Source organism: Salminus brasiliensis, chromosome 9 (genome assembly GCF_030463535.1).
Source record: "Salminus brasiliensis chromosome 9, fSalBra1.hap2, whole genome shotgun sequence".
Taxonomy (NCBI): Eukaryota; Metazoa; Chordata; class Actinopteri; order Characiformes; family Bryconidae; genus Salminus; species Salminus brasiliensis.
The window spans coordinates 39,980,849-40,098,553 of record NC_132886.1 but is presented as its reverse complement, the minus strand read 5'-3'; the positions used below and the strand labels follow the sequence as shown (position 1 = coordinate 40,098,553).

Sequence of the window (117,705 nt, the reverse complement as noted above, 5' to 3'; positions counted from 1 at the left end):
TACTCTGTTGTGCAAGCTCCCCCCTCCTACACACTGTGACACACACACACACACACACACATACACTTCCTCATTCTCTGGAAGCAGAAATTGTTCATTTCTCAGTTGTGTTTTGTCAGGGCTGCTGCACTCGAACGCCTCTCGAACGCAAGAAGCCTGTTAGCTAATGAATGCATGCATGTGTAGTTCTCAAACTCACACACACACACACACACACACACACACACACACACACACGGCAGGACCGTCTTTTGAAGTTTGGGCACTGGGTCTGAGCTTATAGTGAACGTTTATAAAGTCTCAGCCCTTATTTAGCTTGTTAGTGCCATGGCCAGTTCACAGCCATTAGGAAAGGCCAGGTGATGCAAATTAGCTGCCATGGGCTCCTCTAAGCAGCTGCAGAGCATTCTGAACATTAACATTACCGATGCTCACCAAGCCGGAGAAGACTATAAGAAGGTAGCTGAGTGTGTTCAGGTAGCAGTGTCTTCAGCTCCTAGTGTAATTAAGATAGGATATTGATATTGATACTGAGCTGCACAATCAGCATGTTTAGAATGCCTTGTTTTTATGATGTCCCAAATCAACTCATTTGCATAGATACACCTATTCGGCCTACAGCTGTTTAGCCCTGCCCAGGACTACAGGGCAGCCAATCAGAACAGAGGTCATTTACATATACCATCCTATGTCGTAAATAGCAATTAAATATTTTATATTTATTAAATTATGTATCAGACTAATTTAAACTTTTGCAAAAAAAAAAACTTATTTTGATTTTGAAAAATGATTTAAAATGACTACTATATATATATATATAAAATTTGTTAATGAATATATATATATATATAACCTCATGTTTCCTCTTAGTTTATTTACAAAATAAATAAATAAATGAATATATATATATATATATATATATATATATATATATATATATATATATATAATCAGATTTGTGATAGCCTTAAAGTTTGCATAGTAGAGCAATAGGGCTGGGGAAATGACCGATGACAGATGTTAGCGGTATGGTATCGGTATCAGCGTCTATAGGAAACCTGTACGGATCATAAAAAGACCTTATATATAGATCATATATATATATATATATATATATATATATGGCCAGTCTTTTTATGATCTGTACAGGTTTTCTATAGACGCTGATAAAAAAAGGCTATCACAAATCTGATTGTATCAGATTGATCCTAATCAATCAGATACACAAGAATCCCACAATCCAAAAGCCAAGAAACTCACCACACATCAAGTACGGAGGGTCTCTCTCTCATCCTCTCTCTCTCTCTCTCTCTCTCTCTCTCTCTGGGCCTGCTTTTTGCTTTGCTGATCTAGTGGCTGCTCATTATTACCCTCAGTTCAGGGTTAGTCGGGGGGGGGTGCGCGGGGTCAGTTCGGGCTGTAATCCTTGAACCGAGTCCAAAAATGCACGAACATGTGAAGCACTGCAGATCCGCAGGTTTGTTCACCTCCTCTGCCTGAAATGACATTAGCAAAGGGCCTCATCCTATTACATCTATATACGCCTTACAGGACCACTGACATGGCCTATAGCCTATATATACACCTTCATAAAGGCTCATTTCCACAGGCGCTGGTTATCGTAGCATTTCCTGGGGTAAAATGACTTGGTGAAATGGACAGACGCAGCCTTCTTAATGACTGACCCTTGTCTGAATATGTCTTTTATGCCTGTTTATGTACGTTTATGTCTGTTAAAAGGCTTTTGTAGCTTAATGAATGCTGTCCTTCATTAAAGTAAAAAGCTTAGCTTTTCTTTAAATTAATTACGTTTTCATTAATTATATTTATAAATTATTATGATTATATTTTAATAAAAAAAACAGCAGGTTTTCTTCTCTGTTTTGCGTGACGGGGTGGTTGGGTTGAGCTTGGTGTACTTTGTCAAATATGAAAAAGCAAAAATCTTATCATGGCATAATGCAACTGTACATTAGTTATAGACAAAACAAGTTAGTGTGACGGGGGGGTAAGTCAAACAGAGGGACACACATAAATCATACAATTTTTTACAAAAAAATAAGGTTTATATTGACACAAATATAATCCTGATAATAATGAAGGTTTAATATAAAAGAGATAAGAAATGTTGATATTTTGTCCTGTTGGTCAGTACATATATGTGGAAGTGGCCGTGCACCAATGAAAAATGATTAACAATAGAATGGTATTCTATAAGAAACAGTATTTTCTAATATCAGGTTTATCTAGAACACTTGAATTATTAGCTTTTAGCTTTGGAAACACATTTTGTGGAATTACTCATGGAAATCTCCAATTTTTATACACATAAAAATTGTACAGAGCAACTGAATCTATCCAAGCTGCTGCTAAAACAACAGCTCAACATGCTTAGAGCTAACACTCAGCTGTTGCTAATTCTATTGCTAATCAGCTAACAGACATTGACCCATGCTGGCTAGCACTGTGCTGAGTGTTGGGGGTGTTGGAGGGTTATTCTACCCATCCAGAAAGAGAGCTAGGCTAGTTATGCTCTCTGGGACTCCCGGTCACCAATGGCTGTGGCAGCACCAGGAAATTGAACTCGGATTTCCATTATAACCAAGCCAACACTTAGACAGTTGCGCCACCCGGGAGCTCCCTTTATAAGAAATGTCACTGATTTGGAGAAGATCCGGAACACAGTCCGGTGCAGCTCTGCTTTCAGTCTACTAGTGCTAGTGCACTTTCTGTGTATGATGGGTGTGGTCAGACCCCTGAACCATGAACACCTGCATGAATTCAAAAAAAGGACCCTGTAAACAACAATAACAATAACAATTTATTAATTGGCTGATTCTTTAATAGTTCACCTATCACCTTTTGGTTTCTCAACACCCCCCCCCCCCCCCCCCCCAAAAAAATGATACCGTGATAAAAAGTATCAAATATTGCGATACTAGACATTCTGCCATATCGCCCACCTTTACTCGTCTAGCCCCTTTCTTTCACCTGTAATAAACTTTGAAACATTTAAAGCTTACCGGAGTAACTTCAGTGACCGCAGGGCTCAGCACCCAGCAACAGCCACAAGACAAAGCCTGCATTCCAGTGCCATGGTGTCTCCACAGCTCCTGCCATTGGGTCTCAGGGAATTCATAAGCCCCTTCCCAAACGGAGAGTGAGGTCCATACACTCGGAAACCAGCTGAAATCAGTCAAAGCCGTGACCTGCTGCTCAGGTGCATCCAGCCATAACCCTCCTCCCTTTGCCTCTCTTGTTTTTCACAACTGTTCGTTCCTAGAGGAGGAACTGCCCTCTAGTGTGCCACTCGCCCTTCCAAAAAACAGCAGCGAAAAACCTGAGGGCTATTACAAGCGAGGAGTTAAAGGGGTACTCCAGTAGTTTTTCATATTTGCTGAATAATTTAGTATTGGGATATAAACAAAGTCACTCAGAGTGGATTTGGAGTGAAATGGTTCTTGGTAGAGAAACTCTACAGTGAAGCTTACCGATTTACAGTGGTGGTGAGGGGTACCAGGCGTCGGTCGCCATAACTACAAAACACAAATCTAGCCTTTTTATTTACGAAATCTTGCCTTTTACTTAAAACTTAAAACATTTTGTGCAGATGCATCACATACACTTCAGATGTTAAAAATATTTAAATACAAGATAGCAACCAATAGGCTGATTCCACAGCAACTGGTGAGCAACGCATTGGAACCACCTAGCATTGCAATATCAACCATATGCTAGGGGATACCCTAGCAACCTCCTAGCAACAGCCTAGCAACCACTGGTAATCCCATAGCAAATGGTTAGAAACACAATGCAACCACCTAGCATTGCAATATTATCCATGTGGGATACCCTAGCAACCACTTAGCAACAGCCTAGCAACCACTAGAGATCCCATAGCAAATGGTTAGAAACACATTGCAACCACCAAGCAATGCAATATCAACCACGTTGTATACCCTAGCAACCACCTAGCAACCACTAAAAAGCCCATGGAAATGGGTTAGAAACACATTGCCACCTTTAGTATGTATGGGAAGAAGGCTAGCTATGAAGCTAGGAGGTAAATAGCCATTTAGACAAAAGTAAATAGACAAAAAGTTTGCAATAATTATTCACTGAGAAAGTCGAGGACATGGTGCTGCTGTGTGAATCAACCTGATGAAGCTCCACAGCCCACAGAAACCAAAGGGAAATACTTTTGGCGCCACATTTTCAGAATAACACGTTTCCCAGAAAACACCATCATTTCTAAATCACTGGGAAAACCACTGGAATTCCCCTTCAAGGAAAGGAAAGGGGCCAGTTAATCCAGTTCATCAGGATCTACAGCCATGGCTGTTGGTCAGCGGAGTAGAGGGTATTAATGGTCAGCACACACACACGCACACACATGGCAAATCACATAATGGCTGAAAGCGAAATCCAGGAAGCACTGAAAATATCAGCATACATGTCCTCACATGTTCCCTGGATTGTACATATGGCGTGAACCCTGGGCCTGACTTGACCCTAAAGGATCTCAGAGGTCGTAAAGCTCCAGAAGCCCCAACTCTATCTCTGATCAGTTAAGCCTCTTTTGAGAATGAGCTCTTTTAGCTCTGTGCGGTTTCTCAGTTTAACATCACGGCTCGTTAACGGCGCCGCTAACCGGCCTCGGACGAACCTGCCAGAGTGCTGGCCTCCTTTTATACGTGTGTGTAGAGAAGTTCAGTTAGGGCAGAATCAATTCTGCACACAAGCCCAACCATGTTGTAGAGGAGGGCTTAACACACACACACACACACACACACACTTACTTTGGACCTGTGTGTCCATGGCTTTTGCATTGGTTCTCACTTGTTTGTCTGTACATTAGAGGGTACTTTGACCTTATCCTCAGGAAACCCGGTGAGTGGGTCCGCACACACACCTCTACCTCCAGTGTTACCCAGTGTAACACCCTAGCAACCAGTTAGCCACACACTGCAACCACCAAAAAATGCCCTATAAACCACCTGGGTTAAATAGCAATACTCCACTTAGCAATACTCCTCTTAACAATGTCCTATCTACCACCTGGAAGACCATGGCAGCCACTTTGCAATGCCATAGCAACTCCCTAGCAACCACTAGAGACACCATAGCAACTGGTTAGAAACCACCTAGCATTGCCCTGTCAACATCCTGGGATACCATAGCAAGTTGCTCTATTAACTATGTAGCAACCACAAGAGACCCCATAACAACTGGTTAGAATTCACCTATAATCGCCCTATCAACCACTTGGGATATCATAGCAACTACTTAGCAACACCCTAGAAACCAACAGAGATCCCACAGCAACTGGTTAGAAACCACGTAGCATTGCCCTATAAACCACCTGGGATACCATAGCAACTACTTAGCAACCCCCTAGCAACCACTGGGATCTCTTCCCACAGCAACTGGTTAGCAAACACTTAGCAATGCCCTATAAACAACCTAGGATACCATAGCAACACCAGTCCCCAATTGCGTATAATACAGAACCGAAACGTTCAGAAGTGAGATGAAATGGGTTCACTGGGATCTGCAGACATGATTAATTATTAGTATGGAGCTTCTGTTCACACAGAAATCTGTGCTCTTCTACAGTTCTGTGGTCAGTGTGGTCTGCCTGTGCTTTGTCCTCAGGCCTGGTCAGAAAGAAGGCCGGCCTTATGCGCTTCGAGGTAGGAAAAGTGGGCCATGCAGAGTTCTGCCTGCAGGGACGTCATGAGGACACATAATGGTGTTCTTACATGAAGCTGTTTGGTAATGGAGCTTTTTATGTTGCATAACAGGCCATCTGTTATATATACACACACTCACCGTCCACTTTATTAGAAACACCTAAAACCTAGCCCCTCTATATACATCACATGGACTAAAGTATTGGGACACCTGCTCATTTGTTGTTTCTTCTGAAATCAAGAGGATAAAAAAAAGAATTTCTCCTGCATTTGTTGAAGTAACTGTCTCCAAAGCTTTCTTCTAGACTTTGGTGGAGCACTGCTGTGAGGATTTGATTGCATTCAGCGACAATCACCACCCCACCTAATCATCCCCAACTCCCTAACTACTCTATTGGCAGTAGTTCTCTACAGGGGCTAGCTACGCTGTATGTCCAAACCATGTGTTGCTGCACAGTTCAAAAGCCCCCGCCCATGTTCAAAATGGGTCAGTTTGTGAACACAGGACCAGTGTTGTCCACAAATGTACAGCCTGACCTGTAGATCCAATTACTGAGACCAGTGTCCTGACTGACCACCAAAGCTCTGTCGGTTAGCTCACCACCACTAGCTTACCAATGACACCTTACATGACCATTGTGAGCCATGCACAGGGGTCACCACTGGTCTCCAATGTTTGGATTAGTTGATATGATTCTACATTCTCCCAAATGTAGTCAGCCATACTGGTGTCTGGACTTTTTGCTTCAGTAGTCATCTCATGTTGTTCAGTAGTCTCTAACAAACCTGCTGGTGTAGGGTCATCTGTAAAAGCCTGTAGACATCCATTTACTTGGTGTTCAAGAATGCTTCTGGAAAAAGTTTCATGGGCAGAAAGTAAAACCTTTATTTAAGAAATGGTTAAAGTTAGTGTTAGAGGTTTGGAGAAAAAAAGAAACACTGCCTATCAAAACCTCGTCTCAACCGTGAAGCATGGTGGAGGGAGCATCATGATTTGATCTTTGGATGCCTTGTGATCACTGAAGGAATGTAAGTAAAGGCAGCAGTTCATGGTCTAAAAACACATTGGTCCAAAAGTTTTTTAGTATTTGCAGCTAAAGGAAGCGTATGGTGGAGGTTATTGACGCTAAAGGGGATCTACAGGTTATTAAAGGCTTCACTTACTTTTTCTAGCCTGCACTGTGAGTGAGTCCCGGTTGCGTACTGCACACTAATACTATAAGGTACTATAAGGTATATCCTTGGTTGGTACACATACTAATTAACATACTAATTCATTTTGTACTAACAGGATCTGAGTGAGTATGCATTGTGGATATTTGCGAATACTCAACTTTGACACCTTTAACTATACTATGTACTCAAAAACTAGCTAGTATTAGTAATCATCACACTTCCCAAAATTTGGGATCGAGTCTGAAATCCAGGTCATTCCAAAAGGTTTGCTTACTGTTGCAACTCAGCGCTCCAGCAATCAAGGTTCAATTCCACAAGAGCTAAAAGAAGCTCAATACTTGAACTGATAAACAATGAACAGTCTGGAAAACCCAGTTGGGTCATCATGTTCTGGCATGTCCAACACATCAGATAAAGTCAAGCTCTCAAACATGGAAAAACAGCCTCAGAAGGATGTGTGTAAAAATGAATCAGGAGCAAGAAGATTCAAGAACAATGAAGGTTATGGACCTTCTGATCTGCTAATCTAGGAGCAGTCATCATAAAGATACTCCAGGGTTAAATGGAGTTTGCTGGTTCATGGAAGTTCAAAGCCTGTCATTGCGAATGGTGGCGCAACACCATACACATCGCAATCAAGCCAGACAAAACACACTATCAGCACATTGTCAGCAGTCATTCAGGACTTCCCAGTTACTCTTGCTATTGCGCTCGAATGCCTTTGAATGAAGCCAATGACGCACGTTTTTCATTGGATGCGCTCAGCGGCTACCACAAAGCGGTAAATAAAAGAGGTCATGAAGTAACGTTGAACAACTCTGTGCTGTTTAATACTCAACATTTAAGAAAATGGACTATCCAAGGAAGAACTACTTTAGTCCCTGTAGAGACGTACTGCCAATAGAATAGATAATCATGAACCTATTGGCCCTAAGAAGCTCTATAAAGCCCCCCCCCAGCATTGAGCTGTGGGGCAGTGGAAGAACTGTGTTCTCTCTAGCGGTGCTTCATCCAATACTTTTGGATGAGTTGGGGAGTTGGGGATGAGGTGGGGTCATTCATCCAACATCCCAACCTCATTACCGCTGTTGTGGCTGAATGCAATCAAATCCTCTCCGCAGTGCTCCTCCAAAATCTAGTAGAAAGCCTTCTTCCCTGGACAGTAGAGACAGCTACTCCAACAAAAGCAGAAACAACTCTTTTTTAATAGCCTTGATTTCAGAAGAAACAGTGAACGAGCAGGTGTCCCAATACTTTTGTCAATTTAGTACAGTATATTGATTTAATGATTTGGATTTTACGCTGCCCAGAAGTCAGATGTCATGAGCAGGGAATATGCTAATAAATGCAGATAAATTGTATAACGCTACTGCTTTTACTGGTGTTGCCGTACGAAGTGGCCATCTTGGATTTTTTTTTTTGCGACTTTCTGATTAGAGAATCCCGCTTTTGGGGGCGTTCCAGTTGAAAGTTCCTACTTGGAAATTGGAAAATCTGTAACTCGGCATAATTTCATAATAATTTGGAGCATTTCTATTGGTCTGTTCATCATGAGATTTTTACACAACGTAAAGAACAACTTCAAGATTATCAGATAATGTCTAGAAGAATTGGGGATACATGGTTTTCACGTTACAGCAGCGATATAATGATGCAGTTTGCCGCAACAACTATGATAAAATATTATAATAATAAGATAACACAGTATGTAAGCCTAGGTGCTTCATGTTCTGCTGCCTTAGGCTGTGACCTTCATACAGCATTCATTCCACCCACAAGAATGTAATTACCTTCTGTTGTCTGTTCCAAAGGTGAACTCCTGCCCTCGGGCAGCTTTTCTTTCTTCATGAAGTAAAACTGGAACGGTCACCTTAGACCTCAGTTAAGGCTGAGTGTGCATGTCCCTGCCTTTCTGTGCCGTTTCCATTGCCGTCTTCATGACTGTAGCTTAATACGTGCCTAGTGCTAATGCTAATCCAACCCTGTCCATAAGCTCAGACAGCAAAACCATCCAGTTTAGTTTCCTGTAGCTGAGAAAAAAAAGAGAGATTTTGGAGGAAAGGTGTTTTCCCTCACAAATAGCAAGCTAAACGTTCCACCACCTCACACTCATGTTTTAATCATTGCTAAAAACGCTATCAAGAGCTAAAAAAAAACAAAACACACCCCATCAGAATTGCTGGTATTTCCCAGTTCCTTGAATGCATTTCCTAGAACGGCCTTCATTTCCCAAAAAAAGTCTAAAAGCAGAACTGCTGACTGGGTCGCCATAACCAGCCCTGGTTTTAGCAGCCCCATTCCAAATTCCAATTAGCTGTGGAAGATATTGTGTACTTTTATTTGAGCAAAAGTATTGGGACACCCGCTCATTCATCATAATATATTTTTTTCTGAGTTCAGGGTATTTGTTGGAGTAACTGCCTCTACTGTCCAAGGAAGAAAGTACCCAATAATTTCCCTATGTTCTGTACATCACCTCTGGACGTTTCGTACAATTTCTACATATTTTTGTTTCATTTGTTTGTTTATTGGACACTGTTGAGGAACCTTTAGGGGTTCCTCAATTTGAAACTGTGGAGGAACATCTCCAAGTGCTTTGAGGAACCTCTAAGAAACCCTTTTCTTCTAAAAACCTTTTCTTGAAGGCACTTTAAGAGGTTCCTCCCCAGCCTCAAATTAAAGGACCTCCAAAAGTTTCTCATGGAACATATACTGTATGCTATTTGTTCCACATGAGCAGGTCAAGATCACACCTTCTACCCCAGTAGTCGTATTTTCTGCTACTTTACTGCCCCCCCACTCCCAAAGTATCTCAGCCATTGTGAGGATTTGGTTAGTTTTATTTAGAGGCCAGAGTGCAGCTGTGTTTATGATCTGAACGACCCATCCGGCTCTTTTTCCCACAAACTCAGTGCAAGATTTGACTCATCATGCTGAGAACCATGTCGTTCAGACTATAAACACAGCTCTGTGTCCACATAGAGGAGGCCCTGCATGCTGTGAGTTACGACCTCTCTAAAGCTGTACGAGAAACCAGATAAGAAACCTAATCTACCCCAAATCAGCGAAGACTTGTTTGGTGTCCAAAGTTTTAGACTGGAGCTCCAAGGCTAATGTAGCTAACAAGAAACTGAAGCTTACACCCCCCAATTAGCATGGTGCTAACAGCATACCTGTATCATCATAAGGTCTTGCCTGGAGTGATTGAAGATCATAAAAACTGCTGCTTTTACATATCTACGCCGATTCAGCCTACCAATTTTCCTCCCCAATTTTAGATTAGCCAATTACCCAACCCACTCGTTAGTACTCTCCCCCGTCACATGTACACCTCCCTATACTGGGAGCGTTAGGACTGACCCAAGCCTTCTTTTCATCACTACCAATCATGTACCTTCGCCAATGCAGCATCACTGGGCAACCAATGTGCCCGGAGGAACCCAGGTACCCAGATGCATCGGCTAGCAGACGCCCGAGTGTTGGCCAACCTCACACTAAAGTGAGGGAGAGAGAGAGACATCACACCATCCGGAGAGAGCAAGGCCTATTGTGCTCTCTCAGGCTCTGGCTGCTGATGGTCAGTGAACCTTTGGTCCGTAGAGTCAGTGCCTTCGTTTGCTGGACCACTCGGAGCTCGGAGAAAAAAAACAAACACTTAATACAGGTTGGGATAGTGGATAGTGATGAATTATGGGAAAATGTATATAATATATGTAAATAAACCCACACAGTAATGATAGACACTTTAATAAAAGCAGTATAATTAAAGGCTCTAAGTGCTTAATTCAGTTCCCACTGTGTGCGTAATCAGTAATCAGTATAATCCACACGTCTAGAACCTTTGGGCCGCAGTAGTGCAGAACACATGGAAGAGGAAGCAGGCATAAGGTGTTATCTCAAAACTCATCGCAACGATGATGCAAACAAAATGCCTCCTTCTGCAACTGCAGCCCTAATGAGTCCCTCTGGAGGAATTCCTCGCTGAATGAACTTCTCTGAAGCAACCGTGGGAGGACTGATAGGACAATTAGGAATGTGTGCAAAACAGTGTTCCACCGTGGAGAAAGGCCTGGGCCTTCAGCCTGGGAATCTGCATCTCTGCATCTCTGAAGCGCCTCCTTGTGGACAGTGAGGGGCCTCCAGTCTAAAGTGACACATAAGGGCCAAGAAATGTCCAAGCCGTTTACGCCAGGGAGGCGTGGGGCACACCCCAAACTCACCTGATTCAACTCACCTGTTAATTAGTAGGACAATCACCTCAACTCTGCTGGACCATGGCCCTCGGCTCCCCTTGGATGCACCCCTGCATGACAGAATACAATGTTCATAAATCAATATGACAACAGGCACAGTCTTAAAGTAGAGGGTTCTCCACAAACCTGAGGGCCACCAGTTTCCTCGTACCCTCCAACAGTTTGTGGGATGAAACCCAGATTTTGTGAAAGTACCCAATAATTTCCCCTCTGGACGTTTCGTACGATTTCTTCATATTTTTGTTTCATTTGTTCGTTTGTTGGACACTGTTGAAAGAGAACGTTCCTGGAGATTGTCCGAATCATCATTTTGGTTGAGGTTGAGATTCAGAAATCAGTACTATGTTGGACTGTACATTTGAATATAGCTACAGAACCCTCAATTATTGGCAACAAAACAAAACGCCTTGAATAAATGCAGTTTTAAGAAGCATAACTTCTCACTGAAATTTGTTTAATAAAATAAACCCTAAGAAATAATTATTTTTCATATTTGTTTTATAACTTTTAGCAAGATGACCCTAAACATTGTGCCACACATGATTTCATGTAAAGTAATTATTTCTTAATGTGGATTTCCCCCCACTGAATAAAATCACTTTTATTAAAGGTTGTTTTTTCTCTGATTTATTATTAAAAATTAATTTATTAGAAGCCTAATAACATCCTAACGAGGGCTTTGTATGTACATTGACTTACCGCCGACAGGATCACCCGAGCCGCGAGCTCACTCTGGCAATTCCAACGGACGTTTACAGCTAGCGCTAGCTAACTGCTGCCTCTGAGGTAAAAAATCAATTTATGAGGTAAAAATGTTTAATTTCTGAGTAAATATTCATAATATATAATAGTTCTAACTGAATATTGATTATTTGAAAGCATTTGCTAAACGACATTTACATTATACTGTGGTAAAATGCCTGTTGTGACTGAAGATTTTATTGCTAGCTAGCTAGCTAGCTAACTAACCAGCGCTAACTAGCTAGCTATGCTTCAGCTTTAGCTGCACATTAACTCCTTTAGCTAATTGCTCAATTAATCTCACTTAATCTCTCTGTTTTAATCAGAGTTCTTTGAGCTTTTTGAAGAAATCTGTGAGGTAAAAACCGTTGCCTCTGAGGTAGCTAGCTAGCTAATGCTACATTATACTGTGGTGAAATGCCTGGTTGTGGCTGAAGCTTTTATTGCTAGCTAGCTAGCTAGCTAGCTAACTAACCAGCGCTAACTAGCTAGCTATGCTTCAGCTTTAGCTGCACATTAACTCCTTTAGCTAATTGCTCAATTAATCTCACTTAGCTAATCTCTCTGTTTTAATCAGAGTTCTTTGAGCTTTTTGAAGAAATCTGTGAGGTAAAAACCGTTGCCTCTGAGGTAGCTAGCTAGCTAGTGCTACATTATACTGTGGTGAAATGCCTGGTTGTGGCTGAAGCTTTTTTTGTGCTAGCTTTAGCTTCAGCTCTTAATGTAGCTAGCTAGCTAAATGCATTAGCTCTGCTTTTATTGCTCAGCTAATCTCAGGCTAGCACAGCATAAACACTAGCTAGCTAGTATATCTGTTTAGCCATTAGCTTACAATGATGAGCTAGCCAACATAATATATATAGCATAGCTAATACCATGAGGTAAATTTAGCTAGCTAGCTAACATGATGTGGTACTGATAGAGCTATCTGACTTCTGCTGTTTTAAAAACTTTCACAGGTGTAAAATCTTTGGACCTTTGCACATCACCGGGTTTTTTGGAGAAGCTTTTTAATACAGTAATGATTTTGTTGTCTTGAATAATGTGCTGTAGGTTCTGCTACGTACCGGATAGCTTAGGTGGAACAGTTCTGCTGCACCTCATGGAGGGTAAAATATAACATGGATATTTGATGTAATTTAACATGTGATTGTGATTTTTTTCCCCCTCAGTTCTGATGTTAGTGTTAAATCACAAGATTCACATTTTCACCATAAAAGTAATGTTTTGTAAATAGTGCAAAAAAGTTGAGAGATTTTAAGCTTCACAGTTAAAATGTAATTATTTTTTGGGACGGATTTGTATGCAAAAATGTATGTATTTATTAATATAAATGTGTTTGTGCAGATATTTAATATCCATATTCTGCTTTTAACAAAACCACCCTTGCTGTACATAAAGCAGGGCTGATTTACGATATTTTACTGCAGTTAAAATATTTTTTAAAGGTGTAAAGATGACTGAAGTAGTGCTGATTTTCTGTTGATGTTCTGTTAAAATTTCAGTGTCTCAATATTAATTCAGGCCGCAAAAGTGATGATGAATCAACGTCAGATTGGAACCACGATTCTGCGAAGTTAATGTTGACAGTTTAGCGTTGATTTAACATCTATTTAATGACTGATTGCTATATATATATATATATATATATATATATATATATATATATATATATATATACAAATATCAGCACAGCTTTTTAACACTAAATTTGATCACTGTCTGAATCCCTTATAGGCAAGTCAGTTCACCTGACGGCCATCCTGGGAACGCTGCTGTGCTGCTGTAATTCCAGCAACACAAGGCTAAGCTCCTATCTCTATGAGAAATGGGCAGCGTGAAGACCTGAGCCACTCTGACAAGGGTCAGATAGTTATGTCTAGACAACTGGACCTGCAGATTATCTCCCAAATGGCACCCAAGACCCAAGAGGCTCCTGGCAAGCAATAGTGAGTACCTGCCCACCGTGGTCCAAAGAAGGACAGACCACCAACTAGTCCAGCAGTATACTGTATGTCTGTCTGTACTGCAGTAACATCAGGAGGGGTTGACTCAAGCGTTCTGGTTTGCACCAGTTGCAACAGTTTTACCAAACAGCAACAGTTGTTTATTCATAGGCCCCTGTAGAACCAAGGAGCCACAAAAAAATGTATTGCATGCTATTGAGCTATGCAGTCGTGCATGGAGTGCCACAAATAGACCTTGTGTCTGTTTAAAGTGATGTTAGGTCATGAAACTATAGGCAACAGAGTGTGTTCTTGCCAAACCTAAAGCCATTTTGTGAGGCGATCATCATTTTAGGGGATGTTGACAGGTTTCAGGGAAGGTAAGTGCCGCCATTATGCTAGCGTGACATGTGAGCTTTCAAATGGGCTCTCATCACAAACACCATGCATGTTTTTATTGCCCCGGGCTGAAGGCCGTCTTTAAAGCCTCATTACGGCTCACTTTGACAGCGTGTGGTAATAAAAATGCCCATCGTTAGAAAAATGTCGCCCATCGAATTAGTGAAGACGGATCTTTCCAAAGGGACTTTCGCAGGAAATCCCACCTACCAGAAGTTGAGCTGACACTCAGGTGGGTGTTATCTGTCCGGAGCGAAAACAGCCTCATTTAGAGAGTCATGGAAAACCAGCCTGCACGTCAACAACGCGTGAATCATGCTGGATCCAGTATAAAAAGAATGTATGGACGCCATGGGTTCTGAGGACTACTGTCAGCCACTGTCCAAGTCAGACTCCGAGAACCGCTGGAAGACGCCCTGAAGAAGTCTCCAGGCATGAAGGCCCTGCTGTTGGCACTGCTGTTGGTGTGCACGCTATGTCCAGACACCGCCCGCTCCCAGAATGGTGTCCGGCTGTGTGGCCGCGAGTTCCTGCGGGCTGTCGTCTACACCTGCGGAGGGTCCAGGTGGAGGAGGGTCCTGCCCGAGTTTTCTACAGAGGGTCAGTAAACGACATCTCAGAACAGCTAGACATACATGGATGCACATGCACAGTTTGGTCATTTCGCTGCTAAATCTTGATGCTAACCAGTGAGCTAAATCAGACGCTAACTGACAGACTGTGCTGACCCTGAAGTAACTACTAGAAACGGTTACTGGGAATAGTTGTATATGCTTAAGGACTTAAAGGAGAATCCAGATTTGTGGTTACGATCTAAACAAAATAGAAACTACATAGAAATTGGCTATATTTGTGTTGCAGTCATAGCGCCCCCTGGTTTCATTCACCAACACTGTAAAGATCTCTCTCTATAACCAAACCCACCATCTGAATGATTTTTTTTTATGTTGCAAAACTGAAATTTAGAAAATCTGTATAATTTCCAGCTAGAAATATTTGGTTAGTAGAGCATTACGTGAATGATCTGAACGTTATGATTTTGGTTTTTAGAATATTCAACCTGTCAAGTTTTCTGGAAGTAGTGTTTTCATTTTATTTATTTATATATTTACGAACAAACACATTTATTTCATTTGTTCATTCTCGCAATTGAAATTTGGCCTTTTCACATTCGGAAGCATATTAAGACAAGTAATGCAAGTTCATTTAAACTATTAACTAATTAAAATATTTAATCAATGCTTTTATTGTATTTTATTGTAGTTATTGTATGTTGTATTATCAGTTGTGGGAAAGTTCCTTAATTAAGTTTCTATCATTTTAGTGCAGCACTCTAACTGGTAATGTTGTGTTCAATTAATGTAGTGATGCGAACCACTTCCTGGATCCTTCCAGGCTAACCTTCCTGGAAACTTTTCAAAACATTGCCGAAGGTTCCTGCAGCGTTCTCAGCTGGCTGCTAGTCTGCTAGACTCCCTTCATAGAATATTGTGATAGCAAACACTGTAGCTTGCACATGCTACAACACAAAACTGAAAAACAATGCTAACAAACCCTAAAAGCTAATATTTAAAGCTAACAGTGAGGCCTACAGTGTCAGAACCACCTAAATAAAAAGTCTTTTAGAGACTACTAAACACCTCCACATGATTTGAGGAGAGTGTGCAATGATTTAGGCACTGTGCATTCGCATGTATCATAAAGTCTTAAAGGCACAGTTACAAAAACAGCTGAACTCTAGGGCCTCTTTTGGCCACTAGTCACTAACTAGGACTAGAAGTCAAACTAGGAGTCAAAATCAGCGTTTTACTAATTGCAGGCAACAGAAAGCTGCCCTTAAAGTGCTTCGACAAAAATCCAACTCAAGGCATTCATTCAGGTGTGTCCATTTTGTATACAGACTCGGATCTGGATGGCGGACAGGCACTGGGGGTCTCAGCAGACACGGAGAGGCTAAGACGGAGTCTTGAAGGGCTGCAGACGAGATGCTGCGAAGTGGGCTGCCTGAAAAACGACCTGGCCCGCATGTGCTGAGGAGGCGAACGAAGCCCGCCAGAGGTCGTGATGAGAGCTGGAAAAAAGTCCTGTCACTGTGCGACCGTAACTGATGCAGTACAAACACAAAGGAGGCTTGTGGTGTAATTTTGTTGCCGTTTAATTGAGAAGAAGAAAAGCAGGGCGTTTATCGGAATGTTGGCTTTTAAATCATATTAAGGCCCAAAAAACCTGGAAATCCATGACATGTGATTAAAGACATACAGAGAGAAATAATGTTGTAGCATTTTTGGTAACGTGAACAATGTGTAACAATACCTGAACTGAACTTAATCCTAATAAAATAACAAAAATGTGAAATTAAAAATTTGGATATAGTCCCATCTGTGCGGCCTTCATAAACCCCTTTTCCCAGCAGCTCATTACACCCATTTCATCCAGTCATTTATTGCTCAGGCTAGTGATGGGAGTTCACATTGGGTAACTGGTCTTCCATATTGGGGTAAAATTAGAAATAAATTATAAAACAAAAGTAGAAGTTGGGTCGTTTAAAGCCCTGACGTCCACACTGCTGGGTGTTGTGTTCATAGTGACGTTCCGTAATACCCGTCCCCTCATTCGAAATAGACGGCATAGACGTTAGCAATGGCGAACAGTGAGCTGTTTTTGAAGGTGTGGGAGGAAAAGGTGTCGTGGGTTGCGTCCCACAGGCAGCGGCTCCCCATGCGCATGTTCTGACCTGTCAGCTGACCGATGCTGATCACCACTATGATCTTGTAGCGAGGGATCATCATGTCTTTCACTCGAGCCTTCACCACCTTGAACACAGAGAAAACAACAGTAGAAGCCTGTTAGCTAATGCAAGCAAATTCAGATTGGCTGCCTATTGGCACCCAGGGGCTAAATTAATTAAATTAATGTCCAAATGTTTGTGGACACCTCTTCTAATGAATGCATTCAGCTACTTTAGGTCACACCCATTGCTGACACAGATGTGCACATGCACACACATAAACACAGCTTGTCTAGTGCCTGTAGAGAAGTAATGTCACTAGAATAGGCATGGGCTAGTACGTAGAGGGGTATAAAGCCCCCCAGCATTAAGCTGTGGAGGAGTGTAAGAACTGTGTTCTCTGATATGATGGTGGAGCTCCATCCAGTACTTTATGGATGAGTTGGGGAGTTGGGAAGAATGAGGTAGGATGGTGATCACCCAACATCCTGACCTCACTACTGCTCTTGCCGCTTGCAAACAAATCCTCACAGTAATGATCCCTCAAAATCTAGTAGAAAGTCTTCTTCTCTGGACAGTAGTGACAGTTACTCCAACAAGCAGGATCAACTCTTTTAAATACCCTTGATTTCAGATGAAACAGTGAATGAGCAGGTGTCCCAATACTTTGGTGTATACAGTGTATGTACTGATTCACACAGTATCACAGAAAACATTAACAAAGACAAACTCCGCTCTCAAACATCTGCACCTCTGATATGGTTTTGGTCATCTGTCTGCAGAGCTCGGCCTCGTACTTCTCCTCCTGCAGGTAGCTGGCCAGCACGTCCTTTAGTATTTCCTTCACCATCAGCACGGGAAAACGCTTTGTGGGGCCTTCTCAAGCGTCCAGAGCATAAAATAAACAAGTGGAGAAGTCAGAGACGGGTTCAACTCAAAGCTAAGGCTGCATCACATGGACAGTGTACATATTACTACGTATTATAATTTCACAATATAAAAACACTTCGGTAAACACTGAAGTGTTATGGTTTAAGATCAGAACACCTACAGGAACTCATCTGGAGTGTATATTATTTGAATCTTCCTCGTAACAGCGCTGTTCTGAAGCAGATCAAAAGCTCACAGTGAGAGCTAGCCAGGCTAAAGCACAGCCTCCAAACTTGGTGGAGGTAGTTTCATCAACAGCTCACAGTGGGAGCTAGCCAGGCTAAAGTACAGCCTCCAAACATGGTGGAGGTACTACTATCAAAAACACAGTAAGGGCTAGCCAGGCTAAAGCACACCCTTCAAACATGGTGGAGGTAATTTCACACAGTGTTACAACAGAGATTTCCATAATTAACAATGACAGACCCCCCCATATACAGTACATTTCCACCAAAAGGGACTGGGCCTCACCAAGCTGATAGGTGTTCTCCATCTGCACTGTGGGTCGCGGGTTATCGTCATGGTGACCAGGCTCGTCAATATAGGACACAGTACTGATTGAGCTATGGAGAATAAAACAGACGTTCATCATAACGCACCCCTCAGCAATCCTTCAGACAGAAAGGTCTGTTTTTTTGAGGCAAATATATTAATACTGGTTTGAGGGAATGTGTGATTACATCCACCCAACCTTCCCTCACTACAATACCCAGCATGCACTGCGGGAACACACCATATAATCATCAGGGATTCCCCAAAGCAAAAAGGTTATTAATACTGACAAGAAATTCAGCTTCCTAAAAAAACCCGAAAACAAACAACCCCCCCAAATAAAGACGCGTAGGTGTTGAAAGGTTCCTCACACCTTCACATTACATCATCAAAAGGTGACTTTCTGTGTCTTTAAACTGGAATATCTGGCTCTGGAGGCTACAGCGGACTTTCGGAAGAGGTGAGGAGGCATGTCTACAACGGATGAAGTGACGGTAACCTTTTTTCAGCTTAGCTGGGGTGCCCCTTTAACGTCAGTTACGTCAACATTCACGCATTTCTAGGGTAGAAATATTCAGTGACGCAGCTGATGCAGGTTTGCCCATAAATATGCTAATATACAGCAAAAATGAGAGAGATAAAGACCACATGAGTGCATAGATGGATGAAATTAGAGGGACGTAATGACTTACTCCTTGGTTTTCCCCACCAACTCCTTGGCCCTGACCTCATGACTGCCCAGAGAGGACAGACTCCCTCTCTTCTTGAGCAGCCGGGCAGCCTTCTCTTTAGCCAAGTCTGTCATGTTCCTCACCAAACACACAGACTGCGGTCAACACAGAGGGTTATAATTACTGATGATGACTGATCAGGCCTGGATGAGCCTCTGCAAAAACACTGTAATCTGCTCTGCAGCTCAAACTACACAACACTGCTCTGCAGCTGCAGTCCACTCAGCTGCCATTCACTCTGTTGCAGAAATCCCACCTGTTTTAGACACAGGCGTTAATTATTCATAAATTATTCATCTAAACACGCGGTTTAAGGACTGTTAAAGAGCCGTGGCTCCAAATCCACCGCAGATCTGGAGGAAAACAGCGAGGAAACACGAAAACAACACAAACAGGAACGCCAGGCAGGACCGGCCTGTGTTGTTGCACCACGTTGCCTTAGCAACGGTACACAAAAAGGGTGGGGCTAGCGCCGGATGCAAATGTGAATGTTGAAATGTGGCCCGGGATTGGCTAGTAGCGTCCAGCCTCCTGCACTAGGATTGGTCCACACGGCTGTGGAGTTTGGCTAGCAGTAGAAAAGTGTAGAGAACTGGGGCCGTGTCTCAATACAAGGTACGCCAAGTGCGGGCTGGTGGACTTGGTAGTGCTGACTTGGCGAGTGCGACTCGGGAGTGCACACTCCCGAGGCCGGGAGGACGCAGTACGGTCATTTTGCGATTGGAACAGCAGCGGGGTGCGTAATGCATTCTGGGATATTTGGCTGTGCCAAGTCCACACGAGTCACATCCGGGCATTCGGGCGAGTGTACTTGGCTAGACACAAGTACAGACAAGCACGCAGATTGAGACGCGGCCATGGCTACTGAGCTCAAGTTGTTATAAAGCTCGTGACAGGATTTTATTTATTTTAATTGAATTAAGTTAATGTTAAGAACACTTAGCTAGAACACTGCAGAAAACTTTAACTGCATTTAGCTGCGATTCCTGTTTGAGATAACAGGCCAATCCGGGTCTGCCGGAAACGGGTGGGATTTAGCTTCCGGCGCCTTTTAAGCCTTACGTTAGGTTGTTAAGGCCCACTTAAAAATGAACATAGCTGTATCCTCAATTTCTGAAAATAATAATCCATTATCTGCATATTTTTCTATTTAATTTAATAATAATAATAATAATAATAATAATAATAATAATATATATATATATATATATATATATATATATATATATATAATACACCATGTACACCATCACTGATGATACTTGGTGAGGCCTTCCCTGGAGAGAGTAACAGACACTTTCTGTAATGCAGATGGTTGTAAAACACTTGCCCATCTTGATGGTCTTGATGACGCCCTCCTCCATACACACCACAGGTTGTCCACTGGGTTCATATCTGGAGACTGGGAGCGCCCTCGCAGATCTTTCGAGTTCCTCTAGGCATTGCTGTGTGGAGGATTCGTCAGATGTGTCTTGAGATGATTCAGGTTCAGCCTCGGGTTCTAGAAGAGGCAGATTTTGGGCCAACATCTCCTGCTGTTTACTGGAACAAATTACATCACTAGATGGACCTGGACCACTAGCAGCAGAATAAGCCACCACCATGTTTCACTGTGGGTGTAACTCTGTATTCAGTTCCCCCGAGACAATTTGGTGCCCCAGTGCCATCGGTATGCATCTCCAATGACATTTTGCTCATTTCTGGCGCCGCATTTTGGCTGGCTTTTTTTTTGTCTGTGGAAATTCACAGATCAGCCATAACATTAAACCTACTATTGTGTAGGTCCTTCTCTGACCAGCTCTGACCCTTCGAGGCGTTGGCTGCACTAGACCTCTGAAGGTGTCCTGTGGTATCTGGCACCGTGAGGTGGGGCCTCCATGACAATCAATGTACTCTGGTCATCCAGGTCACCTGTTGCTGGTTCACCGGTTATCCATCCTTGGAGCACTTTTGGTGGCTACTGACCCCTGATAATTTTGCTCACATACAGCGAACATACTGACAAAGCTGTAAACAGTGATGAGAAACTTCTAGGAACGTGGTTGATTTTGGGGATTTTTTTATTTGTATTTTGTGTTGATACATTACAATATTTTCCACTTTTGATATACCTATCATTTTCAATCTTTATATTGTCTTAAAACCTGGGAAGGACATATCCTACACATGAAATGTTTGCATATTCCGTTTTCTTGATGATGAACACGATGGAGGTTAACCAGCTGACCAATACAAATATTAACTTTCCACACATGAAGGAAATCTCTGGGATGAAAACTTAAGTGACAGGACGTTTCTGTGAAATGGTACATACATGACTTCAGCAGCACAAATCCTCCACAAGTTCCCTTTGTCAGGTCGGATAAGTATGGAGAATCATTCCCGACATTTAGAAAAGGACAACAAATTGCCAGATTTTATACCTAATAATATAAGTATTGAAGAATGTATATTTTTGCTATCATTAATATTTCCTCAAAATGCTGTTTTGACTTATAATGACTTATTTTTGCAATATTTGATTTACTTTATAATGCAATTTGTTCTGTCAATGGTTCATTTTCTCAAAAAAACTGATAAAGTATCTCATCACAACGACTTGTTATCTCAACATAATGACTTCAATTTCATGAAATCTGGTCATTATGTCAAGATACTTCATCAAAACTGTAAAGTAACACTGCAGAAAAAAAAACAAAAAAACAACCAGGGAAGGTGGAAACCAAGGCAGATTCTTCCTTTTCTACCTGGTGGGAATATTCTTCCATAAATAAGGCCTACGAAACACAAGGTAAAAAATCATCAAGACCCCTTCATTCATTGCTGCCATAGTCCAGCGTACAGTTCCTCAGCGATGCAAAGCCCTGATTCATCATCGAGAACGTGAAGAACGTCCCGCTCGTACCCAAATAAACGGCATTCAGAGTTCCAGTGATTATTTGAGGCTTTTTCTTCGAACCCGGCTCATGCTGGAAAACGTGAGGGACGAATGTGATCTAGGTGACGGGACGACAGCTAGCATTCAAAACGCAGTGAATCCACGTAGTAACGTAGTAGTCCTGTGTTTAAGGTCTAAACAGCACTGCAACCACAAAGCAACATGATAAATGGAGACGAGCGATTACTTAATTTCCAGACTACTCGAGAATCAACAGTGTCTAAACTCTGCCGTAGCGATGTACAGAAGTTTGCAAAGTGTTCTGGGCTTTTGATATGGAAAGGTGTTCAGTTAAATGTGTAATAAATAAATGTTAGAATTCGAGGTGAAAAAGGTACGAATCAAATATAAATAAAGTGCAGTAATGAATGTAAAGACAAAAACATAAAAAGAACAATACATAAAAGCTCTATACCCATTTGGATATACATATAACAATTCTTATGTTACATTTATACACATTATTCTTTGATATTGCTACAGGAAAAATGTAAAAAACAAAACAAACCAAAAAATCCACACTGTGGAAAACCCCCCCAGAAAGGAACAGTTTTGTACAGTGTAAGAACATTAAGGAAAGCTGCGTCTTTTGTGTAAAGTACTTGTTTTAAGAAGCGTGAGAAGAAAACGTATAGGCATTGCTTTTGGAACGTGAATTCCAGAGTTGTACCAGCATCTCGGCAGCAACCTATGTAGCATCACATCAGCGAACAGCTCACTCCAACCACAAAAACACTCGAAACCCCCAGAGGACAAACCGACCGAACTCGAACATGTCGTCAGAGCAACCAACATCATCATCAAAACTAATACAAACTGAGTTTCATACTGCAGAGCTAGAAATACAAATACACAAGACGAACGAAGCGATGGCTACAAACCGTCAGAACACAGAGCCTGTCTTCTAACTCTCTGGAGCCACTGGATTGTTTTTATTGTTATTTGTAGTGGATTTATCCCTTTAAAGCCATTTGTATTAAATGAGACCTAATAATGAATTATTTAAAATAATTCTTAAATAATATTTGGAAATGTAACAATATAATAGAATAAATTAAACAACATTATTTACATAAATACATTTCTAAATTTTCTAAGTTTGCAATGACTTCTAAAATTTTAAACATAATTCAAAGTATAAACAATTTTTGTTTAGGTCTTAGATTAAAGTGCTGTTTAATGTTTTTTCTTTTTTAATAATTGGTCAGAAGGTGAAATAAACTTAATTTCAGGTCATTGTTTGATGTTTCAGGCTTTAAAGGGTTAAGCTGTGTCCATTTCAATGCAGAGTTTAAGAGTTCCTTTTAAATCCAGCTGACCAGGGTAGTGGAGAACACCTCAGCGTACAATGTAATAAGGTCCTTGAGCAAAACTTCTCTAACGCTACGTTTTCTGACCTCTGTAGCGTGTTTAAATAAATGAAAGATAATCAAATAAATCATCTCTATATAAAAGCGTCCGCCAGATGCTGTAAATGCGATGAAATCTGGACACTGGATTGCCAATGGCTTGGCACTAAGGCACCCACGTCTTTGGGCACTCCCGTACGCAGGAAATGAAGGTCATGTCTACAAAGATACCCTCTATCAGTCTCGCTACTGAACCCTATCGAACCCTCTCGCGTACCGCCTGTCAATGATCAAAACGAGGCCTCCGGGTGCGTCCTATCAGAGTGAAGTGGGCAAGAGGGGGTGGGGCTTGTGACACACCCATACTGAAATGACTGGGCTTATACATGAGCTCATAAACTGATCGTGATATTTTTTTGGGGGGGGGGGTTTGTTTTAAATGAACTTGACGGAGACCTCCCGGCTTCAGCTGCTCTCATCTCACAGAGTCTGTACACGTCCGATTCGGAGAGAGGGGGGTGGGTGGGGGGGTGGGTGTAGAGACGAGGCGCACTGAACTCGAATGAGAGGAAACTCTGCCTTCTTGCATATTGCGTTTGTCCTGAAATTTACTGGATACACATACGATATCTGCTACTACACACATACACACAAACACACTGATGATACTCTACACCAGAGAGAGGAACTAGTCTGGGTGTTTTCCGTCCTTCAGGATTAAAAACGGGTTAAAAGTCTCTGTAGTGGTAAAGCGTCCTCACTCCCCCACCTCAGACCAGTCCGTTTCGCAAACAGCGGTTATGGCTGTCGCTACAACAGCAGCAGCAGCAGCAGCAGAAGCGTCAGTTGTCTGCTAAATATTTACCTGTGGAGGAAGAGAGAGGAAGAGGTAGGAGGACAGCAGATACAACAAAACTGAAGGACGGATGCAGCCGTGGCAGCCGAGCAGACACCATCCTGCTGCTTTTAATGTAAACGAGCAAACGTGAGAAACCAACCTGCAGAGAACCTCTTCTTCACCAGGGAGAGTCTGTAGCCCGCTCCCATCAGCTGGAAGTCACAGCCGGACAGAGTGCTCCCCTCGCTGGTGAACTGCACAGCCAGCTGAGACGGCCTGCTGGGGCCTTCTGAAAGTTGGAAGCGCCCCAGCAGCGCCCCCACGCCTGAAACACCGGCACAGTGATGAGAGACGCATAAACTACAGCAAACACACTTTACATATTATATACTAGATTATATTTGTATACATTTTTATATATATTATAGGGCTACAGCCAAAACTGCCAGGTTACTGCTACTGTCTGATATTGTTAGACATTAAATGTTTTTTATAAATTTTTCATAATAAAGCATAGGTTGTGTTCTGAAATAAGAGTCTCACGCTTAATTAGCTAATTAACTAATGATCATTAAATTACCATTTAAATAAGTTATCACTAGTGGGAGTCAAAATACAACATTATAACAGATCTGTGACATGTTTTTTTTTTTTGGTGGTGGTGGGGTTTAAAAGAAAAAAAAAATATATTATATATAAATTATATATATATAAAAATTATATACATATAAATTTAATTATGTATTAAATTGCAGATAATTTATATAACATTTTTGTTTTATTTCATTTTTTTCTTATACATTTCTCCCCCCTGAAAATGAATGTCACATTACATATATTTTTAAAAACATAATTTTAATGTAATACATATATATATAATATAAAAAATATATATATTAACAAAGATATATATTATTTTGTATGCTTTTGATGGCAAAGTATGGCTTACTAAGGAAGTTACTTTGTTTTATCCAAATATATCTACAAATTTAGACTTTATACCCATCACATAATAAAAATGCCATAATTATATATTATATATATAATTATATATTATATATGGCTGGCTTGCAGTAGAAGGAAAACAGCGACATCTTGTGGAATAGGATGAGAGTCTCCCAAATGGTTTTCTACGTTTAAACGATTTATATTTATGTCATAAATGATCTTGATCTTTCAGTGTTTTGAGTAGTTTAAACCACAAATACCCAAATATCTTACAATGTTCTGTACTGTATTCAGTATGCGTACCAAATATTTGTACCTTTTGTAAAGCTTTTTACATGCGTTTTGCATTTTGCACTTAATTTTGCAATTAAGTTACAGAAAAATGTCAAATTTCTCAATTAACTGAGTTCGACTTACTGCTGTTCAGTACTACAGTAAGAGTGGGTTGATTGAAAAAATGAAAACACGTCTTAGTTACCTCCATTTTCTGACTTCTGTGACAGTTCTGAGATCTTCCACAGTATCTTCTGGGTTTCTGGGTTCCTTTGGGAATAAAGCAACAAGTAACAAAACATGGCGCCTACACTGACTTGGCTTACACTGCAAAACAAGATGACCAGGGGTCTCAAGCTCCAGAACCCAGCACAGCTTGCCGATTTCCCTGCTCATGCACACCTGACTAACAGAAAAACCCCAAAACACAGTCAATTACTGTCCACTGTGCTGGACAACGTCTCAAAATGACCGGAGTCTGAGACTATGTTGAAGTTGTAGGACCTCATGTCCATCTACTGCATGCATTTATGTTCTCACCAAGTGCGGTTGTAGCACCCCAGCGTTACACATTCCAAACTCTTTCAAACGGCAGAATATTTAACGAACCCTGGCTTTGGTTTTCCACCAGTGACTCATTAATAACGAATGAAGGCTTAATTATTCATGGCAGACTCTCACCAGGTGGCTGGTGGCAGCATGGCCTGCACTTTCATCACGCCACCATCCACGGGCACCAAGAAGTGGATGTTGGTGAGGGGCACGGGGGTGGGCATGGCCTCTGTGTTGTATTTGTAGTCTATCCTGAGGTCTGTACTGTTGGCGTCTCCTCGCCAGCTCACCGCCAGGTTCAGTGGAGTTGACTGGATGCCCTGCGTCGACACCTGGACAGAGCGGGACATTTTGCACCACATGGAAACCGTATTCAAACATCTGGACATTTGATCTTCATATTCTACCACGAAAAAGAGGAGGTGGGCAGGGAGACACACTCATTTGAAGGAGTGATAAATGTGTGTGTGTGTGTATCGATTAATTAAATTTTATAAATGATGATTAAAGACAGGTGTCTTCAGGTGTGTGAGTTTAGTTCGATTACCTCCACCTCGATCACATGAAGATCAGACCTCCAGATGTTTGAGTATGTTCAGAAAGACACAGGTTAGGTTAAGAGCTCACCTGGTATTTCAGCATGTCCACATTGTAATAGGTGGCCTGAGGCCGCTGGTCAGCCACCTTCTTCAGATGAGTCATGAGGTTGGGCATGTTCACCCAAAACTCCTTGCAGTCAGAGACAGTTGGCATGGTATCACTGCACAGAAGACATGAAGCACATTTCACTGTAAATGACCTCTTCCAATACCCTGCTAGATAACAACACTGTGGTCCATCTGGTCCATCAGTCATATCTGCGCTATAAACTCCAGCGTCATGCCTTGACATGTTCTCCCTGGTGGACAGCTGTACACATGCATTTCTGGACAAGCTGAGAGCTCCAGAAGCAGCATGTGGACTGTGGAGGCGGTAGAGTAATACTACAGGATTTTACACTAATCTGACTCTATGGGTTACGCAGCGTTACACAGCAGTTCCGGAGAGAGGTTCTCCTCCTGCAGCTCCAGCACCAAATGATGGGGGAGTGATGGAGACGCCGCTGTTCTCCCTGTTACAGTCAGTGTCCCATCAACAGAATCCTAAATTGCTGCAGGATGTTGCTGTAAGATGTGTTCATTGCTTGCAATGAAGGCGTGTCCAAATACTTTTATACAGTTGAACAGCCAAGGCCTCTTTGGTGTCTTCTATAGTTAAGTGAGGTTAAAGCTAATTTGGCTGTAATGGTAAACTGCACGACCCAAAATATTTAGACCCAAAGAAGCCTCGGCTGGCCCACCCACAACGCCCCTGGCGAGAAGGGTTTAAGTGCAAGAACGGCAGTGCTGAGGCTGACTTTACCAGCAGAGCAGCTGAGGGTTGGGGAGCACCTGCTCCAGCCGGCTGTAGTGGCTGATGGTGAAGGTCAGGACTGGTGGGGTGGGGTGGTTGGAGAAGTGTCTCGTTATGCCTGCTGGAAAGGACAGCACCATCTCTCCAGTTATCTTCACCACACACCTACAGCACACAGAGGACCACAGGGAACACAGGGTCACTGATGTGAAGCACCGTTCGGATTCTTCTAATAGCACCCCCTTGTGGAGAATCTTCAGAATGCTACGTGTGGGTGAGCTATTAAGCGAGTTACATGCCAGGGCCAGGAGGCTTAGCAATATGCTGTACATACCTGCTGGGGTCAGCTCCTTTAAAGTAGGCGCTAATGGTCTCGGTAAAGGCGGCTGCAACAGGAAGAGTGTCCTGTGGACCCATGGTGAGTGGACTCGGGCCTCGGGAACAGGCTAAAACACACAAAGCAGGACAAGCATACAATATAAGTTTAAAAGGCAAGGATTACTCCAGTCTCTGAGAGAGGTCCTGTCCGTTTCTCAACGGGGTCCCAGTGTTGCCATGTCTGCAGAACCAGCCACACCAGGAACCCTCCAGTGCTTTTTTTCTGGCTTGGTGAACATTAAACTGGGCAGTGGTCCTGGAGCATATCCTGGAGCAGATCTTGCCCAGCTCACCTGAGACAGACAGGTTGAGTTCTCGGCCCAGTGTGGGAGTGGATGCGGCGCTGAGGGAGGTCACAGAGGAGATGGAGGAAGTGCTCTCTGCTCGTGCCAGAGGAGCGAAGGGCGGGGGACTCCATGAGTGGACGGGAGGACTGAAGGACCGAGCCTGTGAGAACATGCCGCACGAGAGTTATGGTTAGTACATGTTTAGTAATGCAGATGAAGCTTCCTCACAGTCTACCAATCGAATGCTGAGAATCCTGCCTGTTTCCTGAAGAAGGTCAACATACCAATTCTCTGCCGGGTGGGAGTTTAGGTCGTGAGGACGGTCGCGGAGGCAGCGGCGGTATTGGACTGCCCGCTGACAGAGGTGTGCCAGGCCGAGCAGGAGATGAAGGACCTGAGGAGAACACAGTTCAGGTGACACCGATACAGCCACTCTTATCTTCTGGGGAAAAAATATAAACATAAAGCCCCTTTAATTTAGTCGTTTGGAAACACTCACCACTGCCAGGTCCTGGTGAGGCCACTACGCTCCTGTAGGTGGGCGGAGGCAGTGGGGGTGGGGTGCCCCGCAGGCCTCCTGGACCAAAGTCTTTGGGTGAACAAGAATATGTGAGGAGTTCCTCTCGAAGTCCAACAGAGTCTGGCGTCCTCCGGGCCTCGTCCCGCAGAACCAGAGAGGGCGGGACGGTCCCGTACGCGGAGCGCTCAGCAGGTAGAGGAGGGAGGCCGGGGCTGGCTGGAGTTAGCGGGGTGCTGGGGGACAGGCCAGGTTCATGGAGCTGGAAGGTGGAAGGCAGGGGAGGTGATGACTCCTCAGAGGATGAGTCTGGGAGTGGAGAGGTGGAAGGAGGAGGAGGTGGCGGAGAGTCAGGAGGTGGGATAGGGTGCAGCGGAGGAGGGGGCGAGTCTGGAGGCGGGAGGTTGAGGGGTGACGTAGGGGGCGAGTCCGCAGGGGAAGAGGAGAGAGGTGGGGAAGGTGCAGGTTCGTCGGGGGGCGGAGGCCTGGAGGGGGAGCCGTCGCTGAAGCTGACCCAGCTGCACTGCACCGTCTCTGGTGCAGATTTGGGGGTCTCAGCCGGGCCGAAGACGTTATCCAGGTCAGGCATGGCCGGCCCCCCTGTAGTGTCCGACAACAGGACATCCCGATACGCAGAAACTGAGCCCTCTCCTCTCACGCTGGGGACAACACTGTAATAACCTGCCCAGAGAAATGTAAACACAGCACAGGGATTAGTGACTGACTGGATCAAGAGAGCGTCCAGCTACTCCAGGTCCTGGTCCTGGAGTCCGTAGGTCGTAAGGCAGGAACTCGGCTCCACCTAACTGCTGAGCTACTGACATAAGTGTTGACCATGAAAACTGAGAGAGTGTCTGGGAGCGAAGTTGAGCGACTCATAGCCGGGTGTCTAGGCTTAGCTAAGTTAGCTAGCAGGCTAAACACCACAGCACAGGCACACAGGGTGTTCCAGCAGGATAAAGCCTCGTATCTGAGTCGAGGGGGCGGTCTTAGGAGTTTTCAGGACCATTTAGTAGACTGGCTCATCCAGGTTTGCTTGCTCTGGCTTTTATTGGAACTCCCACAGCGCCCCCACCCTGTGGCTCCTCTAAATGCACATGGGGGGATGAGCTGATTTGGACGTGTACTAGTTAGAGATACACAGAACAAAAAAATTGCCACATTAGACACGTTGTCATTTTAAAATACCGGCCTAATTTTGAAATACTGTGGTATGAGACATTACCGTTATAACAGCCTAACTGTATACATTTTTTTTTAGAATTAATAAAAAAAAAAAAACTCCAAGCAGATTTTCATTCTTTAAATTAGGTGACAAAAAGCTAATTTAGAGATGATATTAATGAATGAATAACATCATATAATTATCCGTTTACAAAATGTATGAGTTGTGATTCTCTGCATTATATCTATATATAACTCAATATAATATTAATGATTTAATTAAGTTTAACATGTAGAATCAAATCATGTGCGAAAGTCTTGTTTCTAGACCCTCGATTTATTATAAATCAGGCCAGTCCAAAAAATGAATAATAAACCCAACAAAAACTAGCTCCATAATGGCGAATGGTGCTTGGTCCCCGATGATTGCCATTTGAACTGTCCATCAGTTTCAGACCAAACCTACATGTTATCTGACTGGTCTCGCTAACGGTGATCAGTGACACACATTAATACTTAGTCATTTTCTGCCACCGTTAGAAAACTACATGATTCACTGAATGAACGTCGCTGTATTGAAGAACCCAGGAGCTCAGCATTAGCAGGGGAGGTATCACTACCCCTCGCCCAGCTCCCACATCCAACAGCCAGACCAAACACCCTCCCCACGAGATCTGCAGACACCGACCTCTCTGCTGGAACACACAGCGTTACAGTGACGTTCTGAAACTATGGATCTTACCAGAGGATTCCAGGGAGCTGGAGCTGAAGCCGGGTGGAGTGGCAGGAATGTTCTTCGGAGGAAGAGGAGGGGGAGCTGCAGGAACAGACCAGCGATCAGACAACGACTCCTTCACAAACGGCTCAGCGAAAAAGCTCAATCAGTGCTACTTTACCTCCTGTGGGGAAAGGTCTGCTCAGAGGGGAGGTGGCCCGCGGAGTTGATTGACACCAGAGCTCCGGTTCCACTATGAAAACTAAACATGGGGAGAGGAGTTTTGAATATAACCCAGAAAAGGTCAACATCGTGAGGGGCAATCAGAGCTGAAGTGCTCTAAAAGAACACAGCGTGTTTTAGGTATTCTACCAATAGCTCGTACATATTAAAGAGGAATTCAAGGACGTAAACAAAGGCGTTCAGCGTGGGGTTTGATGGGAAACGCTACAGTTCCAGAGAAAAGTACAGTCAGAATCGTTCACAGTGGTGGTGAATGGAACCATTCGTCTCAAGAGTCTAATGCCTCTCAAAAAGCTCTCAAAAACGTTATTACGCCAAATAAATGGCTGAGACACTGTTTTACCAGAGTTTTGAGAAGATTTGGGATCGAAAACATTCTATTTATTAAAGAAACCAAAAAAACTCCAAACATTCCTGGTGGAGGGATACATGCAGAGCGACATGTGGCAAAAAATAGTCCCCAAAGAATATATATATATATATATATATATATATATATATATATATATATATATATATATTGCTGCTATATTACCATCATCATCATTCCATATAAAACTCAGAAGGCACGTGCAACTTCACTGGTGGGTTTGGATGGTATATAAAATGTTGGCTACACTTGTATCGTAGTCATGGCGACCGAACCCTGGTTCCATTCATGGAGTGCAGTTTCTCTACAGTGAATTTCACGCCAAACCTCCAACTCTGAACGACTGTGTTTATAACACCACCGTTACGCTGCAGTTGTGTAAAAATCAGTGGAATTCCACTTTAGGTAACTCTTGTGGAGGTTAACAGCAAAAAAACAAAAACAAACAAACAAACAAAAACAAAATATGATTTATTCTTGAACAAGATGTTAGCATGAGATTGAGACCCATTTTCTCCCCAAATTGGACCGGCAACTACCCAACCCGTACGTATCCGTTGCAACCCGATGCAACATCGCCGGGCAATCAACACGCCTGGCCAACGTCGCAAAGAAACGATGTGGGGAAAGAGCGCCATCTACAATCCCGGAGAGAGCAAGGCCAGTTGCGCTCTCTCTGTGGAGAGCATGACCGGGATTCCACATTTTTGGCATTTTGCAATTTATATCATAAGTGTCTGTATTTTACCTTCTGCGTTCTGTGCTTCAAAGTTTGTCTCAAACGGAGGGCCGAAGAAAGCTGAGGCATGGTCCGATAACCTCTTACTGAAAGACAAAAACAACAACAATAACAACAACAATAATAATAATAATAATAATAATAACAACAAAATAAAAAATAATAATTAGATTAGCATGATTAACAATATGCATGACTAGCAAATTCTAGAACAATCAAAAACAGCAAGTTTCTGGAGCTCCTTTTTAACTCAAGAATACATGAACATTGCATAAGCTAGCCAATGGTAGACTAACCTAGGCGTGTCTGGGCCAGGCCCTGGGGTTGGGGTGGGTGTTGGAGTTGAACGTCTAGGCCTGGCTATCTCCTCACCTGGAATAGCAGAGGACCAAAACCAAATACTCTGTGAATATGGCTAAAATATAATAACAATAACAACTATGTGTTTAGTAATAAACCAGTTAAATGACAGCTCTTAACCCCCACTAATGCAACACACACACACACACACACTTACTTGACGTGTTCCGTTTCAGCGGGCACTGTGAAGAAGAACAGAGGGGAAGGTAACAGGTGGATAAAGACCACAGAGTGTGTTTATGGGATGGATAAAGCTCTCTAAGCATTCATGAGCATCATGCAGTGGAACATAATATCGCGATACTTCGATATATTGATGTTTTCTTACACCCTTAGCAGCAAGTACTTGACTGAGAGATTCAGAATCTTCCATCCAGCATCGTACTACTGCAAATACTCACGCACTATATGCCTAAAAAGTATGTGGACATCTGCTTGTCCAATGCTTCCTCTGAAATCAAGGGTCCTAAACGCTCAGCCAGGAGGATTCGATTGCACTCGACCATAAGAGCATCCCAAAGGTTTTAGATGGAGCTCCATCACTCCAGAGAAACTGCACAGACCAATGCCGGGACCCTTCATAGCTACCCCTCTAGCTGATGTGATGACCTTAGACTCATGTGTGGCTTCCCCAGAACATCCCATTCTACTGGTCAGTGCTTTTCTATGGAGGCTATGCGAGCAATGTATACACTAAAGAGACTGATACTGGTCACAAACAGCCGATTGCTGATGCCACCCGCATGGCTTCTGGGAAGGTCCTGCATCATTCCTCAGGATGAACTGTGCTTTACTTTTGGGGTCGACCATTTTTAAAAAGACTGGTTCAATCAGATCTGACCAGCACCTGCAATAAGTGCTCCTTACTGCAGTGTCTGGATACTTTTGGACATGTAGTGGAACTGAGAAACGCAAACTTACCGGACTGCGCCTCTGCGGTCGGCAAAAGGGAAGAAAGAAGAGACCTGGTCAGAGAGTGAGTGATAGATCAGTTGTTTAAAAAATAAATAAATAAATAAATAAACAAATTTTGAGGTTTGGATCAGGCTTAAACCAAAGTCTAGCTCTAAAACACGACGTATTCCTAAACAAAACAAAGTCAAACAACTGCACAAACCATGCCATTACATCCCCCAGCCTCAACGGTTCAACAGAATTCACAAACACTACAATCCCCAGAATGCACCACGCAAATATGCCATGCAATCACTGGAAATCCCTGCAATGCTATTAAGCGTCCTAGCAGGAACATTACCTATCTGGCAACTGTCTGTTCACTTTAGCCGGCCAGCAGAAACGGCCTCTCAGCCCTGCCCACAAGCTCGCATCTATCCCAAAGCTCCTAATCGGGTTCTGCCAATTAACCCACCCATTCATAGCCCCCTAGCCCCCAGCCACCGCCTCTTTTATAACATCGCCAGGCAGTCGACACACTCAAGAGGAAAGGGCCGGGTCCCCAGCTCCACCGCACCAGCTAACGGAGGCCTCAAGAGTGATAAGAGGGGGAGAGAGCGCCATCTACCCACCCGGAGAGAGCACGGCCAGTTGTGCTCTTTCTGACTCCGGCTGCTGATGGCAAAGCGACCCCATTGGGCCGCAGTGGTAGCTGAGCCACTCTGAGCCCTCAAAGCTCCTGTAGTTTATTTCCTCAAGACATGCTGCATGGTGCCAACTGAAGGTCCTGAGACTAGTCAAGGGGACAAGGTTTTGTCCCCTTGAGGGTACGGTTTAATACCTGTTGTTTTTCTTAGCCGAAGAGCTTCCAATTCCATGGGCTGCTATCACATGCTATTTGTTCTAAGGTCTAAGAGGCACATGGACCACGAGAACCACGAGACACTACACACTGTGCTTCAACATGCTAAAGGCTCATTTATGCTCAGCTCTAAATACGGATACGGAGGGAGCCTTTGGTCCGTACTCCGCATTCGCCGTGTCCGTATTTGTGCACACGGAAGGTGGGGTGTGCGATGTATGTATTTAGCCAATAGCCACGGACATCCGAACCTTGCGACTCTGAGCTGCCCTCTAGTGGACACGGTGCTTAACATCCATACCAACATGAAGGACGTATATTAGCATGTGGGCGGTGGCAGCGATGACAGAGTATAAATGAGCCTTAACCTGACCACATTATCAGTGTGGCGATTCAGTGTGGAAGCCCCCGAAAGACCGCCGCACTTACCGGACTTCTCCTCTGTTGCGAGTGGAAATCAGGGAGAAAGCAAAAGTGAGGACACTGTGAGGACACGGAGACATTAGCACATGGGTGTCTTTCTGACCACTGTCCCCAATATCGGGTAAAGGCACGTATACAGTGTATACTGTGAGTGTACAGGCAGCAAGCTGACTGTTTGGTCAAGACTGACTCGTACCAGTGGTGAAGGAGAGATGGCCAGGGTGCCCACAGAGGCCTTCAGTTCATCCATGGTGGGCACGGTACCGTTGTCCGGCGCCAGAGGCTTGATCTTAATCTTAAACTTCTTCCCCTGCTCATCCTCACCCTCCGATTCGCTGGACGAGTAGAAGGTCTTGGTTTTGGGGGTTGGTGGAGCTGTGTTAAGGAAGACTGCGTTCGGTCCTGAAGCCTACGCTGGTAAAGGGGTCTGGCTAAGGACTACGTATCCTAGATGAGCAAGAAAAGCACTTACGAGCCTCGTTGCTTTGCTCAGATCTGATTTTCTCATTAGGGATACACGATCAGCCATAACATTATCACCAGGTGAAATGAAAAACACTGCCAATCTTCATCTACAGTGGCCACATCGATCAAGAGCTGGATCTATATATTAGACATATATTAGAACAGTCTTGAAGTTCTTGAAGGTGATGAAGGTTGCAGGAAAAATGGGCAAGAGTGAGAATCTGAGGCACATGGCCAAGAACCAAACTGTGATGTTCTGAGCGACTGGGTCAGAACATCTCCAAAACGCCAGGCAGGTCTTGTGGGGTGGGGTGTTCACGGTACGCAGTGATCCGTACCTACCAAGAGTGCTTCAATCGTGGAAGGAGAACCAGTGAACCCGGGTTCGAGGCTCACCGATGCTCATGGAGGCTCCACCTCACAACTTGCAGGACGCCTGATGCCTGGTCTTGTGGGGGCCCATGACTCGAATGGTCAGAGTGTGTTGTGGCAACACAAAGGGGACATGCTCACTACTGGTGGTACTAATGTTATGGCTGATTGGTGTACATGGCCACAAATCGGCTTAAGACTTACGACTTTATGAATGTGGCTCAGATCTGTTTCAAACAGGTTCAAGGGCTGACTACATTTGACTTTTATTGGAGAATCACTATTCAGAATGATCCATAGTCCAAAAAGCCCAGTCTGGGGAATCGACCCTTAATGCTGTCTTAGTTAAATCCACTAGACCAGATCTGTACAGCACTGCAGGGTCCACCGAGCAGTGGTTCTGCCCAGCTGAAAGGATATTGGCCCCCTGTTCTCCAGGCCGAATGCTGTATCCCTCATCATCCACATCTGGGGAGTTCTGGGATGGGAAAGGAGGGAGAAGGCACTGGGTTAGGCACTGACTGATCAATCACTGAGCCCAAAATCAGTCGATCAGATGTGTGGTGTGGTACGTTCCTTAGCTCACGACGGGAGATGCTAGGCTAAAGTTGCTATCAAACACTGTGCTCAGACTATCACCAATCTCTTCTCTTGGTGTACATCACCGAACATCCTCCTCCTCCTCCTAACCTGCGATGGGAGCTGTGTCTCGAAGATCGACGCTAAAACTGAAGTTTGAATCTGTGAAGGAACTCTTCTTTAACTTCTAGTATGAGGCCCTGTCTCAAATCACTCCCCCACCCCTACGTAGTGCACTTTGTAAGTTGTTTCTAGGTATTAGCAGCACCTCCACCCAAACAGCGATACATGATGTGTCTGATCTGACGTCAGTTAAACCCAGTAACTGGTCGGACAGCCCTCTATTCATCATGCCCTCACTGCTCAATAATTTATGTGTGCACTACGTAGGGAGCATGATGTGATTTGAGATGATGCCGCTAGCCGAGAACATAGAGTTTCAGCTAATTTTGAGAGAAATGCATATATAATAAATAACATCATGCAACTATTGCTTCTAAACCACACCGATCGGTCACATATATGAAGATGTGGATGCATATGAGCGCTGAGACTGGTGACAGTCTGAGTCCAGTGTTGGTTAGCAGTGTTAGCCTAGCTTCTTCCATTTGAGAATTAAGAAGTGCACCTCAGCTACCAGACATGTCTACTAACGTTTGGAGGAGCAGATACTTACATATCGATCCCAGTCTATCTCGCCGTAGAAACCGTTCGGAGCTCCATTGGCCTTTTTCTGGGAACGACAGGAAGCAGAGCGGGATTACAAAGCAAATACGAAAACCTGGGATCAAAACAGGTCTACGCTGAAAGCTGAGCAGATGCCTTTCCTGTACTGCACTTACTGATCTGTCCTTGTCCGGTGATCCCCTGTAATAACAGAGAGGAAAAAAAAAAGAACCTCGTTAGAACGTCCCTTAGACGTTGACAGATGAATCAGACATTAATCAGATGCGTGTAGTTATGGAAATTACTTGTAGCTTTAAAACAGCAGTGTGCAAGAATAGCTATTTTATGCTCCCAGGCTCCCTCTACAGGTTGGGAGTGGAGTTTACTTTTACTTCACTGCAGTAAATGCAAATCACGCTTAGAGCGCAGCGCCCCCCCCCCCCCCATTGGACAGCTGTACACATGCATTTCGGTTGCTTTAACGGACATGTTTTCGGACCATGGCTGGATACACTATATGGACACTACATGTCCAAATGTTTGTGGACACCCCTTCTAATGAATGCACTATTACGCTACTTTACGTCACACCCATTGCTGACACAGATGTGGGAATGCTCACATGCTCACAGCTTGTCTAGTCCCTGTAGAGAAGAAGTACTGCCAATAGAATAGGACTCTCTGGGGCAGATCAACATCATGACCCTATTGGCTCCATGCTGACTAATGCCAGGAGTGGGCTAGTAGAGGGGTATTAAGCTCCCCAGCATTGAGCTGTGGAGCAGTGGGAGGGCTGGGTTCTCTGGAATGATGGATGCTGGTGCTTCATCCAGTACTTGTCGCTGAATACAATCAAATCCTCTCAGCAATGCTCCTCCAAAATCTATAAGATCCCTGGACAGCAGTATTAAGATTCGTAGCACACCTAGTGAACATAGCGGACGATCTGACCTGGCCATGTTGGTCAGATGTTCCAGTTGATGAACGGCTGATTTGATCAAGACCAGACATGACAAGCCAACCATGTTCAGCATTAGTGTTGGACACAGCTGGAATTTAGCCTCCAACAGTGGCAGCTTACCCGAGCCCAAGTCTCCAGGAACCCACAACCCTGTTATCAATAGCCTGGGGCGCTAACCAACACTGGTCAAGATCTTTCTCGTACCGCTTTCGGAATGTGAGAATAGGTCCGTGTATCCCGTGCTGGTTGTTTACATCGGACTTGTCATACGATCTGATTGCAGAAACTGAATGCTAATGCTAATGCTGCAACAGTCCAACCTAAATTCATATACAGAATCTCAACTGTCGTCTCTTTAACCGACATGGTGTAGCGTGCACGGAAACTATACGACCTAAGCTGTAAAATTAAAGCAATATTCAAATATCAAATTTTAAGTTTAATTAAAGATCTGTTGGATCAGTGGAGGTGAAGGGAAGCAGACGTCTGAAGCTCTAATAAAAGCTCCTCACAGAAGGTTCTTCACCTAATGGTGATGAAGATGCTGCTTGATGCCTGAGACACTGTTCTACCAGAGTTCTGAGAAGAGCTCGGCTCTAGAACTTGCTTTTAAAACCAGATCATTAAAACGGTGGAGGGATACATGCTGCCTTTAGGGTGTAGTGCAGCTACAGAAAGTAGTCCCTAAAGAAACCTGGATTAGTTGAGATTCTCCACTATTTTACCACCATCATCATCATCATCATCATTCAATAATAACGCCCAGAAGATACATGTAGCTTAACCGGTGGGTTCTGGATAGGAGATAAAATTGTCCAGGTTTCTCTACAGTGAAGCACACTTTCACACCAAACCACCCCCCACCCCCCCACCCCCTGAACGCGCTATTCTCAAACACTGAGCAGTGTGGAAATCTGAAATCTGTGAAGCTGAGAATCACCGACTGGGCTTACTCACGTGGAGTCAGTGTCCTTCTCTTTCTTGCGTAACCCGAAAGCCTTTCGGGTACGCTTTTTCAGTCCTGTGGAAGACAGACGGAGACAGAAGTGGACATGCGAAGGGGTCAGAAGAGCACAATCACCTTCCTCAGATCATCTTCAAGCCACCTAGAGTGGCCTTTGTTTTTTCGTCCGTACACTAAGCCAAGCTCGAAGGTCTACAGCACTGTTCCTTCCTCACTCTAAGCTAGTCTGTGTTGGTCCTCTGACAAGACACATACCCTAAGGTCCTGGCAGCGTACCTAAACGTCCCTCAGAACGAGACGTGGGAATCCACAGCCTGCAGGGTCTGGCTGGAGCTTTGGAAGGGTGAACTTTTCTACAAGGAGAAACAAGCCAGGCCAACTTCAAAAGCTACAACCAGTTCCTAGCTGGCTGAGGAAGTCCTGACTGGGAGATTCTAGCACCTAGCCAATACATGTGAGAAAGTAGGACACCACATAACACCATTTAGTGGAACAGCGGCTGATTTCTAACAGTTCTGAGATCTTCTCAAACCCCCCTTCCCAGACTCATCTTCATCTCCAACTGGCCATCATGGCCAGATCCAAAGAGCTCTCTGAGGCCTTCAGAAAGAGGGTTGGAGATGAAGATGAGGCTGGCCATGATGGTCTGCTGAGTAGTGAAGAAGATCACCATCATGGCCAGACTCCTCTTCATCTCCAACCCTCTTTCTGAAGGCCTTAGAGAGCTCTTTGAATCTGGTCATGATGGTGATCTTCTTCACCACTCAGCAGACCAGACTAAACCTCCAGAAAATCCTCTCCAACCATGTTCTGGTCAAGTGGGGGGCATCTTCCATCTCTCAGTATTTGAGCACATGGAGACACATCAGATCTGCAGATGTTTGACTATGTTCAAAAAGATAAAGGCTTTCATGGGGGTGTCCTCATTTTTTTGACTCTCTCTCTCTCAGGCCCTCCATCAGAAAGCAATGATCCGAGGCCTGAAGATCAGGAGGCAGGCCACTCACTCTTCAGCAGGTGGTACACAGTATTAAGGATGGGGTCATGATGAATTAATAATAGCTGTCTGACCAGGTGTCCATGGACCACACAACCTCAGAGAGAGGGAGGCAAGGGACGGAGAGACCTACACACACACTCACACACACACACACAGAGACAGATACACACACACAGGCATGCTAGCACAACACCCCAGTCCTGAACATCCAGGCAACGTCTCCTCACAGACTGACAGTTAGGATGGACGGCATGGAAACGATGGTCTGCAGGTTCAAGTCTGAGCGTTTCTGCGTGTTTTACCTTCCATCATGGTCGCAGCTTCTCATTCCGCTGTGTTTCGGTGGCGAGGAGGAGACGGGCGAAGGGTACGGTGACAGAGGTCGGCGAAAGGACGGTTCATAATCCTGAGATTGCTGCCTGCTTCTCCTTCTCCTTTCTCCTCGGTGCAGAGGGAGGATGCTGAGGACAGTCAGGGAGGGTTAGGGCAGGTTTATCCCGCTGGAGGAAACAGCACGAGCACGCACGGACACACACACACACACACACACATACATACACACACACCCGGCTCCTAAAACGGAGGCATATTTGACAGCGCAGTCTAGCGGTCGGTTCAAACGAATCGGACGAAGCGAAGCTTTCTTGTTTTTAAATAAGTTATATTCAATAATAATTCGCGTATGAGTCGTTTCATATCATTATCAAATTAAAATGAATAAAATGAAACAGATAACCAGTGGGTACAACTGCGCCGCTGCCTAAAACCTGGCTCTCATGAACGAATCGGTTCTTTCGGTTAGGATCTTTTCAGGAAACCGATTCGCCTGGAGTTTCAATTGTTGACTCAAACGTTCGGTTCATTGTACTGGGTGGCTCTTGAAAGCTGAACTGGTAAAAGGAATTAGTAGTGAATGAAAAACATAAATTAAACGAATAAATACTGGATAAAAACAGGCCCGCTGCCTAAAACTAGGCTCTCGTGAACGAATCGGTTCTTTCGATCAGGATCTTTTCAGTAAAGCGAGTCGTTGAATCAAGTGTTCGGGGGTATTGAAATGGACAGCTCTAGAGAATCAGTTGCATAAACTAATAAAACCATTTTACCATGAATTGTTAAAGGGAAGTATGTGTGCGGAAAAAAAACACAACAAAAGGAAAAAAATGAATAAAATAATTGCATTAAATTTAATAAGTAAGCAAATAAACAGTGGATACAACTACAAGCGAAGCTGGCTAAAATTGGCTATATGTACGGTAGCTAGCGATTCGTGAACAAATCGGTTCTTTTGATATGGTTCTTTTCAGTAAAACCGACTCGCCTGTTTTGTTTTTTAATAGTTGAATCGGACGCTCGGTTAATTGAAACAGACAGCTTTAGAAAATCATTTTTATAAATTGTTAAAATACATTATTTAGCTGCCTAAGCTAGAGTATTGAAGATCAAGGTATTCTGTCTATCTATTTTACAATTATAAAGTTTTGTATTTGTATTTGAAAAGTTAAATCGGATATTCAAGAGAATCGGTTCCAGAAACGAAACAATCTTCTCGCCATTATCGGCTAGTTCGGCGTTAAAATAAATTAAGCTTCTGAAAACAAACAAACAAACACAAAAATAATAATAATAAAACAACAAAAATAAACACTATAAATAAACAATGAAAGCAACCAGCTACCCAGCCGCCCAAAGCTGAATGAATCGGTTCTTTGGATCTGTCTCTTTTCGTTAAACCGACTCGCCTGATTTGTATTTGAATCATTGAATCGGACGTCTGGTTCATTGAAACGGATTCCAGAGGGATTCAATTTCTCCCATTTTTTTGGCGAGTTCAGTATTAAAATAAATTAGTTATGTGAAAAATAATAATGACAAACAAAATGAAAACAAAAATGATCATTAAAACATTAACCCGATTGTTTAATCAAGTTAACGTAGCTGGCTTTCTGTTGACGTCACACAAGCTCTAAACCAATCGACGAAGCGCTCTCAGGCTTCTCCTTCGTCACGTGATCGCTCAGACACTCCACAGACCCCCTTTGCCCAGTTCGCTTTTGTGTGTAGGAACATTAATAGTACGCATTGGGGGCATTTTAGATTTTAAAAAACAATAATTTAGCGCCACACGCAAAGACTGAAAGAGTGTGGCTCCGGGGAAACACGCCAGTGATTTAATTAAAATTGAATAACCTTGCTAAAAGCGCGTTAGCAGGATAGAGTTAACCAGATATGTGAAGCACGTCTTTTTCTGCGGGATAACTCGAGTTTGGATGAGAAAGCATCTGAGGTAACTGACTTTTCTGCTCCTTTGACCTCGAAAACTCGTCATTTTAGCGATTTTTGTACGAATATTTTGTTTTAAAATAAAATAAAAAAACACGAAACATGGCGGTCATGTTCAGCAAAAGTAGACTATTGAGAACATTAGTAAGAAAATCACGTTTTTACTCTGAAAAAGAAAAGAAGAAGCGACAAACAGAAACGGAACCGAACCAGATTTAGCCAGATTTTTTAATCCCGTTAACGCGGTGGATTTGCTTCAGCGGCGCTAAACCAATCAGCGCAGCGAGTTTCAGTCACGTGACCTCTCCGGCTTCTCCTTGTACCGTTTACCCGAATTCGCTCTGAGGTAAATTCATAACACACAGCCCGCGCGCTCCTCTAAACGGGCTTTTAGATACGTGTCTATTTTAATAGGCCGTTTTATGACATAAAAATATATTCACTTACGAGAACGTCGCTAATAACGCGTAACTTATCCCTAAAATGCCGACATGTGTCCGGTTAACCAGATAGGTGAACCCCGTCGTTGTTGTTTAGAGCCATGGCTCCCAACCCTGGTCCTGGAGGACCCCTCGCCCTACATATGGCAGTGTTTACCCTGCTTCTCCTTCAGCTCAGGAAGGGCTTAGTGTTGGGAGCAGTGTGGAAGGTCCAACCAGGACCAAGGTTGGGAACCACTGGCTTAGAGCAGAGTGGAGAAGACCCACAGGTGTTCATTCACAGGTGACATTCAGGTCACCGGCCTTCCTCAAGGGTCCAGCAGCTACCAGCAGCTTAGTAGACCTAGGTATCGAACCCATTATCTTGTTAATAGACCTAGGTATGAAACCCATTATCTTGTTAGTAGACCTAGGTAACGAACCCACCACCCAGTTAGTAGACCTAGGCATTGAACCCACCACCCTGTTAGTAGACCTAGGTATCGAACCCATTATCTTGTTAATAGACCTAGGTATGAAACCCATTATCTTGTTAATAGACCTAGGTATGAAACCCATTATCTTGTTAGTAGACCTAGGCATTGAACCCACCACCCAGTTAGTAGACCTAGGTATCGAACCCATTATCTTGTTAGTAGACCTAGGCATTGAACCCACAACCTTGTTAGTAGACCTAGGTAACGAACCCACCACCCAGTTAGTAGACCTAGGTATCAAACCCATTATCTTGTTAGTAGACCTAGGCATTGAACCCACAACCTTGTTAGTAGACCTAGGTAACGAACCCACCACCCAGTTAGTAGACCTAGGTAACGAACCCACCACCCAGTTAGTAGACCTAGGTATCAAACCCATTATCTTGTTAGTAGACCTAGGCATTGAACCTACAACCTTGTTAGTAGACCTAGGTAACAAACCCACCACCCAGTTAGTAGACCTAGGCATTGAACCCACAACCTTGTTAGTAGACCTAGGTTTTGAACCTACAACCTTGTTAGTAGATCTAGGCATTGAACCCACAACCTTGTTAGTATGCCTAGGTATCGAACCCACCACCCTGTTAGTAGACCTAGGTATTGAACCGACAACCTTGTTAGCAGATGTAGGTATTGAACCCACAACCTTGTTAGTAGATGTAGGTATTGAACCGACAACCTTGTTAGCAGATGTAGGTATTGAACCCACAACCTTGTTAGTAGATGTAGGTATTGAACCGACAACCTTGTTAGCAGATGTAGGTATTGAACCCACAACCTTGTTAGTAGATGTAGGTATTGAACCCACAACCCTGTTAGTGGACCTAGGTATCGAACCCAAAACCTTGTTAGTAGACCTAGGTATTGAACAAACAACATTGTTGATAGACATAGGTATCGAACCCACCACCCTGTTATCAGTAACCCAGCACTCTACCTTCTGAGGCACCACTGCCCCAATTAATACCTGTCTGAAATAAACTGGTTCAATTCTTTCTTTCTGTTTTTTTTTTTTTCCTCCTAAAAGTGCAGACGGAGGTGGAAGTGAAGCGATGAGAAACCTCAGAGATGGCGAGAGAAAGAGCAGCTTTCTTTAGCCAGTTTGAGCAGGAGATCATCCTGAAGACCTTCGAGGAGTACAAGGCCATTATAACGGCTAAATGCAACACAGCAGCAGCTGCCAAGTCCAGAGTGGAAGCATGGCAGAAGATAGCAGAGAGGTTAAACGCGTAAGTTCAGCATGGGCTCCAGTGTGGGGCTGTGGATGAAATAACAGTTGTGCATACGCTACATGTTGCCTAGCGTCATAAAATCGTATCAAATCTTTAAAAAACAATGAATACAGAGATTTCCTGCCCTTCTGATGAATAAAGCAGAACAGTAAACCCAGTTCAACAGGACAAAGTGTTGCTCTTTATGACGCCTGTTGCTGTGGTCTGTATTCATAACTCTCAGAGACACACATTGCAGAAGAATTGTATTTTGATGTACCCGTTGCCCGTACTTGATGGCAATGGTCAAAAGCCGTTACGCACCAAAAGCCCTTCTAAGTTCAAGTACGGGTGTCCGAACAGCAGAGTCCAACGCTCACTGTCTTCAAACCCAGACTGGAGACCCTCCTCTTCTGAGAGTATTAGGGCGAATAGCAGAGTGGTCACCTTATTGACTTGTGTTTAGTAGAGTCTATGATTAGAGGAGCTTTGAATTATTTGAATTATTAGTCTATGCAAACTAGGTTTTTCTTGGGTAAATAGCAAAGCACTTTTGTAAGTCGCTCTGGATAAGAGCGTCTGCTAAATGCCGTAAATGTAAATGTATTTTGTACAGGATTGATATGATGCGTCAGGAATCTGTTGCTTACAGCTTTTTTGTTGCCTTTAAAATTTCAAAGTCATTAAAACATTTTTTTGGTGCATGCAGTGAATGGATAATCCACCAGGGGGCAGAAAACATTTCTATTATTTATGTTATTTAATATTTTAAAATGATAATAATAATGTAATAATGAGATCTCAAAAACTAGGATAAATGGGTTACAGCTGGCTTTAAAGTGTTGAATCCTGAGCTCTCGACTCTGTCAGAGGGTATCGGAGAAAGCTTGGGCCTGATTGATTGGTTCCCCTGCTGCAGTGATGGTACTTGTCATTGTGTAGAGCAGCATCGTCTCGATTTCAGCTGTGCTTCAACTGCTTTCATGTGTTTTTACTGCTCTGTTTTTTTTTTTTTTAGCTCCAACCCCAATAACGTGAAAAGGACCTGGCAGCAGGTCAAAGTCAAGTACAAGAACATCGTGCAATGTGGTAAGTGTTTCCATTCTCTTCCTCGGCTTGCTGCGTGCGACAGTCGATGTGAAACGTGTGCTCTGATTTTTCTTTTTTTTAGCAAACAGAAAGAGAGCGCAGAAGCAGATGCTCGGAGGGGGGCTGTCCGCGTCCGGCTTCACCCCCGCCGAGGAGCTGGCACTTTGGCAGATCAGGGGGAGGCCCATGATGGACGGCATCGCTTGGGCTGGATCGTCGGAGCAGGCGGGCTCTTGTGTTAGGAGCCCCAGCTCCACAGGTAGTTCACAGGATATCACTTGTTAATACTCATAGCAGAAACAGGTTTTAGAGCCGATATTGAGAACGGCTGCAGATGCATTTCGGTTACATGGTCAGCGTCCAGATCAAGCTCAATCTTTCTGGGTGTTTTTTTAAGGATCATTTTTACAATTATTTAAAAATCAAAATGATGCATCATTGTTGATTATATTAATAATTGAGTAATTTGCCCAACTTTTGATGATAAATGGAGAAATCAAGCATTTCCTGTTATCACTTCTTCCTATGTCCACTCGGAGACCTGCAGCAGAACTGAAAATATACATTATTGGCATCTACAAGTATAAGCAAGTTCAGTGCTTCTCATGTGAGCTTTAATACTATCATTAGGAGAATCTACAGAAATCTTAAATGCTATTTTTAGCTGAAATTGTTATGGCTGTATATTATTATATTGCAATGTTTACAGCACAAGTTCCTGAGTACTACCGCTGTAGTAATAAAAAAAAGTTATAACTATAAAAGTTACATATTTTTTCCTATTCATATCCAGCAGTGTTTCTCAAAATCACTCTGTCCTCAAGGGAACTTCAGGATATGTCACTCATGTAAGCATGCCAGCCCTGCATCAAAACTTAGCTTGTATGTTAGATTTCTCGAGAAGCAAGCATAACAGCCAAAATAGACCTAAATGCAGCACAGAGATGATCCTAAAAATATTCTGATTAATGTTGTGCATCATGAAAATTTCATGATATTTAAATACATTTTAAATATAGTGATACAATATTTTTGCTGTATCGCCGGCCATTAGTACAGCTGCTATTGGAAGTTTTGTCTACATTTCACCTCCTGTTGTTCTGTAATTCTGACTTAATCTTGGAACTTGTTGTGTTGTTTTGCAGAGGCAGAAAGTTCGGGACCTCTTTTACAACCAGTACCGACCGTTATCGACAGCGCAGAAGAAGCTATTGATGTGAGGCAGCGTCGCTCATTCTCTTTTAATGTTAAAGCTCAGTGTTCATGTAAAGACTGCTCCTCTTACCCAGTGGTGTTCTCTTTCCTCCCAGCACTCCGATTCAGACCACGACGAGAAGAACATAGTAGTGTGTTCTCATTCTGACCAGGTAAAACAGTTTCTAACATCCATGTAGTGTGGACGGTATACCGGTTCATTTGGTTTACCCCTGAAAATACCATGATACACATTTTTCTTCATGCCGTCAAGCACTGCTTTGACCTCAGCTTAAACTGTACCAAATCCATGTGCGCCCTCAGGGGAATGACGCGTACGCTGGCCCTGAGGAACCTGGTCCTTCTGGCCCATTCCGACGCACCAATGAGGAGGTATCGCCTTCATACCTGCATTTACTTACTGTTGTGCCAAACTGACCTCCACACTATGCTAACGTGAGTGATCTTGCTGTTGCCTTTCCAGAGCGATGAGGATGTGACCTCCCTGTACAAACGCTACCTCAGACAGGAGATCGCATACCGACAGCTGAAGATGAAGAAGTTGGAGAAGGAGATCCAGTTGCTCGATAAACAGCTGGATGTGAGTTAGACCCTGTCAGGTAGTCAGTGTTGTCTCTGAGCTCGTTGCTAGAGAGGCCAGTTTCAGAATTTCACCTAAAGAAGAAGCTATGCAGGTGCCATATCGTGTCCCGAAGTGAAGTAGATTTAAACGAGGCCTCTTGGGGTCTCTGGAGGTATTTTTGCTCTGACCACCAACACTGTATTCTCCAGGTTCGTAAGCCTGTGTCCTCTAATGCGAGTGGATGTCATTGCCGTTAATGGATGCTGTAAGTCCATCTCTCCAGCCGGGGTGAACAAAAAAGTCCCAAATGAAATGATTGTTTAATTAACTTTTGTTTTAATTTGGACTAAAATTTGGACTAGAAAAAAAAAGTTCTGAAGACCGTTTTAGAGATTCTGGACTATTATGTATGTGATTCATCAGTTCTAGCCTGGTGACTGTTGTGTGTGTACTGTATTCTCTATTATATAGACTTTGTTCACAATGTGTAAATAATGTTAAATATTTTTTTTAAGAATTACAACAACAATCCAATAACTGTGTGCGAGAAACTCCAAGAGCATAACACACTAAAATAATTATGGATGGTCATGACCTGTGAATTCTTTGTTCATGAACAATAAATGACTGATGATTCATATAAAGTGATTTACGAAATCGTTGACCTGTGGTCTATTTCAGACCATCCTTACAGGCTTGAAAGGTACATTTTTCAAGGGTCTGGTTCTTGCAGCCGGTTATTTACAGATATGTGCAAAAGTTTTGGCACCTTTGTTTGAGTTAAATGTTATCAGGAGATCACAGGTTTGGGCCCTGGGGATGCCACGGCCATATGTCAGTGACCGGGAGTGCCAAAGACCATAACTGACCTCTATCTTTCTTTCTGGGTGGGTGCTGCTAGTTAGCGTGGGCTAGATAGTTAGTCTGTCAGCTGGTGGAACCGAATTAGCAGTCAGCGTTTTCCTCCAACTGCGTTAAGCTGCAGCCACCCTCTCTTGTGGCGTAGTGTGAGAAGTCCTACAGCTTACACAGCTGTAAACGACATAAGCGAATAAACAGTAATGCGCAGATGTTTTTGGTGGAGGATGAACTTCTTACACTTCAAACATCAGCACATAATTTGAGCCGGGGTGCTAAAACTTTTGCATGTGACTGTATATGGGTAAGTAAAGTAAGGTCTGTAAGCAGAAGATTTATACAGGTAAATATGATTTTTTTTAAATTAAGAGATAATTGATGATTTCTAAAAGCGAGATTTCTCAGTTAGCCAGATAACTTAAGCCTGGAGTGGGACGATCCGATGGAACAATCCTCAGCTTTAGGGTTTAGGTTATCTGGCTTAAAGGCGATGGTCAAAAGCCGATCTGCACCAAGAGCCCTTCGAGCTTCAAGTACAGCTCTGCTCGACCCGCCATCCCTTAATGTAGAGTCACAGTTCTACACTGGGCCTACAGTCTAACTGCCTAAGAAAGATTTTTAGCCATAATAATTGTGTTAATAAATAAATATATAAAAATACTATATATATATGTATATATATATATTATAATGTAGTACTGAAGTACACTTACTTTGCCCTGATATTCTTGAAAAAAATGCTAATCTTGCTAATCATGTATATCCATGTTGCTTTTAGGCAGCAAACAAATATTTGATCAGCATTTTGTAACACAAAAATATTTTAATGCTGAATATGATATTAATATGATGAACGTCACCCACTACCAGACTTTTAATTGGATGATGAGAGGCGAGAGATATGGTGACCTAGTAAACACGCTGTACTGGCTTAAAGCAGACTTCCAGAAGCAGCCAGTTGTTGTAGAGCATGTCCGCGTCATTGCTGCATTACTGATTAAACAGCTGATCACCGATTATAAACTTTTTTTGTTTGTTTGTTTGTTTTTTCCGTGAGCGCAAACTCCCAGGGTCTGTGTTCTGTTCCCGTCCTGAGGGAAACTGGGAGAGTTTCCACATTGAATCAGTCTTTCTTGACTAATGTCGTTACTGCGCCGCAGTTGGAGGCCTTTTATTAACCACACCGTTATGCAAGACCTGGGGGTCAGAGCAGAAGGCAAGATTTAGTAGATTAGCTTGAACAGCCTGAACTCAAACACCGATTAGATGAACAAGTAGATTGTAGAGGTACGCTGCCTAGCATACCTCTAATTCACCCTTATTACCACCATACTACAGGTGTATTAGTGACTACGTCTTAGTAACACCATGGGAATAAAGCCAAAGACCACTTTGTGCTGAATCCCCTTGCTCTGAGGTCAGCTCTCCAACATTTTAGGTTTTTAAAGTGGCCCAGAGGCCCAAAGTGTTATCACCACCAAAAGGGGCCACAAGGGGGCGCCCATTGTCTACGTTCCGTGTCACTGTGCTAGAGTTGTGACTCCAAAAAGCAGAAGCAATTTTCCATTTACTGTAAGGCCCAGTTACAGGTGCTACTGTGAGCCCATCATAACTGTCTTAGTGTGAATAACTATTAAAATACTGTAATTATGGCCGAACAAACTCTGGTTACAAGATTATTCTTCTCCTGTTGAATCCACATGCAAATTGTATGTGATATGATACTAATAAATATTTATAATCAATCTATTTTCACATTTCTGTTTATTTTATGTTCATGTTTGTGGTTATTTAATAATAATTATTATTATTATTTAGTTTTTTATTATAATGCATTATTTGTGTATTATTATTATTATTCACCTGCATTTTCTTATTATTTTTTGTATTATTTATCTGCCTTTTAGTATCATTATGAAGTGTATTTTTAAAAACTTATTATTATTATTATACAGAGGCATGCATACATTTTCTCACTCCTGCTTAAAATATCTTTTACTGTGAAGAGCCCAATAAACCAGCAGATGACTCGATTAAACATCTCTTTAATAGTCAAAACAATATTTTAAGCAATTTAATTAATTAATTAATTTTCATTTATTTACAGTTGGCTGAAGCAAGTTAGTAACACCCCCTTTTGTTGCAAATATCAGTCTTTCAGTTCCTGTTTGGGGGATTTTCTCTCATTCGTCCTGCAAAAGGCTCGTAGTTCTGTGAGGTTCTTCAACAAAATTTGATATTTAGGTCGGGGGGCTGTGAGCGGCCATGGCAGAACCTTCAGCTTGGGGCTGTCCACTGAGGATTTTGAGGTGTTTAGGATCCTGCTGTAGAAGCTCATCCTCTTCTCATTTATTCATTCATTTATTTATTTATATAAATATATAGGGCTGCACAATATATAATTTTTAGCATTTAGCAAGGAAAATATAGGCATTTCCCATTTTCCATGATGTATTATTATTACAAAATAAGTGTTATTTATTTTACTCCAGTATTGGATACACTGAGGGCGTTATTAACATCTTAGATTTTAGACTTTGGTGAAACATTCTGTAGTTTTTAATATCGCAATTTATATTGCAATAATATATATATATACAGAGCCACTGGCTGCAACGCAAACCTGAAACATTCTTCTTTTCATTGAATTCTGGACCTTTTTTTCCAAACATTGCTTTTCTCATCGCAGCCAAAAACATCCATCAGTTCACAGGACTTATTTCCATTCCAAAACCCATCAGGCTTGTTTAGATGTTTCTTTAAAAACATTTACTGCTGAATTTTGAATGCAGTGGTGACTCTACAGCGAAGTTCATGTTTGTAAATATTAGTGCAGTAGAAGTAGAAGATCCTTGAGAAGCTTTTGGAGGTTCTTCAGTTTGAAACTGTGGAAGAACCTCCATAAAGGTTCCTCGAAGGTTCCTTAAAGCACCTTCAGAGGTTGCTCCACAGTTTCTAGCTGAAGAACCTCCTGTTATTAACAGTTTGGCACCACTCCAGAGTCTGCAAAATCTTCCGGAAGGGTTTTTGCAGTAAAACGGGGGGATTTGATTTGCAATACCATGAGCAGTTTTCTCTGAGAGACCTCAGCTTGACCTCCACCGTTCTGTCAGCTGCCCTTTCTTAACTACGTTACGAACTGATAAAGAAGCTCTCTGAAAACTCTTGCTAACTCCTCATAGCTTTGAGGTCATCAGCTATGCTAATGTTCCGAGAGCTCAGCAGCTGCTTAGAGGAGCTCATGGCTGCTGATTGTTGGGACGAGGTTTGAGGATTCGTTTTTTTTACAAAGCTTTAAAATTTGCAGCTTCTGGACTTTCCTGATGATGGTTGTGACAAGCTAATTAAGTTCTGGGAGCTCAGATCTCTTGGGGTGCCCAGACGCTTGCATGGATCCCCTTTTTCTCCCCAATTAAATAAAAAAGAAAATTACTCATTTAGTTTAAAGTGTGGAAAAAACTCACTTTGCGATTCACAGGTATTTTGAGCAGGGGTGCCCAAACTTTTGCATGCCACTGTATATTTTGGAAAGTAGCCCAGTGCTAATGTGCGGCTGTGGCCATTGTTTACAGTACCTGTGCGGGTCACAGAGAGATAAGGGAACAGATGAACTGATTAAGACGATGGGAAAAGGTGAATGCGAAACCTGACGTCGTTTAACAGGTAAGCTACTGTCTGCAATACACGTAGGCCACCAGCTGCCCCCCCTTCTCCCCAGCTACCACCAACACACACAAATAGACCCACAGATCTTTCCTTTGTCACCTTATCACTCACTCTCAACCACCTGCAGCTATGAATCAAGAGCCACACAAGTAGCCAGACTAGCGCTAACATGGAGATCTGCACGGGGACTAAGCCCAGACCTGTAAACGTGACGTGGTTCTGCTAACTGGTACTGCTGGAACCTGGGAAACATCTGACCACACACATCAACCGTGCCATGTGTTAATGCACTAATCCAGCAGGCACTTAGATCAACCCAGGGCGTCAACCCAAATAAACATAGTCAGTGGTCAGTGAGAGTGTCTACCTGTAAAACTATATAACTTCAGAACAAACCCAAATAATCATAAAGTCAGTGGTCAGTGAGAGTGTCTACCTGTAATTAACTCTATATAACATTAGAATAAACCCAAATAAACATAAAGTCAGCGGTCAGTGAGAGTGTCTACCTGTAATTAACTCTATATAACATTAGAATAAACCCAAATAAACATAAAGTCAGTGGTCAGTGAGAGTGTCTACCTGTAATTAACTCTATATAACATTAGAATAAACCCAAATAAACATAAAGTCAGTGGTCAGTGAGAGTGTCCACCTGTAACTAACTATATTAATAAGAGAAAATATTGAAGGGTGTTTGAAGTCTACTGCTCAGAGAAATGGCTTCGCATGTCATTATCTTTGGTGTCTGTGATTTTTGCTCTGTAAATCATATACATACCAAACGTGTATGATTGTCACATCTAGACAAAGTATACAGACAAACATAGCATTGTGTGTGTGTTTGTGTGTGCTCGTTTCCTGACTGCTTTCCTGTTAACACCTTTGGTAACGTCATGCATACCAATATCCTTGCACAGGATTCCAGTGACTGCGCCGTCCGGACTTGCAGAAACACTAAGCATGAATTTGGAAAATGAAACGAAGGCTGGGTTTCCTGTTCCTCGGAAACAACGTCGCTTCAATTACGTTGATTCTTCAGAAAATGATTCCCCTCAATTAAGTTTCATTCAGTGGGATTAGAAAGATTCATGCAACCCCCAAAATGCTATGCTAGGGAACATGCCAGCAGGGTAACATTAGGTAGGTACTGGCAGCTGGCTTGGTGCTTATGGTGGGGTAGCGATGTTGTACGACGCTGGGGATGGGGTCAGTTTTGACAATGGCAAGTTCATCATGGAATTTAAAAGCTGTGGTCCTCATTCAGTCTACCCTGTGAGATGTTTGAATACGACTGGTTTTGATGTCTAGGAAGTGTGTTGGATCTGAACTCTCCAGGGTGGTAGATCTCCAAAACCTTCATGTGGCTAGTATCTGGACCGTATGCGTCTCCAGTCAGTCAGACTGAACTCCAGCTGGCTTATGGTGCTTATGCTGTGGGAGCGATGCTGGACGAGCTCAGGGGCCGGCATGCGCACACCTGTGGGTAGCGATGTTGCATAAGGCCTTGGACTGCCATGCAAATGCTGCGAGTAGCGATGTTGGACGAGGTCGGGGACTGGCATGCTGACTCTCGCTAGTTTTTACGCCGTTGTGTTTTTGTTTACTGTTGAATGAGATTTTAACTTTCAGTGAGTTTTTTTTTTCCAGATAAAATAAATAAATACCTTCATAGTGAAGATTGTTCTTACAGGAACTTCAAGAAAACCACAAATCATGCCTCAGTAATAATTAGGATTTTCTTAAAGAATATTTGAGAGAATTGCTTTTTAAGAACGTCCTCATGAGCTTTTGTGAATCTGGCCCCAGGTTCGTCAGGGCTACTCCACAGGCTGTGCTGAAGCTGAGGAGATGAGTGTGTGGAAAACGGTAGTCTGCAGAGTCGTTGCTTGTGTGATTTTTATCTGCAGACGCTGCAAAATGTCCTCCAAAACAACAGACCAAGGATGTTAGCAATATGATTCCATAATACCATTTCTGAGTAACTTCTCTTTGAAGGGAAAAGACGTCATCACAGCGCGGAGAAGTTGTTATTGGTTGTTTACTGTAAGCTGAGAAGGGAGCGGGCCCTTGTTTCTGCATCAACCTTTCCAGCTGCGGCATCTGAGAACTGAGCCAGATCTGAGCTAGAAGTGTGGAAGTCATAAACTACAAAGCTAAGCGAAGACAGGCCACTCATGATTTACATTAGTACGTTTAGAAACGCTGTGTCCTTCTGCAGCCTGAAGTTGCTCTGTGGAGTCTTTGTGGAGGCTGATATGCTACAGGACAAAGGCATGGAAGCAAACAGTGAGGTGTCCTCAGTCCCCAGTCCTGATCCTGCTGATCTACCACCCTGCAGGGTTTAGCTGTAGCCCAAGTCTAATGTACCTGTTCCAGGCAATGGATATTAGACCCCAGATAGCAGGGCATATATAGGTTTTGGCAATGGCAAGTGCATGAAAATTGAAAGCTCTATGGACCACACGTGGCCCTCGTTCAGTCTACCCTGTGACATGTGTGAATAGCATTACTACTTTGGACCAAAACGGACCCAACTGCAGTCAGCCGTAGCTATGTTTCGGCACCGAGATCGGGCCGGAATCATCACCGTCACTCCTCAGAGTTATCTCGGACACGACTGCTTTGCTTTCTAGTGTGTTGGATCTGAACTCTCCAGGCTGGTAGATCTCAAAGACCCTGTGTACACTTATCTGGATGGTATCATAAAATTTGAGCCACATGCACTTACACTGGTTAGTCAGACTACAGTCCGAGTTCAGACTGCAGTGTGGGACGGAATATGCAAATTTGCAGAGCCATTACTGGTGTTTCTGTTGCAGTGGGAGGGGTTTTGGATGCACTTACACTGCTATAATGTGTCTCAGATGTGTCTCAGGCCTCTTTCTGACGTTTTCAGGTTTGAGTGATCGGATTTGGATCTGGTTTAAGTGGAGTCTTGGCTGCGTTTACACTTGCAGCCTTGTCCAGATATAATCTTGATACCTAAGTGGACACATGAAGTGACCAGGTAAACAGGGTCCAATACTAGCTAGGATTGAGCGCTTACTGGAACACACCTGATGGAGTTGATGAAGCTTCAGGTGCTTCTGAATCTGAGAATCGGGTGAATCTAATCAGAGCAGCAATGAGCAGCACTTGTGGCACGTGGGTTGAACGTGGGTTGATTTGTGATCAGATTGGATCAGATTTCAAGGTTTACGTTATAGATGATGATGATGATGATGATGACATGACTGTGTTCTTCAAGAAATCCTGCAGTGAAGGTCTACATTTGTGGCTTGGCCAAGGCCTTGTTACCTTTGACACATGGGAGACTGAAAAACACATTAATAATATGACTCAGTGTACTGTCACGTCCAGACTGGACTGGATTGGCCAGGCTGAATTATATTCCGAGAGTGAAGTGAAATCAACATCAGGTCAACTGACGTATCTTCACAGCATGCTTGGCCTGTTCCTGAGACAAATCACCCTGGTTTTATGTTTCTTCTTTTTTTCTTGAAGCCGCAGTGCGTAACTCAGGACTGTTGGCAGAAGTAAACCATGAGTCGGGGAATCCAAAAATCACCAGGGGGGCAGTCTATCCGCATGAAAAGCAGCAAGAAAGCCAAGGAAACCTACGAATACTATCAGAGCAAAGCCTTGCATACAGGCAAGAACAGGCAACAGTGCAAAGCTATGCCAAGAGGTTAAAAGGCAAGACTGACAACAATCTTCTGGCACCAGTTTTGGTGATAGTGCTAGTGGTTTCTCAGCAGTGGTCACACCGGTTTGCGGGTGGATTTCACCTAGAGAATCCCAAAGAACAGTTGTCCGGAAAAAAGCTAACTAATTCATCAACTGGAACTGAATTAAATGAGCGATGTTGATTTGGGGCGGGATGGCAGGGTTGGTGGGGCATTGCCCTTTGAGTGAAGGACTTGCTGACGCTGGGCCTGAACTGACTTCTGCTAAACCCAAGTGTCCCTCCTTGCCCTTTCAGGAATTAGGCTGTTCTTCTTGTCAGCAACCTCATTGTCTTTTTCCTCTTGAATAAATTCTGTGAACCGTCCATCTGATATGAGTCCTGGCCAGTGTCCCGCGCCAGTGAGGAAGCGATAAAGAAGCCCGGAGCGCAGGAAGCCTTTCTCTGAAAATGCAGCAAGCTGACTTGTTTTGGTAGGATCCTGTTCTGTTTCTTCCCCAAGGGCTCCAGGCCCAGGCTCCTCGCTCCTCGTATTTAGGCTTTCCAGCAAGCCGTTTTTTGTTTTTTTTTTACCCGGACCGCCGGCACTTTGACGTCAGCCGGCCCCAGCACACCTCGACCCTCGCTGCATTTTTCAAAAATAAACTCCCCAGATTTCTTGGCTCCCGCCGGAGCCCTGGTGGAAAAACTTGGCCCTGGTGTCGCTGGATGTTTGGGTAAACAGTCAACTTTGCTTCTTGGGACTCGAATGACCAGGGCAAAGAGAAAAAAAATCAATTCAGCATTTGTATCTACCTTTACTTTTAGGTCTGTCTTACTTGCCCCGCCAATCTGGACCACCAGCTTCGTCCAGTTTGTCCAGAGAGAAGGGGAGTCCAGCTTTTTCACGTTAGGAGTCCTAAAAAAAACAATGAAGCCGAGACCCTGTCACTCAACTGAGCGAATCCATCTGGGTTACAGATCACGCAGAATTCGTAGAACAGGCCATAGATGTACAAGATAGACTCGCCAGTGACCTGAAAACTAGACGCTTTGAAGCTCTTTGTTTTATCTTTCGCTCTAAATACTGACAACAAAACGGTATTTGTTTGGTATTTGCTCACGTTGAGATTCTGTGAAGTCTTGCGACGTCTAAGAAGAAATGGTGCTGAGTACCAAACGCAAATCCCCAGCCAAGTTTACATTTACATAAAAGGGCCCTTTTTTAAGGACCTCGTTAATTAGACATTTAATCTAGTATCAACAACGAAACCTCTCAGAGTTGTCCAAAGGGTTGCCCTATCAAGTGTCTGTAGATGTTTGGCTTTGAAAGCAAACAAACGAAGAGCTTTCTGGAGTTTTTCAAGTGGAATGACCTCATTGTTTGGTTTCAGGCCGGCTTCTACGTCGTCGCCAGCCCAGAAGAAACGTCCCGTCCACTGTCCGGCCGCGGCCATCGACCTGCTCGTGTACTTTACGTACAGTACTGTTTTTTCGGTGTGTTAATGTCACAGTACTGAAAACACCCATTATTATCTGATGCTGAGCTGTGATAGTATTCCGCCATTACCAGCAACCGCTGCCTCAAATCCGGTTAAAGCCAGTCTTGTTGTACACAACACGCTTCACTGGTTCCCTGCCTCTGGGTGGTGGTGGGTGTCACGTCTACCTGATCTGTATCTTTTTGTGATGGCTGGCTATGGGAGAGAGAGAGAGTATATGGGTGGAGCCTGGCTGGGAGATCTGTATAAGTGTGCGTTAAGATCTTAGAGAAAGTGCCATCTCTGCTCAATAAAATGTACACTGTGGGCCGGTGCTTACCTAGAACCCAGATTAGGCCTAAGCCTAGGCCGAAATGTATTGACAAGGGTGCTTCAACTTTGATACCTAGGACTAGGCTTTTTTTTTTTCGTGTGCAGGAGTTTTGCCCAATGGTTGAAAAGGTTGACTTGAATTGTGTTTTTCCAATACATTCATTTGTTGGATGCCCTATGTTTTTTTTGTTCATAGATACACATAGAAATCAAATAATCATGCAGGTATTTCCAAAATGTACATATTTAATTGGTTCTTTGGGAAGTGACACATGTACATTTGATGTTTGAGTTTGATGTTTAGTCAGTTTCTTTGTGTTGTACAAATTCAAATAATTTTAAAACAATAACAACAACAACAATAACAATAACAGTAATGAATAATGATGTTAATTCCACCAGGGAAATCACAGATACACTACAGTGTGCATAGCCATTGCCTTTGCAATGACACAAAACAATAAAAAAAACACCAAAAAAGGAGTTTGTAGTTTCATGAGTAGCTTTTTGTCGTCATTGGAAACATGTTCTGACTAGTCACAGAACAGCCCCGTCACTTTCAGTGAACTTTGTTCATGGCTTCCTGCTTTTTGTCTTTTAAAATAATAAGACAGCAGGAAACAAATTCACAAACATAGCAGTTTTAAACATATTATAAAAATAATAATTAAAAAAAGTTTTCTTATTATTCTTGTAGAATTTCTCACACATTCACACACACACACACACACACACACACACTCTCTCAGGACAAAAACAGCAAACAGTATTTCTCTCGAGTTGCCGCCGTAGGTGAGCTATAGGTGAGCTATAGTTGAGCTGTAGGTGGCCGTACCGATGAGGTGCGAGAGCTCATAGGAACCTGGTACTGAGGGAGAGAAAACCGTCCGCCTTGACGACTTTAAACTCAGTGATTTAAGACTGAGTGTTGTGTAGGTTAGTCACCACATCCTGTGTTAGCGAGTCTGCGTTGACATACGGAGAAACAAAAGCCATTGACGTCAGTGATTGTTACAAAGAGGCTCACTGGTGGCATGACTGGGAAATATTCTGTTATTTTAAAGCATCTGCTCCGGCCCAAGTGAACGAGTTCACTTCTACACATTTAACTGGTTGCCTTGATAAAATCACAAGCCTCTCTGGGTTGTACCCTTTTTTTTTTTTTTTACCATAAAAAAGGCTTTTGTTTCAAGACAGAGAACTGGCTCCTATATTTATAAAAGAAAAAAGAAAATCCAAATCATTCGGGTGCTCAGCCCTGGGACAGCTTTTATCTGCCCCTGTTAAAGTGGTTTCAGTGTCACCATTAAAGTGCTTTCATCGTTGTTGATTCTATTTACAACACATACATTGTACCAGATCTTACAAAATACTAAATACTGTCTCGTGTGAATTAGAAATCTCTGAATCGGGTCAACGTACAGGCTTGTGGATAAACAATGCTATTGCCACAGTTCGTGGAAGACAGATCTCTGAGAAACCTTGGTTGTCCACGGTTGAACAGTTCCTTCATGTTAAATATCTCTGCTTTGTTCTCACAAAAAAAACAAACAAAACAAGCTGGTAGAAAAGTGTCTTTGACGCCGCGGTACAAAAAAAAAGGAAAGTAAATCTATCTGATTTCTGAGTCAGTAGTTCTTAGTCCTTCATAGCATCCCTTGCCAGCACCAAACTCAGAATGGTGTCAGAATGAGGATTTAATTTTGCTTGGCTGTGTTTCCAGAATAACACAGCGGAACGATCCAACCACCCTAAGCGACCGTAGCGGTGGGGAACTGGTCCGACTTTGTAGGCAAGTTCTGCAAACTCCAGCTCCCTTTCCAAAGAAACCCACTACCTTCCGCTTGAGCTCTGAGAAAAGAGCAGAACGCCTCACGTCAGTTTCCTGGACCAGTCAGGCTCCAGAGTAGAAGGAGTTTAGTAGAACTCCTGGTTCCATGGGCTAAACGAATATGGCCGACCACACACCGCCCGCGTGGGCTGCTACGTCTCAGCGGGTGAAGACGAAGGATCTTGACCGACTAGCTCCACGCAAGCTGTCTCTGATGGTCTTTTATGGCAAACACTGCCATGCGGAGATGCGTCCTCCCCCTCGTCACCATCTAGAGTCAATTCAAACTGGAACTTGTCTCCACCGTCGCCCCCAGTCTCGAAGAAGGGAGGAGACGGGCTCTGAGGGATCATGCTGTGGTACCAGTTCCTGTTCTCTTCCAGAGTGTCCAGAATGTCTTGGGCGTCTGGGTGCACCAGGTCAGCCCATGTCTCCCACAGCGGGTGCACGATGTAGTCGATGAATCCCACCTGGACGGACAATGAGAACACGGTCAGTACGTGTGCATGATGACCTCCAGAAAAATAAAAAAAGATGACCACATGATAGATGTGTCTGGTTCTCACCTGGGACTTCTCCACTGAGGCAGTGTGCTTGTCGCACATGGGGCTGATCTCCATCCCACGTTCCCTTTCCCGGTCGCCCTGGTGGAAGAACTCATCCATGATGCGATCTGTCCACTGCCGGTACAGATCTAAGGGCTTGGTGGGGTTGCTAAGGTCAGCACAGTGGACCATGTTGCGCAGAACCTGTGGACATCACAAGGTGAGGGCATATTGGTAAGTGAACTCTAAGTGAAGGGTTGTTGAGGGCTTCAGTTGGTTGTTCAAGGAGGTCACAGAAGCAAAGACTGACCTGTATCCTGTCTGTGTAGTTGTCCAGCAACAACACCCCGGAACTGGTCACTTTCTTGGTCTCAACCATGGTCTTGAGATCTGCCAGCAGGCTCATGTGCTTGGACATGTCTGTCGCTAGCACCTAACAAGGAAGGTAGTGGAACTTTAGCTTCTAAGAACTCAGGAAACCAAATAACCAAGTCACCGAACAGAGAGGTTGGGGTCTCACCATGTCGATGACCATGCTCCTGAGGGTCCGTCGCTGCTTCTTGGAAAGGTTCTGAAAGATGTCGCAGTTCTCCCCTTGCAAAAGCTTGAAGCCTACAGCCAGATGGTGGTTTTCAAGAACGGATTCATCGTTGTACATCAGGGCCAGTTCGGAGTCTGCAAACAGAGACGGGGCAGATACGTTAATGCAGAGCTCTCAGTGGACACGGACACACAGGAGACAGAAGGACATCTCTTCGAGAGATCCCCATCTGGTTCTGGTTCCTTAAAGTGCATGTGAAAGGAGGGGTGGAAGGGCCAAGAGCACTCACTGGTATTAATTAGGAACTGGTTGGAGACCCCTGGGTGGTCCACGTCGTGGATAGCTGCCGCAAAGATGGCTGCCAGGATCTCTAGGTCTGTGAAGACCGCCTGTGGATTTGAAGAGAGGGGAGAAATGGGAGTGTGAGAACTGGTGAATTTTACTCAAAGTGACAAATCCCCAAAAGCTAAGCGCTAAGCAGATGATTCAAACCAGCTTTAGCCTTTGACGTTTTTATTTCCCGCTGAGTGAAAACATGGACAGTGAGAAAGAGCGCCAGGCGAACCATGGTGCATTGTTTGGGGATTAGGGGAGTTATGCTGTCAGTTTACAAACTATTAGATTATGCCCTGCAGGTATGGAAGATTGAAATGCCAGGCTTTTCCAGATCTAAACAAATGAGCTAAAAATAGAAATTCTGGCCTTTCAAGCACTCAATGCACTTCAGGGCTAAAACAGAAAGAGGCAACAGGCACTGCCAGACTTGCATGGTGACTTACGTCCAGAGCAGGGGTGGACAGCAGGCTGTGTGTGGACTGTGCAACATCAGCAGCATGCAGGCTGTTGTGATAGGCCACATCTGAGTGATAGTGATCCTCAAGGGTCATCATGTATGTCACGAAGGTGTCCATCGGGATCCTGAACGTCTTCATCAAGTCCCTTTCCTGCAGATAAGACATTCAGGTCAGCAGCGTGTCAAACGCCACGTCTCTCCACTTGACGACTCGACTTCTTCGAACTTCTTTAAAAAAGTGACCTAAAAAATCCTAAGCACTGACCTGGAAGATGGCATACATGACGCAGGTAAGCGGACGCTGATGAGAATGGTCTGCGATCCTGAAGATGTTCAAACCCCACTTGTTAATGTCCTCCAAGTCCTGGAGAGCAGAAGACAGAGAGACAAGCCTCATTAGGAAGCTCAAGGCCGACTCCTCCAAGCCACAGATACGAGCAAAACACAGCATCGTTTCACACGATTCTCAGACGCCCACCTTTGCAAGCAGGTCCTCCAGGTCCGTCTTGACGCCGAACCGGGCCACGCTGCAGCTGCTGGAGATGCCGGGGCCATGCGTGACCTTCCGTACCCCGCTGATCTGAGTCATGAGCTGCTGCTGCTGCTGCTGCCCTGGCTGCCTCCTCTTCCTTTCTCGAGACTTCGGAGTAGGCGACGGGATCTCCAGCTCATTGTGTTTGTCTGCATGGTGAGGAGAGGGGGAGGTTTCAGTCAATCGCTTATGCTAATGTCCTGAAGCCATCCTTCACATACTCAACCCGCAACTGATACCGTGACCTTTAAAGCCTTTGTGTCAGTTCATGTGGTTGATGGAATGGAATGGCTCGAAAAACATCTCTTCACCGAAATAGCATTAAGGACTGAGTCACATGCCATAAAGCAGGTAAACAACAGGGTTACAAGTAAAGCGGCGAAGCGCATCTCTCAGAAAAAAAAGTCACTGACGACGCAGTTCAGGAAAAAGAACCCGCACTGCTCTGTTCACAAAACAAACGGCGGCCAGCAGAGCCAAAGCAGAACGCAGAAGCGCACCTAATGAATTGTTTAGAGGGAATTCGGGGAACTGCTTCACGGACGTCACTCAAATGCAGGCCTACAGGTGGACTGCGTATGCATGCCGCTCGCCATTGGCTCTGTTTGTGTGTTTTGCCACCACATGGTCGTCTCTGATTACCTATCATATTTCTTCTGCAGCGATGCGCGTAAATCCTCCTTGAGTCTTTCCCCGTAATCTTGATATTGCGCAATTCCCACAACCTGGCATAGATTCTAGCGAAGCTCCTCCCTCCCTTCTTTGGTTCTCTCTCTCTCTCTCTCTGTCTTTTTCCCAGAAAACCGAGGGACATTTTTTTTTCCATCTGCTTGCAGGTTCAGTCCGTTAGCCCCTCAGTGACTCAAGCAGTAGGCCACAGGGCTTTGAACTTAAAGGTGAGGGGAGTACGGTGACCCCTCTGCATCGTCAAACATGTACGACACTGTCCCCCACTCCTTTACCTTCTTTCTCTCTCGTCTGCCCACCCCCTTCTTCTTCTTCTTCTTCTTCTTCTTCTTCTTCTCCTCGTCCTGCTCTCCCCTCTGTCCCACGCTTGTGCACTCACTCACTCACTCTTGCTCGCTCACTCTCACTCGCTCACTCTGCAGGCTGCAGACCAGATCAGACTGGTTTGAAAACAGCGGTGCAGGCAAACCACGAGGCACGAGGCATGCATCCTACTGTACCCCTCCTTTCTCCTCTGCCTTGCTCTCTCACAGCAGGGTCACTTCTTCGGCCTCTCGACTTGACTGGCCTCTGTCCATTACTCTTGCCCACCGTCGCACAATTCATACCACCTTCCCTTACGGACGCAGCGCAGATGCATCACAAGCAAGTAACGACCATGTGAGAGTGGGGGGGCCCTCAGCTTCTTCGTCGGCCACCAGTGCTCGGCTAAACCCGCGTTACGAAGTACCCGCAAAGTGGGCTAGGAAAGATCCGACTCACCTAAGAACGTGTTGGAGATGAACTCGGACACCTGGTTGCCAGAGCGGCTCATTTCCGACAGGTGGGTCAGCTCACGGTTCAACATCCTCTTGAACTGAAACACACAAAAGAAAAAGAAACAGTCGAGTTAAACGCCCGCCATTACTCTCCTGCCAGTCGTTGCACAGGCCTGTACCAAGTGTCCCAGTTGTGCACTGGTTCCAGTCCATGATGATTCAATCAACTGCAAAAGCACCACCAAACCACAAACCTTCACGTAACCCCAGGACACTGAGAGAAGGTAGTTCTCAGCCTCAGGCATACTGGACACCCCGACAGCAGCGGGCACCAAATACCCGGTCAGCTCTGCGCTTCTCTCCTGCGGCTACCGGGCCACGCCGCTGGCCGCAGACTAAGCGCTCCAGACGTGCCGAGAACAACACCCAGCATGCTCGCCGTATCCCCTCTGCATCCCGTCACAAATCCCAACCCAGCGTGAAGCGATGAGGCCAGCGTATCCAGGCAGAATTCCAAGCCTCGGAGGCTAACGGGTCTTTTCTCCACATCCCTTTTTCAGCGAACTGGAAAAAGGTTCTGCCTCAGACTGCTTCCTTCGATCCCTCTCTTCTGCTCCTGCAGTCGCTCTCTCTCTCTCTCTCTCTTTGTGTCTCTCTGTGTCTCTCTCTCCCGGCTCTGTGCCCTACATCCATCTGCTGCAATTCGCATGACAGGGGGAAAACCCTGCCGTCCACTGCACGTGCATACGGACCCTCACGTCTTTCCCACGTTTCACTTCAGGGCAGGCATGCACTCGTTCCTCCACACGTCAGTAAGCCTTACTCACACCAAACCATCCCTTCTTTGTCTGACACCGAAGGAAGGAGATAAGTGATTCATGGGTCCAGCTCAGACAGTGCGTCTGTCGCTCGCTCTCTTACTGAAAGCTTGCAGAACTCCACCTTTCCTCTCCCTATCGGTCTCCTTTTCCAGGAAAACTGAGGGACAGTCCAAACAACCTGGGTTTCTGATAAAGTACCACGCAGAAGATCGGAAGATCTTTGGGATCTGTGCAAGTTCTGCACTCCTACTACACACTAGTTGGACATCACTTCAGAAATCTGCCCCTTCCAGACACCGTTCATCCCTCGAAAAGAAGAACACCAGCCTTTCTCACCAAGAAACACAATGCAATGCTCGTTTCCAGCCCCAGGTCCAGAAGAAGGTCCAGAAGCTGACCAGCCACTCAAAGCCCAATCAATCTCTAACGCCATGCCGCCAGACCAACCGGTCAACGGCCCCAAGAAAGCCCCCAATTCACCCTCCGACAAAGACCTGCAACCCTGACCAACAGGTACCTCGACCTCGGCCGTAACTCACCTCTGCCCAGCCTTTCAGGACTCCCGACTTTCTCCTTTTCTCAGAGCAGCATAGTCCCATGGTTGCAGGCGCGATGCGAGCTGAGTGTGTGTTGGCCCCTCGCCGCTTGCCTTCGCTTTGACGGGTGCCAGGAAGTGCTTTAGACAAAGACCTGGCTGATTCACCTCTCCCTCTCTCTCTCTCTTGCTCGCCTCCCTGCTCCGCCTCCCTGCTCCAGCTCCTCCCTCCCTCGCTCCACGGCCCCAGGTACATACACACACTCATTTCAGCCCCAGCCGCACACTCATTTCCTGATTACAAATGAGCGCGCCCCTCCGCCCCCTTAACTAGGCCGGCGTCATTTCAGGTTTTCACTATTAAACCGCTGTTGTTTGCAGCAGTTGCTGTTCTGAATGACTTTGTCCTGTTCGGGCTTGACTGACATCACCACCCGCATGGTCTGCGCTCACATTATGAGTAGTTTAAGTGAGGAAACAAATAAAGAAGAAAAACAACAACAAAAAAAAGCTCATTTAAAGGCTGTTTGCACCCAATCTCTTAGCCCTGGTAGTGGGGTAATGTGTGTCCAGTATTGCCCAATGCCAGCCTCTGATTTCTTATCAGTATCTGTAAACAGAGGAACGAGGTCAGGAGCAGAAAGCCAGTCATTCTGGGCCTTGCTGTGGGTCTGCAAATCAATGTGAATGAAATGAGAGAAGAAACGTCCCCATTTTGTAATTCAGCAAGTTGCAGAATTCGAGATGATGGATTTGAAAGTTTATTATTCAGATATCATTTAGGAACTTAGGGGCATTTTCACACTCGCCCATACCCACGACCCATTTGAGGAAGGGGCTCATTAGCACTGGTTCGCTTTCACACAGGAAAATTCCATATCAACTGTGGATCCAATCGTAATTTTCAACCTCACTTTTTGTGCATGAATTTTTGATAAATGTCAGGACCCAGGATTATCCGTTTATTATTATTATTATTATTGAAGTTTTTAAATCTAGAAATCGGTCTGGGTGTTTGTTAAGTACGGTCTTTACTACCTAACTGTTACATTGCTGTACATGAAAAGGTCCTATGCCTCCTTTCTGTTTCATTTGCAGTTTTTAAATTTGTTTTTTTTGTTTATGTTTTTAATCTGTTTGATGGATGTTTTTAATTTTTTATTATTATTATTATTATTAACTCTCCCCCATCTTATCCTTCTATCCTTATATTGTACTCGTCCTTATTGTATTAATTTCTTTTCAGACAATTATTATTATTATTATTATTATTATTTTACACCCCCCTCTTATCCTTATTGTAATCTTTATTATTGTAATAATTTATTTTATAATTATTATTATTATGATTATGATGATGATTATTATTATTATTTTACCTTCTCCATCTTATTCTTATTATTTTACCACCACATCTTATCCTTCTATTGAAATTGTCCTTATTGTAGTCATTTACTTTCAGACAATTATTATTAGTATTATTACACTTATTATTACACTTATTTATTTATATATTTTTATTTTTATCTTATTTATTTATTTATTATTATTACCCCCCCCCCCCCCCACACACACACACACACACACACACACACACACACTGAAATCGTCCTTATTGTATGAATGTACTTTTGGGGCGATTATTATTATTATTACTCCCCCTCCCCATCTTATCCTTACTGTAATAGTTTATTTTCGGCCTTTTATTATGATTATTATTTTATGGACGTTTTTTTCTTCTAATTTCCGGAAATAAACCCCCGAGTTTTGCGCAGTACTGAACAATTCCATATTGATGTTGATTCCACTAAATCCAGTTCAGTCCAGAGTCAGCCTTTCAAAAGCTTTCCTCTACCTGCCTGACAGCAAGTAAAACACGTTCGTCCGGGGTATTTCAGACAGCAGGATACACGTTTCTACAAATCCTCGTCTTCCCTGCCTGCCAGCATTACAGCTGGGAAACTCCACCAACACCCCCTCCCGGTCCACAGTCAGCGCCCTGCTGTAACTCTGGTTGCAGTGGAACGTGCACTGAGCAGCATGAACCTGCAGATACTGACGAGAGCTGAGCGCCAGTGCTGCTCTCTCTCCTACCATAACCCCGTCTTTCAGTGTGAGCAAACATAACCCTGAAATCAGTCAGTCAGATAACATCCTGCGGAACTCAGGAACTGCGACCACACACACACACACACACACACACACAGACGACACAGCCCATCTGTGAATCACACACACTGCCGCGGCTTACGGTTAGGCTTTTAAGGAAAGAATACAGTGATTATTGCAGCAGGAATTCAGGCCATGTGGTGTGAGCAACACTAACGCACAGGTGATGTCACCTGTTGCTACCATTACTACCACAGAGCGCCACAAGAGGGTATCACAATAGCCCAACTGAATGATGGGAAACAAAGCCCTGCAGAGAACATACCATTATTAAAATCCAGAGTACGAAATAAAGCCTTTGCCAGCCTTCTACAAGTGTCCAAATGTTTGTGGACACCCCTTGCATAGGACTGGCTCAGTCCCCACACACTCAGGACTGGTATCTGTGGTTGTTGGTCTACTGGTTTGCAATAGCTGGTTTATAGTGGGTGAATGTGATGCTGTGATTGGGGTTTCTGTAGCATTTGTGTGTGTGTATTAGCATTAGCGTTAGCCTCCACTCGGTTCTGATTGTGCTGGTTTTAAAAACAGGTGAGCGGTTCTGCGGTTCTCCCGCTGGTAAAACAGAGCATTTCAGTGATGGTTTTATAAAGGGTCAGATATTATGGTCTGTGTTCAGGTTCCACTGTAAAATAGATCCACACCGCAGAACCTCAACTCCTTTGTTTACCTTCTGAGAACGTCCGCACGTCCGTTAATGGCACCTGAGGACGCCAGATGGCGCTCTGAACACCGCGGTTAAAGCAAAGACTCGGAACTGGATCATCATACTGTAGCCAATATAATGAAGAGTTCTAGCTATATGAGTTCTAGCATGTCATTCTATATGTCAGGTGCTAGACAGCACCCATAACACGCTCCCAGGCGTCGTTAATCGTGGTCATGTCGCCTGGCCCTGTGTTCAGGTTGTGCGCTCACCTTGTTTGAGGCCATGTCGCTGACTGAGCGGTACGTCTGGATGGTTTCCAGCTGATCCAGGCACCAGTCCAGTTCCTCCATGGTCTCCACAGCCAGCTTCTGGTAGGACTCGTCTGTATATAAACACACGGACATGCAGTCACGGGCCAGATGAAGTGGTCTGGCACAATTTGGGGCACGAGTGATCTTTCATGTTGGTGCAGTTGTGGCTCCAGTTCAGGCTGGAGGCGAGTCGGGGTTCTGCTGGACCACTGGTCCATTGATCTGTAACCCAGACCACTCTTTCATTAGGTCTGTCAATCTCCTTTGTTTATCCTGTTCCTCTGCCTAGTCTCTGTCTCCTGACCCTCAGTGTCTAATATCCGTTTATCCTTCGCCCATCTCTCCCCCTCTCTTTCCCTGACTTGCTTTGACGCTAATGTGTGAATGATCCTCAAGCCCAGGGGAGCTTCTGGAGGGAGGTCCTCCTCTAAAACTCCTTCATTTTCTTTCTTTCCTCCCTTCCTCCCTCCCTCCCTCACTCACAGCGACTGTGAATATGAACAATGTTACACTCAGGGGATGTGAATGTGAAGGTCCTGTGGGGTTTCTCGCCAAAATGAGAAAGGGCGTGAGAGCGAGGTCAAGTGAAACTGAACTGAGAAGACCTGATAACATCTAGATATGTGATCGGTTACCTTGTTGATCTCTCAACCTGCTAACTGATAGGGTCTCAGGGCAACTCAGTGCAACTCAGGGCACCTCAGGGCACCTCTGGAGAACGTCCCAATAACTCCTAGTTGAGCAGACACTTATGAAATGAGGCCGAAAAACAGACGAAAGTAGGAGAGGAAGATCTGGAGGCCTCCAGATCTCATTGGAGAGGTTCTACCACCCCTACGCCAGACTTCTGCCGTTACTTTCGGTTGACACCACAGCTCGTGAGCCCCCCGCTGCTCCCTTTGATCCGCCCCGAGAGAAATAACGAGGTGGGGGGATGAAATCAAAGCCTGCGCTGTGTTTGCAAGAGCAACACGAGAAGAAAACTTTACTCCCTCCTCTGGCTGGCGTCCAGACACAGCAGATCTGGAGCCAAGCAAATCAAACCACTTCCCCCCTGTAGGCCAGACGCCGCTAAACTACGGAGCAGATTTCGTCGTGATACTTTGACTGACCGAGAGCGGCTAGGGGGGTGCTTCTACGCTCAGGAAAGGCAACGATATTACGAAATGAAGCCAACGTTGATGTGCCCTGCTGAACCTCTGAAACCCGTACTGAGTCGCCACTCGTGAGATGTGCCAACACTATGCTCGATGTCAAAAGGCGTGAGATAATTTGCTCCCCCGGGGGCATGCTGCTCCTCAGCGACCTTGGCGTAATGTTGCACTGCCAGGTTGCCTCGGTCCAAACACACCGTCTGCCTTTCATTCCCTCTCCTAAACCTCAAATTAACCCAAAGCCAGCCAGAAGGGAAGGTAAGCTGCACTCCAGCATGTCCTACAACAGAACAGAATGAGGCAAAGCAACATGGAAGGAGCATCTACCATGGAAGCCGTTGACATATGGCCTAATTAATGACTTTAATCAACCTAATCACAGTCGACGCACAGGACCGGGACCACTACATCTGTCTCCCGGCAGCACATGCAGAAGAGCCATAAAATTGAGGGGAAGGTTCAGATTAAACACACTGGCGTCCGTGAGGGATATACGGAGCATTATGGTTGATGAATAAGGCCGCTCTGGAGCCTCCTGCGCTCAATATGGTCCACATATGGGGCCCATTTAAGCCATGTGTGTCGATCTGAGGCCTGGCATGGATACACACGAATACTGCTGTCAATATGTCACCACCACGGGAGTTTGAGAGGGGGCTAAGTGCGGCCACTTCTGCCAGGGGCGTCACGCAACTCGCGAGCGTGCCGCCGAACTGCCGACACCCAAAATTAGGGTTTTGGGTTTGGAGGAATTGTTCGGAATTAGAGGGGGAGCAGAATTAGAATTACCAGGCTAGGAAATTCTAACAATTTGAGGGCTCATGAAGATTGGGCTACGATGGAAAGCTGGAGAACAGAAGAACTGGAAGCTGAACCTAGCTAAATCGAAATGAAGGCCAGGCAGGAGAATCGCAAGTCATCGCTAAGACCGGAAAGTGCTCTGCTTCTCTACAAACGCAAGCCTCAGAACGTCTGAGATGCAAAGTTGTCTCCCCAGTGACTCCTGTGACGCACATCAGTAGTAAACAAACTTTCAGATTCCTCACCATGTACCAGTTCCTACGCTAAATGCTTTCTCTTCCAGGGCCAAAGTACATCCAGGTCTGGTGCTCTGTCTGATGGGTCCACCGTATGGGCTCACTCCACAAAAGCCCATAGTGTGGATTTACCCAGAATCCTCTTTGGGCCCACAAAACCGGCTCTGTCCGGGTGGCTGGCTGGCTGGCTGGCTGGCTAGCTGTTCCAGCAGCCCCCCCATCCTCCTCCTCCTCCACGGACAAACTCACACTGCTCCTCTCTGTCTGCTCGTGTCCCCCAGCCTCGCTGGTGATATATGGGCCAGGCTTTTCCCAGACCTGCTCATAAAGGACTAAAGAGGTGCTACAGCTTCTGCCGAAAGTGACTCACAAAGCTGAAGACACACTACAGCTGCGTGCCTCGCATCTGGTTGACGGCTAGTGCCAATAGCGTGTCATGTTAGATTGGACTGACTTCGTCGGCTCATGCCTCTGAAACGTCCCGTCAGAAGCATGACTCTCGGACTGGGGCGATAGGGCCAAGAAGCTGAAGCGACCGGAGGGGAGAACAGGGTGATTTTAACGGCCCGTTCGTTCTGCTGGAAATAACACTTTGAGCTCTTTGCTCAAGTTACCGCCACCCACCCCCCCTCCCCACACACAAACACCCATTTGGGAAGTAAAGCTTTTTAATGACCGCTCGTTGACCGCTTGATGCGATTACTGTAACTTTGCCCCACATTTCTCGAACCTCTGATTAAAATTTAACAAATCCGGACTCAAGCGAAGCCACAATCTCACTGGAGGGAGAGGGAACTGGTTCTGTTCGTAGGGCTTCGGTCACATCACAACCTCCTGGATTCGTCCTTCAGGGCCTGGTTGCCCCCTTCTGAGGACACGGATCTGGCAGAGGCGTTTGAACCTATCCCAAATTCCCCATCCCCAAAAACATAAAAGATCTCTTCAGCTGGCGGAACAGCTGGATTCCAGCCTGGCTTGGGTACATGTGCGGACAGTGTGGCATGCCGTGCGTCTCTCTGTCCTGCACTGCACTGAGAGCTCATGGACGCAAGTTAATAATTGCAAGAGCGTCGAAGCTGAGAAACGAACGTAGTAGAACTAGCCCCAATCAAGCAGAACCCCTGTTTGATCCCACTGGACTCTCAGAGGAGGTCACACTATTCGTCTCGCTCCAACAACGGGAGGTGGTGAACCTCTGATGAACCTCGGATGCGTGCGGAAAAAGGCCCAGGGCACACGCTTTGACCCCAGCATGGCTCGCTGCCTCCCGCCCTCCCTCTCCTGTTATTGTTCGTGGGCTAAACCTGCCACGGAAACGGAGCGCCGTGCTCTGACATTGTGGCATGAAAGTCACCTGCCTTCAACGACTGCTACGAACAGCGGCGGTTACAGGACGACTGCAAACACCAGAAAGTGCAAGGGGATAAGTGTTGCCATGGCGATAGTGTTCCTGTGGAACCACGGTGTTAACTGTCTATCCTGTATGTCCGAACACACCTGGTTGAAGGCTTAAAAACATCTGATCTGATTGCTGGGGCGACACTCGGGGACACAGTTGTGGCTGTACCTTGCAGCTACAGTATGTTAATGTACAGTAGCCATAAACACTCCAAGGCCTGTTACACACTAAGGTGGATTACTCTGTAGCAAGAGCAGTAAATAGCCTCAATAGCCTTTATGACCAAGTCGTCTCTTTCCGAGCTGGGGATCCGGCATTTCCTCCGAGAGCGCGGTGGCCTAGTGATGCTGCATCGGCGGCAGGTTGATGACCTGGAGGTGCAGGCTGACTTTACATGTATAGGAGGAGGCATGTGCTTGTCCTTACCTTCCCAGTGTCTGGAGCATGGCAAGTGATGGGGGGGGGGGGGGGTTGTGTCCTAGTGAGTGGGTGGGTTAATTGGCTTTAAATAAAAAAAAAAAATAAAAATAAAAAAAAACAATGACCACTGTGTCATCGCAAACGGTCTGAATACTCATGTCCATGCCAAATTTTAGCTTTTACTTTTTAATAACTTTGCAGACTTTTCTCATATGGGGTGTAGATTGGGGGGGGGGGGGGGGGGGGTCTGAAGACTCTCCAGATGCATTGAATATGTTTATATATATATATATATATATATATATTTATGTGGTTGGTGTGGTGCAACACATGACACCACTACCTGTTAGTAAGTCCTTGGGCAAGACTCCCAACACTACACTGGCCCGCTTCTGTAATACCAGAACCCTTGTAAGTTGCTCTGGATAAGAACGCCAGCTAAATACCTTAAATGTAATTATATCATTATTTTAGTTCATAATATTCGATCATAATTAATAATTAATAATTAGATATCAACGTTAACACTTTAACGCACACGATTCATCTGCAAACTTCAACGCTGTAATCTTTGATTAATTAATCAAATGAACCATCTTACCAAGTTTGGCCCTAACTTCCTCCCGTACGTCTCTCTCTACAGAGCTTAGTGACGCATTAGTGGTTTTACTTAGTGAAGTAAACACAGTGTCACTACTGTTGAGCTCAGGGAGTGGATTACACTTTATTTCTGCTGGAATATGGATGAAATCTCATGACTAACTCTCATTCTCTTACACACACACACACACACTCTCTCTTAAAAACTGCACTGAGAGATTATAAAAGAGAGAGACGGGTTCCTCTAGACAGTTTATTAGGCACAGTATATTATATATTTGCTCTCCTGCTCAAAACTTCAAGGATCATTTGAACTAAATTACAGAATATTGTTGTGATTAACATCCAGACTCAACCTGTTTATATACTTTATAAAACAGATTATGAGGACTAATTATTTTGATATTGAGAGGTGAAATGAGGCAACCTTTGTTGTGGTGTGTCTTTTTTTGTGGTTTGAGGATGTGCGGCCTTTACTTTCTTGTTCACACAGGATTGACTGACAGGTTTATCAGGGATAGATAGCAGACATCAAGACCAAAATCTAATGTACACTTCAAGTAGGACAAAGGTTTCAGCAGCTTTACTGTGATCTAATGAAGCAGAGCAGCCCGGAATTCTCCTGCATGCAAACCTGCTTCACCTCGACTTCGCCGAAGTGGCCTAAGGGGGGGGGCCTAAGGGTTCGTCCGCATGCATGAGTGTAAGTGAGGAACACATGCAGGAAGCGAGTGAGCTTCACGAAAGGTGAAAAAGTGCCACCCACGGCCGTCGCACGTAGGCCCAGGTAGCTCGCCGCACTTTCTTGGAAGGATGTCATGCAGCATTCCTTGCAGCGGCTCTGTGCAGACCTGAACCTCAACCACATCCTTTTTTTGCTGCGAGCGCCGAGCCGCTGATCGCTCACCTCTCTGACTGTTTTGTTGTTGTAACTCTTGACATTTCTACGGGGTTTTAGTCGTGGTGTTTGCGCTCGGCGTGTTTTTTTTCTTTTTTTAAATTATTTATCTCAACCCACATCAAATAAAGCGAGTCTGGCAAACCCGCGGCCTCCACACCCTCTCCTTTTCTTCCCTCCACTTCCTTTCTCTCGCTCGCTCCTGCCCCTCGTCTCGAGCCTGTCTGACAGCCTACACAATGCGCCATAGAGCGCTCTTGGCCAGGGATTACTTTAGGGAAGGGCCGCCGGTCAGCTTTACAGCTTTGCTGACGTCAATGGCATAATTCAAATACTAACCAGCCTGCACGCTTTGAGACTCGCACTACCGCTTTACAGCCCGGCGGCCCGGAAAACCCGGCCTGGAGGCTGGAGCTGGGAGGAGGGAAGGGGAGCGGAGCCGAAATGAAGGAAAACCAAGCCGAAACTTTGCAGGATCCAGACCGAGCGGCCTGCATCTGTGTTTGTCAATAACAGGTAAAGGGTTAAGGGGTAAACTCATGTGGAGGCCATACGTACAACTCTAAGGCCAACATTTAGGCTGTTTTCCAGTGTGCCGCTGGACTGTGGGACAAACAAGAGCACGTGCTGTCGTCCACTGAGCCTTTAAAGCCCTGTTTATTTAAGCAGTAACACAATGCAAAAGTCATATTAGCTGTTTAACTTGGCCGAACACCGAGCGGTTGTGGACAGAGTCGGATCAGGCCGACGTTATCCCACAGTGATTTATGGAGGAGTGTCCTTGCGAAGGCTGTTTTTGCAATTCGACCCCTCGCTCTAGTAGATTTGGGGTTACGTCCGGTTCTCTTGGTCCAGACCCGAGCAGAAACCGGTTCTGGTTCGTTTAGCATTCACAACAAGCATATACTAATCCAATCATTATCTGATTTCTGCAGCTATCTGATTATGCAAGTGGCCGTGTTAAACAGCATACTCTGATTTCTCAGATCTAGAAATCCGGAAATGGGGGGAAGTGGTGTCTCAGGGATTAGAACACCGGGTTATTGATGACAGGGTTGTGGGTTCATCGCTAGGCAACCAACGCACTCGAAGGAAAGATCCGGGTTTCCGCCTCTGACCAGTGATGTGGAGAGAGAGAGCAAGCCAGCCAATTGTGCTCTCCCAGGCTCAGGCTGCTGATGGCAAGCAGAATGACCCGGGATTCAAACCAGCAACCCACGGGTCATAGTGGAGGAAAGTCTACATGACATGATTATCGTATCCCAATGTTCTCCCTAACTCTACAGCCATTTCCAAACCCCGCACACTAGCTAGGACTAGGGCTAGGGCCCGTCACACAATGCCACCAGCGCTGGGAGTGTGAAGGCTAGCATGTCATTCCTCTGAAGCACATAAAGCTCCACCACATCTTCTCAAACTGCCGCTAAAACACAGCCCCACTACAGCTCAACACGCTTGGAGGAAAACTAACGCTAACTGCTAACTCTGTTACGTCTGCAGAGGGAAGAGGAAGGGTAATCCTACCCACCCAGAAACAGAGAGAGGCTAGTTATGCGCTCTGGGACTCCTGGCCATGCATGAGTGTGGCATCACCAAAGATGACCCTCTCCATGACCTCCTGATGATTGATCCCGATGATTCCGGCGCTTAGACGTCTGCGCCACTCAGGATCCCAACTTAGCAACTTCCCACAGTTGGGATTCAAACCCTGGAACTTTGATTCACGACAGATTTCGCCGTCAGTTCAGTCGTTTGATTGACTTCGTACCTCCAGCAAAGCGTTTGATACAGGAACTGATGGCATTCTTCAAGGCTGCCGTTTAGGGTCAGGCATGCGAAACCAGTGCTCATTTCTCAGATGGCACCGAGGTACTTTCCCATCGCTGGAAACAGGATCTGCAGACAGCAGGCTTGTAGCTTTGAGTGCCCGTACGAGTCATTACGAGCAAAGCAGGCTAGTTCATGTTTTGCTACGACTGAATGGCCTACAGTCATGGCGTAAGAGCGAAACATCATGACTAATTTATTTTAACTCGAAAAAGCTGATTGTGCTTCACATCAGAGCCACGCAGCAGTGATTCAAAGCTGTTTCCATGTTGATACAGCTGCAACCATATGCGCTACCTGTCCAAATGTTTGTGGACACCCTGTCTTCCGTCTGCATTCAGCTACTTTAGGTTGCACCTGTCGCTAAGACAGATATGCAAATGCACACACACAGCTTGTCTAGTCCCTGTAGTATTGGAAAGTACTCTCATTAGAATAGGACTCACCAGAGCAGATAAACTAGATGAACCTATTGGCACCATGCTGCCTAATGCCCGGAGTGGGCTATAGAGAGGTATAAAGCCCCCCAGCATTGAGAAGCCGTGGAGCAGTGGAAGAACTGTGTTCTCTGGAATGATGGATGGTGGAGCTATATCTAATAATTTTGGGATGAGTTAGGGAGTTGGGGATGGATGAGGTGGGGTGGTGCTCATTATCCAACACCCTGACCTCACTAACGCTCTTGTATCTGAATGCAATCAAACCCTCACAGCAATGTTCCTCCAAAATCTAGTGGAAAGGCCTTCCCTGTTCTTCCCTGGACTGTAGAGACTGTTACTCCAACAAAAGCAGGACAGGCTATTTTTAATACCCTTGATTTCAGAAGAAACTGTAAATGAGCAGGTGTCCCAATACTTTTGTCCAAATTGTATAGCTAGCGGTTATTCTACAGGGCTTCCAGACTTAATGATTGATCCTTCACTGTGCAGCAAGATGTTAACTCTAAATGATGTTAACTTCATTCATGCTTATCAGCTAATCATCAGTGCAGATCGCGAAACGAGCATGCTCATTGGCTCACTGACACTGAGGTGCTGAAGTGTAGTACCAAACTACTTCAGGCAGTACCATAAAAGTTCTGAATTTGCATACATTGTATACCTGCTGCTCACGTTGGAGAACAGCAGTACGTGCATTTGTATGCAATGCAGTGACTTGAGTCAGGAAATATCAAGAAAGTCTGACTTTTTCAGGTTTAGGGTCGGAGTATCTCCTCGCACTGCGCTCTTGGCCGCATGGGGTCTCATTATAGAGAGAGCTGAGCTTGTTCTGAGCAGTTTGATATAAAACATGTGGGTACTTTCTTTAAAAGTGGATTTAAGAAGATCCACCTCAAGGGGGCGCTGTACGGCACTACATGGAACATGCTATAACTTGCACGACTGTCTGTTCAGACTAACTGAAAATAAACCTGGGCTGGTCTAATGTTTTTTTTTTGTTTGTTTGTTTTTTCCCCCCGTTGTCTCGTACTCGTACTGAACCGCGAGGTCCAAACCCCGGCGCGAACCGAACCGTGACTTATGTGTACTGTTCCGCAACCCAGGGGCTGACTGTGCGGTGTGTTATGTACATAAATGGTGCTGCCATAGACTTGCACCGTATCCTTTACCGAGGTGTGAAGAGGCACAGTCAGCATTACACACACTGTGTTTGTTCTTTGCTGGCTGGGTTTCCTTGAAGCATGAGGCCTGAGCGTCAGCACAGCCAGGATCATAATTTCAGCGCTATCGCACTAGACATGTTTGCGCAACACGATTAAGGACAACAGTCTGGTAAGAAGTGCCGGCCCTATTATTTTTAAGAGATTACGAGTTCGATCCCGTACTCGCTGGCCGGGAGTTGCAGGACTTGACCCGTGACTCAGTAATGCAGTGCTAGCAAATATGGACAAAAGTATTGGGACACCTGATTATTCATGGTTTCTTCTGACCTCAAGGGTATTGAAAAGAGCTTCTCCTCCCAGGGAAGACGGCTTTCTACTAGATTTTGGCGGTGCATTGTTGTGAGGTCACCTTAACGACCCCATCCCAGGAGTATTGGATGGAGCACCAACCATCATTGCAGAGAATACAGCTAAATACTGGGGAAGCTGTCATCGAGATATACAGCCGCATTGCCTTTTATGTCTGCATCCTGCAGCCCCGGCGACCAAACAGGAAGGCCCGGGTTCGTGGAGGCTGAGGCCACAGAAGCCGCTGCCTGGGCGAGTGTGCGTTTGCCGGTGGCTTTACTGAAAGCGTGTGGTGTGTTCAGAGGAAAAGGGTTGACTGTGACCTCCAGCGCGACCTTAATGACTCGCCAGACCCGCCAGTTACCGGAGCAGCCCTCCCCTGCTGCGAACGGCTAATGCTGACTGCTCATTCTCACCAGCGAGGTGCTACATTCCACAGCTAGCAAGCCAAGCATACACACCCAAACACATTCACAATATACACATGCATATGCAGGCGAGCTATTGACTAAAGTATTGGGACACCTGCCTATTGATTGGGATAACTAAAGATTGGACTGCATTCAGCGACAAGAGCCTTACTGAGGTCAGGATGTTGGATGATGATGATGATGATGATCACCACCATCATCATCTTCATCATCCCCAGCTCCTGTCATTCCAGAGAACCCAGTATTTCCACTGCTCCACAGCTCCTCAATGCCGGGGGGCTTTATACCCCTCTAGCCCACGCCTGGCATTAGGCAGCATGGTGCCTCATGCTGAGTCCTATTCTATTGGCAGTGCTTCTCTACAGGGACTGTAGATATGCTACCTCAGATGGAGAAGGCTGGCGTGGAGGCTCGTTTGCCACGTTTGCCTCCTTATCAGCCTTGTTGTCGAAACGAGATCAGTCAGTGTCAGTAAGTGACGAGCGGAGATTGTGATGACAAGCCTGAGGAATCTGATACGCCGAATGCCGAAGTGGTCAAACAGGCCGGAGCGTACGTCAGCCGCACAGATGACTGCATGCATGAATGTTGGTGTGGTTTCAGTTTGTTTTTGATATGTAAGCCATGGCGGAGCTCCGGGGAAGGGTGGTGGTGCTGCTGCATGTGTAAACAACATGTGTATGTAATGTCTGGGTCAACTACGCAGGCCCGGGACTCTACTACTTTTCTCTGCCCTTGTGTGTCCAGGTTTGTCGTTTTTGCCTGAGCGTGCTATTACGCATGCATGTTGGCTACACTGTATGTCCAAATGTTTGTGGACACCTTTTCTGAGGGATGCATTTAGCTACTTTAACGCCTTTGATCTTGTACGTCAGCCCACACTTCATCACTCTCTACATGACAGCCTTATTTACCATCAGTTTCATAGGCCCTAAAACAGAGCCCTGTGGGACTCCACGAGATTACTAAAGTTTCTGCTTTCTGAGACGCCTCACCCTGACTATGATTTGTCCTTGTTTGTTTGTTTTGAGACTCCTCCCCCAACTGTGATTGGTCCTAATCAAGATCTCTTTTGTCTTGAGACTCAGTGCTAATTGGTGGGGTATGACCTTACATCACATTAGCTACATTAGCCTCGTTCAGTCAGTCTGTGGTTTAGCTGCTGGTTGATTACCTCGCCTGTAGGCTGACCGCAGCAGTCTGACCTTTTTTTTGTTTTTGCGCCCAAGTCCTCCCGCATGGCTTTGTCCTCCTGATATGACAGACGTCTGGCTAACGCAGGAGAACAATATGTGTGTGTGTGTGTGTGTGTGTGTGCTCACACACAATGGCCAGAGGACAAAAGATGAGCGTTTTCTTCTCCCCAGGAGAGTCTGGCTTCACTTTAAATCTCTCTCGCGTTACTCTCGCGCTTTCCATCTCCCCGTTTCATCTTTCTCTGGAAGTGTTTTAGAGAAGTGAGGGTCAGGGTCAGGACGGCGGCTGCAGGCTGGATGACGCGAGCGCGGTAATAAAACGCGGCGAGTGTGAAACTAAATCTTGCTTTTCCTCCGCCGCTCGGCTTCTGTTGTTTTAAGGGCTCTAATTCAAACAACCTGCCCCGGGAGCCCAACCAAAGAGCAGCAACACACACACACACACACACACACATGCAGGTGTGAAAAGGCCCTGTAGGCCCGACCCGTGCAAATATTTAGACACATATTTACTCATATTAATGCGATTTCCGTAAACTGGCTGCGAGTCGCCAGGCCGTTATTGTCTTTTTCCTCTGCAATGGATTCAGACCTTCCACAGTTCAGCCGTCTGCGTCCTGTAGCTGAACCTCAGCTTCAAAACCCTGCCACTGGCCGACAGAGCCAAAAACGGACTGGCACTTCCATACCTAATGGCAACGGTCACCACACGACCCGTACCGAGAGCCCATCAATCTTCAAGTACGGCTCGGCTCGACCCACAGACGTCCCTCAAGACGTGTCTGTGCTGGAGCCGAGGTGGTGAAATGAACTTCCAATTAGCACAAAACAATTAGTAGTAATCACTGTGATGCTAGTTCTGAGACTCCGCCCCCTGACTAGGATTGGTTCGAGTTTCTGCGTTGTTGTTCCGAGACTCCTCCTCTGATTGTGATTACTCCTAATCCATACCTAATTTGTTCTGAGACTCCTCCCTCTGATTGTGATTGGTCCTAATATCCACCTCGTTTGTTCTGAGACTCCTCCCCCTGGTTGTGATTACTCCTAATTCGTACCTAATTTGTTCTGAAACTCCTCCCCCTGGTTGTGATTGGTCCTACTCACCTCTTTGTTTGTTTTAGACCTTCTGCCGATCGTGGTCGGTCCTAATTACTGTGATGTTTGTTCTGAGATTCCTCCTCTGCCTGTGATTGGTCCTAATCTCCACCTTGTTTGTTCTCAGACTCCTCCCCCTGATAGTGATTGGTTCTAATCCTCCGACTGCAATTACTCAGAGACTCCATCTGACTGATTGGTGCTTGGTCCTAATCTCCATCTTGTTTGTTCTGAGACTCCTCCCCCTGACTGTGATTGGTTCTAATCACTGTAATGTGTGTGTGTTCTGAGACTCCTCCTCCAACTGTGATTGGTCCTATCGCCACCTCATTTGTTCTGAGACTCCTCCTCTTGACACTGATTAATCCTAATCACTACCTTGATTGTTCTCAGACTCCTCCCCCTAATAGTAATTGGTTCTAATCCTCCAACTGCGATTACACGGAGACTCCGTCTGACTGTGATTGGTCCTAATCTCCAACTTGTTTGTTCTTAGACTCCTCCCCCTAAATGTGATTGCTCCTGCACATCGCTTAATTTGTTCTAGGCCTTCTGCTGACGGTGATGGTCCTAATTTCCAATTTTGTGACTGTGATTGGTTCTAATGACTGCAGTGTTTGTTCTGAGACCTCCCACTGACTATGATTGGTCAACAGATAGCATGGTAGCCTGTATCACTGCCTGTTCAGTTCAATGGCACGTAGTCCGTTTACCATTCGAAGAACACTTCCAGCTCTAGACTCATCATGATGCTAACTGGTGTACATAAGCTTCCATTAGTTGCTAGCTACGTTAGCCTCGTAGCTCCAGCATAAAACAACAGAAGTTTAGACACCGAACGAGTCGAGGCTGTTTGGCATAACAGCGGAGTCATCTCAGCGTGTGAGGGAGAGGACCACGCTGCTTTCCACTGAAAAACGTGAGCCGGGCTGACACACACCCAAACGCTTTTAATGTGAGAGTGTGTGTATGTGTGTGTGCACAGCAGTGAAGGTGTGTGTGTGTGTGAGTATGCGTGTGTGTTTTCCTTCCTGAGCTGTGAGTGGTGCCAGTTGATGCCGACAGGAAATGAGGGAGCTGGTGGGTGGGCGGCAGCTGACGTCAATGAGGCATCAGAGACCACGAAACAGGAACCAAAACAACCCACAATCCCCTGCCCTCCCCCTCTACTCCGCAATCCTGCCTCACTTACTCACTCACTCATACAACCATCACCTGGCTTGAACATCTACATCACACACACACCAGAATCGTACTTAGTGTTTATCTGCGTTACTGTAAAACTACAAAATTATCAGTCAGCTTGCGTGTTTAAGGTTGTAGTAGCTTTAGGCTCCTGCAGATGGCGCTATAAATACCTGCAGGGTATGACAGGGCTCAGACATTGAGAAGAGTACAGTACAGTGCAGTGAGGGTCTTGTTTGATGTGTGGAAAATGGATCACAAAGCAGATGTAGTTAATGATTGGCTAAAAGGAGTGACTGCACTGTGCGTGGCTAAAGACCATAGAGCGTATGGTCATACGGGTCTACCAGCAGTGGCAAAATCCCTACAGTCGTCAGGAAACTCTCCTCAGAATTGGGGCTGAAAGACGAAGCTGACGGACAGGGACTGCCGCCGGGTTTCATGGCTTTGCTACCAGACCTTCTAGACCTTCCAGACCTTGTAGATCTTCTAGAAGAACTACCTTCTGCTGAAAAATAAAGAGGAGAATAAAGGGAGTGTCCTGTAGACTGTAAGGATCTCTGCCACTGCTGGTAGACCCATATGACCGTAAGCTTCCATACACCTGCAGATTCAGCTACACTATAGTCTTTGGCCACGCCCTAATGCTAGCCAATCATTAACTGCATCTGCTTTGCGACCCTTTTTCCACACATCCAATGAGACCCTCACTGCCCTGTACTGCACCCTTCTCCATCCATGAATCCTATCACACACCCCGCAGGTATTTATAGCGCCATCATCCTCGTGCAGCGCCATCTGCAGGAGCCTGAAGTTACTACCACCTAACGGCAGCTGTTTGTTGGGACAGGGTTTGAAATCTGCATCAATCACATGGCTTTTCCTAATATGTGTGTATATAAATGTGTGTGTGTGTGTGTGTGTGTGTGTACACACACATCTTTATGGTAATGGTAGTAGCAGGGACAGACCAGGGTTCCGTCCCCCAGCCAAACAAGCGCAGCACGCTACACCAATAAAAAGCATTTGGGCAAAACTTCAAAACCTAAAACCTCACTCATAACCACGTTAAACTTTGGAATACGTCAAACACACACACACATTAAAACACACACACACACACACCTCATTCCACTCTCCCCCACACTTTCACACACATTGCTTTTCTTTGTGGTTTTGCTGCGCAGAAAGGTCTAACTGATGCATCATAATGTGGTTCACACACACTTTCACATCCCCCCAACACACACACACACACACACATTATCTCTCCCTCATCTTGCACACATACTCACACTCTCACTTCTCTCTTCTTGTAAGATTTATGGTCACTATTCTTCTTTCAAGTCAGATGTGGGTCAGGCTTAACAAAGCCCAAGAAAACAAGCTGTTGACTGTTGGAGGGAGTCGCTGCGGGAGCACTGGTGCCGACTGGCATGTTAAATAAACAGAGGTTAATGACCACGAACAAACACGGCTATAGTAAGTGCTCCACGATGTAGGCCTGTGTCACATGACCATCATATCACCTCTTACTGCACTAACAAATCAGCCCTGACAATTCTGCCAAAATACAATTCATGCATTCCTGCAATTAATACATTTCCTAGGGCCCTTGTGAGTCATAGGCCCTTAGAATAGTCCTAATCCCCCCTCCCTCATTCACTTGTGATACGAGCCCCCCTTGAGTGTATTTAGACTGGAAGATATGAAGAACCCACATTGGTCGACCTCTGATGACATGGTTAAAGACTGACCTGTATTACTTTGACCTCGACTGCCTCGATCCCTGATTCATCCAAACACCCACAGGGAGGTTAGTCAGAGCGCTCACCGAAAAAATCCCCCCAAAAACCAACAGCCCAGCAGTTTATTTCATACAGATTCTGCAGCTTTCACCCTGTAGCCACTCCACAGTGATGTAACAGCTTACCTGACTGAGAGGCTCTAGCTAGAGGAGGCTGAGTGGTCACTGGAGATCTCCTGAAGGACGCGAAACACAGTTCAAGTGAATAAAAATAAATAATAATCATAAATAAATATAGAAATAACATGTTTTTTTTACACAATTTAAACAAGCCAGTTCTGAATGACTTACTGGGAAAATTATGTCAATTCTATTGGAAAATGGTGTCAGATACCTGGGAAAATGATGTCAGTTATGTAAAAAAAACAAATGGTGCTTGTGAAAATGACGTGTTTTATTTTGGAAATGATGTAAATGACTTATTATGATTGTAGGGGTGGGTGTCCTATAAAGCAGATGTGATGGTGTTCCGTTACAGTGAGGGTAAAACGTTCCAGCCAGTGCAAATTACCAGCCTGAACAGCTGACAACGCTTAAGTGAGTGTGCCCTCTAATGGTCATTCTGTTAAGTGCACTGTTACGGAGAGGAAAGCAGGACTCACTTGCTGGAGGGACACGGCACGTTGGTCAAAACGCTGAAGTTATTCCTGACTGTGCGCAGACTGGCAAGCACCTGCAGTTCAGGGAGACGAAACGTGGCATTAGGCACATTGTACTGAAGCAGTTCGGTAAATCACTGGACTGGATGAACGTGACTGACTGTGACTGTGAGTGACACACTTACCTGAGCGAAAGGCGTGACTATCAGGTCTTCACCATGTCTGAGAACCAAACAGTAAAGGTGTGAGCTTGATTTGTGACGTGAACAGATAGAAAACTACTTGTGTGGTGAAGGACGGTCTAAATAGCAATGCAAATAAAATAGTAATAAAATAGCAGCTGGAATAGAGATTTAAATGAATACTTACTAATAACGTAATAATGAAAGAATGTCATTTAATCTTTTTTATTTCTCACATTTGCTAATGGTAGGACTCAAATTCTGAACTGATCTCTAACTATAACTATACTATACCTAACTATACCTGTCACTACAGAATGTAAATCATTATGAACGTTTTATATTATTCGATATTTAAAAATCAAACTTGTAGAAAAAATTGATTCTAAGAGGGTTTTACATGTTACTGGAACAAAACCTGTGATAAAAAGCTTTTCTTTCACTGCTTACATCATTTCATAATCAAATTCTGCATTAGTGGCCCACTATAGTTCATTAGCTGAGATAATTTTGCGTTTCTGGCCTGAGATAATTTTGCGTTAGTGGGTTTGTATTAATTTTGCATTAGTGAGCTGAGAGAGCATTTCTGGTCTGAGATAATTTAGTGTTAGTGATCTGATTTAATATACTTGCGTTAGTGGGTTTGTTATGTTTTTGCGTTAGTGGGTTTGTTATAATTTTGCGTTAGTGGGTTTGTTATAATTTTTGCGTTAGTGGGTTTGTTATAATTTTGTGTTAGTGGGTTTGTTATAATTTTGCGTTAGTGGGTTTGTTATGATTTTACGTTAGTGGGTTTGTTATGATTTTACGTTAGTGGGTTTGTTATAATTTTGCGTTAGTGGGTTTGTTATGATTTTACGTTAGTGGGTTTGTTATAATTTTGCGATAGTGGGTTTGTTATGATTTTGTGTTAGTGGGTTTGTTATGTTTTTGCGTTAGTGGGTTTGTTATAATTTTGCGTTAGTGGGTTTGTTATAATTTTGCGTTAGTGGGTTTATTAAAATTTTGCGTTAGTGGGTTTGTTATAATTTTGCGTTAGTGGGTTTGTTATGTTTTTGCGTTAGTGGGTTTGTTATGTTTTTGCATTAGTGGGTTTGTTATAATTTTGCGTTAGTGAGTATGCGATGATTTTGCGTTAGTGGGTTTGTTATAATTTTGTGTTAGTGGGTTTGTTATGTTTTTGCGTTAGTGGGTTTGTTATAATTTTGCGTTAGTGAGTATGCGATGATTTTGCGTTAGTGGGTTTGTTATAATTTTGCGTTAGTGAGTATGCGATGATTTTGCGTTAGTGGGTTTGTTATAATTTTGCGTTAGTGAGTATGCGATGATTTTGCGTTAGTGGGTTTGTTATAATTTTGCGTTAGTGGGTTTGTTATAATTTTGCGTTAGTGAGTATGCGATGATTTTGCATCAGTGGGTTTGTTATAATTTTGTGTTAGTGGGTTTGTTATAATTATACGTTCGTGGGTTTGTTATGATTTTGCGTTAGTGGGTTTATTAAAATTTAAATGTTAGTTAACCAATAGAATGTTGCGTTCCTGGCCTGAGATAATCTTGTGAACAGCAGAGAGAGCAGAGTGTTCTACTCACAGTTCGCCCACGATGGAAGAGTTACGGGAGGTAGATTTGGGTGACAGGTCGTAGTCGCTGTCCGAGCGGTAAAGGAAGGATTCCCGGCGCTGACCATGTCCGGCCATACTGGGGTGCAGCACCAGGCCCGAGCCGGGGGATAGCTGCAGCTCCAGCGGACTGCAACCCACTGATGGGCCATTCTCCACCTCCAAACTACAGCAGAGCACACAGACAGGACCTCAGTTCTTACTTGACACTACCAGCACTGGGAGGGCTTCCTGCATCTTTCATGACTAATGATCATTACGTCCAGAGTTGATTTATGAGAACATTATTCAGTGCTTATATGTGTGTTCTGAAGTTCCTAGACCGTCAGTCCACTGCTGATTTACAGTAATTCACAGTTAGATTACAGTATCTGTATCTGCAACCAGAAGTCGGAAGGGCGATGTCCTAATGTGTCAAATGAGTCAGGGCAGAAAACGTCCACCCTCTCAGAGTGCCTGTGTCGGGGTGAAGGGGGACTAGGGTAAACGACACTGAGCTCTGGCCCACACAGCCTGCTGACCATTCACAGGACAACTTAAGACACACTGAGAGAGTTGAGCAAGAGCTGGAATCTGCTGCTCTGGTTCACAGCTTTCCCATTTCTAGAGCTAAAACCCACTGCTGGTTCTGTCTGCAAGACCAGTTCGGACTGAAGTAACCCAAATCACGTGCAGATCTTATTTAAAGTAGTACAGTACTATAAGTACTGTAAGTATATTTCAAAGTATATACATATATATTTTACACATATCACTGCTGTCCAACTACAAAACCATGCATCTCCATTTTTGTCCGTTTTTAGTTTTCTCCATGGTTTGAACCCTGTCGCTGCTTCTGTACACGGTGTAGATAACTGGACCAATGAATGAATGGACCACTAGAAAAGCTCTTAATTACTTAGAATACAATCCTATGTTACACTGACTTCCATTCTCCTGTAAAATCACCATTTTGGAGATACATGTTTTTCATTGGACAACGACGATATGTAAATATGAGATATTAGACACATGCATAAAATATGGATCATACAGATCCTTTTGATTGATGGGTAAATACATATATGTACATATATGGAATATTTCCATATGTGAAAATCCCTTATTTGAAAATGATTTTTGATTTATATATATATATATATATATCTTTTTTTATTTGGTATTTTTTTAAATATAGGACATACATTTCTGCTGTATTAGAACATATACTAATGTAATGTAATATACTGTTTCTTAATATTGTATTGTTTATTATTTGAAATAAAATACAGAAATACATACATATATATGTTTAGTATATGTTGATATACAGTAGAAATATATGTCCTATTTTTAAAAGATGACCAATTTCAATATATATATATATACAAAATAAATATATTTATAAGTTATTATTTGTAGTGTGGACCAGTCATCTGAAATTATTTTATAATATAATAATAATAATTTACTAATCTGTGCATCTCCACAACCTTCAACTTCATTTGAGTTGAACAGGTTTTGCGTGGTGTTGATGGATGGCAGAATTTGACTTGCCAGGTGCGTCATAATTGTACTCTGGTACGAGGAAATGGTCACCGAAAACAATTCCTGGAGTTCCTGTAGACTAGGAGCAATAAAAAGCAAAGCTAATTCCCCACAAAGCCACGTTTATTTGAAATATTCATGAGGTTCTTTCAACAGTAGACTCGTCCTGAAGTGAGGCCATGAGCAGCCAAAGCAGCCAAAGCTCCCCTGACCTGTTGTGACTTTAGCACCCATTAGCACCCAAACCACCCAGATGTTTAAACCAGGTTTGGAACAAAAGAGCTTCAGTCTGTGCTTTTAGAAGGAATTTTGGAACAAATCCAACTTGTCTAATCATTGCTGTGGTAAAATCCACTCCTCATACAGAGGAACACATATTTTAATGAACATGAGGCAGTGCTGAAGCGGCGTATACTCACAGTTAGCACAGTCTGCATATGTTTGCTAATAGCTACACTATATGTCCAAATGTTTGTGGACACCCCTTGTAGTAAATGTATTCAGCTACTTTAAGTTGCACCCATTGCTGCTGACTCAGATGTGCAAATGCACACACACAGCTTGTCTAGTCCCTGTAGAGAAGAAGTTCTGCCAATAGAATAGGACTCTCTGCAGCAGATCAACACTGGTGAACCTATTGGCACCATGCTGCCTAATGCTAAGAGTGGGCTAGAGGGGTATAAAGCCCCCCAGCATGAGAAGCTGTGGAGCAGTGGAAGAACTGTGTTCTCTAGAATGATGGATGGTGGAGCTCCATCCAATACTTTTGGGTGGAATGAGTTGGGTGATTATCCGACACTCTAACCTCAGTAAAACCTGTGTTGCTGAACGCAATCAAATCCCCACAGCAATGCTTCTCCAAAATCTAGAAGATCTAGAAAGCCTTCTTCTCTGGACTGTAGAGACAGTTACTCCAACAAAAGCAGGATAAGTCAGAAGAAACTATGAATGTGCAGGTGTCCCAATACTTTTGTCCAAATATTTAGCTTGTTTGAAAGACAACAGCAGTAAACATCACGGTAAAAGAGAAATTCTCCAAAGTTCTGACAGGCAGTGTATCTCAGAGCATGTGTGTGTGTGTGTGTGCAGCTCAGCGCCGAGCTTTTCCAGATCTAGTTTCGACCGAAACTGCATGGTCATCGTATCTGGCAAGCTAAAGATATTAAGGGTATCCCAGGGGGCTAGATGTCCGGAGGGCGGCAGCACCCACAGAATAACGTTAGTCTCCTCCACGTCTCCTACATCAAATGAGAGTCCTCCAACTTCATATCAGTGTACGTTGAATTGAAAGTCATTTTTCATACAAGCCTTCTACACGTCTCTGTTTCCCAACCTAAGTGCATCCAAATATCTGTGTCCAAATACTTATGACCAGTGAAAAAAGGGTTCTGTGTTGACCCTCACATCTATGGTAAATGAAACATCAGCTGCTGGGAATGTATATGGAGTTGTTTTGCTGTGCATGAAACTACCTCCACCATGTTTGGAGGCTGTACTTTAGCCTGGCTAGCTCTCACTGTGAGTTGTTGCTGAAACTACCTCCACCATGTTTGGAGGCTGTACTTTAGCCTGGCTAGCTCTCACTGTATGTTGTTGAGGAAACTACCTCCACCATGTTTGGAAGCTGTACTTTAGCCTGGCTAGCTCTCACTGTACATTGTTGAGGAAACTACCTCCACCATGTTTGTGATGTGTTCCTTTAAAAAGGCTCCATATATGACCAAAAATGGTTCCACTAATGTGAAGAGAACCCCTTTTTAAGTACTGTTCTGAATCGTCTAACCAGGCAAACCAGGTAATGGTCTATTTCTGCATTCAAGTGGTTCCGTAAGTCTACATAGAACCATTGGCATTACTACAGAACCCTTGAAGAACCCTTATTATGGGTGTACATTTAAGAGGTAGATCAGGATTGCTAACTCTTTCCGGGCAGCGATTTTAGTACCTTCTTACCATGTGTGAGAAACGGCCACAGTGAAGCGCCGTCTTTGCCGGAAGGTCTTCTTGACCAGTAGCTTCCGGAACGAGGCACCGTCCTGCTCCACCAGGTTAGACTGAGAGTCCGAATCCAACTTCAGCTGGACCCTCTGCCTCCTGGAGCTCGGTTCTGACTCCTGGTTCAAATCCATGCCACTGGAACTCGGCTCCATGAGCCCGGGCTTCAGATCCCTGTCCAGCTGTGGAGGTCTGCACGGAGTTGTTCGACGCTCCTCTGCTGTCACCAGAACGTCCCGGGCTTCTCCCTCCTTGCCTTTGCTCTCTATCTTGCCCTCTTCCCTCGTTCCTCACTCCTCCAGCCTTCTCCCTCTCTCTCCCCCCCTCTCTCTCTCTCCTTTGGGCTTGCCAAGCCTTCGCCCTTATCCCTGATGACACGTGCTTTTGTAGAAAGTTCAGCATCCGCCATGGAGACGACACTTGAGCTCAGACACTTTCGAAGTCCAGGCGTAACTGAGGCACGGTTCTGACGCAGGAGAACAGGTGTGCAGGAAAAACGACCCCGTTTGGACAGAAGTGGGTCACATTAATATTCTGTGCTGTGCGAGAGTGGGCTTACACGGGCCGTTCTGAATTTGTGGGATTAAAAAAAGGTTCAAAAATAGAAAAGAGGGCAATCTGAACCCGGACCGTCACAGAAGGACACTTCGCTGAGAACATCGCCATCTTGTGGCTGCAGTGGTTTCAGAGGTCAATTAAATGAGGCTCAATGCCCACTTTATTATATACCACCACCTTGTACTTCCTTAGTGGCCACTTTATCAGAAACACGTACCTTGTGCTTCCTCGGTGGCCACTTTATTAGAAACACCTATCTTGCGCTTTCACTGGTTGGCCACTTTATTAGAAACAACTGCCTTGTGCTTCCACTCACTGGCCACTTTATTAGAAACACCTACTTTGTGCTTTCACTGGTTGGCCACTTTATTAGAAACATCTGCCTTGTGCTTTCACTCTCTGGCCACTTTATTAGAAACACCTACATTATGCTTCTTCCACTCACTGGCCACTTTATTAGAAACACCTACTTTGTGCTTTTGCTCTCTGGCCACTTTATTAGAAACACTTACTTTGTGCTTTCGCTCTCTGGCCACTTTATTAGAAACCCATACCTTGTGCTTTCGCTCTCTGGCCACTTTATTAGAAACACCTACTTTGTGCTTTTGCTCTCTGGCCACTTTATTAGAAATACCTACTTTGTGCTTTCACTCACTGGCCACTTTATTAGAAACACTTACTTTGTGCTTTCGCTCTCTGGCCACTTTATTAGAAACCCATATCTTGTGCTTTCACTCACTGGCCACTTTATTAGAAACACCTACTTTGTGCTTTCACTCACTGGCCACTTTATTAGAAACACTTTTAGGGCTGATTAGGGTTAGAGGGTGGCTGCCAACCACATCAACGGACCTAGCAAGAGGGTCTCTGAGGGCTTTATACACTATGTCCAAAAGTTCACAGACACCCCTACTAACAAGTGCTGTTGGCTACTTTAAGGTCCACAAGTTTTTTGCCAAGCACTGACCAACAAAACAGGGCCCTTTCACAGGCCGAAAGTCAGCACACCCGATGCCAAGTGTCAGCTAGAAGGGTATAAAGCCCCCAGCATTGATCTGTGGAGTGATGGGGCTCCACCTAACACCTCAATCATCCAACATCTGTACCTGTCCTTAGTGATGCTCTCCTGGCTGGTTGCAATCAAATCGTCACAACAGTGCCCCAGTGCCCCATCTCACCTGTCCGGAGCCACTGGAGTGATGTCAATTCGAGGAGTTGTGGTGAAGACCAGTGAGGTCGGCCGGCTCATGTAGTCATCCTCAGGAGTCCGACTCCTCTCTGCCTGACGCCATGACAGCGGCGGCAGCACCAGCGTCCCCGAGTGACGGCGGCAGCAGCGGCGGAGATCCGCGCCCAGAGTGGCCCCAGCGGAGGGGCATGCTGGGAGCTCCTTGCTGTCCTGAAGGGACGGAACACAGTACAATTACAGAAGGCCAAACATGCTCACTTCCCCTGGCCACTTTATCAGAAACCCCTCTCTTGTAGCTCCACCTTGCTGGTGTCCAGTCAGAGACTGTAGCTCTGCAGCCGTGGCTAGTTTTGGGGGGTGGACCCACTCTCTGCTACGCTCAGGGTCACTGTTGTGGACCATGGACCATCATCAGCAGCCCTGTGGTCAGAAACTGACCAGTGATGAATGGGGTAGAAGGAGGCTGATAATCTGTGACTGTAACTCTATGTCTGTAGTAAAGTGGAGCTATAAAGTAGGGGTTCAATTAAGTGAACTGTGAGAGTTTGAACACTAGGGGGTGCTGTAATACTATAAAGGTAGACGAGCTGCTCTTCAGAGGAGCCATAGAGAGTCAGTATGAACTAGTTTGGGCTTCAATAAAACATTTACAGTGGGGATCTGCCAAAACATTAGCACTACTGTTGGTCCTCCCATGTGCCACCACAATGGACTCCACAAGACCTCCTGTAAGTTGTGAGGTGGGCTGGGCCTCCATGAGCATTAGTGAGCCTTAGTGAGGTGCCCATGATCCTATTGCAGGTTCACCAGTTGTCCTTTCTTGAACCACTTTTGGTAGGTACTGACCACTGCGGTCCGAAAACACCCTACAAGACCTGCCTGATGTTTTGGAGATGTTCTGACCTCTAGAACATCACAGTTTGGTGATCTGTCCTGCTTCAACATCTTCATCACCTTCAAGGACTGACTGTTCACTTGCTGCCTAATATGTGGATCCACCCCTTGAATAGTGGAACTGTAAGAGTACAAATAGCTGGAAAACTGCCTGATTCCTAATCCCCAAAACTATTACATCACAGTCTTGACCCGACTTCAGGAGATGACTTCATATCACCTTCAGACTTCAGCCAGACATCGGAAAAGGGCTGCTTCACAAAACCAGGCCTCATCAGCGGCTTTGGTTAAGGCCTGGTCCCAATAAGGGGGAGTCAAAAGCGAGAGCAAGGAAGCAGAGGGAGCGAGGTGGTATCTGTGATAGGCTAAATGCTAACGCTAGCTGACCAGCTTTACCATCTCTTCAATTATTCATGAGCCCACCATAAAGAGGAGAATCCTTGCTGGCTTGGGTGAGCTGTGGAAGGAGGAAGGAGTATTTGGGCTGATGGATCAGCGCTGCTTTTTAAATGCTGACACTTCCGCAGTGCTCTGACCCTGTGAGCTGACTGTTTTATGGGCGCTGTGGTTTGCTGTGATGGCTCGCCGCTCGCTGGGCCTCATGAATAACGCTCCACTTTAAATGCGTGACCACGTCCAGCGCACATCGCCATCAACTGACTTTACTGCCCTGTCAAAATTACCCACGGAACTGGAGCGGGGGGGCGCAATACCAGGAAACTCCTCCAATACCGCCTGATCAAGTGTGTGAGAGAGACAGTGCAAGGAGAGAGTGTGTGTGTGTGTGTGTGTGTGTGTGTGTGGAGAAGAGAAAGAGACAGACAAACAGATCTATAGACAGACAGACAAATAGAAAGCCCGCAAATAGCCAGACAGACAGACACACAGATACATAGATAGATAGACAGACCAATAGATGGACAGGCAGATAGATAGATAGATAGATAGATAGATAGACAGATAGATAGACAAATGTAGACAGACAGATAGATAGACAGATGAATAGATAGATAGATAGATAGATAGATAGATAGATAGACAGACAGACAGACAGACAGACCAATAGATGGACAGACAGATAGCTAGATAGATAGATAGACAAATATAGACAGACAGACAAATAGACAGACAAATAGATGGACAGATGAATAGACAGACAGATAGACAGACAGACAGACTAATAGATGGACAGACAGATAGCTAGATAGATAGACAGATAGACAGACAGACAGACCAATAGATGGACAGACAGATAGCTAGATAGATAGGTAGACAAATATAGACAGACAGACAAATAGATGGACAGATGAATAGACAGACAGATAGACAGACAGATAGACAGACAGACGTTAATGAAGCACATACATGTAATTGGGGGTGACCGCTCCTGTAGGCCAGGCTCTAAATCTGTCTCACCGGCGCTGGGCGGCCCGCTACTGAATTCTGCCTGCGTCTTTTTCCCCAAACAGCCGCGGCTCTGTTTCATCCAGCTGTAGATTGATCCCATTCTGCTCCGTTTCATCTCAGACAACCAGACACATAAAGCAGACGTCTGGCTGGTGCCAACACATCACAGCCCCGAGCTGTAGCCCTCACTGCAGCTCTGTTGACTTTAAGCTCATATAAACATACATTAGTCCTGACAGCTCCGCCATTCCGGGTTCTGAGAAAGACCATCGGAAAGGATTAAGACCACCCCCCCCACCCGCTCTATTTATTAAGTAATGGACCTAATACTGGCCACTTTATTAGAAACACTTCCTTTGTGATTCCATTCACTGACAAATTTAATAGAAACATCTGCCTGGGCTTTCACTCACTGGCCACTTTATTAGGAACCCCTAGCTCGTTCTTCCACTCTTTGGACACTTTATTGGAAACTCCTATCTTGTGCTTAAACTCTCTGGCCACTTTATTAGAAACCCCTACCTTGTATTCCCACTCACTGGCCACTTTATTGGAAACACCTTCCTTGTGATTCCACTCACTGGCCACTTTTTAGATACCCCTAGTTCATGTTTCCTCATTGGCCACTTTATTAGAAACACTTCCATTGTCATTCCACTTTCTGGCCACTTTATTGGAAACACCTTCCTAGTGATTCCACTCTCTGGCCATTTTATTAGAACCCCCTACCTTGTGCTTCCACTCACTGGCCACTTTATTAAAAAAAACCCTTCTTTCCACTTGGTGTTTCACTGATGAGGATATTCTATAGTCCGTACATCGGCAAGGTGGAACTACAAGGCAGAGGTTTCTGATAAAGTGGCCTTTAGAGAGATTAAGAAAGCCTTTGCAATTGCTCGTGCTCAGTTACTGGAAGTGAAGCTACACTCCATAAATGGCCACGAAGACAAACAGGAGCCTCGAAAGGACCTCAGAGCTGCCGGTGCTTCTAAGAAGGAGAAGAAGAAAAACAGAGGCTCTGAAAGCGAGCGGTGAAGCCCAACACAAACAAAGCCACTCTCCCGAACGCACACTCCGAGCATCACGCATGAGCCCTAATGTCTCTTTACGTCCATCACCGAGATGAACCCGGCAGACGAGTAAAACATCAGGGTCGGGCATCGGCTAATCAGAAGCAAATCTCGTTACCATGGCAACCACTCTGCCTTCCTTTTTTTACAATGAGACCTGATTGAAGCTTGAGTAATGGTGTGGGGAAGAATACACTCAAAGCCGGCGGAACTGCCGAGGCAGACTAGGGCGCTCCGGTGACGTACGGGAAGCCACTGACGCTTTCATCTACTGCAATCAAGTCAGAGCACGGCTTTAGGAGAGGCGCACTCATCCACCTCTGTAGGTCAACAGCAATTGAGAAGCAGTGATTAAAGGAAAAGTTTGGCAGTGAAACCCATCAGCAAATCATGTTCGGTATCCGAAGTTCGTTTCTTTAGTAATGGAAGCTTCAGACAAACACGACATTTCCAAGCAAAACAGCAGGTTTTGGGCCAAACCGACGCCGTGGATGGAGCTCGTACGCTTTCAGAGCTTCTCAGAACTTCTCAGAACTTCTAATCGCTGCCTTGTTTGTTCAGAGACCTCCACCTGCCCATGACTGGTCCTAATTGTCTCTACCTCGGGCTTACACTCAATGGCCACTTTATTGGAAATACATACCTTATGTTTCCACTCACTGGCCACTTTATTGGAAATACCTACATTGCAATTCCACTAACTGGCCACTTTATTGGAAACACATACTTTGCAATTCCACTCACTGGCCACTTTATTGGAAACACACCTTGTGCTTTCACTCACTGGCCACTTTATTGGAAACACATACCTTATGCTTCCACTCACTGGCCACTTTATTAGAAACCCCTACCTTTTGATTCCACTCACTGGCCACTTTATTAGAAACACCTACCTTGTGCTGCCACTCACTGGCCACTTTATTAGAAACCCCTACCTTTTGATTCCACTCACTGGCCACTTTATTAGAAACACCTACCTTGTGCTGCCACTCACTGGCCACATTATTAGAAACCCCTACCTTGTGATTCCACTCACTGGCCACTTTATTGGAAACCCCCACCTTGTGATTCCACTCACTGGCCACATTATTAGAAACCCCTACCTTGTGATTCCACTCACTGGCCACTTTATTAGAAACACCTACCTTGTGCTGCCACTCACTGGCCACATTATTAGAAACCCCTACCTTGTGATTCCACTCACTGGCCACTTTATTAGAAACCCCCACCTTGTGATTCCACTCACTGGCCACATTATTAGAAACCCCTACCTTGTGATTCCACTCACTGGCTACTTTATTAGAAACCCCTACCTTGTGATTCCACTCACTGGCCACTTTATTAGAAACCCCTACCTTGTGATTCCACTCACTGGCCACTTTATTAGAAACCCCTACCTTGTGATTCCACTCACTGGCCACATTATTAGAAACCCCTACCTTGTGATTCCACTCACTGGCCACTTTATTAGAAACCCCTACCTTGTGATTCCACTCACTGGCCACTTTATTAGAAACCCCTACCTTGTGATTCCACTCACTGGCCACTTTATTAGAAACCCCTACCTTGTGATTCCACTCACTGGCCACTTTATTAGAAGACTCTTTCACCAGATGATAAGCTGTGTGTGTGTGTGAGAGAGAGAGAGAGAGAGAGAGAGAGTGACCCCGTGTAAAGATCAAAGAGAACTTCTGTATAAGATAAAGGTTCTAAAGCAAGTAAAGCTTTTTTCTAGAACCATACGTTCAGGCCAAGATCCAGTCTGGATGCTCTGTAACTCAGCGGTGAGAAATTGACTGTAGGACTTCAATGGTTTGAGCCTCAGGCTTCTGCTCCATATATCCCAGCTAATCAATAAGACCCCCGGTGAGCATGACTGTCTGGTATAAACACACTCACACACACTCATACACACTCTCACACACTCTCACACACTCTCAGCCTCAGAGAGAAGAGAAACAGATGGACATAGTGCCCGCTCCACCACCCCCCTCCACCCCAGCCCATCAGGTCCTGTGGGATGCCGGTCTGTTGTGCTGGTCATGTGCTCTGACTCACTGCCGTCCACTACACACACCTCACACCTCACACTCCTCACACTCCTCTGCCTCTCCCTGTCTCTCCACACTCGTTACAGCAGATCTGCATCCTTACAGACGTAACACATAGCCTTACAGCAAAAGAGAAAGATGGAAGTGGTGTGTGTGTGTGTGTGTGTTCTCTAAATACGTTTATTAGTGAGTGAAATTAATTTTGTACTCAGGGGTCTAGTAGTGCACATTTTTGGTTTTTCCTGAAAGATATTATTATTAGGTATAATAATAATATTACTGTATATTATATATTACTGCTACTACTACTACTGCTGCTACTGCTACTACTCCTTCCCCTACTGCTACTACTACTACTACTACTGCTACTACTGCTACTAATCCTTCCCCTACTGCTGCTACTACTCCTCCCCCTACTACTACTACTACTACTGCTGCTACTACTCCTCCCCCTACTGCTACTACTACTACTGCTGCTACTACTCCTTCCCCTACTGCTACTACTACTACTACTGCTACTACTCCTTCCCCTACTGCTACTACTACTACTACTGCTGCTACTACTCCTTCCCCTACTGCTACTACTACTACTACTGCTGCTACTCCTTCCCCTACTACTACTACTACTGCTGCTACTACTCCTTCCTCTACTACTACTACTACTGCTGCTACTACTCCTTCCTCTACTACTACTGCTGCTGCTACTACTCCTTCCTCTACTACTACTACCACTACTACTACTAATCCTTCCCCTACTACTACTACTCTTTCCCTTACTACTACTACTACTACTGCTACTACTCCTTCCCCTACTGCTACTGCTGCTACTACTCCTCCCCCTACTGCTACTACTACTACTGCTGCTACTACTCCTTCCCCTACTGCTACTCCTCCCCCTACTGCTACTACTACTACTGCTGCTACTACTCCTTCCCCTACTGCTACTGCTACTACTACTGCTGCTACTACTCCTTCCCCTACTGCTACTACTACTGCTACTAATCCTTCCCCTACTACTACTACTACTACTACTACTACTACTGCTGCTACTCCTTCCTCTACTACTACTACTGCTGCTACTACTCCTCCCCCTACTGCTACTACTACTACTGCTGCTACTACTCCTTCCCCTACTGCTACTACTACTGCTACTAATCCTTCCCCTACTACTACTACCACTGCTACTACTTTTTCCCCTACTGCTACTACTACTGCTGCTACTCCTTCCCCTACTGCTACTGCTACTACTACTTCTTGTTCCTCTCATTTTCCACTACTGCTACTATTACTACTACTGCTACTATTACTACTACTGCTACTCCTCCTTCCCCTACTACTACTACTACTGCTACTACTACTACTCCTTCCCCTACTACTACTGCTACGTCAGCTATTAGTACATGTTCTACTACTGCTGCTATTACTATTACTACTGGTTGTTGTACTACTACCATTGCTCCTCCTCCTCTGACGACTACTACTACTATCTACTACTCCTTCACCTAATAATGTGAAAGCTGTTACTTCTGCTGCTAATGCTGTTGTCCTCGCTACAGATGTGTCCACTAAAGGAACAGTGGTGAGGTCGCCGAGGCCGGCTGCATGTCAGCAGCTGTTCCCGTTCACCGCAGGACTGTTGTCGAACAACACTGAGGTACGTGTACGGCTATATGCTGAGATCATCTGAACCACAGTTGGCTCCAATCCCAGCGGCTCCCTCCGGGATCTAAACGTGATTCGACAGCGTCAATCAAACTCACGTCTTTGGGCGTCACCGCCAAGACACTGCGGCTCTTCTTCATGCTCCCCTCTCACGGGTGTCCAGCAGAGTCCCTGCTCCCTCTCTCCTGCTCTCTCTCTCTCGCTCACTCTGTCCTTTGGGGTGGGGGGGGGGGCGTCCTGGATGCAGACGGGTTCTTCAGAACTACAGCTGTTTCAGGAAGAGAGCAAAAGAAAAACACTGTCATCAGCACAGTCAGACCTGTCTTCCTCTTTCAGGAGCTCCACATCCTCAAAGCCAGGGTTTCAGAGAGAGAGCACTGGTACGGGGGAAAAGGAGAAAAACAGGACTCTGTAATGACCACTGCAGGTTCCTCACTGACCGAACCTTCAAAGCCTGAAAGGGTAAAGATAACAGGCACCACTGGGATTCTGCTGAGCCATGTTTGTGATACCAGTTTTAAAAAAAAAGAAAGGGGGAATACAGAATGGAGGTCTGGCCAGAGACGGACCACGATGTGTCCTCTGAGAGGAAAGGTCAGGTTGACCTTTGGCAAAAAGCCACAGTGCAGGGAATCCATCCAGACGGTTATTGAACTAGTCTGGGGTCTTTTGTCATGTTTTAAAAAGCCATTAGTCTTCCGAAGCTCAAAGTACAACAAAGGAAGTGCGAGCAGATGCCGGAGCCCCAGGGGAAGCCCGGAAGCCTCTTCTTTAAGTGGCTTATACTCTACCCTGTGTCCTCCAGACCATCAGACAAAAAACGCCATGCTAGTGTTTCACACTCCGATAGGAAACTGCAGGTATCTTAAGATACACTCTATGGACAAAAGTATTGGGACACCGGCTCATTTACCGTTTCTTCTGAAATCAAGGTCATTAAAGAAAGCGTTGATCCTGCTTTTGTTGGAGTAACTGTCTCTACTGAAGGCTTTCTACTAAATTTTGGAGAAGCATTGCTGTGAGGATTTGATTGCATTTAGCGACAAGAGCGTTACTAAGGTCAGGATGTTGGATGATGATCACCACCTCATCTCATCATCCTCAACTCCTCAACATATCCCAGAAGTATTGGATGGAGCTTCACCACCATCACTCCAGAGAACACAGTTCTTCCACTGCTCCACAGCTCAATGCTGGGGGGCTTTATACCCCTCTAGCCCACGCCTGGCATTAGGCAGCATGGTGCCGAAAGGTTCATGATGGTTTATCTGCTCCAGAGAGTCCTATAGCTTAAAGTAGCTGAATGCATTCATTAGAAGGGGTGTCCACAAACATTCTCTTGTTAATAATAATAATAATAATAATAATAATAATAATGAGTCATTGTCCTCAAAATCATGGAGTTCTTTTGTCATTTTTTATGTTTTAAGTCTTCCGAAGCCGAAAGTACAGCAAAGGAAGCGAGAGCAGATGCCGGAGCTCCAGGGGAAGTCCAGAAGACTCTTTTTTAAGTGGCTCAAACTCTGCCCAGTGTCCTCCAGACCATTGCTAGAGATGTACTACATGCTGTCAGCAATTTCACACTCCGATAGGAAAATGACTTCTGACTAAACACTGTTTCCAGACTCAGATTAACCAGGCAAAGTTTCCCACACTAATAACAGCCCAAAGGGTGACGCTTCATTTTGACTCAGTTATTCAGAGGCTGATGCAATTTCCTCCGACGTCTTTCCTGCCAAAAAACTATTTATTAGGAGCTTCTCATTAGAGACATCAGCATTTGCCGTCTGAGAACTCGGCGGAGTCCCTGTGCCATCTTCACACTCCAATTCCATGAATAGTGTGAAAATGTGATTGCGGGGCCCCTTGAGCAGAGCCCTGATGAGGCCATTTACATCCCCCTTTATTCTGAGTCTAGTGTTTTTCATTTTTTTATAGATGGATTTGCATCTTCCTGCGACTCGTCTCAGACGTCTGGCCTTTTCTGGTCACGTTTCAGACCAGTGAAGGTACCCAAACCGAGTCAATTAGGAACCAATCTGCTTTCAATTTCACTGTCTTTGTTTTAGCCGTGAGCAAACTGAATCTAGCAGAGGCAGGAGGAGCACTGTTAGACTGCTCAATCTGAGGAATATCTAGCTGGATCTAAGCAGGGCCATAGTCCATGCCCAGGGATTCTGGAGAACTCCTCCAGATTATGCTCTGGTCTTGGCATCCCACCTTCCATGTTTCTTAGATTGCTTCCCAAACCAGTTCATTTAAGAGTGATGGGGGAAGAAGGATGGCTGTCTTTCCCAGAGGAATTAAGACTAAGACTAAGGCCAGGAATGTTCTCTTGGACTTCCAGCCTGTGGATCGAACTCTTGCACACTCCATGTTACGATGGATCTTCTCAGACTGTCAAAGCTGGTCAGCAGTTGGGAAATTTATGACCAAGCAGGTGATATATTGTGGGTATGTTCTTAAGATGCCACCACCGATATCTCAGGAGGATCAACTTTCACTTTCACTCAGGATTGGCTTTCTGATTAGCTAGTGTATTAGCTAGTGCAAGGACCTCCAGGAACCACACAGGGACCTACAAACCTCGGCTTCCTTCACAGATTGAGTAAGTTTCTAAGACTCTAGCTGGATGAATCACTTCAGATATGAAGTAGCTGCTGTCCCTGATGAAGAGCTCAGCTCGGAACTTTCTCTGCTGCCCCAGCCGGCCCTTTAAATAATTGCCGCTCGTCCAAGAGACGGGCAAGCGTTCGCAACCGCCGCTGGAGATCCTTTCGCACTTCAATCATACAATCTTTCTCGCGACGACAAAGTGACAGTGTGAGAGACCCGAGACTCGGGCCATTGAGACGCGGAACCCACCAAACGTGCTTTAGACTTTCCTTTATTGTGGGAACAAATCGGGGGCGATCTTAAGGACTGCAACCATGGCAACATGGTAACAAATGACACAAGGACACTTCAAAAAAGTCATTAAGAAGGTGATGTGGCCCCTATGCAGTGTGGTTTAGTGCCGCTCTCCATTCTGCACAGAAATACAAGAGCTCGACTGGCGGCTTGGAGAGCACTGTTAGCTAATAAACTGCTAGACAGCAGAGCAGTCGTCCACTGGAGTAACATGGAGAAGGATACAGAGAAGGGTATCAGAAGATACCAAAGTGTTTTCAGGAACCTGTTTCCTCAGTTCGTAAAGTAAAATAAGAAATGGCAGCTAACAGGAGGGCAGGAACGGTGGGGGTCAAGTTAGTTCAAGTCTGGAAGACCAAGAACGCTTTCAGGGAGCACTGCTCGTAGGATTGCTGGAAATGTCCACTACCCCCCCGGAAGGACTGCAAAAGACCTTCAGGAATTAGCAGACTCTTATTATTCAATCCCATTCACATAGTGAATTATAAATATAAATAAAAGTAAATATATATAAATAATAATAAAAAAAATTACTATATATATATATATATATTCACTCTGCTGTGGGGAAGCTTGGCCCTGCCATCCCTGTTGTTAAAATCCAATGCAAGCAACCCAGTAAGCGACACTTTACCGCTAGCAGGGCTTACTCAAGCAGCACTAATGAGCTCTAACGGGACTCGCAGACTATTCCAACAGTTCTCTGGAAGTGAACAGTAATAAAGGTCTTTAAGCGGAATGCTGTGAGGACAGCCTTATTAGAGGGGAATTCCACCGATTGGCTGTGACTGTCCACAGTGGGACATTCATTCATTCAGGGGTGGGTTTGGTGAGAACAGTGGTGGTGAATAGAACCAGTGAAGGAATGTTGATGATGGTAAAACAGTGGAAAATCTGAAGAAATGTGTTTTCTTTAGGGACTATTTTGCTTCACAGCACCCTGCATGTTTCTCTCCACCATTAATTTGTTTAAAAAAACACATTTTAGTCCCAAGATCTTCTCAAAACAGTACCTCAGGCACCAGGCAGTGTATTCATAGGGTAATCATTTTTTTATTGAATTATTCTATTGAACTATTCATTTAAGTGATTTTTTTGTGCATGAAGATACAAAATAGTCTCTCAGAGTACAGAGAAAAGTTTGAATTAAGCAATATAACAGGAATATCGTCGCGGTGGTGCCGTGACCCTGAGTGTTTTTACAAAATAAATAAAAATAAACCCTGAATTTCATACTGAATATGCTTCAATCCTGTAAATGCCTTTAGCCAAAACGTAGTTCCACAACAACTAAGTTATTTCTATGTAACAGTAACAATTTCGAAACAGCAGGACCAACTAAGTGGAGGTTGGTTAACCCCATAACAAGCCTATGGACCATCGGTCCATAAACGTCTACCACCAGAGAATAACCGCACCCACCTGTAGTTACAAAGTAATACACCTTAGTGTGTAATAAGCCTTGCTGCGTTAAGGGGTTAAGGTACCTGTTAAGCCCATTACACAGTCCAAGATAACTACTGATGCTATACGGTACGGATAGAGCTAATCTGACCTTCAGTTTCCAATATCTTGGTCTCTTCCCATTCCTAATGGAGGGTAATGATCCTAAACACACCTAAACATCCACAATGGACTACCTCAAGAGGCGCAGGCGGTCATTTTTGCCCTGGCCCTCACAGTCCCCCAACCTAAACCTCATCTTACATCTGTGATTAGACCTCAAAATAGCAGTAAAGCAAGATGGCCCAAGACTTTTTTGTCCACACCAGTGAATGCCACATCGTTAAGCAGAGCATTAATGCGTATTTGACCCTGCCACACTTTCCACATGCTTGTCTCATCGACTGAGCCTTGGTCAATACTATGTCATGGCATGTCATGCGTCATTACTGTCCACAGTGCAATGCTTCATGTACTGGTTTTACGTAGGTGTACATGTGGAGCACGAATCGACACCCTGGAAAACTAATTATACGCTGGGCCATCTGGGCCCTCTGGGTCAGGAAAATCTCTGTTAGCACTTTTTGCTGGTTGTTTTAGCTGCTGTTGACGAGCTATTATGCAAGAGGCCAAACGAACTGATCGATCCAATTTCCAGAGCCAGGGTGCGGTGGTCTTGATCAGCAGTGGACTGCTTCAGATTCCTGTTGTATGTAATGACCATGGCGAGGAACACTTGACAAAATAGTAAGACATTATACTGATATTTCAGAAACTTATAAAGGCAAAAGTATTGGGACACCTGCTCGTTCATTGTTTCTTCTGAAATCAAGATTATTAAAAAAGTAACTGTAAAGAGTAACTGTCTCTACTGTCCAGCAGGAAAGAAGACCACTAGATTTTGGAGGAGCATTTGATTGCATTCAGTGCATTGGTGAGGTCAGGATGTCGTCCCCAACTCCCCAACCCATCCCAGAAGTAGCCATCATTCCAACTGCTTCACTGCCCAAAGCATCAGGATGGGTGTATGTTTATCTGCTTTAGGGAGTCCTCAGGGTTGGTGCAAACTTAAAGTAGCTAGATGCATTCATTTGAAGGGGTGTCCACAGACATTTGGACAGTGTATATGCAGCAGACATGGTTTTTCCATTTCCACAGGCTCAAAAGTAATTGGACAGTTGGTCTGGAAGATCACGAGGACTTCTTTGGTGAAGTATGCTGGGTTTGACCACAAGCTGCAAACCACTGGTAACCCTCTACTGAACAGTCAGGCCAGATTAGTCCTAGAACAAGGTTCTTTTGGCAGATGAAACCAAGGTTAACTGCTACCAGAACGGTGGTAAGAGAAGAGTGTGGAGAAGGGCTCATGATCTGAAGCGTACCACACTGTATGTCAAAACACGGATCAACCTGCTTGTTTTCACCCCCATACTGTTTCATCCAGATGCTGGTAGACCATCCAACCCAAACGAAAGCTGGTCTGGAGCTGAGCTGGTCAACCAGCTTAACCAGCTGGAGCATCTTGAGCTGGTCAGGCTGTTTGCTTTTCAGCATTTCAGCAGCCAGAGAGCTGTTGACGCACCGTGGGCTGTGGTGTTACATCTATTTCATCCAGTCTATTAGACATCGGGGTGATGGCAGTTATTGGAAATATCGATTTTTCCTGGGAAGTAAGAAATTCCCAAATTCAATTTAAAAACACTGTCCCGGCCACGTGAGCTATGGCCTTGGCTGTGACTTTGTCCTGTGAATCAACTGTGAGTCCTGCAGCAGGCCAGCCTTTACAAATAGCCCCAACTGCTGCTAGACAAGGAGCGTCCCCAGAAATCGATATCAGTTTAAGTAACAAAATAATCACATCATCATAAATACTCCCCGACAGCCACGAACTGGGCGGTTGTTTTGTTTTTTAATTCCTCCGAATCTGTTTTTCTTTTTGAAATAATTTGTATTTGTTTTAATTGTGAAATTTTTACGATGACTGGGCCAATCGAAATGCTCCAAAATGACTTAAATTCACATTGACATCCATTGAAAGTGAAGATGGTTGCTATGTGTTTATTACATGCCTCAGAAACAACCTCTACATTTCTGCAAAGGCCTCACTCTAAACTCTGGAACGCTGCTGTGAGGATTTGATGGAATTCGGCCGATCGAGCATTAGTGAGGTCGGGTACTGAGGCATAATGGATGATTGGAGTTCTGGATCAGAAAAGCTACTCAACAGCTTTTGGCCGAACTCTAAAAAAAAGTCCCTCCACTGTCCCATCGCCCTTTATGACCCCTCTGTCTACACGACGGCACTGGGCATGGAGCCTTCAGACTTTAGATGCATGGATGCAATCAAATCCTCACGCCAAACTCAGACAAAACTTAGTTCCTCCAATTCTTTGGTAATATCTCTATGGTAATATTTTTGGAAGAACTACTACGAATGACAAGACAAGGCAACCATCTTCACCACTAGTGTTGAACACGGGTGGAACGTGGCCTCCACACACACACACACACACACACACAGACACACACTAGGATAGTGGTCGAACACACGTGCCCGGAGCGGTGGGGTTGGGGGGCAGCCCAGGGGGCAGAGAGGGTTAAGGGACTCGCTCAAGGGCCCAACAGTGTTAGCTAGCTAGGACTCACAACGCTGTCATGGTGTCCCGATACTTTTGTCAACAATGATCTGGTGAAGTAGCTAGCTAGCTAGTCTGTTTTCATTCGCCATGACTTTGTTTACATCCGAATGGGTTATAAAGAATCCCCGGCATTTGAGCGTAACTTAATAAAAGCTTCATAAAACGTTTATTAAACGGTTTGTTGTGAACGGAAACAGATAGCTAACGTTTGGAGCTAGCTAGCTAACAACATTGCTAAGGGGAACCGTATCGCGGCGTATCCTAGCAACGCCGGAAACCGACGCCAAGTACCGAACCGCTTCGGTGGATCTCGGCGGTCTTACACGAGTCTTAGCTCCGACGATGCTGCGTGCAAATGAAGCTTATCCGTGTGCTAAAGTCGGGCTTATTAAGTGGGCAAGACGTCTAGAGGGCATTTAATCGCGTTAACTCCCGTCAAAACATCGCTACCTTCCTTCACTCCTCCCGTAAGGCTGCACAGGACGACCTGTCCGCAAACAAGAGCTTCCCCTGCCCTCCGCTCCACTTTTTAAAAGCAAGTCTGACCTTTATTTTTTTTTTTAAACTCCCCCAACACCCAGACCCTCTATCTGCTCAGCTTTTATTCGGCCTTATGAAATAATAATAATAATAATAATAATAATAATAATAATAATAATAATAATATGCGGTTATGTCGGCGCTAGCATACGCTGACCAGCTCTGATGTAGCCCGACTACCACCCCGAACAATGCAGTAAAAGTACGTGTTTGGCGTTAGCACGACATTCAGGCTCTGATTTGGGGAAAACTTGGAGCACGAAAGCCCCCCTAAAAAAAGTTGACAACCGAGAAAGCAACGAACGGGAGACCCTGTCTCAACGCCACGGAGCATCTAGCATCTGTCTGTAGCAAAACAATGCCCTGCTTCACAGAGCTTACCTCGTGTTGTTCAGCCGTGAGTCGAACAGGAGCTGGACCAGACTGGGAGAGAGAGAGAGAGAGAGAGATGGAGATGGAGACTGAATAACGAGGTGGGGGAGGAAGCAAACGAGAGCCCGAGTAGAGTGCCTTCTCTTCCTCTGCTCCCTCTGCTCCTATCCCATTGGAAGATGACTGACCAGCCCTCCTCTCATCCTCTCCTTTCCTCTCCTTTCTTTCTGCCTCTTTTCCCCCACCCCACCCCTCTCTCCCTACCTCCTGTCAGAGACCTGGCCCATGTCAGATCTCTTAACAGTTCCTGGACACCATCGCCATCGCCAGTTCCTCCGTATCTGGGTCATTCCATCAAAAAGGCTTGGTCCAAATTCTCAAACTCCACCATAGCGTATTTTGCTTCACCGCAGATGGGAATGGAGGTCCGAGCACAGTATGTCCCAGTCAGCTATAACGTTAAACCACTCTCGTGGACTGAATGACACTGATTTTCTGGTTCTAATGTGACATGTATTGAGACAAAAGTATTGGGACACTTGCTCATTCCCAGTTTCTTCAAAATCCAGGGTCTACAGTTGGAGAAGGAGTCTTTCTAGCGTCAGGATGTTGGATGGTCATCGCCACCCAACCCCATTCTCAACTCGTCCCGAACTCCCTATCTTATCCCAGAAGTATTGGATGGAGCACCATCCATCATTCCAGAGGACACCGTTCTCTCAATGCTGAGGCCTTTATACCCCTCTAGTCAATGCCTAGCATTAGGCATGGTGCCAATGAGACTGGAGTATCTCCAGAATGGCAAGGCTGGTTGGGGACTCCTGGTCAGCAGTGGTGAGGATCTGTTGTATCCTTGAAATGCTCCACTTCACCGTGCTGGAACTGGAATTCTCACTTTTCGCAGTAATAATTGGTTAGTAAGGTGGGAAAAATCTGTTTCGGCTCAGGGCAATGTGTCACTGAAACCGTGGAGGACAGGAAAATGGGTTCCTGACATCATAACATTTCAAATTAGCATGTCCATTTGGCTCCGTTCTCGTGAAATGAATCATCTACTGAGACTGAGGCATTCATTACTTTCCCACTCTGTGTCTCTTTGGTTGTCTCTATGTCTCTGTAGCCTTGAGCAGAGTAGTATCCCTCTCCTCCCACACCTCAGAAACATTCAGAATGAGTTGTAGTGCAGGGTGTCCTTTTTTAGCGTCTGGGTTTCACTTTTGAGACTTGGTTCTCCTCAGTGATTCTTCTTCATGCACTTAAGGAGGTTCTCCTTTTGAGTCTTGGTTCCTCTCCATGAGTCTTACTCTTCCTCATAAGGAGGTTCTCCTTTTGAGTCTTGGCTCCTCTCCATGACCTTTGTCCTTTTTTAGCGTCTGGGTTCCACTTTTGAGACTTGGTTCCCCTCAGTGATTCTTCTTCATGCTCTTAAGGAGGTTCTGCTTTTGAGTCTTGGTTCATCTCCAAGAGTCTAACTCTTCCTCATAAGGAGGTTCTCCTTTTGAGTCTTGGTTCCTCTCCACGAGTCTTAGTCTTTCTCATAAGGAGGTTCTCCTTTTGAGTCTTGGCTCCACTCAGGTTTCACTGAGGTTTCTCTCAGGTTTCTGTTTTTAATCTTGGTTCACCTCTGGATTCTTCCTCATTATTTTCTAGGGTCCCAAGAAAGTCTTTTCCCTCATAGGTTCTTCCTTATGCCCATAGAGATGTTTTCGGTGGCCCCTCTAAGATGATTATTCGTTTCGGAACATAGGGTCATAGGGTAATATGGTTTTGAAGTTGTGAACCCGTTCAAGTTATCTTTTAAAACTTGCACTGTTTTATTAAAAGTATCCAATTATTACAATGAAACCAGTGAAATTTCTTGTTACCCCATGATTTTCTTAAGGTTGAACCCTTTAAACTGTTATTTAACAGCGAGGCTCTGTAGCTCGACAGTTGTTTTCAGCTCTTGTGACAGAACGGAAATGTAAAACATAAGTAGTTCACGCAGACTTCAGCACTAAGCTACACCGGAGCATCGCTCAGGCACCATCACACTCTTCCTCCTGTGTTTTGTCCAGGCTCTTGGACTTGCGTGAGACCTGGATCAATCTGAAGAGGCACGGTTCTTCTTTGATAGCCACTGGTGAGCCAGTCAGGCGAAGAAAGAACATCATGCCTCGCGTCTCCATGGCCCACATTCAAGGCCAAATCAAAAACAACAACAAAAAAAAAGATGATTGCAAGGCTGTTTCCAGGCAACGGTGGTCCTGGTGCACATATCCATAACCACTGGAGGGTCCTTCCCTCTAACCCTCAACTTCATCTAACTCTTTCACTCACTCGTCTCTGCCCTCTTTACTCTCTGCTGGGAACGTGCGGAGAGGACTGTATTTATCAATTGACTCTTCAACCAGTGTATCTCGACACCAATCATGAATTATACATGTACTCCTACTGAATTATGAATTACAGACTCGGACTGGAGAGCTTCTACAGGCAGGGATTGACAGGGTGAAGACAAACAGAACCACAGTGAGGACAGTCAGGGTAAGCACCACTAAACTGGAAATAATGATCAATGATCTTAACTGGATGTAACTATCCCATGCATGTGTTAAAGCAGGGAATCTGAAGAATCTGAGCCAAACTGTGATGTTCTAGACGATGTCTGGGTCAGAACATCTCCAAAACATCAGGCAGGTCTTGTGGGGTGTTCCTGGTATGCAGTGGTGAGTGCCTACCTAAAGTTCTCCAATCGAGGACAACTGGTGAACCAGTCACAGGGTCATGGATGCCCAGGGCTCACTGAAGCTCATGGTGACCCCACCTCACAACTCAATACAGGACTGCTGTTAACGGACGCCTGCAGAGGTCTTGTGGAATCCATGCCTGGATGGGTCAGAGCTGTTTTGGTGGCACGAGTATACACAATATTTGGCAGGTGATTTTAATCTTATGGCTGATCGGTGTAGCATCATATCTTGTCATGTCAGATCACATCACAGCGTCTTGTCGAAGACTCCAGAGGCAAGAGTACGAGAGAAAAGTTGAACGTTTGTAAGTTTTTGGCTGTTGTCAGGCCAGGTCTTGTAACATCTTGACCCTCACAGATCCTCACAGCTGAGCCAACCCCCCGAGCAACTGGCCGGGAGCGAACTGGTGGCAGTGGGGAGGACGGTCAGCAGCAGAATGGGTGTGTAAGTAGAGGTCTTTTAAAGGCAGGTGGAAGCTGGTGATTGATTTTGAGGTAAGGGTGATGTTGCATTAGAGTCCTTTCATTTCATGTGGTGTCATATTGTGTTGTTCCGCAGGGTACCATGGTGTATTGTGTTATATCATCTTATGTAGCATCAATGTAGTATCGTATAATGTGTTAGCAGTTTGTGTCGTATGATACTGTATGGCATTATATTGTAATGTATCATATAGTGAATCAAACTGTATCCTATCTAATCATGTCGTATCAGATCACAGTGTTTTCACATCGAATTATACAGTATAGAATCATGTTGTCTTGTATCGTCGTTTTTCTTTTCATATCTCATGGTGGCATATCGTATCATCATCTCATATCATATTCATGTACACTATATGATTGTCTCTACTGTCCAGGAATTAAGGCTTTCTACTAGACTTTGCTGTGAGGATCTGATTCAGCAAAAAGAGCGTTAGCGAAGTCAGGATGTTGGATGATGATCATCACCCCACCTCACCCACCACCATCCATCATTCCAGAGAACACAGTTAGTTTCACTGCTTTACAGCTCAATGCTGGGGGTCTTTAAACCGCTCTAGCCCATGCCTGGCATTAGGCATAGTACCGATTTCACTGATTCATGTGTATCTGCTCCAGAGAGTCCTATTGTATTGGCAGTACTTTTTTTTCAAGACTACAGGGACCAGACAAGCTATGTGTGGCATTAGGCATGATGCTCTGACTGGAGGGTTCATATTTATCTGCTCCAGAGAGTCCTATTCTATTGGTAGAAGGGGACTAGACAAGCTGGGTGTGCATTTGCATTTGTATCTTGTCTGTGTTAGCTTGTTGCTAAAGCATTAGAAATGGACTCTAAAGCAGATGTTCGAATGTTATCATTTTATAAAGCTGTAACAAACTGTCATTATTAAAGGGCAGTCCTATAAATTGGTGGTTAAGAAGGATAAGGGAAATCAATTTGGGGGTTTAGCATGAAATTGTTGTTTGGTGAGAAGAATTCGGTCCCAGGCGTCAGCCGCCATGGCTGGAGCACAAATCTAGCCATTTTATTTACTATTCAAGCCGACCAGTGACCCTACACGTGTCTTCTGAGCTTCATATGAAATATTGATGATGGGAAAATAGTGGCAAATTTGGACTAATACTTTTTCCTCAGGGGCCATTTTGCTTTCTAGCACGGCATCAATTTCAAAAATAGGTTTTTAGAGACGTTAGACTCTTTAGATGTCTGTGAATAGCTCTGGACAAATTGCAGCACATTCCTCGAATGTGAATCTCGCTGTCGTTGAGACCAGGCACATCTTTTCCACCTTTCATATGAAGGTCTCATCACTCTGCTTAAAATAGAGCGGTCCCCTGGGGGGGGGAGGTCATTACTGAGCCACACTGCTGGCACTGCGGCCGCCGTCTGCAGGCCGCTCGTTTATTTAACTGGAGGGGAAGAGCAGCCCAGGCAGGCACACAACCGCCTCTGGCCAAAAGACTGTCACCCCCTCTCCTCCACCCTTTCATTGCAGATGCTGGTCTGACTTTCCTCTGCAGGAGGACAGATCATTTCCAAACTTCAGATGGTGTTGGGACTTTGATGTGGCACCACAGGCGGCTCGGATTAAGACACATTAGATCAAACGACGGCGCTGCATTTGCTCGAATGCTCCAACGCTGTGGCTGTGGAGAGCCACCAGAGATGAATGCTGCTGTAAAAATACTGTCATGTTCCTAGACTCACATCATTATAGCAACCCTGTGCCATTCCCCAGTGGTGCGCCAGGCGAAAGCAGGCAGCACTTAGCAATCCGGGGGCGCGTCTAACCCTCTGAGAACCAGGTTCCACTCCCAAGTGCTTCCTGTAATTTGGTGGGGTCCCCAGCAGGCACCGGTGTCATTGGAAAAGCAGGCTCTGTCTTCCATCCCATTGCTATGCAACATAATAGGCGATCATCCAAAGCAGCAAGTCCCCCAGTGCACTGAACACTTGAAGATGTGATGGCTGGCGGTAAGATGCATCAGAAGAGGTCCTGGGTTGACCAGAGGTCCTACAGTCCAGTAGGGATTAGGTCAAGTGGGTAGACCTTTCTTCATCCGTGGACACTCGGCAAAGGCACGTTCCCTCTCTGACTGTAATTCAGTGTTGCCCTAATGCAGAACAGCATTGTGACGGTGCAGTCAGTGTGTCTTAATAAGATGGACGGTGCTCCTAATAGACATGCTTTGTCCCCTTTATTGGAAGCACCTACCTTGTTTTTCGTTAGTGGCCAATTTATTGGAAACATCTACCTTGTTTTTCGTTAGTGGCCATTTTGTTAGAAACATCTACCTTGTTCTTCTTTACTGGCCACTTTATTGGAAACACCTACCTTGGGTTTCTAATAAAGTGGCGAGGGGGTTTACTGTACTGTACTGTTGGCTGTAATTTGACTGCATCTTCCAGGCAGGGCCTCTCCGCCTGCTGCAGGCGTGTACGTGTGAAATGCAGCCGAATCAGTCTGTGGGTGGCAGAGGAGTTTTGTGTTTCATGCCACCATTTTTATCTCTAAATAGAAGTCCTCTAATGTGGGCAGCCGAAACGAGTACAAAAGCGTACAGATGAAGAGAAGGTCGGCGCAAAAGTGGAAGCGGGCACTGCTGAAGTTTCTCAAAATAACATTCCCTAAAGAGGAATCTGCTGCTGCAATTACGGCTGGACACTGAGGGGCAGACATACTAAAAGAGAAGCTAATTATTGAGAGTCATTGGCCAGAGCTGGCCAACGTAGTGAGCTTTACTATGAACGTCCACACAAACAAACAAACCATCTCCCGTAGCTCTCAGCGTCAGTGACTCATTAGAATCATCAGCTTCTTAACGGTGTGATTATTTTTACATAACAAAGCATGAGTGTTTACCATCAACCTTAGTACGTCCAGTGTGGTTTGCACTTGGAGATCAGTGCAAAAGCACAAAGACCGCACCTTTGATTTTATTACGGGCACTAAAGTGCCGTTGCACCTATTTAGTAAATCACAACAGTCAAAACAGGCCAGGCTGTCATCTAACTGTCACTTCTGTACTTAAAAAGGAATTTACGACCCGACACACCAACCCGTCGTGACAAAGTTAATAAGTGATCGCATTGAAAAGCAAAACATTTAAATACAAGCGCTTTATTTTTTTTAATAATAGTATATACACAATCAAATGAAAGGCATTTGCAAATGCTTGTAATGGAGATGTGCAGTTATGCTATGCAGTTATGCAGTAAGTTCCAAAACTACTGTGGCAAACACAGTGGGTTAAAAAAATCGGTTGCCTCTATTATCAACCTTGTGTGTCCTGAAACACCAATAACTACCAGTAGTACGAAGCGAGAAATCGTAGAAGAGCCATAGAATCAGCCACGCTTCCGGTGACCTCGGAGCTACAAAAATATACAATGCACAAATTCCTTCAATTGCATAGACAATAGTACACAAACTTCCCACAGAAAATCTCTCAATATATTCAGATAGAAAATTGTCAGTTTGGAAGAAAAAGTGGTCAGAATTCATCAAATATCGACTAATTTAGAACAACTTGCAGTAAACCTACGAAACCTAATGAAAACCAACACCCAACACACATTTAATTAAGGCATACCTCAGGTCTGAATCACTATGGCTTTTCTCCAGCCCCATTTGGGTATTTACTTTCGGTATTTACTGTAGGTTCACCCACTAACGATGAGTTGGAAACAGTGGAAGAGGAAGGACTGGGAGGGGTGTGCTTTGGTAATGCTTACATAAACAAGGATTCAAGAACGTTAAGGCCTCAAATGGTGTGTGGGATCGACTTGTTGGGACGTTAGGCAATGACAAACTATTGCTAGGTAGATCTTTTAAAAAATGATCTGACCTAGTAAAGCTGTTTAAAAAGAGAAGGGATAGAGGGGGAGTATGGACATAGGAATGAGTATATCTATATTGGCTACGTTTGTTGGCTCTGGCGTGAAAACTGTGAGATAGCTTTTATAAATGAAAGATATTTTAGTTTGGAGTGGCAATGCTCCAATTTCAAAATGTACTGGAGGTAAGACAAAAGGGATAAAAAGAGATGAGAGAGTTTAGAGAACGCAGATCTTATGGGTGGGCGATATGGCCTAAACTTCATATCACCATAACTAACATGATCAAGGTCTTATTTCCAATCCTAGTGTTGTCTAGAGATACAAAAATTCAGGTCCAGAAAGTCAAAATCTGGACCTGAATTTTCCATCTATACTGTTGTCCATTTGTGAACGGCACTGTTGGTATTTGTAGCACATGGGAAGTCGTATCTCTCTTATCCACAAAGGGACTGTGTGGCTGAAGGTCAACCGCTTGAAGACTCTGGGGTGCTTCTGCTTGAATGAAAACCGTCAGTCACACCTTTATCCTCTTGCAAAGAAGACTGATGACCCCTGCTCTAGACCATACTGAGAATACAGTTGGATAACCAATGAAAGGACAGTGGAGAACAACTGACGCTATAAGTGTCAACGTCATTTACAAGGGGCTTAAGTAAAAGAGCAGGCAGGAAAGTAGAGGAGCATACAAATAAATGGATGTCTACCGAAAAGGGAAAGACGACAACAAGAATTTCATCCCTTTTTTGAGAGAACAGCCAAACTGAAGCCCAAAGACTATGAGAAGAATGTGGACTAAAACAAAGCTCGACCTTGAGGTCATGACTGGAATCAAAAAGCCTCAAGACACTTCAAGAAGCTGTTAACTTCAAGCCACATTGTGCACCCCAGTTTGAAATCTCCAGAGGGCTGAAATGGAGTATTGTTGATGGTAGAATACTAATAATCTGCTGAAATAAGAAGGACTTTGTTATGCTAACATGTCTGATTAAAGCGCTAGAAAGAGGTCTTTATAACGAAAGAGCAATGGTGAATCACACCAAGCAGTAGCATCATGCAGAACAAACCCATGTAGTCAGTGAGGTTTTCAGGACTTTTTTTTTTTCTGCTGACGTGTTGATGTATGGCAGAGGCCTTGTCTTAGCACAATGATCTTTTTATGCTTTTAGTCAGTGGTTAACCTTTACACTTGCAAACTTTCACAGTTTCCTAGTAAGAGATATTTACATTTTTCCAGAAATACTGTACATCACACTGGCACACCTCGGCAGAAGCCCACTGCAGAGATCTTTAACCAACGTGAGATTGCTGGAATTGTAAGTTAGCGAATGCAAACATGTCAGTAATGCAGTGGTGATCGTGGGAACGAATCCAGTGCAATAAACCCTGAGCTATGGGCAGCTGTGGGCGGCTATAGGCAGTGCATTGAGCCCTTTGGAAAGTGCAGAATGTGAAAGAAGGTTGGAAATAAATGGAGACATGACTTGCCTAGATTAGTATTGATTTAAAGTGAGGGTCCTCGGTTCAGGGAATCTCTCAGGGGACTCTAGACAGTAGTAGTTTCTTTTTTTGCTACCTTACTGTACAATAACTCAATCTCAATCCATGTCCATATCTCCCCTCAAGGTCAGGTGACCCCTCCCAACCCTCTCCCTGAATGTTATGCATTATTGCCAAGGTAACGAGTAGTAAAGTTTGGCCTTAGTGTTCGTCTATTGCACGTCCCCCCTCCCCGCCCCTCCATCCTCCAACCTAGTCCAACTCCAGACCAGCAGACACCTGCCCGAAAGACCTCTACCACTGTTCCCAGCTGAAGTCGTCTCCGCCGCCGAACACCAGGAAGAATCCAAGAATGGTGAGGAAGATGACGCTGTTTCCTGCCATCACCAGTCCACAGGCTCCCCACTTTATCTGTAGACAACAGTCATTGGAATGTGAGTCAGGAAGAAGGACGTGGTACCGTACACGTACATCGACAAGTCTTCCTATAAAAGCATTGCTACAAATGCCACAGGAATCGCTACTACTAATGTAACGTCAGTCAGCCAAGACATGAGGCTAATGGAACTAACAAGTCATGGAAGATTACAGTCCACCGAACAGCATTCATGGTGACTGGACTCTAAAACCATCACATACTTGCCACAAACTGCTTAGACATGTCCTGTAATGTGATATATATAAAATCCTGTGATCCTATGATACCCTGTTGACACTTTTTGTAAGCTATGGCTAATGGAAATGTAGCCAGCAAACTTCGATTCAGGTCTACTTAATCTTTTTTTGGTCAAATCTTTGGCAAAACCTCCCAAAACTTCCATCATTGACCAAAATCTGGTTGGAAACTGCAAGCAAAACTTTGCAATCACTACTTTTATTAAATACCTTTATAATCATTTGTAAACATACAGTCTCTACCACCAGTTTTAGGCCTAATGGCCCAAATCCTTGGCCCAAAAAACACCCCAACAAAGATCTGACCATTTTCAGTGACCGAAATTCTGGCGTAAATGTGTGTGGATGAAATTTTCCTCTGACATCTATCCATATTCTTATCCACCTCAGGTCCGGGGCCTACGGGAGATCTTGGTGCAAGACGGAAACGTGACCCATCACAACAAGAAGGTCCTCTTACCACATCCTTCCTTGCCAGTATGACGGGCAGCCCAAAGGCCGAAATGACGATGCCAGTGGTCAGAAAGTGGGCGAGCTCCCTGCACGCGTTGCTGGAGGAGCCGGCGTCCTCCCCACACCTGGTGGCTATGAAGTGCGGCAGTGGCGACATGATGTAGAAGATCAGGACGAACAGCGGCCAGTAGACTCTGTGGGATGACAGGAACATGAAGAATGACCGTCATGCATCTGGACTGTGGATCTTTTTTTTTTAAACAAGGTGGCAGATGAGAACATACCCAAACTGTTCCAAGGCGCAGCCCAAAAGCAGGAATGTCAGGCCGAGGGCACCGGTGAAGGACAACCCGACCAGAGCTGCAAGAGGATGACAGTTTTATGCATACCTTGCCATGAAGCTGAAGATGTCTGTAGAGCTGAATTTTCCGTTCCACCTTAAATGGTGCACAGTTACATTCTGGCGCCTGCAGGCGCCAGAATGTAACTGTGCACCATTTAAGGTGGAACGGAAAATTCAGACAAGAAGCTGGAGAACAGCTCAAATTTGTCACTTTACTGCCCCCTATAGGATATTTGAAGACTTCAAAAGTTACTTCTGGAAAACTTTTATCACACACCAGCCAAAATACCAAAACCTCCCCACCATTTCTCCACAAACTGACCCCAACCGTGGTCACACCAACACTAACCCTTACCTTCTCAACAGTCCCCTCCGCAAACACATCCACCGTGACACTTAACCCCCTCTAACCCCCAAAGCTTCACATTATCCCACCATCAAACACCACAACACCATTTTAACCTAAAACATCACCATGTTATCCCTTCACTGCCTCACGATGAGGCGCTTTCAGCAGCGCTTGATGATCATGGCTGCTTAACCAAGACACCAGCTATTTAGCTATAGCTAGCTAGCGTACTAAGTTTCATGTAGCACAGCTCTTTACGCTAAAACGACCCAAAAAAGGGAAGAATTCGCACGGAAAATCACCTTTTATCCCCGCCATTGCTCAAAAACTGCTTTCGATTTTGGCTCTTTGTGCTAAAGTGTTCATAACAGACTTCCTATTTCCTCCCCAACTCGCTTCAGAGCTTTCTTAAAGGAGCAGGACGTCGCTAGTGCTAGCTAGCTAGCTAACGCAGCTAAAGGCTAGCTAACTAGCTACGCTGAGGTAAAACCAGACTCGCCTCAAGTCAAATAATTGACTAAATCTGAGGTAAAAATAGCTGCCAAACCTAATATGAGTCAAAAATATTAATAATATACGACGTCTAGGACTGAGAAATGTGGAAAACTGTACTGACATTTCTTTTAATCTTCTGTTTTGGTGGAAAATAAAATGCTAAAGCTACTTTAGCTACGTTTTTTGGCAACAGTAGCTATTAGCTAGCTATAGGAAGGAAAGTAGCATATAAATAAAATAAGCACAAAAAATGTTATATATTGTATATTTTAGATATATTTTAGATATATTACTATATGGCTATATAACTTCAACCATATTGTATACCTTAAGATTACTCAAGCTGAGGTAAAATTAAAAAAACAAACAAGTTTATTTATTTTGTTTGTTTGTTTCTTTGTTCTTCTGTTTATTGCTGTTTTTAATACACAAACAATTAAACAAATGTATTATAATAAGCACATTTATATTTTTCCAAGGATACAGCATTCCCTTTTCATGAAAGAAGGTTAAAGAGGGAAAAACACCAACAGAAAACACTAACTTTCAGTAAATAAACAAACAAATATTAAACAAAAAGTCATTAAATTCAATGAAATTAAATTGAACGTTTTTATTGTCATTATATTAATGCAGGCTTGTACAGTACAGTCAAATATACAGTTAGACTAAGGCTCTGGTGCACAATAGGTAGCTAGGACATACAATAGGGTGGGGACAATAGACAAAACACGAGACAGGGTGCACAGACAATAAGTACAATAAATACAAAAATATACAAATAAATAAATGTGCAAATGTGTGCATGAAAGCTACTACACTAACAGTGAATGGAGTAAATAAATATGTAAAGAAGGGATGAGCTGTGCATGTAAATGAAGAGTAAAACTGGACATGGCAGGTTCAGTTGAAAGTTACTGAAATATTTAAAGAATGGTTCCCATATGGAATAAAATAAACGGCTTTTATCTCTTAGTGAAAGTTTTTCCCATTGAAGGTGATCCTTATTCTCCTTCATCAGACCTGAGATAGCTGGTGGCTTTTGTTGTTTTAATAAAAGAATATTAATATGCAAACTATTCTTCTGTTTTGGCAGAAAATAAAACGTGAAAACTAATGTGGGGGTGCGAGCAAGAGTACATCAGCCAATAATGAAATTAAACACAAAAATAGACAACAAAAAACATTGAATAAAAGACAGACGTCTATCCAAATTGTATGTTAAAATGAAATGTACATTAAAACTGCACTGGAATTGTTTCTATCCTTCTGTTATGGAGGAAAATATAACACTTAAGCTGCAATATCAAGCACAAATCAGCCGAAATGTCTTTTAAAAAGACGTAATTTCATCCAAAATGTGCTTAAATAGGACAGAGTGAATGGAATTATTGCCTGCTTCTCAGTTATGGTATATCATATATTATATTATATGATATGTTAGTTATTAAAGTTATGATATTACACACATTGGTCAATACGCTCAACTTCTACAGTCTGCATTATCAAAAGTGTGCCTTTCTAAATCACAGGGCCAAACTACTATACATGTGAGTAACAAGTGATGAAATGTTTGTAATAAATAAGTGAAATCATTATTAATGAATATATTTCTAATATAAGAATTTTACGACTGGCGATTTCATGACTTTGTAAAGGCTTCATCTCCTGAAAAACTGAATTGCCTGTGCTTTTCTTTATAAAGGCCTTTTTGTGGGCTGTATATTCAGTCAGACAGTCTGTCATAGAAAGTAGCTTGTTTTTAATAGTCTGCTCTTCTGATGTCATAAAAACCAAGATATTTACATATACAGCTCAGCTCCACTCCTTCACACAGCTCTGAGTGCTCGTAGAATGATGCGCAATACAGGACAGCCAATCAAAACTTAGCTTATTTACATATTTTAGTCTAACAAAATGTTTTCTGTTTAATTGTAGAAGGTTGGAAAATTGCTGTGTAAAAACAATAAGGACTATTTTTAGTTGCGCTGAACTACGATAACATCAAGTATTCCTGTTGTGCTGTGTGGAGGAGGATGGGTTCCCCTTCTGAATCTTGGTTCCTCTCGGTTTCTCAGTGTGAGGGAATTTTTACTTACCACTGTCACCTTTGGCTTACTCAAAAAGAGAATGTACAGTATCTTTCAGTAGCCAGGAAACGTGATTATTTTTTATTGAACCTCAAAACTGTGATGATTTATCTTATGTATTATGGATTTGCTGATGGATTCATGGCTTATGTACTTATTTATAACATATTTAGTAATGTATAACTTATTTACATATGCACTGAGGAATATTTGACACCAGTTTTTTGTAGAACTGTGTACATTTGTCAGTGTTTCAACTCCAAGAAGTCAAATCTGAATGATATACAGTAATTATCT

The 117,705-nt window shown here is 44.4% G+C and overlaps 6 protein-coding genes across 9 annotated transcripts; 2 read left to right on the top strand and 4 right to left on the bottom strand.

Moving 5' to 3' along the window:
* Nucleotides 1-14,642: 14,642 nt before the first annotated feature.
* On the top strand, nucleotides 14,643-16,242 carry insl5b (insulin-like 5b). The gene is made up of 2 exons (XM_072687019.1): nucleotides 14,643-14,808; nucleotides 16,109-16,242. The coding sequence occupies exons 1-2, from the start codon at nucleotides 14,643-14,645 to the stop codon at nucleotides 16,240-16,242; spliced, it is 300 nt and encodes a 99-aa protein (XP_072543120.1).
* A 103-nt stretch (nucleotides 16,243-16,345) lies between these two features.
* dynlt5 (dynein light chain Tctex-type family member 5) lies at nucleotides 16,346-19,506 on the bottom strand. Its single transcript, XM_072687018.1, has 5 exons — nucleotides 19,346-19,506; nucleotides 19,051-19,184; nucleotides 18,338-18,429; nucleotides 17,688-17,812; nucleotides 16,346-17,021 (listed from the first exon to the last, which is right to left on the bottom strand). The coding sequence occupies exons 2-5, from the start codon at nucleotides 19,161-19,163 to the stop codon at nucleotides 16,818-16,820; spliced, it is 534 nt and encodes a 177-aa protein (XP_072543119.1). The 5' UTR covers nucleotides 19,164-19,184; nucleotides 19,346-19,506; the 3' UTR covers nucleotides 16,346-16,817.
* Nucleotides 19,507-21,131: 1,625 nt separating this feature from the next.
* Nucleotides 21,132-40,048, bottom strand: sgip1b (SH3GL interacting endocytic adaptor 1b). The gene is made up of 23 exons (XM_072688421.1): nucleotides 39,641-40,048; nucleotides 38,332-38,395; nucleotides 36,590-36,614; nucleotides 36,424-36,480; nucleotides 35,589-35,646; nucleotides 34,528-34,700; nucleotides 34,338-34,349; nucleotides 33,074-33,085; nucleotides 32,310-32,334; nucleotides 32,089-32,164; nucleotides 31,802-31,878; nucleotides 30,622-30,702; nucleotides 30,468-30,542; nucleotides 28,544-29,242; nucleotides 28,329-28,438; nucleotides 28,051-28,204; nucleotides 27,714-27,825; nucleotides 27,389-27,544; nucleotides 26,615-26,747; nucleotides 26,117-26,319; nucleotides 25,641-25,705; nucleotides 24,375-24,539; nucleotides 21,132-24,241 (listed from the first exon to the last, which is right to left on the bottom strand). The coding sequence occupies exons 1-23, from the start codon at nucleotides 39,648-39,650 to the stop codon at nucleotides 24,219-24,221; spliced, it is 2,565 nt and encodes an 854-aa protein (XP_072544522.1). The 5' UTR covers nucleotides 39,651-40,048; the 3' UTR covers nucleotides 21,132-24,218.
* A 1,328-nt stretch (nucleotides 40,049-41,376) lies between these two features.
* LOC140562629 (uncharacterized) lies at nucleotides 41,377-47,533 on the top strand. Its single transcript, XM_072688420.1, has 8 exons — nucleotides 41,377-41,625; nucleotides 43,565-43,766; nucleotides 44,767-44,837; nucleotides 44,920-45,096; nucleotides 45,983-46,053; nucleotides 46,148-46,204; nucleotides 46,356-46,424; nucleotides 46,516-47,533. The coding sequence occupies exons 2-8, from the start codon at nucleotides 43,606-43,608 to the stop codon at nucleotides 46,639-46,641; spliced, it is 732 nt and encodes a 243-aa protein (XP_072544521.1). The 5' UTR covers nucleotides 41,377-41,625; nucleotides 43,565-43,605; the 3' UTR covers nucleotides 46,642-47,533.
* A 9,314-nt stretch (nucleotides 47,534-56,847) lies between these two features.
* On the bottom strand, nucleotides 56,848-104,590 carry pde4bb (phosphodiesterase 4B, cAMP-specific b). Of its 4 annotated transcripts, XM_072688413.1 has the most exons (17): nucleotides 104,458-104,590; nucleotides 96,643-96,812; nucleotides 89,450-89,670; nucleotides 84,163-84,357; nucleotides 82,576-82,612; nucleotides 82,394-82,464; nucleotides 81,918-81,967; nucleotides 66,750-66,862; nucleotides 62,311-62,404; nucleotides 60,808-61,010; nucleotides 60,595-60,693; nucleotides 60,316-60,480; nucleotides 59,826-59,925; nucleotides 59,516-59,670; nucleotides 59,306-59,428; nucleotides 59,017-59,199; nucleotides 56,848-58,920 (listed from the first exon to the last, which is right to left on the bottom strand). In XM_072688413.1, the coding sequence occupies exons 2-17, from the start codon at nucleotides 96,682-96,684 to the stop codon at nucleotides 58,603-58,605; spliced, it is 2,169 nt and encodes a 722-aa protein (XP_072544514.1). In that variant the 5' UTR covers nucleotides 96,685-96,812; nucleotides 104,458-104,590; the 3' UTR covers nucleotides 56,848-58,602. The 4 variants fall into 4 exon arrangements, with proteins under 4 accessions (XP_072544514.1, XP_072544515.1, XP_072544516.1 ...); XM_072688414.1 differs by lacking the exons at nucleotides 89,450-89,670; nucleotides 96,643-96,812; nucleotides 104,458-104,590 and adding an exon at nucleotides 87,672-87,988; XM_072688415.1 differs by lacking the exons at nucleotides 89,450-89,670; nucleotides 96,643-96,812; nucleotides 104,458-104,590 and adding an exon at nucleotides 87,664-87,674.
* A 6,181-nt stretch (nucleotides 104,591-110,771) lies between these two features.
* On the bottom strand, nucleotides 110,772-115,212 carry LOC140562628 (leptin receptor gene-related protein-like). The gene is made up of 4 exons (XM_072688419.1): nucleotides 115,126-115,212; nucleotides 114,416-114,491; nucleotides 114,139-114,325; nucleotides 110,772-113,414 (listed from the first exon to the last, which is right to left on the bottom strand). Exons 1-4 carry the CDS (start codon nucleotides 115,139-115,141, stop codon nucleotides 113,298-113,300), a joined length of 396 nt encoding a protein of 131 aa, XP_072544520.1. The 5' UTR covers nucleotides 115,142-115,212; the 3' UTR covers nucleotides 110,772-113,297.
* Nucleotides 115,213-117,705: the final 2,493 nt, after the last annotated feature.

Bases quoted from the DNA above. Each gene is read 5' to 3' on its own strand.
- LOC140562629 (XM_072688420.1), top strand. From the start codon at position 43,606: ATGGCGAGAGAAAGAGCAGCTTTCTTTAGCCAGTTTGAGCAGGAGATC. The intron at 45,097-45,982 runs GTAGTTCACAGG...GTTGTTTTGCAG, and splicing joins TAGGAGCCCCAGCTCCACAG to AGGCAGAAAGTTCGGGACCT. The intron at 46,425-46,515 runs GTATCGCCTTCA...TTGCCTTTCCAG, and splicing joins TCCGACGCACCAATGAGGAG to AGCGATGAGGATGTGACCTC.
- pde4bb (XM_072688413.1), bottom strand. From the start codon at position 96,684: ATGAAGAAGAGCCGCAGTGTCTTGGCGGTGACGCCCAAAGAC. The intron at 89,671-96,642 runs GTGAGTTTGATT...CCGTCCCTTCAG, and splicing joins TGGCGGTGACGCCCAAAGAC to GACAGCAAGGAGCTCCCAGC. The intron at 62,405-66,749 runs GTGAGCGCACAA...TGTGTGTTTCAG, and splicing joins GCGACATGGCCTCAAACAAG to TTCAAGAGGATGTTGAACCG.
- LOC140562628 (XM_072688419.1), bottom strand. The intron at 114,326-114,415 runs GTATGTTCTCAT...GTCATCCCACAG, and splicing joins TGCGCCTTGGAACAGTTTGG to AGTCTACTGGCCGCTGTTCG. The intron at 113,415-114,138 runs GTAAGAGGACCT...TGTTGTCTACAG, and splicing joins TACTGGCAAGGAAGGATGTG to ATAAAGTGGGGAGCCTGTGG.
- sgip1b (XM_072688421.1), bottom strand. The intron at 31,879-32,088 runs GTTAGTCTACCA...TTTGTCTTTCAG, and splicing joins CCTGGCCCAGACACGCCTAG to TAAGAGGTTATCGGACCATG. The intron at 27,826-28,050 runs GTGAGCTGGGCA...TGTGTGTTTTAG, and splicing joins ACTCAACCTGTCTGTCTCAG to CCTGTTCCCGAGGCCCGAGT.
- dynlt5 (XM_072687018.1), bottom strand. From the start codon at position 19,163: ATGACAGACTTGGCTAAAGAGAAGGCTGCCCGGCTGCTCAAGAAGAGA. The intron at 17,813-18,337 runs GTGAGGCCCAGT...ACGCTTGAGAAG, and splicing joins GGAGAACACCTATCAGCTTG to GCCCCACAAAGCGTTTTCCC. The intron at 17,022-17,687 runs GTGCAGATGTTT...TCTGTGTTCAAG, and splicing joins TGACCAAAACCATATCAGAG to GTGGTGAAGGCTCGAGTGAA.
- insl5b (XM_072687019.1), top strand. From the start codon at position 14,643: ATGAAGGCCCTGCTGTTGGCACTGCTGTTGGTGTGCACGCTATGTCCA. The intron at 14,809-16,108 runs GTCAGTAAACGA...TTTTGTATACAG, and splicing joins GCCCGAGTTTTCTACAGAGG to ACTCGGATCTGGATGGCGGA.